Source organism: Taurulus bubalis (genome assembly GCF_910589615.1).
Source record: "Taurulus bubalis genome assembly, chromosome: 2".
Classification (NCBI taxonomy): Eukaryota; Metazoa; Chordata; class Actinopteri; order Perciformes; family Cottidae; genus Taurulus; species Taurulus bubalis.
In genome coordinates this window covers 40,146,792-40,290,632 of record NC_136590.1, presented here as the reverse complement: position 1 = coordinate 40,290,632, position 143,841 = coordinate 40,146,792, and the positions used below count along the sequence as shown (strand labels likewise).

The 143,841-nt window shown below is 45.3% G+C and overlaps 4 protein-coding genes across 4 annotated transcripts in view; 2 read left to right on the top strand and 2 right to left on the bottom strand.

Annotated features, from left to right (window-relative positions):
- tspoap1 (TSPO associated protein 1) overlaps positions 1–37,681 on the top strand; it is a gene marked incomplete at both ends in the record, with an annotated part of 54,236 nt that extends 16,555 nt beyond the window's left edge. The window contains 32 exons of the mRNA XM_079214364.1: positions 5,005–5,112; positions 5,477–5,605; positions 6,828–7,004; positions 7,739–7,939; positions 14,203–14,370; positions 16,205–16,288; positions 16,433–16,522; positions 16,778–16,900; positions 16,997–17,101; positions 17,367–17,417; positions 18,153–18,185; positions 20,316–20,496; positions 21,103–21,207; positions 21,654–21,859; positions 22,998–23,104; positions 23,206–23,315; positions 23,403–24,278; positions 25,618–25,644; positions 25,848–25,999; positions 26,115–26,591; positions 27,352–27,750; positions 28,770–28,925; positions 29,223–29,999; positions 30,713–30,812; positions 32,434–32,576; positions 32,793–32,961; positions 33,811–33,879; positions 34,872–34,919; positions 35,995–36,104; positions 36,210–36,281; positions 36,643–36,765; positions 37,292–37,681. Of these exons, the coding sequence (XP_079070490.1) occupies positions 5,005–5,112; positions 5,477–5,605; positions 6,828–7,004; positions 7,739–7,939; positions 14,203–14,370; positions 16,205–16,288; positions 16,433–16,522; positions 16,778–16,900; positions 16,997–17,101; positions 17,367–17,417; positions 18,153–18,185; positions 20,316–20,496; positions 21,103–21,207; positions 21,654–21,859; positions 22,998–23,104; positions 23,206–23,315; positions 23,403–24,278; positions 25,618–25,644; positions 25,848–25,999; positions 26,115–26,591; positions 27,352–27,750; positions 28,770–28,925; positions 29,223–29,999; positions 30,713–30,812; positions 32,434–32,576; positions 32,793–32,961; positions 33,811–33,879; positions 34,872–34,919; positions 35,995–36,104; positions 36,210–36,281; positions 36,643–36,765; positions 37,292–37,681 (6,066 nt within the window). The remainder of the gene's footprint in view (positions 1–5,004; positions 5,113–5,476; positions 5,606–6,827; positions 7,005–7,738; positions 7,940–14,202; positions 14,371–16,204; positions 16,289–16,432; positions 16,523–16,777; positions 16,901–16,996; positions 17,102–17,366; positions 17,418–18,152; positions 18,186–20,315; positions 20,497–21,102; positions 21,208–21,653; positions 21,860–22,997; positions 23,105–23,205; positions 23,316–23,402; positions 24,279–25,617; positions 25,645–25,847; positions 26,000–26,114; positions 26,592–27,351; positions 27,751–28,769; positions 28,926–29,222; positions 30,000–30,712; positions 30,813–32,433; positions 32,577–32,792; positions 32,962–33,810; positions 33,880–34,871; positions 34,920–35,994; positions 36,105–36,209; positions 36,282–36,642; positions 36,766–37,291) is intronic.
- An 11,288-nt stretch (positions 37,682–48,969) lies between these two features.
- Positions 48,970–50,297, bottom strand: supt4h1 (SPT4 homolog, DSIF elongation factor subunit). The gene is made up of 5 exons (XM_079214151.1): positions 50,197–50,297; positions 49,793–49,899; positions 49,651–49,706; positions 49,367–49,420; positions 48,970–49,249 (listed from the first exon to the last, which is right to left on the bottom strand). Exons 1-5 carry the CDS (start codon positions 50,263–50,265, stop codon positions 49,182–49,184), a joined length of 354 nt encoding a protein of 117 aa, XP_079070277.1. The 5' UTR covers positions 50,266–50,297; the 3' UTR covers positions 48,970–49,181.
- Positions 50,298–57,601: 7,304 nt separating this feature from the next.
- Positions 57,602–124,276, top strand: rnf43 (ring finger protein 43; the record flags this gene model as incomplete). Its single annotated transcript, XM_079214136.1, has 9 exons — positions 57,602–57,823; positions 101,420–101,533; positions 120,744–120,818; positions 120,962–121,096; positions 121,314–121,415; positions 121,508–121,678; positions 121,793–121,895; positions 122,115–123,668; positions 124,251–124,276. The coding sequence occupies 9 exons, from the start codon at positions 57,602–57,604 to the stop codon at positions 124,274–124,276; spliced, it is 2,502 nt and encodes an 833-aa protein (XP_079070262.1).
- Positions 124,277–128,076: 3,800 nt separating this feature from the next.
- On the bottom strand, positions 128,077–131,337 carry hpda (4-hydroxyphenylpyruvate dioxygenase a). The gene is made up of 11 exons (XM_079214532.1): positions 131,242–131,337; positions 131,115–131,157; positions 130,958–131,040; positions 130,334–130,423; positions 130,157–130,263; positions 129,950–130,027; positions 129,553–129,715; positions 129,306–129,377; positions 129,052–129,174; positions 128,843–128,959; positions 128,077–128,214 (listed from the first exon to the last, which is right to left on the bottom strand). The coding sequence occupies exons 1-11, from the start codon at positions 131,320–131,322 to the stop codon at positions 128,101–128,103; spliced, it is 1,071 nt and encodes a 356-aa protein (XP_079070658.1). The 5' UTR covers positions 131,323–131,337; the 3' UTR covers positions 128,077–128,100.
- Between the last annotated feature and the right edge of the window lie 12,504 nt (positions 131,338–143,841).

Genomic DNA, 143,841 nt, shown 5'->3' with positions numbered 1-143,841 from the left:
TGGGGGGTTTCCTAGGAAATAAAAGAAACGGGACAATGTGCGGTGGCTCAGAAAGCTCAACGCACTGCAACTGAAGGAAACACAAGCAAATGGAGAACACATTCTTCACCAATTTAACAGCACACAATAGAAAAAAGGCTGCAAAAATTAGAAAAAACGCAACCAAATACGGAAATGATGCGAAAAATCACACAGAACGGAACACCAACAGAAGTTTCCAGGGAACACAAAAAAGTGATGCACATGCCGGGGACAACGTTTGTCGCCATTAGTCTGTGGCTCATGAAGTTACTGGATTTTGTTTATCGGTCAGGGGTGTTTATTTCCTTTTAACGTTCTGGTTGCATGAATCAAATATGTGGTTGCATGAATCGAATATTCCAGATATTTGCTTAAATTTAGCTTCAGCTAATTATCTGAACCGTGTTTCTTTCCATCTTATTTCCATTGTGTTTGGTGGGACTTTCTGTATTTTTTCTTCTTCTCATTGCAGCATTATTTTGCAAGTGTTCTTACATTTCTGATGTTTTTTTCCATGTACTTTCTAGTCTCCTTCCATGTGTTTTATTTTCAGTGCGTTTAGCTCTTTGTCGGTCTGAACTTTAATTTGAGTGCTTGCTAATAAAACCCTTTGAAGCTGTGAGAATGGAACCTCACTTTGGAAGTTGCCGCATTAGTGCTGTGGCATGCTTTGATAGAGCTATTAAACATACATTACTTCTTTTAGTTTTGAATCTTTTTTTTTAATTTGACTCCGTAACTCTGTTCATGTCTCACTTTATGGGCATTTTACCTTTTTCCAAACAGTTTTATTGGCTTCAAACGAGATTCGTACGCCGTGAGTGGCCAATTCACGAAGATTTGTCCTGATTGACTGGTTTCTATCTGCTATTTTCCCTTTTAATCCATTCACGGTGGTGGTCTTTGCTTCTCGACAAGCAAAGGGATGAATTTCAGAAAACCATTTTTCATTTAGCCTCAGAGGCACATAAAACAGCAACTGACCCAGATAATCAAGAGGCAACTCAGCCTGCTCCCGTATGAAGCTCAGTGTCAGCTTTTTATGATAAATACAAGTAATACGTCGGGATGATTAGTAGCGCGTCACTTGGGAAGTCTATCTTTAATGTTGCTCTTTTATTTTAGTGCGTCACTAAAGTTTGGTTGTTTTGATTCACCTTTTTTTTAACCTCATTTCATGATGAATGGCATTACAGTTACTCTGTGGCGCTCTAGTTGCATTTACCAACGAGGCCGGTAACGTGTGTTGGTTCTCAGAAGCAGTTATATAGACCTGAAAGTACAACATTCTTTGTATTTATAATCTGAAAACCCCAGACCAGATTCAGCTTCTCTTCTTAGGTAGAGAACGCACCAGATGACCCAGATGCTATCAAGGTTTTTCACAGCGCCAAATATCTTTGAAAATCAGTTCAAGGCTCATCCACCCCCTGCTTTTACCAGCTGCACTCGCACAGGACTGAGATAGGAACAGGCCATTGTTGCTTACTGTGCAGTTTGTTTTAGGTGACATTTGCATAATCAAAACTTAGTTTGAATTGTAGATGAATTCCACCTTATTCAGTAATAGATAACTTTTCCCATCTTCACAATCAAACAGAATAGTCAGTCGGGCTGCAGACGGTACCGTTCAGTTATCTGCTCGCATCCACAACGATTGCAGACAGACTCAAACAGAGCACAGGGACATGGCTCCATTAGGCCCAGGCTTTCCTGACAGACGTTTGTGTTGACCCCCACCCTCCTGCTACTGTGCTTACGTCTGCCTCGTTTACTGAGCCAGGCCCATGTGTAGACAGCAGAGAGGAGAGCTGGCTGAATGCTAATACACTGGCCTTGAGTAGACCTCACCACCTGCAGCCCTTTTTCCTGTGGCAGCAAGGGAAGCAAGGAGGCGGTGGGGGGGAGGGTCTGTCTCTTTTTTTGCCCTGCAAGAAGCCGGCATTACCTCATGGCTAAAGAAAAGCCTCCGGCGTATTTCAGTGCGATTTCCCAGGGAACAATTACAAAACATGGACGCACTCCAAGATCATTAGACTCCGAATGGAGGGCGGCGGAGGCCGAGTTCACTCTGGCTGGCCTCCCTTTGAGGTGATTGATTGGGCTTTAGCGCCGTCGTCCTGAGAGGAAGACGGGGACACTGGGACCAGCTCCTCTAACTGATGGCAGAATAACTCTCAAGGACACAAAGGTTCATCTGAGAGCTGAGGCAGTAAAGAGGGTTCGCTGTGGAGAAAAAGCAACATAACTTAGGTTAAGTTTAGGCTGCAGCTGTTTCCGCTAGATGGAGTGTTGGGGCATCACTGCAATGACATTTATTTGTGTTGTGTGTTCTTTTGTTGTTGGCTTGGCATCGCATGCTTGAGTAGTAGCATCCGGTGGCAACTGACGGGCTACAGTGTACTAACGTATAAAGCTCAAAGTTCGTGAATTGCATCCTATTTCCGAGGAAATATTGCAGTATGACAAACACTGGCAGCATGAGTTCAGATCATTTGGTCACATTTGCAATTTCCAGACGCAGTATCAGTTTACATTTTTCTGTTTTCCTCGTCCGGTGTAACATACAGATACAGTAGGACTTGCTGTAGTTCAGAGGACTGTTTCGGCTTCATTGCTATTCTTGCCATCATCCTACAGGTAACACTCTCACTGTTTTCTGGTCCGCTGTCTATTCGGCACAATCGACGCTCTGTCGTGAAGTCTGCTGCTGCGCTAACAACCATTAATTCAAAGTAAGCGTTGTGCTGCTGCCTGTTTCATTCACATTTCCCCAGCAATAGTAATAAACAAGACAATATCAGTCTTGTTTTCTTCTTCTTTCTTTATGGAGAACCTGGTCCTATTTTGTGATTTTACATGCTTGAATTTGTTTTCACTGCTACTTTTGAGCTCTCCCTTATTCCTCACATTACGGTACAAGCGATGAATCAAACGGAGACGGTTGAATGAGCAGCGTCCCTGAAAAATGAATCTATCATCAACCAAGCGAGAGGTCTGGTCTTCAAGTGCTGTTCCAAGGTTCATAGGACAAGCTATATACACTTTAGTGTGCAGCTCATCTGTGTACCCTGATATATCATCTAAGGAAGGCGAGGAGAGAGATTCCATTTATTTTTACTTTGTAATAACAACAAAATTGCAAAGAAAACAAACGTGGAAAATCTTGTTCGTCAAGCAGTGCTGACCGCAGTGGGTTTCCTGTGGCTCCTCCACAATAAACGCCACCCTGTATTTGAATGTTCGCTTTGAAAGGGATTGAAACGTCGACGAAACACAGTGAGCAAAAGCGGTATTTGATGGCTATAGCCTCAATGTGAAGTGGTGTGAAAGCTTCAACCAGAATAATGAGATGACCGTGTGTGTTACAGGATCTTAGCTGGAGCCAAGATGTGCCCAAAGGAGTTGGAGTTTAAGGAGCATTAACTTGCTGAGTCACTGGATGTATTGATCGTAAACGTCCGTGAAGCAATCTACAGACTACTTTTTTTTGCCTACAGTATCAAATAGTGCTAACATTGTTGCTTTGACTGCAAGCGTTTCGCAAGTATCGTAAATGTATTTTAGGAAGCAGACGTGGGTCTGGCCATGACCATGGGATTTTTTTTTTTGCATTCATAATGCTTTGTGTCTCTGGACCATTGTAAAGATTTTGCCACTTTGCAAATTTGTGCAAATAATACTTTTCCCTCTGCTACCATTTCTACAGTTTAAAATTTAAAAAAAACACACACTGGAGCCTCAGCTGCTGCTCCGGTAAACAGCTGGTCATTAGTGTTGACTTAAGTAACAGGTACAGTAGCATCGCAAACCCTCTGGGGAGCCGCCAGACCGCCCATCATCTGCAGTTACCAAGACGACGTAATCTCACAAAGATGGCGGTCACATGATTTTTATTTCCCATGTCATCAGGATTATTACATCTTTTTCTTGTGCCATTAGGAAAAGTATGATTGCGGCAGAGGACTATTTCACGTTAGTAATGAGATCTCCAGTGTATTACAGAGGCAGGTTTACCGGTGTTTCACATGTGGAGTCCTCCGTGTGCTTTATCCGTGCTGGGGTACGTGGTCGACCACCGTCTGGACACCTGGAGACCCCCCCCCCCCCCCCCCAATCTGTCTGGATGCTTCAGTCGCTGTGGGTAGAGACATGCAGACCAACCCTCCCATTTACCTCCAAGCGTATCTGTTCACTCCATCTGTCCATCTGCTCTCACTGCAGCCGTTTGCGTTCACGCGTGCCAGGTCGACCCTCAACCCCTTCCGCACTCGGGGGCTCGTTTTGGAGCCCCCCCATCACAGAAGTAGGGTGCGGTCTTGACCGCCGCATTGACTCTTACTCCTTCGCTCAGGACTCATTTGTGTAACCTATAGGATTATTTTACTATTTTAAACCTCATAACGTGTGTTCATTTCAGTACATGACAACTGACTGCAGTCATTAAATGCCCACCTGGTTTGGAGAGCATTTCTTTATTTCGAACCCCACAGTTGCTGTCACAGTCCATCATGACCCCGAGTTGAAGCCGGAGACAAATCCTCACTTTACAGTTGATTGGTAATCCTGCCCAATTAGGAAAAGCTTGAGATCTTCTGATGACAAAAAAAAATTAGAATAATTATAAAGTCAATTAAGAAAATGAATAAAAAACTCAAAGTGAATATTTTCTGAATCCAATTTATGTTATTTCTTTTCCTTGTTTCTTTTCCTTCCTCTCCTTCCCCTCTCCTCATAGCTCGGTATGAGAGCAGCGCTCTCCTTCCTGCTATACTCAGTTAATGTGGTGTAATAGGTGTTCAGCGCCGGGGGCGGGCTGATGGAGTCGGCCTAATGAAAAGCCTTTTCGTTAGACTGTCGTCTGTCAGCGCTCGAGAAATCATACTTGATCCTCAGAACAAATACTCATGTTGTTTTATAAAAAATAAATACAAAAAGCCAGTTCTGTAGTGTTTAACCTCTTGCTTGTGTTTTTGTTTGCAGAATGGCACTGACTATGGCTTCCTGGTGCGTCAGAACTCTGAGCTCCTGCGAGCCCTCGACGAGCTGGAGAAGACTTGCACCACACTGAAGGAGGAGAACGGCCTGCTGGTAGGACTAAAAATAACAAGAGTTTGTAGTCTTGACTGAAGGCTTTCTGGAAAGTAGGCCAGGTGCACAGAAGCAGCGAGCAACCCATTTTAAAACGTGCATTGTTTTTTACGTTAGGTGCTGCTGCTGCTTGCTCTTTTTATTCGGTTTATGAATAGAGGAATATCTGGTCAGTGTGTTGGCCTTTCCCCCCCACGTAGCTTCTGAATTCCCGCTGGTAACTGATGACACCAAACTGCCACTCTTTAAACCATTAACTCCTGAGATACTTTCTGGTTTGGCACTACTGCGTTTGTGTTAGCGTTTTCGCCGCCGGGCGTTTTTTTGTCTGCTGACGATATTTTGTTTCCCCATGTGTTCCCAGAGGAAGAGCAGCGCCCCGGAGACCGAGGAGAAGGTCAGGCGTCTGAGGAGAAAGAACACCGAGCTGTCTGTTCTCGCTAAGAGGCTGGAGGAGAGGGCTCGGAAACTGCAGGAGGCCAACCTCAGAGTGGTACACCGCACAAACGAAATAAGCCCAAACTGTTTCACCACCGACTGCGTTCGTCCCGCGTTCGCCCTCGGCATGACCCAGATGCTCGGGAGCGACTCATTATCAAGCGCCGCCACCCGAATCAGCATAATGTCCGGGAACGGGTTGAATGGAATAGTTTAGCGCGTGATGAATGGGCGCCTTGTTGGAAAGTTGTACCAAATACCAGCACCCTATTCAATAATTTAATGCATCACTGGATTGGCTGCAAGAACTCAGTTTTCAGTCGGAAGCCTGTTGAGATGTAGATTATCTCCAGAAGAGAAGTAAAGGGATTGCGATAAAACACTCGATCAAAATTGTGAGGAATTTACGTTATCAAAATAATCGTGACTCTCCTCACCTGAGTGACTTGAAAAAGCTGTCATGCTCGCTTTGATGTAGTTAGTTAAAAATAGAGCCTGAGTTAAAAAAAATAAAAATACAGGATGTATTTAAGGAAGACTAACACAATGTTTCTATTTTTATCCTTCGGGGGACATTATGATTCATGATTACCTTATTTAGGATTGTCACAAACGTATTCAAGATCTTTGTCAGCAAAGATAGATGTTTATCCCATCTGTGATGCAATATAAATATATATATATTTTTTTTTTACTTTTAACCAAATGTAAAGGTAAAGTGATTCCAGTACGTTTCAGTGCCGTTTTAAGCATATTTTATTAAAATAATATCGTAAATAGAAATCATTTTGGCCAGGATGATCGTGACTTGATTTTCATACAGTCCCATGCCCATTGCCAGTTAGATATCATCTATACCTCTATCATATCAAAATCTTTTGCCAGATCTAGTATGAAATATAATTCCGATCCCGTTCATGTTTGGTGGAGACCTCGCCACGTAAAGAGCACCACTTACCCACAACTCGCAACCTAGCGGGGAAGTTGGTATTCGATAATTTCATAAACAGTCTCTTGAAACACCTGAACGGCACATTAAACTCAGATCCTGTCGTACGATTCTCATGAAAAGTAGTGTTTGATTGCCTTACTGGGGGTCTGTTTATAGCGCCGCTCTGTGTGAGGTATAGTCGTCTTGCTGTACTTTGCCGATGTTAAAAGAGCTTGGTTCGTGTAAAAGTTTGACTCATCAGAATATTTTCTCAGTAGAAGTTGTCTTCCTCTTTGAAATCCGCTCTGGTGATGAATGCAGAACTGTCCTTCTTGCTCTTGTGCAGGTGAACTCCCCGTCGCTGTTGAGACCCGGGTCGGTGGAGCACTACAAGAGGGCGTTCGCCCGTCAGCGAGCTCGCGACCTCGCCCAGCACGCCGACCTGCTGCTGTCTAAGGACAAGGAGATCGCCGCCCTACAGCAAGAGTGCCGAGAGCTGGAGGCACGGCAGGGCACCACGAAGGTACACAGTAACTGGTGTAACTGAACTGTGGACCCTGATTTGAACTCATAGTTGAGACCACTTATCTCCAATCTCTTTATCTGAACCCTCCTCATCATCCCTGCCACAAGCTCGCTCTCTGCTGGACAACGTGGGTACTACTCATCCTAACTCCTCATTAAGCCCCATATTAGAAAGGCTGCGTCACTGCTGATGACAGTGCAGGACCAGGCTGCCTTTCGAAGTGCCTGTTTTTAATTACTGCTTCAGTGACTTAAGAGCTCGTTCTCCTGAATGTGAACATCTGCCAGGTTTTTTATTATAAAGAAGGGTCTTACAGGCTGTCTATTGATCTAGTAAGAGTGTCTGCGCTGCATCCCATGCTACTCAAAAGAGTAAGAAGTAATGCCCAAATGAGGTGACTTTGATGTTTTTGGTGGTCCATGACCCAGAACCAGTTTTACTGCATGAATTCCTTTTGTTGTTGTAGTTTGGCAGTGTCTCCTGTGACTGTTATATTTACTATTTTCATCTCAACGGAATTATTAAACACAATTTTTAAGTGTTTTGAAATCAGTTCTAAATTGCTGATTACAATTGATGACATAAGATATATATTTTAGATGAGATGCGGCTCAGGTTAGTACTCAGGATGCAGTTCTAAAACTTCCAACAGAATAGCCCGTCTTGCGGCGTCTTTAATCCATGTATGTGTGTGTATGTTTATGTATTTGTGTGTGTGTGTGTCTGCGCAGGGCTCCCCTGTCCCATCTGGCAGAGTGGAATTTGAGAGGCTTCTCAGAGAGTCTCAGAGGGAGGTGCTGCGGCTTCAGAGGCAGCTGTCGATCACCTCATCCAGGCAGCAGCACAACTACAGTCCTGACCCCGGGGGCCCAGAAAGGTGTGGGGGAATCGAGGAGGAGGAGGAGGAGGAGGAGGAAGAGGAGCAAGACAAGGTAAAGTCCCCTCATCACGGAGCGCGACTCTTTGCTGACCCCTGTTGGCCCTCAGTGATTTTTTTAGAGCACCATGTCTATGCACTTTAAAACTGATGACATCAAGTTAACTGTACATCAAATGGCAGCAGCTAAGTCAATTCTGTTGTAGTAGCTTTGTAGTGGGGATCTGCTTTTGTAAATAAGAGTTACAAATTACACACAAACTGTCCAGTGTGAAGGGAGAAAACCTGTAGCTCATTCTTTAAAAAACGGGTATGCTGATGCTGCTCATATTAATTGAGGTTAAGCATGTGATAACAAATGAACACCAGATCCTGTTTGGCTCACCTATAGGAGCGATGGTGGTGTTGCCACAGAACTGTTTGGATTACAGTAAACGTTCTGTAATGTAGGATCCAGCCCGCTGAGTTTCCCGCCCTGAAACCTAGTGTATGTTTATGTTGGCATGGATGCTGTTTTGCAGCGTTATATAATGGCTTGTCGTTGGACCCGATACTAATCTGCCGCAAGCCATAATGAGATGATTCCCAGCCTTGAACTTGGGCCTGAGCAAAGATACCGAAGTCACACGCTCTGATCCTCTCTTCATTTAATTCTCCTCTCTGATCAGTTCTTAGAAACCGTTCTTCACCCTGTGAACTGATGCGCAGATATTTCAGTCACTGGCCGAACTTGTGAAAAAAAGCACTAACCGTATATCGTAGAACAAGAGTCATGGACCTCGGTTCGTCCTCTAATCCGAGATCGGCAGCATTCTTAGGAAAAAATACTGAACCGCAAATTCAGTCACGTCAGTGTTTAAACGTGAGTCTGAATGGGTGAATGTTTAAAAGTAGTGCTCGGCACTTTGAGTGGTGGAAAGACTAGAAAGGCCCTATCCATTTAATCATATATGAATAGGTTACTTAATGCAGAAATTTGAAATTGAGTAGGTCACACCACTAAACATCTTTAATAGGGGTGTTTTGTAAATGGTCCTTTTCGAGATTGTGCATTAATATCAGTTTACATCGAGGCGTGCTTAGTACGTATGGAGATATTTTCTTGCAAAATACTCCACTGCCTGTGAAATAGAGCAAATTCTCTGCCCGTGAAACTCAAATGAGAATGCCGATTGTGGTAATCTCCCGTTTGTGGGACTGACGCACACACGCACTCCCGCGTGGCACGCGCACACCCAGAAAGGGGCCATGTTGTGTGAACTCTAATCCCCTCTAACAACAGAATGGTACAGTCCAGTAATCCGCTCTCTGTTGCTGTGGCAGCGGTGAGAGGGTTTTGGGTGGTAGGTAAGACTCCGGCCGCACTAGACACTTTTCTATCTCGCCCTGCTCTGGATAACTAGCAGGCCAGGGGAAGCCTCGACGTTGCCACAGATCACACCAAAGGGGTAGGTCACCGTACGAGTTGTGTTGCCTGTGTGTGTCAGTCGCTGTCCTCCTTGGCTAGCCTCATATGTGTCTGCTTGGATGTGAGCCTGCAGCCGCGCAGGACTCAAAGTTGAGACTTAACACTGAAAACTAATCAGTGTCGTGATGTATCGGGAGTGTGAGAGCATTGGCTCAAGGCAGCGAGCGTTGCATTTGTGTTAGATATTAAAATCATCAGCTTATTCGGAAAGATTATCAGTATGTTGCAGGACCCATGTTGGTACAACAATAAGACTTTGCAGCGAAGGGGATTTTTTTCTTTTAGGGTTCTCATAGCTGTAGTTTTTTAATATTCATTTCAGTAAATCCCCTGCTAAATCCCACACGTCTGCGTTGGACTGCCACTTTCTTCCAAATCAGAAAGACGGGGACATGCATGAGGCCTAGTCAAGGGCAGCCTGTCAGAAACCTGCTTTTATAACGCTCATATTTTGGAGCTTCCAGATGTAGAATTTAGACGGGGCCGACTTAGTGACAGGGTGGGCAGAGAGTGTGATTGGTGGACATCGATATGCTCCGTATTAAAAAGAAAATCAACGGCCAGGCCAATCCATTAAGGTGCTTTTAAAAGAAGTGATCCAGTTACCCGTTTCAGTAGTCTGCAGGGATTACACCAATGTGCTTATGGCATCCAGGGCCTGCGGAATGGGATCTGACCCTGCGTTAGTACGCACGGGCCCAAGGTGTACTTGATCCTGTAGTATATATGGACCACATCAGTGTGAAGTGTACACAGCGGCACCTCACTGTGTCAAGCAGTGTGCGCGGTAGAGGCGAGCCTCTTATGATGAGGATTGCAAGACACATTCTGAGGCCCCAGCAATGGCTTCATCCTTCATCAGGCCTCTATTGATATTGATTTGATAATAATTCAGCTAGATTGGAGTATTTATCTATAATTATTGTGTTTGAAGATTGGCTGTCACACCTCCTCACCTTTGGAAGGCACACAAGAGTTGACTGAGAAGCCAACAATCGCTTTATACAAACGTTTACATTTTAAAATAAGTTCAGTTCATCATGTCAAATTATTAATATGTGTGTGTATGCAAAGAGCACAGGGAGCAGAGAGGTGTTTCTGATTGCGTTACTTTCAGAGTTCAAACGAGAGTCAGTCGTCTCTGTTGATGCTTTGGGACAGATGTTTCCGTCTGTCGTGACCCGGTCAAGCCAAAAGACAAAGCTCGACGCCGCCATCCGGCACAGTCTGTTAAAGTTACCGAAAGCATCTACACTGAAATAAAACGAAGCAGAGGAATGTAGGAATTGAGCAAAACATTCAATCAAGCTGCAGTGCTTGAACGCTGAGCAAACAGGTCGACGCACGTAAAATGTTCAAGCTCCAGGCTGTCAGGCTAATATTGTATTTCTATGTGAGTTTTAGCCTCTCCTATAGCATTCATCTATAGAACAGGAGTGCATGTTAGATGTAATTGACGGTACATTGTTCGCAGAGTCCAGTAAGTGTGCAGCCGGCATCTTTTCACTCGGAGCTGCAACCAGCTTTTGTCCCATCAGATTATTCTCATTGATCATTTGATTTGACGACAGTGTATTTGTCTGCAGAGTGCGTTTGAATGCCCTGTGCTGCAGATGGCATTGCTATTACTAATGAATTATTAATAAAAGCTGGAATGATATGATGAATTTAGATTTAAAGCCGATGCTAACCACAGCATCTTTAGAATTTGACTACTTTCTCGCCAGATGACACCAACTGGATGGTTGGATAATTCATATTTAATGAAACACTAACACAGACACAATGAATCAACAAAACAACCAGCTATATACTTTATAATAATTAAACTACTTCTTATAATTTCTTATAGTTATTCATTTATTTTAAAACAGAGATTGACTCATCAGTTAAGCCGCAGACGTCTTGCAAATACACTGGATGATTTATCTATTCAACGTAACCTGCACTTCATAGGCTGCATGTTCCTCACTGGTTCAAGTGAATGGGATTTACTTCTCATTAAAACCACCTGAATACCTGTTTATGTGCCAAGGGGGACCATGCTGCCGCCCAGACATGACACTATAAAGTGGGTACCAGAATACCGGTACCAACACTTGTTACTCCTGTTTTTTAATATATAACCCAAAATAAAAACATATTTATTTGCTTATAGTTGAGCAATAACTAACACCGACACAGTTGATCTTTTCTCTTAATCGTCCGTATAGGAATAGAGAATAAAACCTTGACCAAGTAAGATCTGTAAACCATGCACCGCTTCTTCGGTCACACTACGTTTTGTTAGGTTAGTGTGTTGGCACATAAACCTTTGAAATTATTCATAAAAGCCTAAGCCTTGGTGTAATGCTCTCTATGACAGCCCTTTTATTCCTCACAACATTGTGGGCATTATATAATGTTCCGCCGCTGCGCTCATCCGTCAAAACCATGCCGACATGATATCACACGTCGCCTGAACCCTGATTATATTTGCTTTGAACTCATCATTGTGAGCTCTTGCTTTCCCTTTGCTCTTTTTTTCACTTATAGACTCATAGCAATGTGTAACACCATTCATAATGTGTCGTCAATGCTGACGCCAAATCTAAAGTTTAGAATTCTCCTCAAAGCCACCCATGATAGTAGCTGAGCTGAGTCAGGCTAACTCAATGCCAAGATGTTATGAAGAGGACAAAAAGCACTGGAATAACAATTAAGAAGGATGGGGTTTGTTCAAAGTTGCATCGAGGTTTTGCCCTTAGTCACTCCCACCTTGGCACATGGCTGCCAGATTATAGCAAACTCCACACACTTAAGCCACTCTATTGGTATGAAGTGCCATGCTGGGACCACCTGGCTCATGTGCACTTGTGATGGATGTGAAGGGACCTTTAATGACCATCAAAAGGAACGGGAAAAAAAAATCTGCAGAGCGCTCGTTTAAAGCCCTCATTCCTGTGCACATTATATTTATTTTTTGTACGAGAGCCAATGGAATTAGTGCCTCCTGCTGGCCTTTCGTCACCACTACTAACACCATCTGGTCCCCTAGACGAAAGATAAACCAGGGATAGCCTCGCTTAACTTCACAGACATGACACTGATGTGGTGCTAAACCGCCCCAGTGGGTCACATCGGATCCGTACCGAGGTCTTCCGTATCCACCACGACGCTTGAACTTGACAATAAACCGCAACCTTCCCTGATGAAAGGGAGACAAGCTCACGGCATGTTTTTTAACAGTGGGAAGCCCAAAAACGATTGTTTGTGCTGCAAGTCGTAGTAATACAGAGGGCAGAATCAATGGATTTTGGGAATGGGCATCTTGGGATACATAGTTTTATGTCATACCAATGAGAACCAGCTGAATTCCTTTTTAACCATCATTGCCAGGTTGCTTTGAGTGACAGTTTTTTGGTTTCTAAATACAACGATGAGCCGATGAGTCATAACTCTTGTCCTGTTTTTACTTTTTTCACTGGAACTACAATGGAACTGTAACTCTTTGGAATCGGTTGGAAGTTTTTGGCTGTTTTTTTTTAGCTGCACACAGCTGCATGCAGCTGAAAAAGGTTATACAGCAAAGACGAGGTAGAAAAACATGCCTTGACAGATAATTTTTTTTTCTTTTGTGTGAAGGTGCAACACTCTTGTTATCTGTGGTTACTGAGAATCCTTCAGTATCCAAGTGTGTTTCTCTACTGGCTCTTTCTTGAAAATATAATCATACTAAAGACTTATTAACAGAACAATTATCAACAGAATTTGCTCAGTTTGGTATTTGGTAGAATACATACTGCATCTGTTTTGCAGAGTTGATTTGTAGCAGTGTGGGTGGTTTAACAGGACTCATCATTTCTGTCACAGATGGAGGCTGTGCCTGAAGTCTGGAGTGATAGTGGCCGACTAACAATGTAAAAGAATGGAGGGCGTGAAGGAGAGATCCCACTTTGCAGCACGCAGCAGAGCGCCTTTAAACCTGTTACTAGGTCGTGGCTTTGGCTGCACTAGCACAGTTCTACTTTGAGCATAAGTAGGTTTGCTCTAAAATTAGATACTGATTCCCGACTCTTAACCCTCAACCAATGTCAGCCTGCCCCCCACCTAGAGCCCAGTAAGACAAATCATCCGAATCATAAAAATGAATAACTGAGGAAAGCCCCCCCCACTGTGAACCGTTTATGTCACTGCACCAGCCTAATTAGAAAGAACAGGCTAATGTGTTGCACTGCTAATGTGTTGTAGTCCTGTTGCACTCTGGAGGGGATTCCCCCCTGGATTATTCTTTAATTGTAGTTGGACCACTGGGAAGGAGGCTTGCTGCTAATCCCTTTCACAGCAGGGGGTGTAGCATTAAGTGTGACCTTACAGTATAACAATCGCATGTTTGCTACCTTCTCAGTATCGTGTTTTTAAAGGGCCGGTTCACCCCAAAATCCAATCTACACATTTCTTCTTCTTACCTGGAGCGCTATTTAACGATCTAGATTGTGACCGGGTTACTCAAGATTATCCCCAGACCTTGTCGTGAGCATTTCATGTAGGAACTATTTTTCTTTCTGCCGAACAATTACCGCCGACCGCGTCATTGAAACATTAATGTTGTCCTCCATGTGTAACATCAGCTAGCTCTGTGGTGCTAGGTGAGCTCACGGTAAAACAACACCAGCGTCTTGTCCACAAGTAAACCCTGAAAAACCAAACAATCTAGTTTGATAAATAGCACTGCAGAAAAAAAGATGTATTGATGATTTTGGACTGTCCCTGTACGGTAACAGAAGCTCTTTTTAGTGGATTTTTACTTTTCCAGATTACCTCTGTACATATAAAGTGACTGAATGATTGATTATCCCCGCCCCTGTCAGGTTGTAGGAGAGACCCCGTGTGTGGTATTAGATGAAGCTCCATCCAGGTGTGAGAAGACTCCCGGAGAGGAGGAGGAGTCGTGGCTGCGAGTGACGCCCCAACCGGGCCTTAGCCCGTCCCCCTCCCGTCAGGAGGAGCACACAGAGGAGCAGCACCTACTGTTTCTGGTGAGAGCATCCAGCACTATACTCGGCTGATATTTCACAAAGACACTGTCATGTATCGCAACGTGCAGCAAAACATAAATGTGTCAGTTTCCAGCGCCAATGTGCTCTATTCTTCTATCTGTTTTCTCTTGATATTATTTGCATGTGAAGCCGCAGCTTGAATTCAGGGCTGTGACTGAGCCGGCTGCCACCGAGGGGAAATCTATGGTCAGATTTGTTATGTAATGCAGCGGGATTATTTTGAGCTTGTCCGCTGGAAACAGAAGAGTGGCACATTGCCCTTGCTGACTCTCCAAGAGGGTCGCACGGCTTACACAGACCATATTCCCTCTCGGCTCTGTGTTGTTGACTTCCTTGGTCGGGACGGAAAATGGAGATTCCTGACATGAACCGATGCTGTGCGGAGAACTGATTACACAGTCGCATTAGTGTCAGTGACAGGCTGCATGTCTCCTCACCCTTCAGCAGTGAGCCGTGCACGTGCGGACCTGCACCACCCTCCGTGCTCTCACTGATGAGTCGGTCCATTTTGAAAAGCTGCTTGTGCAGATTTCTGATGGGGGAGAAGAAGTCATAATTAATGTGCAGATGTGCTACTGTCATTTTCTCCAAAGTTACCATTTACATGATTTGCTCGAATGCATATCTGCAAACACATATTTTTCATTTTGTCCAAATGAAATCTGCATAATTATGAAGGAAATGAATTGGGAAAGTATAATGCTGTAAAACTGCATTATACACAGCCTGGCTGCACAAGAATTTTAAAGCTTGAATATTTTTTTCCCATCTTTGTTGGATCTTTACCTCACATCATAGACCAACTGTCAAATATGTTAGATGAGTTACATCATGAGTACCAGAGAGACGATGTTATCCCAGATGACACTCAGTCCTCCACTGTGATGGATTGCCATGAAATTTGGTTGAAACATGTACAGTATCCAGAGGGATAAATGCATAATTTAAACAATCCCTTAATTTTTCATCTGCAAAACCGATTACATTCCCATCAGCCTCAGCTTTACTGAGTGTGTTCTGTGCTAATTAGCAAATATTAGCATGCTAATACGGCAAACTAAGACCGTGAACACGGCGAACATTCGTACCTGCTGAACGTCAACGCGTCGACGTTGGCATTTAGCTCGGCCTCGCGGAGCTGCTTGCGTGGCTGAAGACTGTGAACAATATCACCTGCATGCCGATGGCACCAGCTCAACCACGGCCCTTTTTAAAGGTCCCATAAAAATAGCCCCTTTGCACGTTTTAGATAAAGACAGTAAAGAAAGTGCAGAAGAGAAGAAAGAGTAGAAACCGTTGCAATCATCTTGGCTTGCTGCACGTGATTCCGGCTGTTCAAGCTGTGGCCGATACACAATCAAGCAAATCAGACCACAGATTCCCGTTAAATGATCATTGTTGTCTCACTGTGTCATCACCGGTTCAGTATATTCTCCAGTCAGCTGCCGGTGGTCTGCTATTAGTATGTTCTGTAGCTTCCCCACCCCCCACAGTCCCAGTGGTGATTGAGGTCCTGAGGCCGCGCTGAAATAAGCTGATTTCTCCTATGTTGGTCCTGCATGTAAGCTGCATTTAGAATAATTAAAGGATGCTAAGCTTTGTAATACCTCATTGTCATCATGTCAGAGGTCAATGTGGGAACTAAAACCAACGTATTCTGCAAACCCAAATCGTTCGCCACTATATCACGTGTTGTTTTTTCATGTGTTTGCACTTCTACGGTATCCTGTACATCCTATTAAAATCAGTCGCATTCGATTTCCAAATATGGATTCTGTGTTCCTCATTTGCTTTGTTTTCACTGTCGTTCCAGGAAAGTGAGCTGAGCAAGAAGAGAAAAGAATGTGAAAACCTCGAGCATGAAGTAAAGAAGCGACAGAAGAGATGTCTGGATTTGGTAAGCAATCTTCTTGCTCCCGCATGCTCTCTGGCGGCGTTCCGGTCCAATTCAGGCATTATACCGCGATGGACAGAAGGATGACTGGGAAGGCACGGATTTCCTCAGCTTGATCTGAACTTTGCCCTTGTGGTTTGGTAACAGGAGAGCCAGCTTGAGGATGAGCGAGGCAAAAATGAGCAACTAAAGGAGGAGGCAGATCTCCTCAGGAGGAAGGCACAGCTGCTCGACCAGGTCAGTGTCGAGCTCTAGGAAAGCTTTTTATTTTTCTCTCTATGAAGTGGCTCTCAATTTCATAGTTGTGGCGATCATAGCCGTCAGTTGATATTACCCTATATATATATATTACTCGCCAACTTAATGCCCAGTAGGTCCAGCAAAGACAATCGGGGAGACTTTTTAAAGCAGCGAAGCAAAAGCTCAAGATAGCAGAGAGGAACGACGACCCACTGTTGAAATGTTCTCCTCTCTGCGCCTGTTGTTCATCAGACTCGGGCTGAGAATGAGGAGTTGAGGGAAGATCTCTCTGAAGTGACCGCTCAACACAATTCAGTTCTCGAGGAGAACCAGAGACTCCGTGCCAAACTGGAGAACCTAGATCAGGTCCTAAAGGTACTGCTGGGGCTACTCTACGTATTATTTTCAATCCTCCTAATGGGAAAAAACAAACTGTCGCCTGATTTTCTTTATTTCTTTCATTCCGAACAGCATATGCGAGAGGTCGCCGAGCGAAGGCAGCAGCTGGAATTGGAACATGAGCAGGCACTGGCTATCCTTAAGTTCAAACAGGATGAAATCAAACGGTTACAGCGGGTAAGAAGCTCGGCCTCTTCTACACTTTATGTATTCGTTTATTGCTTTTCTTGCTAAATCAATACCGGCATGTCCCCTCTGGCTGCTTCCCCCCTCCCTGTCATGGGGAATGGGCGACTTTGTCCAGCAGGAGGCAACCTTCAGGCACCAATAAAGCAGAGTTTGTCGACGCAGCTCGCTGTGTTGTGAAGTTTATCAGCAAACAACCACTGTTACACAAAACTAATATCTTTTTTTTTATTGATTTTTTTTTTTTTATCCTCAGGCTCAGTTATACGCCAAGAGGGAGCATGAAGGAGTGGTTCAGGTGCTGGAGGTGAGTTTGTGTTGCACCACTGTGACTAGCGGAGACATTATTTCTACACCATGCGGGGCTTTTATTGCCACACAGTCGAGCCCCGAGTTGCTTTCCAGAACTTTACGATGAGTTACTGAGACAAAAATCTGTAAGGCGCTCATGTTTATTACAGTCACACAAGAGACTGGAGCTTGATTCACTCAGCCCCGACATTAGAAAGAGGGGAGGAGTGTGTTCTCAGACTTCCTCAGTGTTTCTCTCAACGCACTAGCGTGTTTCTGTCTAACAAAATAAAATGTAACTCGTCATTAATGAAGGTGTTTCTTATCTTAAGCAAAAAGAACGTGAACATTTGATGAATGTTTGGCAGACAGAAAGACATCCGCTGCCACTGAAGCAGCTCTTTATTCTAATCTGAACACCTGGCGGAGACGCGGTGGCAGAAAATACATGTACTGGTGTTTTCGTAGCACTCGAGGGCCTGGAAAAACCGTTTGAGCAGATGTCTTCTCCGCTGCTCTGTGACGTTTAGACTTGCTCTCGGTGTGAGTGTAACACATTTGGAATTCAAGCCAAATCCATTCAAACTGTCAGCGACAGTTGGAAGTCCCCGTCCGTCTGATTGTCTGCTGAAAAAATAAATAAATACCTCAAAAAGGCCTTCCACAGTTGATGACTATATATGTCTGCTGCCTGTGCTCCACTTTTTCACAAAGTGCATTTTGCTAAAATGAAGTGTGTATTTTATTTTAGGAGTTGACTCAGCTTGTGTTGCAGCGGGAGCTGGTAGAGTATAGTTGCTACTGTTTTTTTCTTATTCTTTAAATGCTTGTTTCCTTCCTCTTGCTTTGTTTCTCTCGCTGCGTCTATTTAAACCCGAAGCATCACAGGAGAAAGTGTCTTTTCCCTCTCGAGGCCCCGAGCTCGTTGCCAAGGCAACGCACTGCCTTTTGGAAGATTAGGCAGAATATTTGCGCCCCATTTATAAAAAAGATAATTAAAACAAGGCAGGTGTTGGCTGCAGAGGGCCAAAGACACATTCTAGTGATACTGGTTCCCCAACAGGTTTTTCTTTCAGACCTGGACTCAGACTGCTGCGTTTCTGCTTTATTAATACGATTTGACTTTCACAGATTCTTTGTTGACAAGCATGTGTTTCTTTTCTTCTTCTTCCTTTGTGTTACCTTTTTGCTAACCAGAGTACACTGGACTGCATGCAGGTAACTTTTGGCCAAATATATTTACCTTCCTGCCAATAACCCTCCCACTCCCCATAGCCCCATGTAGATAGAACCACCAAACCCCAATTACTTTCATTAAAATCCTTCGAGTTGACCATTTTTAGTTCATAAACTCACATCAACAGCAGGAGTAACAGCCCCGTAGTTATTATTTAATAAAACAGTCTTTCACAGAGGCTTCATGTGTCCACAAAGGCCCATTTGATGCTGGTGCAGTTTTTTTTATTAGTTTTTTTTAGGTTTGCAAACAGTGTGTAAATGAGGTCATTCACATGAGACCAGATAACAGTGTGTCTGTGGCCCGGTTAGCGCTCCCAGCTGCACTGAGCCCACTTATCACGCTGGCTTGTTATTTGATCTCGTTATATTGATGTAGACTCCCCCAATCGTGTGCAGCCCGACGCATTGCTGAGTCTGGCTGCTTTTTGTAATCCAGTGTTCATTTGAGGGTTCCACTTCAGCTCAGTGGAGCCAGATAACGGCCGGCTGCAGGCGAGGCTTTGCGTAGGTGAGCGCGAACAGGAAATGTTGTTGAGACGGTTTCGTGCCGAGGCTGTTCTTCAGATCAGCCTGCCAGGAAGCTCCCGCCGCAACCCGACAGAGAAATCAGCCACATGTGGAAACTCAGGGGCGCTAAGACAAACATCTGTAGTGTAATACAACCTTGCTGTCTAGTGGCTTCATTGAAATGAACGAAGTTTAAAACTGATGCAGAACTTCTCCTCATCCGCCTGAATGCCCTCCAATTCTGGTTTTTACCCCTGTTTCCCATCTTACCAGAAAACGACCCGCCTTTGTTTCCCTCCCTTTTTCTTTCAACTCAACCTGTAATTTGTGTTTTGAAGCTTATGTTGAATGTTGCACTGACAGTTTATATAGTCTGTCTTGCAGAACCCTAACCGTATATTGGCAGTACTTTTGTTTTATGATGCATAACCTTAGATAGGCAGCTATGTATGTTGTATGCTGCATACACCAAAATTAATCCTAACTGAAATTTGATTTGTCAGTTTTTTTTTTTATGTTATCGTATAGTATAACCAAGTAAGTGTCTGTGCAAGCATCAAGGGTTTCTGCTTGACACTGACAATTTATAAAGCAGGTTACTTTCACATGCAGGGCCCCGTTTTAATCGTGCGAGCGCAACTGCGAGCGTGAGGCGGTTGTTCCAGTGGTGCACAAACTGTCTGAGCGTCTCCAAGCTCGACGCTAGTCCATGCGCAGCAGAGCAAAGTGCAAAAGGGCCGTGTGAAGGTGAATAGCGATGGGAGGGTGTGCACCCTCAGCCAATCGGTGATGAACACAGCGCCACAAATCTGCAGTTGCATTCTGGTGTCGTTTCCACGCGATTTAATAGAGGTTAACCTGCCTGTGCGCAAAGGCCCCTGCGCTAACCACGAAAATGCCACACAGACAGTCGAAATGTTTTTTATAGGTTAGGAAAATACCAAGCTGTCAAAGCACTGCTTGCGTTGGCCGTTGCGCCTCCATGAAAACGGGGCCCACGGGGTCAGATCCCTCCACATGACTGAGGTGTTACAACACAACAAGATTCACATAATCAGCCAGGTCCAAACTCTTGATAATGTCTGTGCTCCCTTGCTTGTGTATTTAGTCAACTGCCTTGTAACTGTGCTTTCACTGTCGCTGTTTTCCCGTCGCGCCATTTGCGCAGTCGAAGGTACGCGACCTGGAGGACAAGTGTCGCAGCCAGAGCGAACAGTTTGGCTTGCTGTCCCAAGAGTTGGAGAAGTTTCGACTGCAGGCCTCCATGGTGGACCTGGCCGGTGCCAGCCTCCTCAACCATCCCAGCCTCTCTCTTCTGACCAACGGGGTGGGCCTGGCTGCTGAGCGAGGTGAGCCACACCGCCGCGACGTGCTCTCACGGCCCGAAAGTACGACCAATGCCGAGAGAGAGTTAGTTGTTGAGGGCTTTTGCTCATGATGGTTGATGATTGCTAACTGCCATTAGCTGTACGTCAGAGGGCTCTTTGTGCTTTTTCGGTGCCATTTAATGCTTTAAAGGGAACATTAACAAATTGGTTTATTTATGAATCCCCCCCCCCAAAGACTTACTTGCATATAACTGCATATTAGCAAAATGTTAATAATCCATAATTCAACTTTCATGGTAAATAATCTTTTTAAGTATACTTGGATTATTTCATTTCCAAAGGAAATCCTGGCACAAAGCAGGGCTTGGTAGACCAGCAGCATCAGTCTACTCTTGGACAGAATGCTTTCCAAAGACCCGCTTTTGTGGATCAGAAATACAAACTCAGCACAACCTCTTTACGTTTCAGCCTGTTCAAGCCAGACTGTGACTTAAAGGCACATGCTTTTAGAACATCCATTGTGGATTAATCCCCGCCACAACCGCCTTCAATGCAAACTAGTCCAAATCGTTCCTACTGTATGTGTCCATCCAACCTCTTTCTCCTTGCCCTGTCCATGTGTTTTAGACTGCACTGATGGCTCATGGGACATGGTGTCTCTGGGTGAAATAGCCTTCTGGAGTCTCGAGGGAGGTGACACTCTCTCCTGCCCTGAGGGTAAAGATCCGCTCGGTACTCTCTCCGTCTCTGTCACTCATGATGTGTGTGGTTGGGCACGGTCACAAAAGCACGGCATGTTTCTAACCCGCCATCTCACCCCCACCGTCGCAGCGCAGCACCGTCTGTAAATGCTCATCATCACATGAGGGTCAGTGCTCGTGGGCCGAGGTGAGAAAACCAACCAGTTAAGCCCCTTCGCAGTGCTGGTGTGACACACCTCTGACCTCAGACAGATGGAGACAGGATTTTGTTTTCGCCTCCACCATTTAATCAGCCAGGTTCAACCTTGAGCCTCCTGCATGTCAACCGGTGACCTCGCCCCACCTTGCTGCTCGTGGATTCAACCAGTTCAACCAGTGGAGAGGGTCGGGTTTGCCTGTTAAAGTCAGATTATGTATTATATTCTCTCTCTCTCTCTCTCTCTCTCTCTCTCTCTTTCTCTCTCTCCCCCCTGCTAGATGTGGCCTCCGCTCTGCGCCTGGGGGCCACTCCCCACGCTGCGGGTCTGTCCAGGGTGGAGCGCTCGCCCGTCACCAAGCATCGAGAGCTGCCCACCATCAGCGTCAGCAAGTCAGGCTCGTCCTCCAGCAAGTCCGAGACCACGCACCTCACCCCCAAGTCTGACACGCACCTCAGTCCGCACAAATCAAGCCCCACACATGAGGTACCAGACTGTGCCAAGTGCAGCGCATCACTCGTCACGCATTTCATCAGACCACAAATATCTGCTACCAACCTAAAAGAAAGGCCCACCTAAATCAAATTTCAGTGTATTTTATATTTACAATATTTTCACTGCTTTCACCGTCCCGTCAGACAGCCCTGGGGCACTGAAGCCGTTATCTGTGCTCTCTTCAATGTTCTATTTGGTAAAATTACTATTTATTTTCTTCTTAATTTTAGCATGGAAGCGTGTCGACCGCTATCCACTGTAGGTACATACACTGTCTATGGATAAGTACTCCATAACACCCCATTTCAAACTATCACTAACTATAAAAAACAAAACTATTTAATGTTCACCGGGGTTACGTCATCGTGCAGGACTCCTGTCTGCAGCTCTTCTGCCGTCTTTGTTTCCACATAGACGGGCAGATTGCTCATCAAGATTACCAAATGCACGATCACATTGATTGTTTGGATTTAATGGATTAAAAAACTCTCCCAAACCTCCCTGTCATCTCACGCGTGTACAGGCTGTTGCAGAATATGCTGGCGCTTCCTCTTTTCAGAAGTTATTTGGATCTTCCGTTGCGACATAAGTTTGTTGCTGTTGCCAGAGAGACTGACGGGTTGGTGGTCTTCGTCTCGTCTGCCTACATTTCAATAAAGCTCCTATTTTGTGATATAATCCATTCGCCACTGTGGATTATGAAGGTTATATGGTAGTAGTTGTAAGTGATTATCCTTAAAAAGGTTTTCCCAGGGAGCTATAAATATACAGGTCCTCTTATTGTACAGAGCGTAGCAGCTATGAATGGAAATCCAACTCGGGCATCAAGGTGATTCTCTGCCAACAACGGTGACTCATTTATATAAAATCACTATGTCGCAAAAATATTAGCACACCGTTTCTTCGCGTGACCATTCCTCGATAGTTGCTCATAACTAATTCAGTATTTACTGGAAACTAATTTATTATTTTTATAGAAAAATGTTAAAACTGGAGAAAAGTTGATGTCCAATTCACAGCAATCCATCTACTTCCGCTTTAAATACCAAAATAATTAGTTTTTGCATATTGCAAGCAGCTTTCGGATTGCCCAAACGTCCAGGCAATAATGTGTTCATGGCGTTCTCAGGTGGACACCGCCAGTGAAGTGGAGGAGCTGGACATTGACGTGGCTCCTGCACCGTACACAGCCAGCAGAGGAGCAGCAAAGCTTCAGGTTTTCATTGCAAGATACAGGTGAGTAGTAAACTAACGCAATCGCTGACTCGCAGTGTCAACAGTTTGTGAGTATGGGATAAATAAATAACCTCCTCGTGAATGAATTCTGAATGAAACAGCTATAATCCATACGATGGCCCCAATGACAACCCTGAAGTGGAGCTTCCACTCACGGCTGGAGAATACATCTATGTGTATGGAGATATGGACGACGACGGCTTCTATGAAGGTAAATCTATGAGTGTGTGTTGTAGCTACAATTTAATAGTTCTCTGCTGCAGGAGTGTTTAGTGTTTTTTATGTGGCTTCCTCTCAGGTGAGCTGATGGACGGACGGAGAGGGCTGGTCCCTTCTAACTTCGTGGAGCGCCTGTCGGACGATGATGTCATGAGCGGTCACCATCCAGAGACGGGGGACGCGTCCCACAACTCCCTGCTAGACAGCAGCCTGCACAGTGCCAGCCACCAGCATCACCTCCACGTGGGCGCCAGCGCCTCAGAAAGGACCGGGGCCCCCGTCGCCTCTGGCCCTGCCTCAGCCCCCTCGGATTCAGCATCGGCCTTGGCTGTCCCAGCCCCCCTCACCAACGGCCTGGACTTGGATTTGGAGGAGGTGGGAGTGGACATTGTGCCTTACCCACGTAAGCTCACTCTCATCAAGCAGCTTGCCAAGAGCATCATCATCGGCTGGGACCCTCCGTTGGTGCCGGCCGGGTGGGGCAATGTGTGGAGCTACAATGTGTACGTGGACCAGGAGCTGCGGCTCAACGTGCCCTTCGGTGCCCAGACCAAAGCGGTGCTGGAGCGGTTGGACATAAACCTCAAGGCCTACCGTGTGTCAGTGCAAAGCCTGACGGAGAAGGGCCCCTCGGACCAGCTGCGCTGCAGCATGCTGGTCGGTCGGGACGTTTGTGTGGCGCCGACGCAGCTGCGCGCAGAAAGGATCACCGCCACCTCTGCCAACCTGACCTGGCTGCCCAGCAACAGTAACTATGTGCACATTGTGTCCTTGAACGAGGAGGAGTGTGAGCTGGTGAAGGCTGGCCGCAGCTCGCTGTGCCTCAATAACCTCTTGCCCAGCCTGCAGTACGCGGTCAAAGTGGAGGCACGGCCGCACCGCACGCCATGGGAGTTACCCGTAGAGCGACGCGAACACAGGAGCGCCTCCATCACCTTCACCACGCTGATGGCAGGTCAGAATCTATTAATGTCTAATATCCGATTACATTTACTAATCAGAATCAGAACCATTTATTGCCATGTATGTTTTCACATACAAGAAATTTGTCTTGGCGGGAAGTGCATAACATTTAACAATAAACAGAGTGCAATAAATGGGAGCATGAATATTTACAATTGGATCTACAGTAGAATATAAAATCAAAGTTAAAATAAAGTGCAGTACTAAAGTGGCACGTGTATTTAAATCAGAGGTGTGGAGGGATGTGCAGGGGAGTAAATAATCAGTGTGTCATGGATCGACCAAAACTAATTCTCCCAGTTCGAAATCAAGTCATATCAAAACATAAATTGGACAAGAGTAAGTCTTTTTGAGAATCTTTTCAAAACATGTACAGCCGTATGCTGTAGCTCGACAGAAGCAGCTGATTGCATTAAGTCATTCAGATGAACATGTGTATTTTATCCACCAGGACATCGCTGTTACAAGTACGTCAATTGTGAGGGATTTGTGATTTTGTTGCAGAATAAAATGGCTAGACTTAGATTAGTACAATATTCATTGCAAATGTCAATCTTTTGGCGCAATATGGAGTGAAACATGCACAGCACAAGTACCCTTGCCCTCTGATCTACCTCCATCAAACATTCTAATCACAGTCTATTGTTAGCGATTGATATTTTATAGCATTGTTGGTAAGTGCACTGCATTGGGGATTGTTGAACCGTTAACCATTGTTCATTATAAAAAACATTGTTAGTCTCTCCCATAGCCAAACTGTTCCAGTCCACTGCTGGTTCTGTCCATCTCTTCACATTATTTCTCTGAACTGCGGTTCTTGAATTGGAACAGCTCAGTGATCAGAGCTACATGTTTAGCCAATGGGTTGTATTCAGGTGATGCCCTCTATTCAATGGTGGTGATTCTGTACCTCCCACACGAGGACATCAGTTTATTCAGGAGAGCCGCTCTCTTATTAATTAGCCACAGCACTTGGCACATAATGAATTACTTCAAAGGGAAGGAAAATAGGTGACTTGATTGGCTGCAGAGGATGAAGTAGGGTTTGATTATGATTATTATGATGGCAAGTTGGTATTTATTTGATCTTGAGGTGCCCTTTGCCTTTTCATGTTCCTGTTTTTCCAGCAAAGCTTCGTGCGAGACTAATTGTTCAAAAATTGTAATTTCATGTAAATGGATGTTGCTGTCAGTTTCTGGTTCCATATTGCTAATCTACTCCACCATTTCTGTTTTGTTTTTCATGAATGAATTCTAGATGCTTATTTGTGATCAGTGTCATATTAGATTTAAGTTGTGTTTCTCTAAATGACCGTTGGAATTTGCTTAAGTTTCATGCCCACAGTCTGGGAACGCAGGTATATGGTTTCTAAATTTCTTAATGTCCCTCTAGTCTTAGATGGCACTTTTTTTATCCGTAGAATTACATTCCCTTTGTGATATTAATTTCGTATCCCAAGCACTGTATTTTCAATATGTGTGAATCACTTGATCCCATAATAATATGAAGATATTTCTCTATCTTTTGCTTGCCACTGGCTGACGCTTCTACTCCCTGCAGGACCCCCTGACGCTCCTCTGGATGTCCAGCTGGAGCACGGCCCCTCCCCAGGCATTGCCCTCATCAGCTGGCTGCCAGTCACTATCGATGCTGCCGGGACCTCCAACGGCGTCCGTGTCACTGGATACACTATGTATGCTGACAAGAAAAAGGCAAGAACTTTTACAAGCAGTGTGTTGTGGTTTAATTTCAAAGTATAATCTGTCTTTCTATGGCGTTTTGGAAGTTGCTGTACAGTTTAAGAAAAATCTCATTCTCCCGTCCAAGGTGCTGGAGGTGTCTTGCCCGACAGCTGGCAGCGCCCTGCTGGGCCCCTCTCAGATGCAGTCCCTGCTGGCCGCTCAGGAGCTCACTCTCCGCACCATGTCCGCCCACGGGGAGTCCTGCGACTCTCTGCCAGTCAATGTGCCCTCCAAGCTGGCCGCCATCATGGCGGGTCCAGCCACCACCGTCCCAGTTGTGCAACCCCAACCCTGCAACCCTTCAGGCTGCAGTCACCTGCCCTCGCCGCCGTCCTACAGGAACTCTGCTGCCAAAGTCTCCTCGCTGCCCAGCGTTTTGCCATCAGACGCGAACATCGCCGGCCTCATAGTGGAGGCTGCTGCCAACCGTCCTCAAGCTCTCCACCCGGATGACCTTCTCTTATCGGCTTCATACGTGAACGCATGGGCCAACCCTTCCTCTGCTGCTGCCTTGGCTGTGCATGAGGCCACATTACCAGTAGCCTCCCCCATTACTCTGGAGGTAATCCTCACTCTTCATCCTCCTTCATATAAGAGAGGCCACTACTTGTTTATTTTTCTAGACAAGAGGTTTTCAGATGTTGAGGCGAGTTCAAATGGGAGATCTGAGGTGAAAATACTGCATGAGGTGGACAGGTGGATGAAGGGGACAGGGGCATGCCGGTTTTTCTAAAAACAACTGGAAGTTGGTTATTGTAGTTTGATCAGATTATAATCATAGTCGGCAGTTGGAGGCAATTAAGGTACTTCAAAGCCCAAACAGCCGAGTCCTGCAATATCCTTTGAATCTGAACACGGACATAAATGCTTTCTCCATCACAAATTATTATTGAAAGATTTCCCCGGTGCATGCCTCAGAGTAAGCTCCTGTTTAGGTTTCTATTCAGGGATAACTGCCAAAATGTAAAACCATTTAGGCCAAGTGGTGTTGCCCACCCCTAACAAACTATTCACCACTAATATCTAGAATGAATATCCCCAAACTCATCCGAGATTGCACTGACCTCTCCACTTTTAAATCACAAATCAAAACCCACCTCTTCAGAACTGCTTTTAATGTGTGATTTATATTCTTATTGTTTTTATTTATTTTATTTGTTCTATTATTTTATTTGTTTTATTGTCTAGCTTTCAGCATATTTAAAAAATGTTGCGTAAAGTGACTGTAAATATTATGAAAAGTGCTATATAAATAAAATGCTTTATTATTATTGGAATAGAAAGTTATCTAGTGTTGTGTTGACCATCTCTCTCGCCTTCAGGTAAAAGTGACCTCTCCCACCACCTCACCACCTCAAACATCTCCAGCAACTGCACAAGCACCAGTAACGGCAGCAGCAGCAGCAGCAGCAGCAGCAGCTGTGTTGGAGCAGCGCAGAGACACCAACAGCCCCGGAATGATACGTCCTTTCCCGTCTATGGTAGAGTTCTTCGAGGACCCCGGGGCCCAGCTCGGGAGCCCCGAGCGCAACCATTCCCCGCCCAAAGCCCCGATCACAGACTTCCTTAATCCTCCGGACATTAACCTTCACCGACCCCCCAGCAGCTCGCCGCTGGAGTCAGAAGCAGAGGATGAGCGAGAGAATTCCCGCTTGGTGTCCATGGAGGAATTCTTGAGACAGGACCAGAACCAGGAGCCAGCGTACTGTCGGACGCAGCAGGTCAGCACTGATTTGTTGGAAAATGGTTTTCTCCTCACTACAAAAATTAATCTGGCACGTAGTCCCTTCATCCCATTATTGGTTGAGCCCTCCAGAGGTGTTGCTTATTAATTTTAATATTCTAATTCACCAATTAAAGGGATAGTTTTGATTTTTTTTAAGTTGGGTTGTGTGAGGTTCTTGCTAATGATAGGATGGGGGTCAGTTTATAGAAACAGACTAGAGTACCATCATGGGAGCAAAGACGTGTACTGCTGTGGAAGTGGGAGGCAGCAAAAGATATTCTAGACACCTCATTAAAATAAACAATATCACATGTATTCTATATTTAGAATATTTTCACGCTTTGACTTTTTTCACTGAACTGAAGCCGTTATCTCAGCTCTCTTCAAGAGTTCGTATTCACCGAAGCCACAAGCATATATGCTACTGGGAAGAGAAAATGTGATATAATAATAGAATCATTCTAGGCCATGCTGCCCCTCACACTTTCATTCTTGATATAGATAATGATATATATGAAACGTGTTAAATTGCATTCCATGTGACTTTAAGACATCTTAAACGTAACTTGTTGAAACCCTAATTAAAAATGACCTATTTATTTGTTAAGTATGTGTTGCTTGAAAAGTAATTTGTTAAAATATCACCTTATCCTGATGGATTAATGGAGACGATGCATAATGCAACGTTTAGTGCATGTATTTCTTGACATCTGCTCTCGCATTAAGAAAGCCTCCATCATTAGTTCACAGATTTTTAGCATATTTCAGTCAAGTCAGCTCTTACCAGCGCTGTTCTTTAACGGTAAAAGCATCGGGCCAATGCCAGGCGGCTGTTGGCATGTATATATTATTAATACAGCTTCAAGGGTGCATTTGTATCTGCAACATGTTATCGTTTAACTCGCAGATTTATTCATTTTTTTTATCTGTATTTATAGGAAAGACTAATAAAGGGTTTCAAATGTCAGATAAATTGGATAGTCTATTTCAGTGTGTTGACGTATTTTATTGCAGAGTTACAGCAGAGGGCTCGTGGAGCCTCCCAGTGACTACCACGCAGACAACAGCCGGTCAGATCTGTCTGACATCCTGGAGGAGGAGGAGGAGGACTTCTACTCTGACCACCTCGGAGACGCGCAGGCCCGGGGCTACATATTCAGAGCGAACAGGGTAAAGGAAAGAGTGCACTGCATGTGTTGTGGCCATTTGCACAGGCTCTTTGTGAGTTCTGCTTTTTGTTTGGCTTGCATAGTTAGGTGGTCCTCTTTTAGCATTCTGTTATCTTTTTTAATCATGCTTGATTGAGATTCTTCTTTTTTTTCTCCTTCCTCTTTCTTTTCTCTTTCCTTTGCATGACCGCCTTGTCCTCTATTTTGTCTGCACTTCCTTTATTTTCACTGCACGATATGATTTCCCGTCACTCCTTCACCAATCACCTCTTGGTTGCTTTGACCGTTGGCCGTGTAGTCACGCACAGTGGAGCCTCCAGACAGTGATGAGGAGGTGCTGGAGAGGATCCTCAAGTTGCCTGCTCAGGTCCAACAACACAAGCAGCTGTTCATCATTCCCGAGGTGACCGACGAGGAAGATAGCAGTCAAGAAGAGCCTTCAACCCAACGCAGTCAGCCTTGGCCCAGGCCCGGCCACCTTGGCCCCAGAGACTCGGAGCGCTTTCACCGCGCCCCCCAGCATCACCCCAACCCGCACCCGCACTTCCCCCCTCACCACCACCACCACAACAGGGATCCCAGATCCCTGACCAAAGAGCCTTTACTCAGGCAGGTCAAGCCGAAGACGCAGCACAGGGTGCACTACGCAGACACGGTTGACACCATCAGTTATCCTGAAGATCAAGACCTGGGTTTATATGAGGGTCCCACGAGCAGGCGGGCCCGCTGTCCTCCCCAGCTGACCCCCACCAGCAAAGACAGATCACTGCTCAGAGGGCTAGGGGACCGCCTTAGGAGGGAAGCCATGCTCAGGAGTCAGATGTCTGTCGCCGCGGCAGCCAACCCCGGCCATGGTCCCAACCCGCCAAGACCCTACCTGGTCAGCAAAACGGCGCAGGCTCCGAGGCCGCCTATCGGTCACGGGGAAGAGATTGACGTGGAGTACGGCACCGATGACAACGACGGCGCGGGGGAGGTGGGGATGGAGCCAATGAGATCCGAGTGGTGGGTAGAGGGGGCTCAAACGGAGCACAGCAGACCTGCTCACCGCCGGGGGCTGCAGGCGGACCCGCCGGTAAATGTTGCTGCAGTGCCAGCTGCAATGTTGTCCCAGCCCACTCCTCCCTCCTGTACAGTAGCAGCGTAGATCTGACCCTCTAAGTGCTTTAGTGGATATCACTTAACTCCATATCACTCCATCGATCGGTATGGCTATGTTTTCCATCATCAGCGCTGCAGTGGACAGAGGGACGTTCGGTAGCACAATTTGTGGCATATTTTGCTGTTTTAAAAGCGGGAGAAAATGCAGTTTATTAAGCCCATTATCACCTCGTTGCTTCAGACTGTTAATATGTGTAGCCCAAGTGTAGCTCACTTTGTTCTCCCTCTGTCTAACTGCACTACTTCCTGTCTCATTCATTGTTTTCCTACACCTTGAAAGCCACTTGGCTCTTGTCTTTAAGCAGTCTGCCTCATCCTGTATTAGCGTCCAGCAGTTGTGCTTTGGTCTGTATCTGCTAACACCACCATAGTGCAAAAAAAGGTGTTCATGTTGAAACTGTAGAATGTTGGAGACCGTGGAGTTGGATGAGGTTTCAATCGCTATTGAAATAAGTAACAATTAAAATTGATCATTGTTAGTTTAAGCATTAAATGATTGAATATTGTTTAAGAAAATGAACAACTGCATTTGCAGAATGAGGTGCCCTTTCCTCCCCGGTAGTAATTGTGTTTCTGTATACGAGGGTTTCTCTTATTGTCTTGTTTCTTTTGCTGCATGGCGAGCAGGAGTCCAGCCAAATCCCTCCAGCGGAGGCGGGTCCATCGTGGGGAGTGCAGGCCGAGCTCTCTTCGAAACCAGCCTGCTCGCAGGCCAGGCAACTCAAAGGTCAGAGACTCTTTCCTCTTTTGGCTCCTTGTTTCCTCCGTATCTTGGCATCTCTCTCTCTCCCCCTTACTGAAACGGTGCAGCGGTCTGATGCCGACACACCTGTGCCTTCTGTTGGCAAGACTCCCACTCTCTCTCGCACGATGCTAGTCAGATTAGCACCTTGCTTAGGAGGGGAGGGGGTCAGGGTGGAGGAGGTGCTGTAGCTGCAGAGAAGAAGTGGGAGAGAGCCTGCTAAGCTGAGAACCGGCTTAACTCAAAGTGGCTTGTCATGACAGGAGGAAGTGACAGACATTAAAATAGTAACCTCGGTTAGCCGGCAAAGCAACGGCCTGCAGTGTATGAGCGCCCCTCTCTCTGCCTCCGCTGCCTGGCTTTCTTCTCAGCCACTGTCGCGATGACTGCACACTCGTTTTATAAACCTAACCTTTTAGGTATGTGTGTGGGTGCACAGTTGGCTACACACACACACACACACAAAACCATATGTGCATATGCGTACACGTGCGCGCAGATAGAGGAAGGGAGCAGGGAGAAGTTCTGGCCTATCAACTGGAAAGTCAGTAAGGATGTGAAAGTGTGCAAGTTGGCTGCCCGTGACTTTTGCCACAGATGGGCTGATTCTCCCTAATGAGATAGAGAACACGTCTCTCCAGTGCAGCTTAAAGTCGCACTACAGCTCTTCAAATGTGTCGCTCGCCGTCATGTAGGCTACAGTGGCAATGCTTTGAGCCACGCCAGTGTCACACCTCTCGTCTGCTACGCGATGTGCCGCGCTACCAAACACATTTACAGGACGCTTTGCACGAGCTGTGATGTTGCACCTTCATATTGATGCTATTTTCTTTTTTCTTTTTTTGCGCCTGTGTTGTCAGTAAACTTCAGATGAGCGGGTGGGTCAAACACAGAGGGTTTTCCCTGGTGCTTGCTCGCTGCAGATCATGAACGAGTGCACGTTCGTCAAACGGCTCACGCGGCTTAGGATCAGTGGTTTAGCTTGATTACCTCTTTTAAAGACATGCATGTGCTCGCCGAGCACCGAGGTGTGAGGGGGGTGCTGGCTATGCTATTTCCGGAGCTCATTGCGTGGCTTGCGTGCCGAGAATGCCTAGTGTGGTAGTAGTGGCAATATTGTGTCACACGCTTTTGAGAGGCAAAGTTAACGAAAAGACAAGGAAAAACTTTGATAAAATAATGCATGGACGAAAACAAGGAATCAAAAGTTAAACTTAAAAGTTAAAAACCAGGGGGGATGTCAACGAATACTGTAAATTCAAATATATATTTGATTAAAAAAAAAAATCTGATATTTGAGTATGAAAGGTAATATTGAGATTCATGAAAAACCAGCAGCGCTGCAGCGGCTGTCTGCCTCGGGGAGTCGGGACGGGAGTAACACACATATCACTTCCATTAATAGTTGTAGTTGCCAATTAATACATCCCTAATAACCTGAGTTTTCAACGCTGCACTTCTCTCAGCAAAAGGGGAGACGCTTGTTAAATGGTCAGCGGAGCACAAGCACCATTTGATTTTATTCATCCAGTGCCAAAAACACCTGTATGTGGGTGGCAAATGAAGTATTGTGTGTGTGTGTGTTTGTCTGTGTGTGCGCTTGCAGGTGGTGGTGATTCCCCAAAGATCAAAAGAGACGGTGACATACGTATCTTTGTGGCCCTCTTCCCTTATGATCCTGCCACCATGTCACCCAATCCTGACGCTGCCGAGGAGGAGCTGCCCTTCACTGAAGGACAGATCATCAAAGTAAGTCCCCACACCGCTCAGACGCTGCTGGGAGAACCTCCACAATCATGCATGCAGTTTCTTTCAAAGCATCCCTGATAAACTCACATTAACGGGAGCGCTATATACATCGGTTCTCCCACGAAATGCACTTTGTATATTTAGTATGAAGCCAGCAATTTTGCAGGCGTGCGGTGCTCCATGTCAGGAGATAAATTTGTACGCTCCTCTCCCCAGGTTTTCGGAGACAAAGACGCAGACGGGTTCTACCGAGGGGAGTGCGCCGGTCACCTGGGCTACGTGCCGTGCAACATGGTGTCTGAGATCCAGGTGGAGGACGAGGAGACCCGGCAGCAGCTACTGCGGCAGGGCTTCTTGTCCACGGCGGCCTCCATGGAGAAGATAGGTAGGTGAAGCTGTCTGAAGACGTGCCTGTAGGCAGATTTAGGACCAAAGGACCAACGGTGTGTAAATTGTGATCATGTTGTGGGCCGTTATACATGTGTTACAGTGGGAAACGAGCACATCCTTTCCCATAAGTGTAAATTGTGTAATGTTCTACTTGTTATATATCGCCGCTGTTTGTGTTTAGTGGTAAGTGAAAATAGCTGCACAAGTGTTGCGGAATCCACACCTAAAATATGTTTTTTTCATTGTCCCAGTCTTCAAATTGGCCAGCTGTGTAAAGTTGTCAAATTCTTTGTCTGCCCTTAATTTGGGAAACAACGAAAACTTCTTTTTTTTTTCTCCAGATGAGAGAAGGAGATGTAAAAGCTCCCTCTGGCCTGTTGAGCTGTTGATCCAGCAGTTAAACTGAACTCAAATGAATTCCCAAACTGTCCCCCATGGCATTTCTTTGTTGCTATTAAGGAAAGCACAACCATCTATTCTCAGTCACTGACTTCGCCCTCAAGCAGGCGTCTAAAAAGAGAGAATAAACTGAAGTCAAAGTGTTTGCCCGTGGCGAGTCGAGCGAGCCATGCAGCAAAATCGAGCTGACACTTTGCTTCTGTTTCCTGCTTTCTGAAACCCACAGTGGTATAACTGCAGATGGTTTGACCTTTTCACTTCCACTTGTTCTCAGTGCCGTGTTTGCTGCTCACTGGTTGTCCTTTTTTAAATGGCTCTTCGCTGGCTTTTCATTGTCTACTTTGTCTGGTCTGCTTCACTCAAAAATTGCACCTCTGTTTCTTTTTGGTTTCATTTTTTTATTTTTTATTTTATTTTTGGTTTTCCCTTCCAAAACTCCATAAAGGCACTCGCACACACGCACAGCTTCCGCGTCGCCCCGTTCCACCGCCGAAACCGAGACGATCCAAGAAAGGTGTGTCTCGCTGCAGATTGCGGCTTCCCACCTCCCTCCTCTATTCTCTCCTCTGGTTTGCTTCTCTTTCTGTCTCTTTCACTTTAGATTTTTGCTCTTTCAGTTGGCGCTTCTCAATCAGCGACCAGGGGGGATTTAGGTCAGCCACTGTAGTCATGAACTCAGACCGCTTCCCAGCAGTCTGGTAGAGTATCAGCACTATGAAAACTCTGCAGTACTTTCACAGTCTATAGTTAAGGCATAGTGTTCCACTTTAAGTGACATAGGCTCTTCAGAGTAATTTAATCTCTTCACAGTTGAACCTTTTTATGTTTTTTGTTAAAAGGCACACACATGAGTACTGAGTCAGTCCTGTCAGCTTTCATTTATATTCATGTAACACATTGCAGACAAAGCAGCAGAATTTTGGCTGTTATGGTCGTACCGAATAGTCCAATAATAATAAGAGTGTCGAGTCAAACATCAGTTCTAAAATTCACAACATGTTTTTATCTGGTAAAATATTCAGCTTAGTTCTGTGAAACATTTGCTGGCGTTTAGCCTTTCAAAAACATTTTCACTGTGGTCTGAAAGGCCCCTTTATTAAAGTCTAGCAGCACCATAAATTATGTTTATATGTCCACAATAACAAAAACACATATTTTTAGGGTGTTGACTACTTGCATTCAAATCTTCATTCGAAAGCCTCTTTAGAAGCTTTGTGTGTAAACAATAAAATAAAGACATTCGGTACAGCCCTAGCGCAGTGTGGTGCTTATTGCTAGAAGAAAGTCCTTTTTGCCAGTATTCTGCTCCGATGTCACAACTGCATTACATGAGCACCTAAAGTTCTCTTGCTGAGACATCCATCCCCTCTGATCTCCATCTGTGACTTTGTGTGATGACTGAGACTTGATGCTTTGACTTCAGGCAGGATTATTCTTTGGCCTTCGGGGTCCGGTATCATTCTGTGATTGTGTGTGTGCTCTCTTCCCGTACTCCCTCTCTTCCAGTGGAGTCTGCCGCACTCTGGGAGGAGAGCGTAGACTCCCCCAGCCAAGGTTCGTAGTTGGCACGTTGCATGACGACCCTTTGTCCGTCCGCTGGAGGACAGCATGTGTTTACCTGCCATTCCATGCATCCGTGTGCCATTTGTGACCTTTTCCTTATCCGTTGGACTGCTGATAACACCAGGGCTCATCTTCATTCATCCTTATTCGGGACTGTTTGATTATTTAGGGGTTTAATGAAGAATTTGACCTTTTCAAAGATCCTCAATAACAGACTTAAAAAAGAATGCACGTTCCTTGTGTTGGAAAGAATAACATAAACAATATATTGACAAATCTAATGTCTTCTTCTTGACAAGTAGCCCTATTTAAGTGACTAATGGGGACAACATTTTTGAATGTGCAGTTTTGAAAGAATGTAATCACTCTGGGAAACTCCTCACCGTCAACGTACGTCCACTAAACATGAATGTTTTTTAACACTGACAGCCTCAGATTGTTGTCATAAGTGTCAACATTATTTGCGTAGTTTCTTCCACAATGTCAACGTGATGTAAGTCTCGAGCGAGACTTGGTTAGTCCCTTCTCGCTCAATACTGGACCACTATCAAAACTCAGTGTCCAAATTAGTCACTCCGACACAAAAACATGAGAAAATATAGCGCAGGTTTAAAAATGCAGTTGTTTAATTTCTTCATTAACCCCAGTTAAATATGTCAAGCAGTCCCTTCTTCTAACTCTTTTCATTTCACAGTTCAACGTGACATCATTTAACCACTAAACCATTTCCGTTGTCATCACTTTTACAGCCCGGGGAGCTTTTTCCAATGAAAATAAAAATGCTGACTCTCACTCCTACTGTCTAATTTTGTTATTTCCATGCGACTGCAGTGGTGTGACTTTTCCTCAGCTTAGCATGCCGCTGAGTGGGTCGGCCGTGCAGACACGATGAGCTGCATGCCGATGAGTCGATTGTATTGGCAGTGAGGCGTTACTCTAATTATCAGGATGTCAGACTGTCACGTTTGCCATCTCCCTGTTTGATTGACAGATCCCAGCCAGCCCGCCGCCGCCACCGCTGCTGCTGCTGCTGCTGCTACTGCTGCTACTGCTGCTGCTCCTCCAGCTGCTGCTCCAGCTCCAGCAGCTGTGGGGAACCCGGCCCCAGGAGCTCGCAGGATGGTCGCCATCTTTGATTATGACCCACGAGAGAGCTCCCCCAACACTGACATCGAGGTCAGACATGCATAATATCTTCTTCTTTTTTTTCAAACACTGCACTATATGTGCGTTCGTAGTTTTTGCTCATTATCTGCCTCGTTTTTTCGTGACTGGATTCAGGCTGAGCTGACCTTCAGTGCAGGAGACATCATCCATGTGTTTGGTGACATGGACGAAGATGGCTTCTTCTACGTAAGTGTTACTCCAGAATTAAGAGTGGGTCGTTCATCGCTACGTCTTAGCGATGAGCCGTTTTTGTGCTGTCCGTCCTAAAATAGTGTTTTGGCTCTTGCATCAGAAACAATGAAAAGTGTTCATAATTAGTTCTTAAAACCCAATTTAACATCATCATATGCCTTGTTTTGTCCGACCAACAGTCTCAAATCTATTACATTTACTGTATTGTAAGACCCATGACAGCAACAACTTGTTACATTTAAGAACCCGAACCCGTCAACATTTTTGCTTGAAACGTTACTTTCATGATTAATCAATTTAGCGAAACAAAATGACAGCGTATGGGTTGTTAAAAGGCGCCCTCATGTCCTCACAGGGAGACTTGAATGGACACAGAGGCTTGGTGCCCTCCAACTTCCTGCAGGCCGTCCCAGAGGACGCTCCGGCCAAACCCCTCTCTGCTCATCAGCCGGCACCAGAACCCAGGAGAGACTCACAGGTAGCTTAGCGCGTCTGTCCATCTAGCATGCACTTCTGTACGCATCCGCTGTGTCTCATTTTTACAAATCACTGACATTAAAAAGTTCATTTTGACTTCTTTTTTTGAATTCTTTTTCATGCACTTCCAGCATTTTGGTTGCGGTGACTTTGTGATGCGTTTCTTTAATCTTGTAATCTTGCCCTGTCACATTTCTTTTGCCCCACTGTTTCCTGCATGTCCTTTTGCAGAAGCACAAGCGAAGTGTACACTTTGAGACTTGATCGTAAGTGTTTTCAGATCGGAACATAGCGGCTCAGTGATCACCACTAGCGTCCCCGTTTTTGTCCTCTTCCCTCCACCTTACCTTGTAGTCCTGCACTGCTTACCGATGGTTTTAGTTCATCAAAACAAGAAGTGGAGCTCTCAGCTGCGTGTCCTATCCTTGTATTTCCCTTTTGGTGTTACATTTTCAAGCATAACTTAGCTTTAGATATTGTTTAATATGTTTGGCATGTTGGTTCTAAAAGTCTGACTCTTCCTGAAGGGTACCCGGACGACTTCCACAGAGCCACAAGATCCTGGGCCCTCGACCCCGGAAGAGCCGTCGGACCCCCAAACAGAAACTCCTTTCCCAGACCCAACGGAGCAGACAGACCCGCCACCCAAACTGGCACCCACTGCAAGCCCCCCGTCAGACCTGGACCCTGCACCAGGCCCTGCTCCAGGCCCTGCTCCAGGCCCTGCTCCGGGTCCAGCTCCGGGTCCAGCTCCGGGTCCAGCAGCAGCTCCGGTGGCCTGCTGCTCCCCCCCGGACCCCCTCCCAGCAGACAGCCCGACGCAGACGGACCGCTCTGCGGAGGGCAAGAAGAAAAAAGGCTTTTTCTCCAAAGGCAAGAGGCTGTTCAAAAAGCTGGGATCCAGCAAGAAAGACTGAGTCAGCAGATTTGACTCCAAATACTCGCGTCACATTGAAAGCACTTTTTCTATCTTCACTGTTAGTCCCGGTTGGTAGCCGGATCCGGGCCATCGGATCTCATAAGTGATGCTTCCACCGTCAGTATTTCTACATTTGCCTTAGAGCACTGCTAGCAGCTGTTAAATATACAAGTACATCAACGTACTGCTTACAGCATCACACTGGCATGTCGAGGTGCATGTTGAAGTGTGCAAACACCAGTATACTCTCTAACTACTACCTAACTAAGCATTTGCAAAAATTTCAACTTGCTTGATCCAAACCACTTAGTCGTCTCTTAATGGATCGGTTATATTTAGAGCAACTAGAAACAGAGCGATGTTGAACAGCAGACCCGAGTCCAGCCCGGCTCAGACGCAGCTAATTAAATATTAGCTCTAATGTTCATGTACTGGTGCCACTTTATTTATTTGAAGCGAACAAACAGAAGCAGCGGCAGTCGGTCTCTTCCTCTGTGCGACTGTGATAATGCACTATCCATCCTGATCGGATGTGTTTCACATACCCGCCTGCTCGTCCCCCTCCATGTGTTTCTCGTCTTTAAGTATTTATACTGGACTTTGTACAGAACATGCTATTTATTTTGTGTCCGACTCTTGCCCTAACCATCGTCACATTGCATGAAGTGGGCAGGAGGTTTAGTCATTCAGAGCCGGTGATGATCCGCTCTGATACGTGTAGTCTAGATCAAACTAGTTATGGGGTTTGGAGGTTAACAGTAGAGATTGTCTATTGAAGGTTAAGAATGTGAAGGGTTGCCTTTCTTTTGTGTGTGTGTGTGTGTGTGGGGGGGGGGCCTAAATGTTGCATCCTACATACTTTAGAGACAGAGAGAGAGACCCATGCAGCAGGTGCAACAGTTATGTAAACTCTTCTGTTAGCAAATAGTGCTGCAACTAATGATAATTATTAAGTCATTATCGATTAATCAATTAATCGTTTCACCTCTAAAACATAAATAACTAATGGAATGTCTTGTTTTGTCCAACCAACTGTTCAAAGATAATCAATGTATTATGATGTAGGGGAAAAAAGGAAATTATCACATTTGAGAACCTAAAATCCATCAAATATTTAGTGTATTTTCTTAATTGATAATCGGTTATCAAAAATAATTGCCAATACATTTTCTCTCCATCGACTAATCCAGGGGTTTTCAAAGTGCTCCGCATCCTTGGTCAAAATCAAGACAACTGCACCCGTCTAAAAACCCCACTGATGTTATTATAAATATGTGTATAAGATGAATAGAGGAGACTATATATATAAGAACCATGTCGAGCCTTAGCGCTGTCAAAGAAGTATTGGAAAAACTTCATTTTTATGGCTTTTAGTCTTCTTATTGGTCCTTTTTAGGGGGATAATTGTGCTCTAATGTTTGAAACTACATTTCCCATGATTTTAGGGGCTTCAGGGGATTTAAACATGTATCGTGTTCGCTGTGGGCTACAAATCAAATTGAGCCCTTTTACTGAGCCTATATTTCTTTACAATCTGGCAAAACTGGCACCTTTTAAGAGTGTGCCGACCGAGCTAAGAGCACTTCCTGTTCTGCAGTGTTCCCACGAATGTACACAAAGCTCATCGCTGCATTACTTTGAATGAATGAATATATACTTTATTAATCCCCAAGGGGAAATTTGGTGTTGAGTAGCAGCAGTTTAAAGACAGAAAATAAGATATCAAAACAGCAGGGATGAAATATATATACAATAATAATACTAATAAAATAAAAATATCTGGGAGTGAAGAAAACAGAAAAACGAGACGATCCCCAGACAAGTCCTGGAATTAATTTGTCGATCCGTTAGTTTGAAGACCTCTGGACTAATCGATTGATCGATTGCAGCTCTCGCTAATTAATACTCCAAAATCACAATACTTAAAATATTCTTTGATTCGTTTGATATCCAGATTAGAGGGAAGCCGTGTCCTCATGCTGGTTACATTAATAGCATGCACTCTATAAGCTTTTGGGATTAATTACGCTTTGAACGTAGCATGTAGCAACAACACCGGCGTGTGTGTGTGTGTGTGTGTGTGTGTGTGTGTGTGAGAACATTGAGTCAGACAGGCTGAGTTTATTATGTCCACACATTTTCATCAGAACATTTTAGACTGTTTGGTTGAAGCTAAATAATACGACGTGAGCAATATTGGAACACAACGTGGAAGCTTCCTGCATCTAGCAGTGTGTGCGCCGGCTTTGCTCGCATTGGGAAGTCGTACCAGTATTCAGTGTGTGGACCAGGCCTTAGCATTGAGCGCATTAGTCCTGTTATCGGGGCGACGCGGGGCTGTTGGGTAACTTCTCAGGTTTTCACTTGTAGTTTCTTATCAGATGCTGAGCCACCCGTTGACTCCGGCTGTTAAAAACTGCAGGAATATGCCAAAATTGTAGGTGCTAGCGACGAGAGGCCGAGCATCCGGCAGCAGGGGTGTGTCCTGTGGTCGGACCCGGGTCGCCTTTTGAAGGTCAGACCTGATTTCACACCTAATGACACGAGTCGGAGGCAAATCGTATATATTTTGTTCTTCTTTAATGTCATGAATGTTTTAATTGTTTGTCAGCGTTACATAAAGGGAGCACGGCGATGCCAAGAGCCAACGGGAGGGCGGGTCGAGAAAGACACTTTAGATAGCCGGGATAGAGGCAAGACTGAGGCTGTACTGTATGTTTTTATTTATTTATTTCTCATCTTTTTGTTTTGTTTTTTTCTCAAAGAGGGTTGAATGCTCAAAAAGTTGCCGAAATGTACAGCGAATATTTGTACCGCTCCTGTATTTGACGGCCTTCAATGCACAAGTTTTTCTTCTTCCTGCTGTGTAGCGAGTAGGCGGCCGTTGACTGAATAGGACCTAGACCCACATAGGTATTGATCATATTTAGCCTTACAAGAAGACCTTGTTTAGTCTTAATATGTTGTTTACAGGATGTTCATTGACTGCATGCATACCAATGTCGTACCCATGTTCGGCCTTATTTATGTTACTGCTCATATTTATGTTTTTCCAGGGCGGACCTGTCTACAATGTTTGAGTTGTAGATTGTCAATGCAGTGGAAAAGAAGCTGTGTGTGTATATAATGAACAGTGTTGGGACTTGTGGTATATTTTCATACAGCGCGGGACACTTTTTTTTTCTTTTCTTTTTCTTCCCTGACCTACATTTATTGTTTTTAAGTGGAAGATTCACCTTTTTATATTTTTATGTTTTTATCACCTTTTTGGAAGCTCATGTGTAAATATGTTTTGTTAATATTGTTTTTCAGAATTGTCTTTCTTTTTTTTCTTTCCTTTTTCTTTCTTTTTGCATGTCCAGCCGTTGTGGATGGAGGAACAGTAACTGAGATGTAGAACACAGAGGACTCGTGGTTTTGTTTCAATATGGATCTTTTTACAGGAATAAAGTATGTATATTTTCACAGAAACCCCCAGAGTGCGTGTGATGCTTGTGATTTGCCTGGAAAACAGAAGTTGACACAAGGTACTTTTTATTTTTGTTCATCTTTATTGCACATCACACAGATTATATCTACACGACTCTCAGACTTCTCAATTTTTCAAAACCGTTGAAACGGGTGAATTCTAAAATGGAGGAAAAGGGTTGCGAGCTTCGCTCCGGGCCGCACGCCGCCCATGTGAACGGGGCAACACTCTGGGCGGTGCGTGGCTTCGTGAGACAAAAGCAGCTTCCTCTTTTCTGACTTCCTGCGCAGGGCTCCACGCGGTGGCCTCTTCTCTCTCTCTTCCCTGAAGCCAACAGTACACTCATCCATAAAGTAGGAAACACTACACTGTGGCGATGAGTTTAGTAGTGCTTTCTACTTTATGGATGACTGCACTGTACATCCACTGCTCGGCATCCGTCATCTTCTTCTGCTGCACCTGCAGCTGCACACACACACACACACACACACACACACAAACTGACACCTCTCGTCTCAAAACGCACACTTCCTGCTTTTGCCGTGAAACATTTGCATGCAAGTTTTTTTGTTTGTTTTTTTCTCAGAGGCCTTTTTTTTTTTTTAATCCAAGTGAGGCCTGTTGGCATTTTTTGTGCAAGACAAAATTCATCCAAAAGGCCCCACCCGATGCTTCGAACCGCCCCCTCAGTGCGGCGTTTGAGGCAGAAGTCCGAACTAAACCGAGGAAGCGCTATCTTGAGGAGGCCATTTTGGCAGCCATGAGTAAGCTTTTCTGCCCGAGCAACAAATCGCTTTGTACGTTCTAAAGTCTTTGAAAAGGACGGCACACATCGGTTGAGAAACGGATAGAAGCAAATAAAAAGATCCAGTCGATACATTCGACACTTAAACAAATACATAATATTACAGCAGCAAAAAACAAACAAAAAGAGAGCATTCGGTTTTAAGAACAATATTTGTTTTATCCAAATTCCAAATGGACGTCTGAATAGAGGTCACTTAAGTAAAGGTTCAAAAGAAATGCGTTAATGACATGAAATATCTTTCATTATCTGACAGATGAAAAGTTTCTTATTTTTTTACCACATCGACACAAATAGTTCTGCTGTTTAAATACACGGTGTGGTCCAGCATACGTTACCTCAACCTCCGTTTCTTTCCTGCTCGCTTCAAGTGCCGGCGGTCCGGGCCGCCTCTCGCAGGTGTCGTCTGTGTGTCCAAGGAGCGGATGATGAAGAAGAAGAAGAAGTCGCCTCCTTTTGAACCCTCCACAACCACGTGACGTAACCACAGGAAGAGGCCTAACAGTCACAGCCGCTCTGCCTCTCCTCTTCCGGCTTAACTCTTTGCCTTCTGCAGGCGCCTTTTCAAAACGCTGACAGCAACTAAGGAGGGCTTTTTTTTCTCTTTTTCTCGATCGCAGTGGCAGAAATTTAAATGCGAAACAGATCCTGTCAACATTTAAGATTTGTACAAAGTACAAACACTAAAAACATCCCAGATGTTCTCTTCATAATTCCCTTTCTCTTGATCAACTTCAAATGAATTCCTTCTTAAGGCTCAAGCTCAGTTTTTCCATCTCGACCCCGTGTCTGTACCGGCACGCGATGACATCATTCATGCTCGTAGAAACATTCTGTAGCTTTGTGCAGTTTTGTCCGCACCACGGTGTAAAGAGAAGTTGGGTAATGAACCTATCTGTGTGAACATATCTGTATCTTTCCCCATTCGGGGGCCGGGACCTATTTGCGGCCTATTTTTTTGAGTTTCTCTGATGACCGAACTTCCCTATCGCATCTCTGTCAGATGATTTAATCATGAACGATACGCGTTGGCTCTTTTTGGACGGATGTGAGGCCCCCCAGCTCAAGATGGTGTAAAGCGATAGCAGCGACCAGATGAGCAGCCGCATTGTGAAGCTGAGTCTGTTACTGTTTCAACTGAAATCGCTTGTAAAACTCCATCAAAGGAGTGTCCTCATACGTTACTCACATGCTCATTTGTGCATTGAAGGGTTTACTGGCTGCTCGAGTTGTTCTTCCTGTCCATAAATCCTTTAAATGTCAGTGCAAGTGATGGAGGCAGAAACCCACAATCCTCTCTTTTAGAATGTTTACACAGAAAGAGGACCGAGTGAAGGAGAGGGCCTCTTTGTCCCCAGGTTTAAGATGGACTTTATTTTTGGTAAAGCGTCTTGTTTGGGTGTTGGCCGACATTTCCGTCACTCGTTACCTTGTTGGTAATCTGTTGGATCTCAAAAGTGAAAGGCAGCCGGTTTCAGTTCCTTGTAAATGTCCAACTGTAACCTGAGGGTTTCTCATAATGCTAACCTGGGGGGTTTTAGTGCAGAGCTCTGTGCTGCGTGCACTGAAGAAATTGGACCTTTTTTCAACCTTAACGGGCCCATTGCAGAGGAAACCCTCAGCTCACTTGAGGCCAAGACGGGTTCTTCTTGCTCCCCTCGTAGTTTACAGTCTGATCTGCGCTGTGACAACAGTTTGCTTTGTTCTAAAAGCTCCAATGTGAGTCTTTTAGCTTCGCCAATAGGCTGCTCATATATTCTCAAAGTCTGATGAGCCCTGTATCAGTGCAGCAACGTGACCTTTCAGAGAAAGATGGCTGGAGTCCATTATGTATAGCCGCGACATTAGATACAACAATGTAAAAGAAAAAACTCAGAGTACCTCGGAATGATACTTAAGCACAAATACTTGAGTAAACGTACTAGTTTACTTTGCGGCCCCCTGGATGTACGCTCAGTGTGTGCACCGTTTCCCGTTGAGGATTTGAAACCACATGGGTGTGTAGTGTAGAGAGGCGTTTGGCACCCTGAGGTCTTCTCTAACTTCACTCCTGTCCGTGAGTTCCTGCAGGTTGACGTCATTCGGACATCTAGAAGCGCTGGCGGGCCGTGGATGTGAAATCCTGCAGAATGTGTCCACCTCACGACCGTTTCGAGAACAGATGACCCGGTTGTGATGCAAAAACTCGGTAAAGACGAGCCTCTCCTGTCAATAATGTTTGAGACTCAATGAGACAGAAGCCTGCTGCATGAGGATTCTGGGTATTCATCTTTTGTGTTCAGAATCAACCCTTCATGGTGCTCCAGTGAATCCCGTCACAATGCAGACATAAGGTGTCTTTAAAAGCCACACTTTCTTTTTCTTTTTTGTGTACCTTCAACCCTCCAAATCTCCTAACCCCTGCCCCGCATTTGACTAATCCCTTTCCCTCTTCAACTTATTGAGTCCCGGGCCTCTACAGTGCTGCCACTCCGTGAGGTGGACGACCTCGAGCGTGTGCCAGTGATCCAAACCCCCCCCATGCACTAAAGCCGGGCCCTGATAGACCTTATCAGGGCCGGCAGCCATTTCCCCTCCCCAGGCTGCGCTCTCCAGGCTCCTCCTGGGCCGGGTGTCGACACCGCCGAGCCGCCCAGAGGCTTATTTCTCCCCCAGACCTGCGAGCTCCTCAGAGGCCCGAGCTGCTCTAAACCGGCTCCGGGGGGGAAGTAGATTCACTCACTCACGACTTCTGAGGTGCTTGCGCTCTATTGGAGTGTTTCCATGTTCTACATTCATTTGACATCTAGCCGGCTCTCTTCAGATCCCAGATTAATTTCATATGAGTTGTTGAGCTCCACCAGTTCCATTTCCCCTCTAAACTTCTCACATTGTGTCATTTTGGAGAGACTCTCGATGGATTCATTTAATTCACACGCGGGAAAAACACGTAGGAATTAAAACTATAATAGTCCATTTGCAACTTATTTGGGGGCTTAATTTCATTAAGGGCCTGTGAATGCCTGTAAATTACTGAAAATATAAGTAATTCACATTTCTTGGGGAAAGAAAATATATTCATCATGATCGATAGACGCATAGGAGAGTGTGTGAAAAGCCCTCTCTCAGATTGTCTGGACATGATGTATGATTCAAGTTGTTACTATAAATAAAACATGCTCAGTGTGTTCGCCGATGAATAGATCCACTTAAATAGAATCAAATGAAATACTCTACGAGGCGCGAGGATGTAAAATCATCTCATATTTCACAAAATAAACAAAATAACAAAAGAGAGAATGAAAAACAATTGTGTGGCAGAACGTTACTTTCCTCTTTCCAAACACATTAATCATCTCACGCTTTCTAGTCTGCAAGAGACAGGAAGTTGTGTCAGCCTGTTGAAACACCAGTGTGTGTGTGTGTGTGTGTGTGTGTGTGTGTGGCCCTCGGTTGATAATGTCCATCCCCCACGTTGAACACATCCCCTTTAACTTCCCTATCTCCACTTTATCCCTCAGACGGAGCGCAATCCAAGACTGAGTCGAAGACGCCTCCGCTCGCTGTCTGTCTGTCTGTTTGTTCTTAACAGAGCTCACCGAGCAGCCTATGAACCTCAACACCTCATCTTCCTCCCCTGCAGCTTGAGGCCTTGATATATCCTAATAAGGGCAAAAGCCATCGCTGCAGCCGTGGCGTGTCCCCTTCTGTGAGTGCGAAGACGAAGGGCGCGCTTCTTTTCTCTCCGCTCAGACGCCGCTGGTGCGGCGGGCGGAGCTGAGAGCCTTCCTGGCAATGCCTGTGTGGTTGTGGAAGTCTTGCAGCGCCGAGCCCAGTCAGTTCTCGGTTTTGTTTTTAGTTTGCGTCTCTCTCGTGAAAGGACTTCACCCACACGTAGTTTTGAAGAGAACACAGGTTCAAATCACACGAGGGGGGAGTGATACAACACTGCACTTTGGTGTGGAGTCGTTCTGTTTCACGTATAGCAGAAAAGGCCTCTCGTCCACTCAAGCGCTCAGTTTTGCATTGAGTAAAAACCCCTCTCATTTGAGTATAAACTGCCTCCAACCACTTTATACTCTCTGTTCCTCTTGTGATGGAAAGAACGAGACGTCTTCTCTACATTTGAATAACTGTGATAATTGGTTTGTAGTTTGTTTATCTTTACTTCAGGGCCTCCCTCCATGATCCATTAGTATCTAGAAAAGTAAAGCGAGCAATTCTCATGTGTAAGTCGTGATGCGGCCCTTTTGAATTGCTTCCATACATGCACATCTTTCTGTGCCCCGTACCCTGGGCTGATTAATTATGAATTTAATTTTTTAGTTTAGGGAGCGAGTAAACAACCTGAGCCTCGGTTGACTGCTTTGTAACTAATATCAGCACCAGGTGCAGTGAAACCCTGCTCTAATAATAATAACAATGACAATAGTAATAGACAATAGCAAGAGCTCACTGTGCTCACTTCCTGAGATTTCGGGAGTCCTCTGTGTGCGTGACCCCGATCCGCCAGGTTTTTTTGGAGTAAGGAAAATCTGAGATTGAACTGTATTTCATATTTTATCATAAAAGAAGAGATGGAGGTTACTGGGGTCCTGTATTACGACATTGTTCTTTTTTTTTTTACTTGTAAAACATCCTCATTCCAGACAGACTAGCATGATGGGTATGGGATTTCTAAAATTGGGCCGAGAATCGCTTCACACTGCGAGATGATAAACTCTTTAGCGGCTGCACATGCGAGAATCATTTTCATACCTACGTGCTCCTGCTCTGACTCTCAGGGGTTATTCCAACACAAGATGGAGAAACAACCCCTGAACAGATGAATCAAACAGACACTCGCACTTCCTATTTACGCTCTCGGGGCCTCTGTCCACCTGAGCTGCGTCACACAAACACAAAGGGAACCGAACAATGTGTCCTTTCGCTCACTTTCACACAGGACACCATCATACTAACCAACTCTGTTCATACAGCACTCATGAAGTGCTTCACACCAGCAAACTCAGATGAGTTGCATGTTTGATTTGTTGTCAGTACACAACTAAATACTGTGAATAATGCTTGGTTACATACTGTGTATACGCAATGGAAACATACACATCACACATTAAAAGCTGTCCTCTTGTCCTTAATGTGGCAGCAGTTTGCACACAAAAAAAAGTGAACTGAGACATTTTTAACAATTACCACATGAGATCACAAATACACCACATGAGTTCTTTAGCAACACTGGGCCTCTGCGTGCGGATCTTCCTGTTGGGCTTGATGAGAAAACGATCGCAGCCAATCGCCAATGAACCATTTCAAAGTGTTGACACGGTTTCTCAAGAGAGATGTGCAATTATATTTGGAACCTTTTATAAAACGTGCGTATATATCGACCCTGACTCATCTACAGAGCTCATTTCCTCTGTACGCTTGTATGTGTTAGAATGAGTCTTCTAGGTGGAAACGGGGTTCCGGTGTTGCGGCCTGCAGAAGGGTCGACAGCGATCTACATGTTCCACTCCGCCGCATCCTGCATCCTCCGCTGCAGTCTGAGGAAGTCGGCGTTGGTGCAGGACGAGGCTCAACTGTTGTGTTTCGGGCCTTGGGTCTGTTCGGGCCACAGCGTGGTTGCAGAGATGGATCCCTCCTAACAATGTTTGATTTAGTAAATAAGTACAGTTAAAAAAAAAATTGAAAGAAAATAGGTTGTGTCCTTCTTCCACCTCTGATCCATTAGTATCTAGAAAAGTAAAGTGAGAGATGTTCCTGTGCACACTGGGGCAGCATTCCTGTATCTCGTCTCACAGAAACACTGACTGTCATTCTGCTGAATGTGTCCTCTCTGCTGGGGATACAAATATGAATTACATTTTGGGGGGGGCAATTATCATCTGTAAATCGTGATGCGGGTGCACCAGGTGCACCAGGTGCAAACCCTGGTGAAACCCTGTTCTAATAATAATAATGACAATAGCATGAGCTCGCTGTGCTCACTTCCAGAGATTTAAGGAGTCCTCTGTGTGCGTGACCCGCCAGGTTATAGTTAATTAGACAATGCCTAACCCTAACCTCTAGCAATACCTACTAACCTCGGATGTTATTACAGACGATTGTACAATGAAACAGGAGTCACATTTTAAATCTAACTGGGGAAACTATTTATAAGAGACAATAGGTGATAATAATGCAACTAGTCACTGTGAAGCTTGGCTGATGGTTCCCACTACTGGCCATGTTTGGTACTGCCAGTAATTCCAGCACTTTGGTGTAAAGCACCACCTTGTGACCCAAATAAATAAGTGCAGGGGGTGTCGTATTAGTGTTTGTACAGAAGGAAAGGTGATGAGACCGTTTAGTTCCTTATCTCCGGTGTTCAGTCAGCAGACGACGGAGATTCTCTGCGAATACGATGACCTTTCTTGGTTCAGTGGGACATTGAGACGAGGATCTGAACCGTGGTTCTGTTGTGATTTTAATTCTGTATAGTAACAAGAACACAGCTGCAGGAGCAGATGTAATTAGTTGTGCAAGTATTTGGTCATAACCCAAAGGAGTAGAGGGATTTGATCAGGGATTGAGATCACCAAAGGTTTTACAATTTTATCCTGCTAGGGACACGAATGTCTCAAACCAGATTTCTCGGCAATCCATCCAATAGTTGATGTATTTCAGTTTGGACTAAAGTGTTGGACTTATTGACCGACATCCCGAGAACTAGTCGCTGCTAGCACGACTGAAAAAAACACACAAAAAACATCCACTTCTAAATGAGGGCTCATGTCTTTCATAATTTCACTTGTGTTGCTGTGTGGTGAGGGCAGTGACACAGAGTGAAGGACATGTGTGACAGATACACTGTGAACCTCGATGGGTTTTGTTTGTTACTAGTTCTTTAGGGGGAGTGTATTGAGACGTTTTTAGTGCCAATTTCTGGCTGTCACCTTAAAACACCCACGCCAATTCACTGTCCCTGAATCAGCAAACATCACACTGAGCTAAAAACAATTACTCACATTTCTTATAAAAAAAAAAACGACCTTTATTTTTTTCCTCAATTATCCAAAGAAATAAAAATACCCACTTCTCCCCTCAAAACGCCAATGCTAATATTTATAATCTCACAACAAACACAAACGAACAGTTGAAGGGCAGTTGCTTAAGACGTGATCAAACACAGTCCCCCTGTTGTTCCTTCTGTCTGGAGTTGGTCCTGCAGTCTGCTCCTGCTCTGCAGGGGCTGAACAGACCGCTTTACGTCTTCACTGCCGTGTCTCTGGATTTGTAGATCACTCCTCTGCTTTTCAGCTCTCGCACCACACCTTCAGACGAGGAAAAAAAAAATGCAACACTCAATAAAGGAAGGAATTCCAAATCAAGAAAAAGTCAAACATTTAGTTTGCCGCATATCGAAGCAGCCTAGTTTAGGTAAAGTGTACCTAGAGGTAGTCTGCCGGTCACTGACACTGCATATACACCCGGCTTGAAGTTGCCTGTAGGATGGAGCAAGAAATACACACACGTTATTTATCATGACAGCAGTTTGTGTTTGCCAACTGTAAAACTGCATGCATCCTTTTATAGAGTAAATATGATCCTTATTGACATCATGCTGAGACTTTTTCTCGTCTTTGGTGCCGTGTTGAGAAGTTCCTCTACTCCATCCTGGTCAAAAATGTGATTCATGCCGCTTTCAGCTTTTCGTATGGGCACACATCCTTACCTATCCTCTGCCATTTAGCTACCCAGCTGTCCTCGGGGCTCATCATGGATACCACACTGTGGACAGGCAGTAAAGGTAAACATACAGAAAACTGAAAGGTTTATATATTTATTTAAATAATCAATGCTAAATCTATGTTTACCCATCGAATGAGGAACTTGTGCATTCATAGACCATCTCCCGGTTCCCCTTCATCTGAAGGTACGACTCACAGTTGTCACAGCCGTCGTATTCAAACTGGTCGATGGTCTAAAGGGGACAAGGAGGAGAGGGAGCTTGAGTCCAGGACCACAACAAGAGGAAAGAAGGGATGCGAACATGTGAAGTGGGATACAAGCTACTATCGTACCCAACATACCAGTCTGGGTGCAACGAGACCACGTTTTTTTAATCAAGGTCACCATGAAAGCATTACCTTACTATAACGCTCACGTTTATTTGTTTGGACACAACAGAAGTGGAAAAAACTACAGCCCATAAAGCGGCTACACGTTAGCATGGAAGCTAGTTTTGAGCGTTTGCTTTCTCGTCATTCACAAGTTTTACCTTCACTAACGAACATAGAAGACAGGCTCGCAGATGGCGGAGGTCTTTGGGGACCGTTTCCAAAGCCATTATGGTCAGCTCCCGGACAGAATACTCTCGTATTACCGAAATATCAAAACGGATGAATGTTTTTTGAATAATTCCAGTCGCCGGGGAATTACGTCACAGACTGCGAGGACCTCGTTAACCCGGCGGAGGGGTCCATATTGTGTGCCTGAGTAAAAATCGTTATAATCTCCATTATTTAAAGCAATTGTTTCAGTTACAGGGATCCGGGTTGAGTTGATATGGATAATTACACACTGTATAGTAGTTCCACCATGTTCTGAATGTGTCATGTAGATACTACACGTTTTACTAATCTATTTGGTCATGCACATGTATTTTAACCATTTCAACCATCGGGATCCAGGTCAGTGAAAACGTTTTGATTATACTAGAATATTAGATGTTTAATTACCAAAACAAATAATTATGGGTGGATGGACCTAGAAGTGGAAGGGTAAGGGATGTATTTGTATACGTAATTGAAGACCATCTGGATACTTAAAAAATAATAATCATATGTCTAACTTTAATCAAAACAGATTCAAGCATTTGGACTCACTGCTCATGGGCTACATTTTAAGATCCTGTATATTCCCTTGACTGTTGATAATGCTGCAATGATTGTCTCCACGATAGAGCCCCTTGATCCACACACAAAAGTGTTCCTCTGGATCAGACATTACTTTTCTGTTAAATGAAATGGTTACTAAACGACCAACAGTCACAATCTGTTTACAAAAAATATCTATGTAATTACATGCATTTTAAACTGTTTTTAAATTGTCTGTTTTTATGTATTGTTTTATTTGTATTATTAAATGTATTGCTATTTAAAACTGTGTTGTTATATCACTTATCATTAGCACTATTATTTTTATGGAAAATGTTGGATCAATACTGAGATGTTTAATACAATGCAGCAAGTTTTCCAAATACACATTCAATTGCTTTTACTACATTTTGGCACATGCATATCCATCCATCTATCCAGACATCTATCTAAATTAAATAACATCATAAGAAGGTTTTGCTACCTTATTATTCTAATTATTTAAAGTTTTCAAATAAGGGAACTGTAGCTATTTTGTGATGCACAGTAGCTAAATTAAATTACTAAAGTAACGTTACTGCTACACTTGAATTCTAATTTTATGATCGTTTGTACTTATGTTACTCGAATACATTGCAGAGTGAAAAACGACTTTTTACTTGACTGCATTTGTTTGACAGCGATTGAAACAACTGCTTTTCATGAAATCATCTTGTATCTTTAAAAAGGTGATTTCATTGTTGAGAAAATACCCCCCAAAGAAAATCAGCTCCACCTTGACCAGCAGAAAGCACTTCTATATACTGTCACTAGTAAACACCAATGATTTAATGTACCCTGAATTATACTATAAACATATGAAGGGACAATTCTGCATAAGGGGCACGTTTTCTTTTATACGTTTATTATGACAAGGCGAGTTGTTAACGGTCCGCTCGAGCTCTAAACGCCGCTGTTGCGGTTGGTGCCAGAAACTCGTGTCTCGTGTGATAAACGTTGAAACTCCAGCAGCTTCAACCGTTCGGGAACATTCAACGGTTCTGAAATCCAGAGTGAGACATGTTTGCAGCTCCAGGTAAAGTCCCAGTTCACCCGTCATGGAGTTTCTTCTTGGTGTGAACCCCCCCCCCCCCAAAAAACACACATGACTATGTCGGAACAATTTCATGCGACTTTACTGAACCTCACTGTGTCAAAGTTAATTGAAAATACAGAGCAGTTAACGTTAATTGGTGACCTAACGTTCGCATATGCTAATTTGCTCACCAGTTAGCGTTAAATAAATTAGCTAGCATTTTCTGGTCCGATTTTATTTATTACATTTTTTTTAAGTTGACCTTATTAATAACGATATAAGTGATGTTATTTTAAAGCTAAGTCGTTGTTGGTATGGGTTATTTGAAACGTTCATGTTATGACAGTTCAGTTAGCCGTAGCTGTTATAACTTAACTTCACTGCTAGTTGTTAGCTAGTAGCTAGCTAACTACCCGGGACAGGTGCACTTCCTGTCGGTAGCAGGACCCAAAAGGGTCCAAAACCAGGACACAGTTCCGTTAGTTAGACAATAATACACCATTTATCTATTATTGCACTATGTTGACTGTGTTGATTATATTTGTATTATTTTGTTCTATGTCTATGTTTATTGTTATGCACTTTTCACCGAGTCAAAATCCTTGTATGTGCAACGTACCTGGCCAATAAATTATTCTGATTTTGATTATTGGGTTATGAAGTAAGGTGGCTGTGTCACTAAGACTGACCACCAAACCCAGACAAACGTCACTATAGTTTTTTAACGTAAACAGATGACGGTTGGGCTGATATTCAGACGAGGCTTCACATCCGGTTCACTAACTTTACCTCTTGTTTTCCCCCCCAAAATTCTACAGGCCAAATAATGGATGTTGGGGGAAGTCCCCTCCCCGAGACCATCAACCCCAATAACTTCCCAGCCAAGCTATGGCGTCTGGTGAACAACCCGGCCAATATTGCCATCCGCTGGAACGAACAGGGCCAGGTCATCGTCATTGATCAGCATCTCTTCGAGGAGCAGATCCTGTCTATCAGCAGCAGCACCTCGGACAACGTAGACGCCTTCAAGACGACCAACTTCTCCAGCTTTGTCCGCCAGCTCAACCTTTACGGCTTCAAGAAGGCCGACATGACCACTAAAGACGATGCCGGTGGCGATTTGGACTGTGTGCAGTATCACTATTTCTACAACCCGAATTTCATGCGGAACCGCCCCGAGCTTGTCGCGAGTCTGAGGAGGCTGACTGTCCAGAACAAGGCCATGATGCAAGCTGGTCTGGACATGAAAAAGCGGGCCCCAAGCCGATTCCTCCGCTTCAGTGGGGACTATGATGGCAGTGATAAAGATGTGACAAGAGGTGAGTGTCACCGCATGACTGTCAGTGGGGAGGTAGCTTTAGATAGTGAAAACCCCAATGGAATGGTCACACACGTTACCCTGTAGTGTTACAGTGGACAGGGCCACGTTAAATATCACTATAAATAACTTTATCTGATGCGTACATCTAAATTGACATTTTAATCACACAATCCAGTGCATTTACATTATTACAATATTGCTGTCTAACAGGTTGTTGTCACGCTTTGCCTTTTCCCTGTTTCTGCAGGCAGCGATTCCCTAATGACCCCCCCTCATCAGGAGGTGACTCATCCGTACCATAGAAACAGAGGTCAGGCCCGGGCAGCTCACAATGGGACACCGGTCCCGCCGAGATTCCTGACGAGGGGCCATGGTGCAGCTCTGTCGCCCAGTACCTTCGTGACAGACAAAGCGATACCTGTATCTATCAGCCAGCACTACGCCACCGGAGCGGGCTCCAGCTCCAACGCCATGCACATTCAGCAGGGTTTATTGGCCTGCTCAAGCCGCGGAAATCCAAATTTCACTTTTAACACGCAATATCAGCCTGGCTACTATTCCCCACGTGAGCATGACATCAGTTGACCTGTTAGGAGAATGGGTAGAAAAGTTATTATATACAGTTAAAATATACTAATGTGTAGGTTTCAACACCAAAACCCCAATCCTGCATTTTATAATCCCAAATAAAATCTTTTGTCCTTCTTGAAGTTTGCCAGTGCTACCATCCAAACCTTGTGGCATCCCAAATGGCAGGTAGGGGGCTTCCGACAGGGTCGTTCTCGACTCTCAGTTATTACCAGGTAGGTGAATTGGACTCTACCCTGTCACGTAATTGATGACTCGAGGAGGATGGTGTTTTGTGAACACGTGCTGTGTCTCGAACATTTCTTTTTATTCCACTGTTTTAGGCAAGCTATCCTGTGAGTATGTTGCGTCATGTGGACCGCAACCAGGACTCAAAAACCAAGGAGCAGCAGGAGGTGAACAAATGTGACATTAACTTGGACACAATTTTCCAGATTGCAGATGAGGTGATGCAAACTCCGCCCAATAGCAGTCTGGTTAGAGTTGTGACCCCACGGAAGCCAGGCCCCGTGTTCGTGCCATTGTCGGCTAACACGGCGTTGTGTGACAACCCTGCCGGCATCGAGATATCTAACCATTTGTCCCCTGGACCTATTTTGATTCAGTCTGTGACCGGCAGAGCCGATCAAGTCGCATTCCAAGAGCAGCGGGAATCAGTGATGTCACTCGCTGAGCAATTGCCAGAAGATGCCATATGCGAGGTAAGCCTAGACAGTGTAGATGTCCTCACAGAATTTAGCTCTTTTCTAAAGACAAGACATTTTGCCGGCGAACAGCTGGGTGACGTCCGTCTGGCAGTTTGCAAATAGAAATATTCATCCTCGATGTGTATTTTTTTTTAAAACAGTTGATAGGGTATTCATATTTATTAGAGCATGTGTAACAGCAGAGCAGAAGACCTGTACATTATTTGCTGATGTTTCCTTTGTGCTCTGGCAAGGTCACCGTTGATGATGCAAAGGACACTGAGGTTATAGGTGTCGAGGCTAACGACTCTCAGAGACAGCAGTCAGGACAAGAGCAGCACATGCACATGGAGCACACCGAATCTTTACAGACATTATTGAACATTTAGGGAGCACGTCCAGAATGAAACTAGTGGAAGGAAGGGCTTCAAACTTAAACACAAGTTTACTGACAGTTGGTAGTATTTCTCGTTTTGGCGTGCAACGGAGTCTTGATTCACTGAAGGATGTGATCTTAAATTCTCACTATTACCAGACTTTAATCTCTATTTTGAATGATTCGTTGTTGTGCAAAAGTCTGTGGATGTGTTCACATTTAAATCTTTTTATTTTTAGAATTGTATAAAGAGTTCTGTTGTACATTTGTGTGTTTCTTTATTGTAAGTGACTTTGGAAAATACAAACATTTAAGTAACGGTCAAAGTCCTATTTTTTGTTTGGAATTACTTGTACCAAGGTAAAAAAATAAAAATGCATTGTAAAGCACATTTTTACCTCCGCATCTTTAACATAGTATCTAAAATGTGATTATTTAAAAGAATTGTTGTTTGAAGTATAATTTATTCAGATTTGTTTCAGTTGGGCTAACACAGCCTCTCCTCATTTGTGTACAGGTGTTTGACTTACTGTCTGCTTTTAATTCCTTAATTGGTTTGTTGTAACAAACTGAGGTAATGGGGGTGAAAATGTTGAATGAATTGCATTAAATTATAAAAAACTGCATTGTGACGGTGACCTTGTGGTGGTTGCATTTCCCAACCTTTTATTTCTCACTGCATCACTTATAAGGTTGTACTTTTAAAACTTGTAACTGTTTTTTTAAAAAGGCAAGTGTGTAAATAAATATTATAATTAAAGTGAAATGTGTTTCCGATCATTCAGCTGTGTTCGTGTGTTTCATTTGTTATTGTTGCCGCTGCTCTCGTGTGGCCTGCTGTCTGCTGGTGCTGTACGCCGTGACCACCAGAGGGAGCCACCGGCTCGTTTCTGATCAGCGCGACGACTGCGCGCTGCTCCGCCCTCAGTCTGCAATGTGGCCTTCAGAGGCCACTCGGAAACTCCTATTTTGTTATTACCTTAACAATTTTGTAAATTCTGCAACATGCAAGAAAGAGTTTGGGGTTGAAAACGAAGCCGTGACAACGGTGATATTATAAAGCTGTTTATTATCAAAGACTACACATTGACATCGCATTGCGTGAAAACAGGAGTAAATACCTGTCGCACCTTGACTGTAATTCAAATAGTATTACACCTAATGTATATATAACAACATGTGTTTACATGGCCTCTGTCATTGTTTTAAAAAACCCAGGTGACAAGAAACACACACGAGGCTTTCCACAAAACACATCTGGTCGCACACGTGCGTCATTTCAATGAAGCTCCACTCTCCGACGGCACATGAAGGCAGCAGCACAGTGAGCAGGTAGAGAGAGCGTCAATGAGATCCCAGGGGAGCGAGAGACAGTCCGAGAGGTATAGACTTTCGGGACGGTGTCATAACTGTACACGGTGTCTCTCCACGTTATTCACTTAAAATGGAGCTCACGAGGAGTTTGGACCGCTTTTATTCCGTACTTTTTGTAGTGTTTCTATCCCGTAACAGTTGATGGATTTTTGAGAAACAATTCATTTTCCCCTCGGGTGTTCTCAAGAGGATCGTATCTAATTTCTTACAGTGCAGCGGAGGCACTGAACTCAGGGGAATGCCTGTCTGTCTGTGTGTGTGTGTGTTTTTTAGTTTTTTCCACAGCGAGTTGCTTTAAAAGAAGACATAAGTAGATGGGTCTGTTAGAGAAGTCGCTTTGGTTTTCAGACCCAGTTAGAAGTGAAGCAAGGCAACGGTCCATTTGCTTTAGTTAATCATTAGATAGAGCGGCTGAATTTAACAACTTCTGCGAGGATTATTTTTCGCAACTCTTTGGTAGTAAAAAGAAATATTACCCAACTTTTTGCCACCGCTGTCCCGTCAACATGCCTTATAACTTTGCGGCGGCAACCTGTAAGCCAGCCTTTGAAGTTCAAGTTGTCGCTCTTTGCTTTGTGTGTGGATACATCCAAAAAACGTAGCGGGGGGGATGTGTGTGTGTGTGTGTTTTTTGTCAACTCGTGAAAGTGTGATTTGTAAAGTACAGTGAAGGGTGCACACGCTGTCATATTAACAACAGTTTGGATACGGATGAAGAGGAGCTGCCCTTCTTCTGGGAGAGAGAGAGAGAGAGAGAGAGAGAGAGAGAGAGAGAGAGAGAGAGAGAGAGAGAGAGAGAGAGAGAGAGAGAGAGAGAGAGAGAGGATACAGCAGCTCAACAAGAGCCCGAAACACGTTACAAACAAGGACGTGTGTTTGTGTTGTCTCGTGAAGACCGGGCCGCTGGAAGCCAGCGCACACTTCAAGCTCGCGCACAACGCGGCGTGTCTTCGCGGCGCCTTTGAACGTGCAAGTCTTTCATTAACGACACTGGATAAAAGTTCACTCGAGCTTATTGCATCTCGGAAGTTTTTTCTTCTTCTTCTTCTTCTTCTTCTCCTTCTCCCCGTAACAACGCGCGGTGTCCCGTGCAGGGCACCGGGGTGATAGGCTTCTCTACAACTTTGCAGAGTTTGAGTATTAACTCCGGTGCTGAATGGAAGTTTTGGGACATTCACGCGCGACTTCTGATGGCAGTCCTCCGGCTGTAACAGTTTGGATTGTATCCGTTTAGCACTTTTTGTTTTGTCGTCGAGGCAGGAAGAAGGACGTGGGACGTGTGCGTACACACAGACCCATACGCATTCTCCCGGGCCGTCTCTCCGCGGTGCTCGCCTGCTTTGAAGTCCACCATGTGCGGCCGGGCACCGCCGCTCCAGCCGAGGCCATGACCGTCCCGCAGCGGCGCCTGGCCGGGCTCTGGCCGTGGCTGCTCGTGGCGGCCCTGCAGGTGGTGCTGGGCCAGCCGGGCCTGGAGTCCGAGCGGCCGGTCCTCCGCGCGGTCATCAAGGTGACACTGCTGAGCCACGAGCCGACGGGGAAGCCCATCACCCTGGAGGGGGTGTTCGTGGGAGGAAGCGCCGGCTACGCGGAGGGGAAACTAATGCAGGTAAGGTGTCACGTCGTCCAGTCCTCACACGTTTTATTTTATTTTTACACTCCAAACATCTGAGCGCAACTAAACAGAGGACCTCGCCGCACCGGGGTTACCGTGACCTGCTGTCGTAGTGGGACAGCGGTGTCACGAGCGTCCAACCTGTCTCCTCCTGAGAGTAAATAGCGCCCCTCTTCGCTGTGAGGAATGCAGTGCCTTGCTCAAAGACACGCATGAGCGACGTGGACGAGTCTTCACGCGCAGCCTTGTTCACATGGAGTCCTTTGCGTTCATATACACTCGCATTGGTCCTAATGGACTCTCCCATTGACACTGTCTTATGGTAGGTGTCATACTGTACAAATGGGCCACTGAACAATATATTTGGAAAAATATATCGTGAGAGTTAAATGATGCCATTCAATGTTCAATATTAGAAAAAAAAAGGTTACATTTTATATATATATATTAACGATGTAAAGAAAAGGAGTTTTCTTGTCTTTAAGTGCATCCGTCCCTCTGTCGGCCTCACATGTTTCTCTGGCCCGAGCAGGCAGTTCACACACTGATGTTGTGTCATGATGTTTACACCTGAACCCGTTGCCGATCAAAACGCTGTAGTGACTCCTCAAACCCCAAGGTGTTTTTGAGGTTAGTTTGTTGTTCAATCTGTTTTCTTTTACTCAACCATGGGATCGGTTGAGGTTGCCTTTTTTTATGCGTGTGCTCTTTCAAACACAACAGTTTTGTTTTGCACTAACTAACTATTCCTGGCATCTCATGCTCTTCCAACATTTTTAATATCAAGGTGTGGCCGATGATTGTTAAACAACTCAGAGAATCGTGTTTAGACTCATGCAAACCTGTAATTGAAGCAAAAGTGTTTTGTTTTTTTTGGCAATTTTTAGAAATTGTTAAGTGTGCTCTATTCAGTGTGCATATTAAGGATTCAGGAGCGGATTAATGCTCCTGGGGTTTTTCTTGAACCCTCGGCTGTGTCAATTTATTTGACCGTCTCTGGAGAAACCACATGTGTGAGGTGCTGCGGGATCTCGACTCGCTTGATGAGGATGTACAGGGCTTCTCATCAGTACCAAACACTGCCAACAGCCACTGCTTCTCCTCTGTCTCCGTCTGTCTATGTGGGACGTTGACAACATGTTAGATGCTTATCACAGCACAGGTGACATCAAACACACATCCAGCTCTCTGGGATTACCAACTTCCTGTTATTTATGTATCTATTTGCTTTTCTTCATCCCCATAAAAAACATGCGCAGAATTCTGTCACGCTCCAAACACAAAATGTACTGCAGAGGAAATGCACAAAAAAATATGTTATAACGCACTGTGAAGTAGCACATGGGTCACGATCAAGACTGTAGAGGAGAAATCTGCCTGGATTTCCTTTTTTTTTAGTGTGAAGAAAAGGTGCACTAGTGCCACAATCAAACTTTTTTTCATGTCTGTTTTAGTTGTTTCTTCAAAGTTGGACAACTTATCGTGGTTCTGTCCGAGGCTCTGGAGGTATAGACTCTGTTTCCCACAGTGCACAGAGGTGGTGTTATGCTGCAGGATGCGCTTTGTTGCAGCTTAGGCCTGTTCCAACAGGTCCTCATTGCCTCTGCAGGCTGCTTTACGGTCCGCTTTATGTTCTTGTCTTCAGTGGATGAGGGGGGGGGGCTAGAAAGGAGTTTGAGTTGGATAAATTCTCTGCCTCACGCTGTCTTTGTCCTCTTTCTTTCTTTAATTGCTCCTCTGAGTTTACGGGGTAGTTCACCCTTACCTGCCGTGCTGTTTACTAATCTGGATCTTTTAATAGAACTACAGGTAAGAGGGGGAAAATATGTTTTTGATTCTTGGGGGTGACCTGTCCCCTTTTAAGCACCGTTCATGTATTATCATGACCTCAAAGCAAAGTTGTCCTCCTAAGTAAGTGTAATTTCCGGCCCTGTCGGAGTCTCAGACCCCAGATGTCACTCCGGATCACTATGAAGCGCTACAGATGCTTTTTCATAAGCCCCAGTTATTACTAGTCATTTAGGCCCTGTGTTGATCTTCATCGACACGTCGGCCCGCTGAACCCTTTGGGTCGCTCTGTGATTTTATTAGAATTGTAACATTTCGGAAGTAGACTTCTAGGAAAAGCGGCATACAGCATTCAAAGTTCAACTGAAATCTCATTTAAAAAACCATGCCAGTGTTTTTTCAACCTTGACAAAGGATCAGCTTTTCGCTGCTACTTCAAACCGTGCAGATACCTTGTAGCCTTTCGGCGATGGCATGTTTTTGCCGATCCTGTTTTGATAATGTTTGCTAACACAGCTCTGAGTGCCTGGGAGAGAAGGAATTCCCAATTTCCCCCTCAAAGTCATGAGACTTTGCTTTGGTACACATCTCCCTCTGATCTATTAAACTGTGATCTCCCTGGAAGTGTGCCCTGTCCTCTGAATGAACACGTTCATTGGAACACTGGCTGGGGTCCGGCCAGCGCTATTTGGACAAATACAAGTGCAGAGGAATTTTGACTCCCCGCCCCCCCTTTCCAAAACGAAGCTTGCATTATGACCAGGGGAGCAGTGCAAAGGCTTCTGGGATAACTTTGAACTTGAGAGGACTGTCCTCTGTTGAGAGAAGAACTTGGAGTTCATCCTCCAATGGGCATTGAGCCATAAAGGACATCATGTGGGCTCCACCTTTTTTTCTTTTTTCTTCTTTGCTTATAGCCATCTTGACTTCCTTTTCATCCTCGGCGCGCTGTATTTTTTTGTCTTTGTACTTTGAAATGTTGAATTGACCCTTTTTGAGAGCTCCCTTAAATACATCAGCTATAATTAATGCAGGGCAGGCAATTGACTGGACACCAGTTAATTCTGCGGCACTTCACATTCCTTCGTCTCCCTTCTCTAGTGTCCCACAAGGTGCAGAGTGCCTCCCCGGCTCGACCGTTCGAGGCCGGTATCTGCGTGTTTTCGGCACGGCCCGTTTGGGAACGAGGGATGGGAGGGCGGAGGCGGCGCTGAGGGAGAACATCAAAGCGCGTCCAGTTCCGAACGTGAGCCGGGATGATTAAAAAGCCGAGGCTGTTTACACTGCACTTCCCATATAGAGCCCTCGCCCCCCCCCCCCTCCCTCTCTAGATTTCCTGTCCATACTTCCTATCTCCCTGGATGAGATAACAGCCTGTCCGGGGCTCCTCGCCGCTTCATGTGGAGATGCTGCTGCGCGTAGCTTGTGCCTTTGTACACGTGGCATAACGCAGATATAGATGAAATAACAACAACATATATTTGTTCCCTTTTTCTGAAGTGTGTCCGGGTCCCTGGGGTTTATATCTCTGAACTCTTTGCTGTGTGAGCATAGTGAGAAATGTGGAAATCATCAGGATGGGATCAGAAAATGGGTTTGACTTCAAAATCCTTGGAAGATTGTATATACGTAGCAACAGGGATGTAGGGGAATTGGGAAAGAATATCTCGACCGTAAAAGGGCTTAATATATGATGAGGAACCTCCGATTGTTTGCTTCTTAGTGAATCTGGAACAACCTCCAGGTCGAATCACAATACATTAGCAGTGAGTGCAGCAGCAGAAAAGGCCTGAATTTGGCTGCAAGACTCAGTTCCCATCCCACCGACATCATTCAAATTCCCTGATCGTCGAGACGAGTTTGTCATATTTTTTTCGTGTTCCCCGCGGGGTCATCGGTTCAGCCCGCACCGCTTGCGCTCTTGCTACCTTCTCCATGCTGCCTCTGGCCCCTCGCCTTGAACAGACCCCAAAGCGTGTCCGACCCCTCCAGACAAAGCTCTGGACTAATTGTTTCTCCTCCTGAGCGGGGGGGGGGGGTCTGACTGAGCTGCGACCTGCAGCACAGGAAGCAGTCGAACCCTCTTCCACAGGAGATGGCTGCTGAGATGCTTCCCGGGGCACTGGGAAGAAAAGGGGAGAGGCAGGTAGGGGGGAGGCCCTTAACCTGCCGGCCCCCTTCTTTTTAAGTCATTAGACCAGGTCTGGAATTCATGGACGTTACACAACGCGTTCTTTTCGTCCTTTTCGTCCTTTTCGCCGCTCTCATGTAAATAGCAAGAGAGAGTTACTTCAGCAGACACACTCCGCTACTGTCGCCGTTGTGCTCGGGTGCAAAACACTCCCATGCTTAATTGTACGGATTGTTTTTGGGCAGAGGGGTTGCACATCTAGAGCATGCAAACACACACACATACACACACATGTAGTATGGTAAAGGCATTACTACTTAACTTCTCCTCGGGCCGGCCCACAGACAGGGCGAGTTGGACAGGAAAAGGGGAACATCAGGGCTGAAACGAACAAAAACCTGTTTGTTAAAGTGTGTGTGTGTGTGTGTGTGTGTGTGTGTGTGTGTGTGTGTGTGTGTGTGTGTGTGTGTGTGTGTGTGTGTGTGTGTGTGTGTTTTTTTTATTCACACAGTTCTTTGATCTCGGACAAAGTGGTGGAAAAACTTGAAATGGTGCACACACACACACGTAAACACACACTTAACCAAAATGATAATGATACAGGCTTTGTCTTGCTGTTCCTTTGGAGCCGTTTCATTGTGTGTACCTCTGAGAAACCACCGGGGCAGCAGAGGAGCAGCAAATGAACGTGGCTCTTTTAAGTTGTGCCATCGTGTATAGCCTCGCATCCATTATAATGTAAGGCAGTGAGTCACCACTGATTATAAAAGAGCACGCAATCACATACACACACACAGGCGTTGGTTTTCCTTTGATGTTACCGTACCTGACATAGGGCCAGGCGGGGCCAGGGTGTGTTCAGGGTCAGCGGAATTCAATTATGTCGGGTTAAACAGTTAAGAATGCTTCAGCATTTTTGCATTCCCACTGAGATTGGTATCTCGTGCAGCCTTCCTGGACGTGTCCCGCCGTCGGTGCAGGTCAAGTGAAGCACCTGTCCTCCAACGTCGCAGGTGAAACCGATCCACTGGGGCCGTGGGGGCCGTGGGGGCCCGGTTGATCAAGGCCACATTTGTAAAGGAACCATTTTGCAACGGACGGCAGGGCGACTGTATTCTCCCCCAGGTGAAGGAAGAATGCATGTGTATACGTTGTCAAACAAACTATCCACCAAAATAAAAGTCCTCAAAATAAAGACGGGAAAATTCAAAAAACGTCGTTCACTGACAAAACGTGTTCGGTGAAACGCTGGAGGAACTTTCCGGTTTTGCCATCCGCTCTTGAATTTCTATGCCGATTGTGACATTTACGGTGTCTAAAATAGGACAATAAAAAAGTGGTGACATTTTGGGCCGACATGTACGTAAACTGCAACTCGACTGGTTGGCGGAGGCGTGCGAGCGTGAGCGTGCGTCATCCTTACGATACCTGTTGTTACCAACTGTTGCCAACTGCCATGAAATTGGCTCCGACGTGCGCCACCATGAGCTCGACATTTGCATACACATTGCGTAAAACTGCAATGTGGTGTCGAATGGAATCCTCAACTGTCAGGTTCTCATTTGGGAATCTAATTTATGATTCGCCGTTTCATCATGGGACAAGTAATATCCTGTTAGTTTCAGCCAAATGACTTCATAGATATAGATTTGTATCATCAAGTCCCTCAGTGGTTCTTCTGCCCCGCCTGCGGTGGTCGAAAGCGGCCCCTTGCTAACATCAAAGGGCCCGGAAGCTTCTCTGCAGTTTCTCATTTCTCTGTCTGTCTCGCTCCTCTTCCTCCCGCGGCCTGGCTTTGAATTCCTCCTCCTCACCTCCTCTCCTCCAACCAGTCCTCTCTTGTTTCTTGACAGCTCTTTAAAACGGTTGTAATTCATTGCATGCGCTTGAGTTTCAAGGGCAAAAAGAAAAAATGGCTACATGCAATCAAAAGGCAGGAAGCGCTTAGTTCGCTGAGAACTTGGAGGAAAAGAGTCATCACCATACCACAGAGAAATGCTCTCTGACGAACACCCTCCCTCTCTCCGGCTCCCCGTGGTTCCTCCAGTCACATTTTCTTTTCTTTTTTGTGGGGGGTTGTTTTATTTTGTTCGATGGCTATGTGTTTCCATAACACCTCCCCAGCGACGGTTCCCGTATGTGAAGCTGAAAAACTATTTGAGCTATGTTCACGACGGAACCGTGGCCGTCATATATTGTTTAAGAAGCAGAATCTGCAGCGAGCAAGTCTTCGGAGTGGAAGCATATTTTCTACTTTTCTGCTCGAACGCTCAGCCCAACGATCCGCGAGGAGAGCAGCTTTCACCTGTGCGACGGTCTGATTCTTTATGTATGTGTGTACAAGCATGAGTGAGCCTGTGTGTGTGTGTGTGTGTGTGTGTGTGTGTGTGTGTGTGTGTGTGTGTGTGTGTGTGTGTGTGTGTGTGTGTGTGTGCAGGAGGCGGAGCTCCCATACTGAGATCATTTTCCAAACCCTATTAAGTGGGATCAAAGTGACTTAGATCTTTCAGTGCTGCATGACTACAAAAGCCATATTGTAACCCCAGATCCAGGGAGATAACGCTGCTGACAAAAAAAGCTTTATGTCCGCAGAAGTCACATGGTCACTTCCAAACAACAAACGGCATGTCCCGTTTATGAGCTTTTTATTTTTTTGTGGCCTTCTGCTCAGAAAGACCTCAGTGTTGGTTTCAATATTGGTCCTCATACTGCCGTGCTGCATGCAGAGTTTGATTTATTGAATTGTAAAAGCTGAACTCAAATGCATCAGTGTGAAACGGCACTAAAGTGGCTTGAGACTAGATGAAATATTGGCCTTCCACTGTGGCCTTGCAGCACTGTAACACACTCGGCAGCAGTGAAGCCAGGTAGCTGTGTTTGTGGGTGCAGTTTGGCCACTTTAGTCCAAAAATACAAAAGGATAAGTTTACGCCCAACGAGCTCGGTACGAAGTTAGCCGGCGGTTTGTATTGGCAGTCACTTAACACGGTTCTGTTCCGGAGAGTGGACTGTGGCTCACATCAACAAGATATACAATTACAAACGGTAACCCTGGATTAGATTCTTGCATCATTTGCCACTTCCCTTGAGTCCCTTGTGGTTTTAAATTTGAACAGCTGACGATGGTAGACAGAGGTTTGATCTCATGAAAGTTTCAGGATTAATCAATTTAAAGTACTTAATCGGGAAATGCGGATGTGTGACTGTATCTGTGTCCCTTGCCAATTGTTCAGCTCGCACAGTTGATTACTGAACCTACAACGAGACTCAAAAACTAAACTGTAAACCAGACAACACGTTTTCTGTCCTGGGGATTCAGTTCCAGTCGCGGCGTTAGCGTTGTCAGTCCTCACCATCACCTTCTCTTGTCTTCCTGATTTCAGATGTGAGTGAGGAGCCATATCTTGATATAGCTCGCTGAACAGAAATATAATTCACAATTAGCTTGGCTTGAAACAGCTGTGTTTTTCACCCTCGGCTCCTGACGACTGCTGTGTGAGCGGAAGGTGAACGATTGTTCGCCGTGAAGGCGGCCGACCATCGCACTCCCAGTCACATGCCTGCCAGCATGATAGATGTCTGTTCTCTCAGTTGGACTAAATGGGAAGTGCATGCTTCTGAATCAGACAAAGGGTTCGTATGTCTGCCAGACAAAGTGTGTTTAACTGATGTGTTCGTCTCCGCTCACCTGCAGAGAGAGTTTCCTCTAAGTCCTCTTGCCTCAGAGGGCTTTACAATCTGTACACATGACATACTGTCCCGGGACCTCACATCGGATCAGGAAAAACTCCCCCAAAAAGATAGTAAAAATCCTTTCACAGGGAAAAAAAGGGGAAGAAACCTGAGGGAGAGCAACAGAGGAGGATCCCTCTCCCCGGATGGACAGAAGCAATAGATGTCATGTGGCCAGAATGAATAACGTAACAGAGTTACAGCACATTCAATGAATGTGACAGAAATGATTCATATAATGAGTAGTATGCATGGTCCATGATCCAGATAGCCACGACCCATTAAGCAGAAGGAGGTAGAGAGGAGGGGCATCCCAGGGGCAGTGGGAGGAGAAAGCAGGGCCATGGCAGCTGGCAGGACGGCTCCAGGCCAGTTGCATCAGCAGGGCCATGGTTGTATCAGCAGGGCCAGGGGGAGGACCGGGGTCCTCCCCCTGGTTCCAGGCAGCCACGAATCCATGGAAAAAGAAAGTAGAGTTAGTAATATGCATTGAAGAGACAATCATTTATCCAGAAGTAGAGAAAGAAGAGGTGAAGAAGAGGAGCGAAAAGAGGAAGAGAAGGAAAGGAGGAGCTCAGTGTATCCTAAAATGTCCCCCAGCAGTCTAGGCCTATAGCAGCATATCTAGGGGCTGGACCAGGGCAAACCTGAGCCAGCCCTAACTATAAGCCTGAAACAGCCCTAACTATAAGCGCCATCAAAGAGGAAAGTCTTAAGTCTACTCTTAAATGAGGTGACCGTGCCTGCCCCCCGAACTGAAGGTGGAAGCTGATAAATACTAGTATTACCAGGAGACCTCATGTGATTTAGAAATAAGAAATTATGTCAGAGAGACCTCTTGGCACGGTGTGTGTGGTAATAGGTTTCTGTGTCGTGTAGCGACATGAGCCTCCTGAATTTTCACCCAAAATGGTGTCAAAACTTTAAATTGTAATTGCAAATGCAGCCTCTAATTGTCAACAGGAATGCGGCAGAAAAAATGCGCTGAGAAAACTAAAAACGGTGCAAAAAAACATAAATAAGTAGTTTGGCCAAAAAAATCACGGGACTAATACTATCACATGACCTCTGTGTTTGGCGAAATATGGTGGGTGATTTGCGGGACTGACTGGATTAAGATCTCAGACGACCTCCGCAATTATCACAAATGACTAGAGGTCCGCAGGTAGTACTGGTCATGTGCGATGATGACATTCATTCACAATTCATCTCGGCTAGCTCACTAGAGGTCAGACTGGTGGCTCGCAGTAGCCATTTTTATTTGGAACTGTTTCTGCTACATGCCTTGAAATGCCTTGGTTCGAATCCCGGTGTCGGCACACATTCACCCTGCAGAAGTGTCCAATAATCAAGACAGAATAACTGAGTCAGCTTCATTGTGTTTTTTCTCACTTCTTCCTTCCACTGTGGGGCGGAGGGGGCAAATATATTGATTGGCTTTGAACCCCCAAATAACTCAAAAATAGGCGTGTGCAGGCTGGTTATTTGACGGTGTAGCGTGCAAATATTTCTCCACAAATAGGATTGTTAAGGACTGCATGCTCTTAACAATGTTTTTTTATGGCCCTGAAGCCACCGTGAGGCCCTTTCATAGCTATATACTCCTTTGAAGCGTGCGATAACAATGCTGCCACCAGCCGTGCAGTGACCTTGTTGCACGCTCTCAAAAACAACCAAACCCAAACATGACTGCGCCCGGTGGGCCGTCCAACGGTCCTCGGAAGCGGAGTGCGTCTCTAGGAAACCTGGTTCCGATTGGCCGTGACCTCCCGACTGGCTGCTTCTAATTAGAAGCAGTCCCTCTCTGTGCCTCCCTCTCTTGTCCAAAGTAAATACCTTGGCACCCGGCAGGAATGCTGACGGACTGCTGTCCAGGGTGCTCTGAGAGCGGCCCGGGACAGTCGCCGACTTCCCTCATGTTTGACCCTTCGTAGTGTGGCGCAGCCGACGCTAACGGCTAACACCAGTCGGCATCGGAAACACAAATTACTTCACTGCTGGACTCGCTCAAAATATGCCTCGCTATCTTGGCTTTTCCATGCCAGCATGCTGTGTTGGTTTTCCACTTGGAATAAGTTCAGATCGCTCTCGCTCTCTCTCTTCAAATGGCCTTGACCACAGACTGGGACTTTGGAGGGAAGTGATAGAGCCGGGGGGTGAGGGGAGGGGGGGGGTATCATCTAAATCTGGGTTACATAACCTGTGTATTTACATTCACTCCAACATAAGGCTTCCTGCAGCCTCCTCCTAACACAAAACAAAAAAAGATCCTGGCAGTTTCAGTGTCAGCCGCCCTTGGTGTGCAGCGGTTTACGGGAGTCAGGTGGGTGGATCAAAAGGCAGTCTGTATTTGAGAGAACAGGGGCCGCGATGTCTCACCAGGGCCATTCACCTGCTAACCCTCTGTGTGGGAGCCGCTCGGCGGCAGCGAGAAAGGTAGTACTCGACTGCTAACAAGGCATGTTTGCAGAACTGCATGCAGTCATGTGGGCTCCTTCTTTTACTCTGTGACGGTCCGTTGGTGACCAAAGCTGCCAAGCCCCAGTCCCTCACAGGCTGCTATTTAAACCCCCAGATTGCTGTGCGGGAGCGGAGTGGAGCATGGTGTTGCTCTTTGTTCTGGGCCCTAGGTTAGGGTTAGCACAGCATTACACCACAGCAGCCCTGAAAGCCAGTTCTAAAGACTAAAGCAGAGCTGTGTGTGGTTTGGTGTTTGGTCTGCTCACTCTGAGATTAGAGCAGCAGGTTGGCAGAGGATTGGGTAATGACATGTCTGCCGCTCTCGAGGCCTTGGACAGTCTGGGACTGCGGGGAATACTTGAAAGCAAGGCGCGCTTGCGCACACACACGTGCATGCACACACACACATATATCAACACACACACACACGAGTGTAGCACTTCTACCTCTGGCAGGGTAAATTAGACCATGAAGAATCACCAAGACAAGCTAACATTGTGGTCAGAGAAACAACATAAGATTTGTAATCTCTGCCAAATGAGATGTGACATGGTCAGCCACTAATAGTCGTGGACACAGATGACACATAATGTTCCACTCATGCCAGTGAGTCAAAATCTTATTTTCCAGGGCATTGAGTCTTCATAGCTGTATACAGTGATAATAAATATGAAAATGAAGCGGTAAAACATGAGAGGAAGTGAGCATCTCATCATGAATAACGGCACGGTGACGGCACTAAAAGTTGAATGATAATGGGGAAATTCATTAGTTTGAAGGGCCTTGATCTTCACCCTCTTACACTCCATTAACTTCGGGGTTTGTGCATTCTTTCCATTTCACACACACTTGTGTGTTTGTACATGCTTGGAATGTTCCCGAGCCAGGATAAAGTGGTTTCGTATCATCTGTGTATTCACAGCATCTCCAAAAAACAACTTGAGGCATAAACAATGTAAAACGTAAACAATGTAAAACGTAAACGACGTAAAACGTAAACAATATATAAAACGTAAACAATGTAAATCGTAAACAACGTATAATGTAAACAATGTAAAACGCAAATAACGTAAAACGCGAACAATGTCAACAACGTAAAATGCATTTTTTTGAAAATGTTAACAACGTAAAATGATAAAAATGTAAACAGTAAACGACATGAAACGCAAACAACGTGAAACACAAGCAATGTAATGTAAGTGCGGAAAACGCATCACAAACATCACTAACGTAACTTCAAAATAGCTCAACAGCACTTTGGGAAACAAACACCAGTCTCGATCACAGGCGTGTGTTTGTTTGACCCGCCGACCCGCCATAACTCGCTTTCTTTAATACTGCGTAGATATGTTTACATTGCAGTCAGTATGGTGTTGGTATTGTTCACGCTAAATGACTTAACAAGTTGTCCTGTCGTTCGTGCGCCATTTGGTGAGACCGGGCTGACTTCCCATCGCATTTTATGAAGAAAGTCCTGTTGAGTGCTCATTGCAGCACTTTGTCCTACGTGAGTCAACAGCATGTTGATGAAGCTCCAGTTCAGACCTAAGAGCTAGGAGCTGAGCCAAGTGTCCCAGTGCTGTGCCAGATCCATCTGAGAGGGAGGGAGGTTTGGGCTGGAGGGGAGGGCAGCAGTTCGTCTACTGCAGTTCTCTGACCTACCTCCATGCTGCTGACTTCCACTGTTTGCCCACTCTGTTAACTATTACCAAAAGGCTGTGTACCTTGGCTGAAGCCCAACACTCTTACACATACTGTGGCCCTTTATCAAAGGAGACCTGCACTACAAGCCCTGGAGTCCTTCCAAAAGCCAAAGCCACAGTTTCTGCTTCAGAACCTATCCCAGCGCCGCAGCACTACCTGAGCACTCCCTCCTGTTTTGTCTCCCCATCCCTCTCCCTCCTCCTTCCATTCTCTCTCTTTCTCATAATCCCCTTGCTTGAACATGCACATGTTGGTTAAACTGTCCTTGGCAGGTACCTCACCCACTTACACATCTTTTTTATAATCCCTTTTTATGTTAGCATTCAGTTGCTTTTTGTGTGGTCACAGTGTGAAAACAAGAGTAAAAATACTTCACCCCAGATTTACATGATTGATTTGTCTTTTATTATTAAAAATGCATGTGGCTGTCTGAAATGACTTGAGATGAAAGACCATAAACAGGAGAGAGCATGACTAATCAACTCATCAGATTTAATAATTGATTTGCCGTAAAAGTCAAACAAGTAAGCCGACAGGGATAGAATCTTTATCTACATCCAGTTGGACATTAGTAAAGCCATACATTTGCTTTTTTATATCTGTCACAATCACAAGAAAACAATTTTATATGGAGGTAATTATATAATTGTATCATTTATGGGGCCTATGAGGACCAGAAAAGCCCAATTAGCTATTTTAAGATAAAATATGTATAAAGCATATAAGCGATGTGCTTTAAAGGTACAAAATCCGGTGCATAGTTATGATTGAGGAATTGCTTCCACACGGCTCTCAACATGGAGCCGGCGGCTATCGGCAAACGTACATTACCTGTACACATACTGGCTATGAAGGGCAGACAGTATTGCATTGGCCCCTTAGAAAAGAGCACTGTCTCTTTAAGAGAGGAGCGAAGTAGACGTGCAGTGTAGGCTGAAGACAAAATGTATGTTTGTTATTAAACTGGGATTTGTTAAGTAAAAGTTGCAAAACTGAAGAAGGATGTGTTTGTGGACAGTTCGTTTCAAGGGTGCAACACAAATTTTGAATTTAGCACCTTTTAAATTGTATTTTCAACTTAAATGGAACATATAGCAACAAAGACGGAACAAATATGAAAAACCACAGCCAATTTCAGTTTACATTACTGCATATTAGCATTGAAAGTAATGCATTACGTTAATGAACAGAGTTTGGGCTGTTTGTAGTCTTCGCACAGAGAGCACGGCATTTGAACATAATGCTGTTTCCTTATATTTCAATATTCATATAATTCAGTGCACATGCCACACTGTGCAGTGTATTAGGTCTTCTTTGGGTTCTGTGCCATGACGCCACAAGTCGTTCATAACAAGTTATATATTGAATCATTTCGGGCACAGCTATCATATTCTATTTGGTGAACCAGAGTTAATGGATTTGTTATGCCAGCTGTCGACTCGTACTGATATGTGGCTGCCATTGTTCATGTAATTTGGAATGTGTGTGTGTGTGTATGGCAGTACATTGATGTTGTCCTCTTTCTTGTCAGTTGGTCTGAAAAAGAGAGTTTGACCATGGAAATGAAGACGTGTTTCCTAGAGGAGCTGACAGCAGCCAGGTGAACACTGTGAATATGTGCCCATCTGTATGTTTATCATAGTGCATTGTTGTGCTTATTTGATCAGGTGGCAGCCTCATCCTGCGTGAGCCAGGTGTTCGCCCATATAGGGCGAGCCTGACTGTGCACATGGCACTCTTGTTGGTGTGAAAACACTCTTTTAACTGTTCATAGTTGTGTGTGTATTAAACTTGGAATCTGATTCTTTATTATTTATATATAAACACAAAGTGCTTTGAAGTGTGAGTGTGTGCCGCAGACTGTATCTGAAAGTGTAATGTCAGATCTCCCAGGGCCATACACGTCTCTGTTGGTTCAGTGAAGCCTGCTAATGGGGAGAGATAATCTCTCACCCCTCCCTCTACCTCTCCCAAGACTCGCTTCCTCTCCCCAGCAGGAAGTCCTGGCCTTTTTGTACCCCGACTAAGCAGCGGAGACGGTCATTGGAGCTCTATCTCTGCAGCTTTTTAATGAACTCTGAGGTGTTTACTGTCATTCTTTTAATGTCAGGGCACAAATGATTAGAAGGACCAACAGTGCCGCTTTAATCCTTGACCTGAATGTGGTTGATCAAGTATATTAAAGTCATTTTGTACACATGATAGCTCACCTGCGAATGATTTCTCTAGTGTCTCATTATAAATACAGTTTGTTCAGAACTAGATTGAGATCATAAACTCATGTTTACAATGTTTACTCAGAGAATAAATCAAGAGAGAAGTAGAGTCCTTTTCTCATAGAGTTCTATACAATCAGACTTTTTCTTTCAACCGGAGGAGTCGCCCCCTGCTGGCCAGTAGAGAGAATGGAAGTTTTAAGACCGAATTCCATCCCAATCCAACCGATATTTGAAATATTTGAGTGGTGGACAGTCTAACCTGGCCAACAGACAAACATTGCCATCTGTATAGCCATGACGGCAGCGATGCTGATAACAGGAACTCAGTCGAACTTTCAGTCGAGCCGCGCTGCAGAGCTCTTTGTATTATTGTTATTCAGCAGTTTGCACACGGCACTGCAGCAAGTGTCGGCCCAAGAGACCTTTGCAGAGGGGCCGGAGTCGTACTCGACTTGGAGAAGGCCTACGTCTGATCGGGGGCCCGGAGGACAAACGGTGGCGGCACTTTACAGCGAGGTGCTGCCAAAGACTTCCCAATACAAAGTGCGCAATGATGCGACGGCCACAGTATGGTCAAAAATTACAGCTCTCCGGTTTAAATGTCTGCACTTGCAAGCGCATAATTATGTTACTCACCACCTCCCGAAACCCAGTTATTGCTGTAAACTGTCTAATTAGGCACAACACACACACACACACATACACACACAGACACAGACATAATATGCTGTGGTTCCAGTCTACATGGCGAGCACAGGGGAGAGAGGGCAGTACCCTGCGGAGGGTTTCTCCTCCACGCCCAACGACGCCTTTGTTTCCTCACATAATGTTTTCCTTTTGGGTCACCTCTCCAGCCTTTTAGGGCAGTGAAAGTGGATCCGTCCACGTCCTCTCCATTACATAGCCCATCAGATAGGGAGCGCCAGATAAGTCCCCCCTGTATAATAAATGTCTCATATTTGATCTTCACAGGTGGGAGCGATCTCACAGCCTCTCCCGGGACGGCTTGCACAAACACCTGCTTTTTTTTTTTAGGAGAGGAGAAAGACCCGTCTGGTCGCCTTTCTCACATGCGCTGTGGACCACAAATACACTCTCAAAAGAAAACACACACACACACCCGCGTGGAGCCGTTTCCCCCGTGACCCTGCGCTGTTCTGGTGCGTGGGAAGGTGACAGGTTAACATACCCTTGCTTATTCAGCCCCGACCAACCTTTTCAGGAAGCTTTATGGTGCGAGTCGTAAACGAGTTAACCCCCAACCTAGAGCCCCCCCACCCCCCAGGCCTCGCCTTCCCACAGCGCACAGGAGAGAGCGCCTCTTGTCCGGTCGGGGGTTCAAAGTTCAGACGCAGGTCCCGGCAATCATTGATGCGGTAGAGCGACGGCGTTTTGATGGGAGGAAATCAGGGGGAATATAAGAAGGCTTGGCCTCCAGAGTACACAAGAGATCATAAATACAGTGGAAAGTAAATAGTGGAGGCAGAATGTCAGGCTGCCTTGTTAGCAGGTATAGTATTGCACGGCTGTGGTCTGAATGGGAGGCATCGGAGACATGGGAGGCAACCCTAGCCGCGAGTTATGTTTCTCCGAGCGACGCCGGGCATGCGGCGCTTGTTCCCTCCTTAGCGTTCACTAACAGTCAAAGCTGTGGCTTGTCAATCATTTTTGTCAGGGCGACGTTTCCCTCGGAAATCATTGGCCACGCGGCCTCGGGGTGTGTTCCACCACCAGCTCTCCCTCTCAGCCCCACCCGCTGCTCACGGTTGACTCTTGGACACGTTGTGCACTGGCATGGTGGGAGAACGGGGACTCGCTTCTGTTTCTCCTACTGTATGTTTGTTTGTGCCATTTAACAGAAACATTTCACACACCTGAATGCATGCATGCGGGGCGGGTGCAGGATCTCAGCAGTGGCTCTTGAAGGAAGGATAATCTGTGCCGTTGAAGCTGTGGACTTTACTGCCACACAGTGTACCAAAATCAATAATTTATATTATTGCACCGCCCTTTGTTAACCGTACTTGAGATAGGGCTTGGAAACGTTGCATTGTTCGTTGTTTTACTGTTATTCAGATGGCTTATCTAATGTCAATAGATGAAAGGTTCTTTATATCAGTCAGCTATTTTAAAACCGCTATCAAGGTTTGTTTTTCCAGTGGTGGAAATAGCTGCGCCTCCCTCTTTAAAGGAGCATGGATTACATGAAGAACAAAATGGCATTTAAGTAGCATTTCAATTGTATTCTACGATATGTACAGTATCCATATAGTTCACTGAGTGATCATCTATACGCAAGCTTCACTCCGTAGTTAACCGAGGGGCCTGACCTGGCCCGTGTTGTTGCAGCCAGTGTTTGTATCCAGTAGCAATGGAAACAGGCATTTCCCTCGTTTTTTGTTTGTTTAATCTCCCTCTGTTTCCTCCGCTATACAGATTCAGTCACTGTAACCTGCACGCTTCACTCTGTCATCGTCTACCCCGCTTCTTCAGCCCCTATATTTTTAGATCCCTTATCTGATATCGTCATGGAAATGCAGAATAAACAAGCCGTTTTGATAGCTTTTTTAAGCTGGAGCCTGTCTCAGGGTCCTTTTGATCAGAGAGGCCTTTTATTCTGCCAAGAAGCTTGAGAAGCCGGAGAGACGGGAGGGAGGGGGGGCACGACGACGACGACGACAATGAAGCAGCCAGAAGAGCAGCCAGTAGATCAGCCAGAAGAGCAGCCAGTAGAGCAGCCAGTAGAGCAGCCAGTAGAGCAGCCAGAAGAGCAGCCAGAAGAAGCGGTATTCCGCGGCTCTCCCTCTCTGAAATGTGAGGAGAAAGGGGCTCTTGGAAAAGTTTTTCCCACTGAACTGACTGGGAGGCCGGGTGCAGCCTCCGCCATATGAGCCTGACCCTTTAAACTCTATAAAGTATGCTGTGTGGATGCACCTTCTTCCCACACACTGGGAAGGAAACAGACAGAGCAGCACACCTCCCTCCCTGCCAAGTAACAATGAATGGTAAACACTAGTTGTCAGGGTGGGGACGCATTGTCGATGTCATGCGAGTTGGGAAAGACGGTCGGAATCCAGCAGGTCGGCCATGTGCCTCGACCAAGCCGTGGTGAGACACTATGACCGGGTACCGCCTCGAAAGGCGGCCATATCAGTGTGGTCTGATCTGAAAAGCTGCACAATCCAAATGAAATGTTTCTTACTCCGTGTTCCAGCCACATTTGAAAGACAATGCATATTTTGGTGACTGAGCCAGAGTAATTGAGTTGCGGTCGGAGCGCGCATCAGCTGGAGGGGATGACAGTGGCATTGTGGGATAGTGGGTGGCATCGACGGAGTAGGTGTGCGCTTGCGCTCGTGTTCATGTGTGCAAGAATGTAGGTGCTTTGCCACAATGCGTGCGTGTGAAGCTGCGAACGAGCACCGAGCCTCTGCGCGGTGAGGTCACTGCTCATTGGCCCTTTTGTTGGGGTAAGGTTGGGGAGCAGTGATGCCTGCCGCAGAAGGGGAGTGTGGGAACCAGCAGGCCGGGGCGCACATAGGATGGGGGTGGGGGTAAAAGGATGAGGTAAATGTTCTGGAGCCCAACAATCAGCATGTTGATGTCTTCCCTGGGTGGCCTAGTTCTGCGGGGGCTGCAGGACGCTGGGTCTCGGGCCGCTGCGGCAAGCTCGGTGCAGGGGAAAACATGGGTGAGCCCCCGCGCGCGCGCTGCTAAAAATAACAAGATGGAATCATTCCACGGGGTGTCAAAATATGTACTCTACTTGATACCGAATCCACCAACACTACACGCAGCATATGAATGGACGGAGGGGTTGCTGTGCATGCGTGTTGGGTGGGCGCAGTGTTTTCCTTGTCAAACGCCATGAAGAAGCTCAGAGCTGAGGATTGCGGGTCAATTAGTGGCAACTCCAGTGAGATCCTGGCTTTGCAGGTGGGAACGAGATGGAGCTTTTGCAGCCATGTTGCCACTGGTCTGGCAACACTGTCGTTCTTTTCACCAGGCGGGAGATACTTTCGTCACGAGAAATTCCCGATATACTGTAATCGATTTGGAATTTCACGTGTACTCTTTATAGTTTACCTTTTTTTTTTTTATCCTTTAACCGTCGTTTACATGAGCCCACCCGAGTTTAGATGGGAAAGGTCTCTCTAGTGGACATCTAAAATGTGACAAGGGGCCCCAACTAGACTGTGCTTTTTGTAAGGGCCCCAAAAAAGTTGTAATGCACGACTTTAATCTTGAACAATATATTGATTTCCATAAGCTTATCATATGCTTTTTTTAAACACCTCTTATTGTGTTTTCTGGCATTATTCATGAGTATTTCCATCTGTCTTTTTGGGTTGTTAAAACCATCTATAAGTGCTCTCTCTCTCTCTCTCTCTCTCTCTCTCTCTCTCTCTTTCTCTCTCCTTCTCTCTCTCACCATTTGCCATTGCTGCCCCTTCATTAAAAAGACATATCTGCCACGCTAGAACACACACTGTCCCCCAGTGATGTTTCCGGTATAAGTCTTCTTTCCATATATTCTGTAATTGTAAACATTTACTGTCTTTTGGATGGACAAGACGGCTTTACCCAGATGTGACAGGACCCAGTTTATTGAATTTACTGCTAACACAACGTTTGTCCACCAAGTCTGTCTTTTATTGTGGGTGGGGCCTCGGGCGGGGCTCCGTTGGCAAAACATCACAGATTACAGCCTCGGTGCTACGACTTGTAGCTTTGGCCCAGTAAGCGTTGCTTACAAATAATAATTAGCCTTGGTTTTCCCTAGAAATGGCGTGCACTGGGCGCATTGCGGTCATATCTTCAGGCCGCTCAGTAGCTCTTGTCGTGGAGGCAACGTTGCTTGACAATACAATACCCCCGACAGTCCTCCAAGCTACTCTATTCCTTTGCATATATTTATATTTTTTTCCAAGCACAGTTGGCTCCTATTTGAACAATGTCAAAGCCCCCCCCTCTCTCTCTTTGGAGTATAATCTTAACTGCCAGCACTCAAAGCCTGGCAATGAAAGGCCAGCTGTTCCCCGCCCTCTGCTGGCCTGCCCAGGCCTCCGTTAGATGCCCCCAACTCACACACACTCTCTCACAAGCGCACACCACACACACACACACACACACACACACACACACACACACACAGACGGTCCAAGCTCGTGTGAAAGCATGAAATGCCATTACCGGCAGCGTCAGGTTACACGAGGCACAGCACCAAGCTATGTCCCCACTGCTAACGAAAGGATGCGTAGAGGAACGTGTATGCTCCACGCTAACTGCTCTCCCAGCATGCCGCATGCCGCAATGCGAGCGCGCGCGTCACCGAGGCCCTGGGGTTTGCCGAATTTTCAATTCTGTAAAAGTTTCAACCGTGTGACAGGAATAGAAGGCAGCAGTCTTTAATGTTAGAGTCTCCCGCAAGAAAGCAAGGCCGCTGGTGGGACCCCTTGGAAGAAGAGAAGGCTTGTGTGGTCGGCTCGTATGCGACTGTGAGAGAGGAGATCTTTCGACTGTTTTGAAGCTGCGGCTAATCAAACACTGTGCGGAGGAATGTCACTGCCAATGACAGCCTATAGAAAATATAATTATGGCCGACGTTAACCGTGTCGCTCGCTCTCCTTTTCAGTCATTGGCCGCTTCGACCACAACATGTGTCGCGTATTTTCCTATCTTTTTATGCTAGCAGTGTGGCTACCTGGTAACACTGAAAAAACAATTAGCTAAGTAGCAAACGTTAGCACGCTAAAGCGTTAAACTAAAATGTTGAAACAACCTGCTGAACATCAGCACGGTTGTGGTTGGAGGCTCTTCGTCTTATGTTAATGAGCTGATGAATCACAATTACATAGGTAATGTAAAAGGCTACTAAAATTTTAATACCTGAACACAAAAAATGTTGTAGCAATATTATACTTGAGAAAAAAATCATTACTAGCCCAGATTTCCATACAGAGCTTGACGTAATAATTAAAACAATGCGATCGGAATTTCTGGCCATGAAATAAGCATTTTGTGGACAATAAGATGACAACCTTTTGTGAATGGTTTCCATGGTTTCCAGCTTGGGGAAACAGTTGCCGGTGTGTTTGCTCCCAAGTTGTTAAAATGCAGATTACCTCTCTAGGATAGTTTAGTAAAGACAACATAACTGCCAGTTCAGTACATCCTTTATATATTTAATTTAATGGCATCATGCACGGGAACAAAATAGCGTATTGTAGGCCGATACAGCACTGTTGTTGCTGCAGATAGTCGTGGTGGTGCTTATGACTTAGGGGAGGGATTGGTTTCATATCCGCACGTGGGAGGCTTGCTCTGCGTGGCCCGAGGACACACTGCCGTATCTCTTTTGCATCTGATATCGACTCGTATCACTTCTTGAGTCTCGTCCGTCACAGGGATGCATTTTTTCCGATTATGTTTTCTCTCTCTGTGATTCTCTTTTGTCAGTGTCGGGTTGGCTTTAATGAGTGGACTCCATTGTTAGTCGTGGCGGCCGCCTGCTTGCAGCTGTGGATGAAACTATCTGGTGTATTTGGCACGGCGCCCGTCTTCGGCCTCAGTTTCTAACAGGAGGAGGAGGAGGGCACATTGGATGTGCTTGATGTGGACTGATGGACAGTAGACAGCTTGCCATGTCTGCAGGAAAACAAGAGTGCTTTTCTAATCTAGTTAGACGATAGTCCATAGAGACCAAATGCTGGTGGAGAAAGGACAGGAAGTCAAAGGAGATTGGCAAACAGCACTTGAAGTGAAAGTTCATTTCTGTTGAGTTTTTTTTGTTTCTTTGTTTACAATGTTGTCATCAGTAGCTCTTCCATATTTGGTATCTGATGTTTTGCTTGTTTCCGTGGCCTATGTAGTATAATCTGCTTGTACAGTTTTAATGCATGTGACAACATCAAACTGCAGTATAAGCTCTACCTTAATCTGTGGGCTCCACTGTCCGCTCAGTCATCATCATGACCCAGCAGATGCTGCTCACAGTCAAAACACTGAGAACTCTTATCGTCTTCATCCCCCTGGTGCATTACTTTGTTTTATCCTATAGGGTTGGTTTGTCATGAGCTTTCCTTGTATCTCTGGAACTTTATAAATCATCTCTGACATCAGCTGAGACGGCCTCATCGTTCAGCCGGATGATGGTGACGGAACTCCTATATTACACATCTCCCGGATCTGATAATACGTAACGTGTGAAGCCATCTGCACCAAGTCTTTTGTTGAGCTCCTTTGAGCTACACTGCGTGAGAATCCCAGCACAACTTTGAGTCGAATATAACGCACTCACGTTTTTCCAATATACATAAAAATATGATGATGAAAAAAGAGGAACGTTTTGGGGCATTTTACAATAAGTCTGTCCACCAGTCTGGTGACTGGAGGTGCTCACCTGCATCTTTACGTGGAAAAGAGACTTGCCAAAAATGATACGGAGTGGTGGTTCGCCTTTGGCCAAGTGACAGACACCGATATGCAGAGAGCTAATATGCTCACACAGCAGCCTGTTGTTTGGCCTACTGCCAGAATTAACGTTAATGTACTATTGCTGAACACATTGACAGGCAACAGGGGTCATTATCGCAAGTGGATTGGCTGCAGCTTGATAAGACTCTGTTTATTATGTAAGTTATGATTAAAATGGCGACATGATTCCGATTTGAAAAACGATGAATCATTGAGCCTGAGCTTTAATGAGATAATTATTCTGCCTTATTCAGCCATTCCTTTCTAGGGTTTCGCCTGTCATCTAACTAAAATACCATGTTACACTCATTTGCTTGTATCACTGGAGGCGGATTTGTGTGTGTGTGCGTGTGCGTGTGTGTGTGTGTTGGTAGAGTCTTGTAATTCCAATAGCTGGGGAGTTTTATATTTGTTCCAAAACAGTGTACGGTCTGGACAGTAAGCCAAAAAAAACACACCTGGAGACGTAATTGTTGAGTCATTGGTATTTATCCTCATTCATATTGTGCTGTTTTGTGCTAACTTTATTATCCCTTAAACGAGGATATTTATTTCTGTACTGCCACATACATCAGCGTCGGCATGTACAGCCCAGTAAGTCTCCAGATTGCCGTCACGCTCAGGGGTTTTCAGGGGTTTCTGACCCCGCCGCCCGTCTTTTGTGCAGCTTTGTGTACAGTATGGCGTGTTCGTGCCGTTTTCATGCCACTCTGATCAGCACCAGAGCGGGCTCCCGTCAGTGACCTGGGTGGAAAGAAAGGAGTGGGATGAAAGCAGGCAGATTACATATTCATCTGGTCCATTTAGAGGAAGCGAAGCCTAGAGAGATGCATGTCGACAGGCGCACTGGCGGACACCCAAGATTACTCACAGGTGCAGCTGTGAGACACACACACACACACACACACACACACACTTCAATCTCTCCCTCTCCATCCCGGAGTCTTTATCCTCTTCCTGTCTCTCAGTTTCAGACGCTTGTGGTTCGCCACCTTCAGCTCGACGCGTCTTATCGCCGGCCCTCATCTCTCTGGTCTTGGCGCGTTTCTGCATGTACGGTCTTTGTCTCTTATCGCTAATCTACCTTCCTTATCGGTTCCCTTTTATGCTTGACTTTTTTTCTTTTCTTTTTTTTTTCTTCTCTTGAATGTTGCCGCCATGCTTTTATTTTTCCACAGTTGCTCATACTGAAGTCCTTCATAAGAAGGTCCTGATCTTTCCCCAGAAGGGAGGACGTCAATCCACAAAAGGGACGAGTGGGGAACATTTGTATTTTCAGATGATGGTTATAAGTGAATATGATAGGTTCTCCACTAAAGTATGAATCCTCTAAAGCTATGTTCGCTTCAGAAAAAACACCTGAAACAATACAGGCCTCGTGGAAATACTTAATTCGCATTGAATTATGTCATATTTAACGTATAGTTACTTTACCTATATTGTATTAATTAAGCCGAATCTGTACTGTTGAAATAAAGTCTATATGACAGTGTCGGATGTAGCAGGAAGGTTTGGTCAGGAGCTGTAGCTTCTTCTCCTTGCATGAACAAAAGAGTTAGCGTTGCACTCTTATAACGCTGTCTAATCGGAAATCAAAATCAAGGATTAAAAGCGATGCAGCGGAAGCAGCGATAGCATCTTTTTTTTTTAAGTTATTAAATGCATCCTCCCAACTTTGTTTCACTTCTGCAGTAGTCCTCCCTAAGCCATGTAAACAGACTTTGATGTGTAAAATTGGTGGAGTTCCTTTAAGTTCAAATGTAGGTTTTAAGCAACAGCAATAACATCACATCACTTTGTCAAAAAAAAGAAGAAAATTCTGGTTAAAGGTGGGGGAGGGCTACTAATTTGAAATAAAACTGTGTTTATAGATCTTAAGGAACTTTCTTTGTGGCTCAGCAGATAAACAAAATCTTGGCAAGATACTTCAGTCATACAAATGGCCCTTCACTCATACAGTGAGTGTGTTTCGCTTCATGGAGCGTAACGTCTGTCCCCATTCAGAGGAATCCGGTTAGCGGTGCAGCGAGGTTGCCAAACTCCACCTGTGCTCGACAGTGTGTTTGGCTGCACCGACTCCAGCGGTGTGTGAGGGATCTCTGGTGCCCTCTCTCTGTAGACGGGCGGTCTCCATGTTTACAGATAGCCACACTTTGCTCTGCATCACAGAGTCCAATTCACACACAACTAGTGCATTGGTTCAACAGTGTGTCTCACGTTTTTAAAAGTGCCGTGGTAGAACAGCATGCAAACTGTTGGGTTGTATGGTTGGGTTTTGGATCCCCCAAAAATGCTCTGGAAAGATTGCAACATAATTCTAGTCTCCTTTCCTGCAGTGAAATGTTGATACACTGCATGAAAGGAGTTCATTTTTGAAAACATAATGGAGAGAGTATGGCCAGCAACCTCATGGTGACCATAAAAAGTCCAGGAAGTCACTGCACCCTGCCAAGAAATAGTCCCACGCGTAACTAGTTTATTACCTGTGGACAAAGCCAGGATCGCTAAGCTAAGCTAACCCTCTGCTGGTGTTAGCTTCCTATTTGGCACACAGACATTAGCGCTGTCGTCTCATCCGGCTCTTTACGAAACAGCAAATGAGCAGACTACAAAAAAAAGACGTCTAGGCATTCCTTCACTGCACACGAAACCTCAGATGTGTGAGGAGAGCGCGGGACGTTTCCGTCATGAATCTTGCTCTCCTTGGGGGTCTCGCAGCTTGACAGGTGTGATTCATTGATTCATACCCAGCCTACCTGCCTACGTGTTCTGCCTGATTGGCCCGGAGGGCCTAATAGACGGCGCGCTTCTGAGCGGTAGCAGCTCAGCTGTCGCAGGTCTGCGCCTCGGGCCAGATCCATCGCGTGCAACCGCTTCAGCCTCTAATTAAGCTTCTGAAGGGAGCGACAGCTTTTATTGAGAATAGAGTTTTTTTTTCTTCTTCGCCTTATATATATATATTCCACGCCCTAGCTGCTACAAAGGCAGGAAACTAAATGAAAGGTGCCTTCCATTTAGACCCCGATGTAGCTCTGGTTCATAGACCCGATGCCTTGTTGTTACATTTGTGCTCGGAGAAGTACACAAGAGTGTGTGGATCTGATTGTGTTTGGTGGTGGACGGGGGGCTGCAGCCACTGGTCGGGGCGATGACTCCTCCAGATGATCCTGCGTGTAGCAGCAACAGCGACGCAGCTGGAATTGTTATCTCCTTTGATATTAGGGCTGCATGTAATGTGGAAAACACCCTGGGCCGGCTCCACTTCCTCCTCAGACGATAGGGGTTTCACATGCCAGTGGGGTTTTATAGTCCCCTCATGATTTGTAGTTTATTCCACCGAATTCAACTTTAGCTATGTTAAATATTTCCCCATCGCTGTTTTTTTTTCTTTTCAATGGTTCGACAAAGAATACGGGGATTACATTTAGCTCTCCTTGAATCAAATGCAGCCTGGCATTAGATCAGATTGTTGTTGTTGTTTTCCGTGGTTTGCTTTAGAACGAGCCCCAAGTGGAGTTCATTGCTTTGAAGGAAATTCAATAAAGGAAATTAATTTGGACCAGTCGTAAAACTCGACAAGTGTCCGATAAAAGGATGCGTCAACAACTGACTGACCAGTTAGGTGGGGCCTGACATGTGGGATGTATCTTCCCCAGGGCCTTTGCCCCTGATAACGGGGCTCTCTTGTGAGGAATCTCTCTCTCTCTCTCTCTCTCTCTCTCTCTCTCTCTCTCTCTCTACCTTAACAACTTTGGAGGGAGTACGAGGGAGGAAGTGCTTTGGATGTCATTGCCCGTCTACCCCAGAGGGGCTGCGTGTTGAGACACACCCCGTCCCTCCTCCCTTCCTTCCCTCACCGCCTTCCCTTCACACCCTCTGCACTGATCTCCCGGCCCATCCACCTCTCCTGAGGTCTGGCCTGCGGGGCCCACTCAATGAGACACAACACACACCGTAAAACCAGCGCCAGCGTCACACCAAATGAATGCAGGTCCTCTGGTGCTCTGGTGCCTGTGGATGCGTTTGGGCTGTGTATGTTCATTTGTGTCCGAGGAATGTTTCAAGTAAACCACCACCGGAGAGGGAGGTCTCGGCAGCTGTTGTGGCTCCCTGTAAACACAGAGGTTTGCTTGTATCTCAACACTGACCAATGACAGTGGACGGCCCTTGCCGCGTCACAGTGTAGTTTAGGACCCTTCAGGTAGTGTCACTTACATGACTCCTCTGTAAGTTCCACCATCTTTTGGTCCTCCACTTGTTTCCTTTTCTTCCGCACACATGGACAGCTAGTTTCTCTAAGTTTCTCTTGTTGTCGTTGCCTCCCATTCCAACTGTCGTAATGATGCCACTGGTAACACCAGTTCTAGCAGAGAGTTGGATCAGACTCTAATAACCGTCAATTCAATATTGTGGATCGTTTTTTCTGCCTTTGATACGGCCTCTCTCAAAACCAAATACAGATCTAAGCTCAACATTAAGCATGACTTGAGAGCGGCCGTATCAAGCAACCCCGTTTTTAAAAGATTTGTAGTGGAGAGCAGACTCATTGCAGCCAATATCACTTGATGGCTCACACATATCTGTTATTGTTGTATTGAAAAGATATGCAGTGTACAACTCAATAAAACTCTTTATTGCCAAATATTTTAACTTGTTTTCTTTAGTTTTTCACTCTGTTGTTATTATCTTGAAAATAGAAGTGCAAAACAGGTTAATTGCAGCCACAATAAGATAGCCAAATATTAGTTATTTTTTGCACAGATAGAACTTTATTTGCATTGTTCTAACAAAGTGACTGCAATTTTCTTTATTCTATTATTTATTAAAGCACAGATGGAGTCACAACATGTTGTTATTGCAATACAAATTCAGCATGGTCCATTTTGTGGCAGTTTTGTTGGGGCGGTGGGGCATGAACATTTTTCATGGGGCGTGACAGAAAAAGTTTGAGAACCACTTCTATAATGTAATGTGTGGTTCTTTTTTTTCGGGAGCACTAATATCTGTCAGTGAACTTTAGAGGCGCTGGTAGGATGATTGTGTTGCCTTTGGACAGAGCCAAGCTGTTTCCAGTCTTTATGCTAAGCTAAGCTAACCGGCTGCTGCCTCCAGCGTATAAAATATCCAACTATTCCTTTAAGAAGACGCCAGCCCACTTGGACGTTGCACTTTTGTCGCTTGAAAGAGTCTTTGTTGGAGCCGACGACCACCATCATGGTATTCAAAGCGAAACCTAGCCGATTTGTATACAGACGGTATCAGAAATGCCAATATTAACATCAGCATTGATGTGTTTTATCACAGTACAGTCATTGTATTTAGTTTACAGCTTAAACCACAGATCTAAGAGCACAGTTCCTCTTTTAATATTCATCTTCTTTATGAGCTCCTAGTTAAAGCAGCTGGGGTTTTAGTGGATTACCCTCAGGCGAAGTGGGAAATGTTCTCCTGCGTGGGAGGTCTTGAGGATTGGGCTGACGTTCTGCCTTTTAAAGATACCCAAACTATGAGAAAGAAAGTCACAGTTAATTAATGATTGAATTAATAATGAATTATCTTAAAACAAAGGGGAAACGAAAAGGCCGGGGTTGTGACCTCCCTCTAGCGCTGTAAATCAGTGCCTAGTCACTCTGGAGTGTCCTGTTTGAGGAATTAACTCAGAGTAAAACAGCCATCACATGAAAGCCGGCCTGGGGCCAAGCAGCGCTGAGTAACAACAGGAGAGCCCCTTCTTAGAGTTCTGGCCTTCTGGGCTTCGTCTCGTGAATCGTGCCGGTTTCCACTCGTCTGAAGTGCCTGCGTTCATTTTCTAAAATGTTCTTTGCATTTAAACAGGAATTAATAAAAATAGAAAAACTAACTAACGCTATGTCTGACGTTAGCATTTAAACTCTGTTCACTTAAACTAAATAACTCAGACATGTGCCTGGCATTGTCTCTGAGTGCAATGGAGGCTTGCTAATGATATTTCGCTGTTTTGTTAACCCGAGTGACGTATGCGGCTGGCACTTTGGTGAAAAGGCACGTCTAAATCCTGTTGGTTGCCAAGAATCACAGAGAGAAGTCGAGATAGCCACTTAAGTCATAGTAATACTGCCTATACTTGAACAGTGCAGCAGCCTGCGCTATCATGATGACTCAGTTCAGGCTCTTCCATATCGCAGTGATAAACGGCTGGCAGGGTGTCAGGATGACTAAACCTCCGCTCCATCACACACATGTCGGCTGGTATTGATTAAACAGTTCCTTCTAGGCTACAGGACTGGTCTGTAATACACAGAGGGACACACCCACAGCTTACCTAACGCTTTATGAGTTTAGACAGAATTAATTCCTCTGCAATTACTGAGCCCGGTCCCATGAGTCACACCACATGTGATGAAATCGATTTAAACTAAATGGAGGTTAACAGGAAACAAGCGCTGCATCGGCGTGTTCCCACTGTGATCGTGAGGCTATTTGTCACATTGGGGGGAATTCTATACCGAAGAGTGAAAGTGCTTTTTTATGATGTTTTCTGTGTTCTTTCATGTGCCATGTGATCTTTTTTAGCGAAATACTACCATAGAGGCAGGGCGGACAGATTACTTTTATTGCGTCTTTTAAACGTATGTTTAATCTATGAAAAGTAGTGATTTTTTTATTAATATAAAGGTAATGTACAGTATCCAGTATATACAGTTGCCACGGCGGCCTCCTGACAATGACGTTTTGAATTAAACTAAATTAAATAAAGAAGTTGAGAAGCCTCGATACATCAACATGTACTGTCAAAGATGGCAACCGATCACGACTTGCACACTTCCAGCAGAAACGAAGAGGTCCACTACTTACATCCGTTGAATGGAAGTCCATTATTCACTAATGTGTTTCAGCTCTGGTGTGGTCCACCGACTCCTATGAAAAACATCTGGCTGTCTCGGCTTGTTGAATGTTTGATGCTCCTCAACATATTTGCAAACCGTGAGACCTCAAAAATAGGGAAGGATTTCAAAAATCCAAAGTGGCGGTCTGGGTTTCCTCCTCCAGAAAGATTGGAGTTTCAGAGATTTTGTTCCCTGTTTTCTGGTGACTTGAAAATAAGAAACTGCTGCAATAGCGTCTTATGTCCAATACCTTCAATTATAGAATTAGAATGAGTAGCCCCTCTTGCAACAAAAGTTTTCTTTCATTCTTTCCTTACATTCAGTTTTTGCCCTTCCTTGTAGTATTTCTTTCTCTTGGTGCCCTCTATTTCTTTCTCCATGTCTCACTCACTGAAGGCCCATTCAGACGCAACGCGACAACGGCACCACTGTGCCCCGAAACCAATCTTCAATGGCTTTCCGTGCACCGCGACGGCGTTTCGCTGCGTCAAGCAAAGGCCAAGTTTGGTCGCTCGGCGCTTTGTCGTGCGCTGAACCAAAGTCGCTCTGTAACAAAGATGCCACTTTACAAGCTCCGCCAATGGATTTGAAACGCTATGCACTTCCTGTCTCCTGAGTGGGCGTGGTCTTGGTGCGTTCGCCTCAATCCCACCTCGTTTTGGAAGCGTTGTGGACGTTGTGTCGAAGGATGACAGCAGATTGGGTTACACTTGCAAAATCTATTGATATTTTCTTTTACGAACATTCGATATTGGCACAGCTGTATTTAGCATTACAAAAATGAGTTCGCTAGGGCGTTCGCGAACGTTAGTTGGCGGATCTCTCTCATGTTTTGCTGGGACAGATGTGTCGGAAATATGGAGAAATCCAAGAGAATTGTGACCGCGGGAGGAAACCGGGAGAGGACAATGAAAAACTTGCATGAAAATCGGGAGGTTGGCAAATGTGCTCAACCAACTTTTCAAATGTAAAGATTTGCTGAAAAAGTTTTGGGAACAAAGAAAAATTGAGAACAAAGATAACTGATAGGGGAACTTAGATGGAGATTCAAATATGTTTTTGGGGAATCTAATACCAACCAAACAAATAACTCAAACGAGCACACCTGTGAACAAAAACAAGGACCTAAAAATATCTGAGAGCTGTGTTTAGCTGCAGGATGGAGTGTATGGTTGACTTTCACGGCGGTTGGCAGCACTGGCAACTCCCTCTTATGTCTATTTATTTTATTTTCTATTGTCAAAGAGCTTTAGCTGCATCTTTCTCTGCATCGCAGCGAGCCACAAAATAAAAAATAAATAAAACATGTGCTGAGGGCAATATGAAAAACATGACTCATATGATCTGAAAAAGTGGATGTGCCTTTTCCTTTATTGTTGCCTTTTCAGCACAGATGTTTTAACATCTGCGCAACATCCACTGGAGCTTGTTTTGAGCTATTTCACTAAATCATGTAGTTTTTGGTTAAAAATGTTACAGCTATATGTCACTTTGTTGTTATCCTGCAATGATTAGCAGGCGTGAGTGTGAATGGGCGGGATGTGACAGTCGGGATGGGATGAGTGCTCCTAAAAAGTCGGCGTCGCTGTGATGCGGTTTACCAGGCAAGAGCTGGAGCGCAGTATCGCTGAGTGGCAGCCGGCCTTTTGCCACACTGCACCAGCTCCCCTGAGGGACTGGCCTGCAAAAGCTGGTTCTGATTTGCAGCCCACCCACATAGCAGCGCAGCTTGAATGGACCCAACTGAGGGAACGCTGTGCTTTCCCTCGCGCCTTATCATTTCCCTGCCAGGAGTTTTATTTTATGCGGTTATTTACTGCGGCCTACGGTGGAGCTCCATTGCTTTTACACCCCCCTCCTTTCCACCGGCTGCAGGTGTGTGTGCACTCGGCCGAGGAGATGTGTTGGCTTGTCTACAAAGGCTCCGACAAAAAAAACTAAAAATGGATCAGGAAATTCTGGTTTCACTTTATACTCCCGTCCCTCCCCTCACATGGCAGTAAATGCTCCAAACCAACCCCTACCCACCCACAGCTGCAGGATAAGGTGATGAAAAGTTATTGCCACATTGTTGTTGTCACCTGCCCGCTGCTTAGCAGAACATTCCTTTCCAGTAGCCTTCAATTAGCGATAAACTTTACTGATTTGATCGGTTGGACAGAAGGTTGGACAAACCCGATACAGGATTGTTTAGTTTTTTGTGCCGTTGCCGGTTCAGCAGATGAACCTGACTCGCATGACGGTTAATAGGCAACCACAGGACTGTCGGCATTGTGGACCCTCCAGTTGACTCCAGTAGAGACGGGGATTCTCGAATCTCCTTTCATGTCACATGAGGTCACTGTCTTTTATGTCCACTGCTCACACACATACACACACACAGACAGATACCCATGGTCCTCACACCCTCAGGGCCGGAGACCCAGCAGAGGAAGTGTAAAGGTCTAATGTGAGACTGCTGAGTGACTCTGGAAAGAGAACAGATCAGGTTGCGGGGGCCAGCCAGGCCTTTGTTATGAAGATGAGTGTATCTGCCTCGGTGAAGGGGCCTTGTCTCCGTCAGCAGGGTCCCGTTTGTGTCGGAGACCCCTGGACCTGCCCGTAGGCGCTAACCGCAGAAAGCAGCCGTGGAAATTTGAATTCCTTTGTAATACAGAGGAATGCCATTGACAAATTTTAGACTCGCAAAAAGATACTGAGCCCAATGATTCATGTCATTGTAATTCCCTTTCGTGGCTCACACACGTTGGCTCGTGAACCAGGATTTATGGGTTGCTTTCAAGAGAATTCACCTTGGAAGATATGTTTTTCAAAGGAGTTCTTATACCGTGAACTCCAAAGTGCCAGCTATCAGGGACGACATTGACATTTAGCATTCAATGATAGAAAGCAAAAATTATACACCATATTTTTATTTATTTTACGGGACCTTTAATGAAACCATAGTTTCAGAATGCGTGTAAATCCTGAGCCTCACTGAAGGTCACGGCTGTGATGGTACCCGCCATGATGCAAGAGGAGGGAGATTTTTCTAAACTGCTTTGTTTTGTTTACCTCTACAAAAACATGTATATCTGAAACTGACAATCTTTTACATTGTCAATTAATCCGCAGATTTTTTCCTAAATTAATTGATTAATTGTTCAAGATTACAACCTCACGTATCTTGTTTTACCCAAAACATTTAATGTACTCTGGTGTAAAACAAAGGAAAGTAGCATATGTTGTGTACATGAGCAAGTGAAACTCCTCTTTTGGGCTTGGGATCGATTCATTGTCTGATTGATCAGCTTTACTGCAATCTATGTTTATTTACATGCCACTTTGGACGAGGAGCAATAGATTGTATTTGAATTCTTTACCATTTGTGGCTCAAAATAAGTTAAAAAAATGGCCTATAAACACATTACATGTGGGGTTGGCAAAATATTTGCCTTGTTGGAATTGCGTGACGCAGATCGTGGTCATGTTGAATGCTTTATAATGTGTGGCTATGCAGCTTTCCTCATTTCCTCCAAGGCATTGCGTCTCCGCCATCTGCAGGATGCCTGTATTACGAATAAAGTCTCCACGTGATTCCAGCCCTCCTGGTCAGGCCTGTGAAATTGTAGGCGCGGGATTTGCCCTTGAGGTTTGCCAACTCTCTCAGTGTACGTCAGTGATGGCCTAGGCTCGTGTCCAGAGCTGGTGGGCTGGCCAGCATATTAGAAAACACCGGAGTGCCAGCGATGAATCTACAACTAAACAGGACGGATGGGAGGACGGGACGTTTCGATGGAGCCCAGAATAAAGGTAGCAAAGTACGGCACACTTTCTGTCGGGGACATACCTTCTCTTTTCTACAGCAAAGCTTCTTCCGAGAGCTCCCAGGTTAGGAGGAGGAGAGAGCAGGGCGTATCTGAGGTAGCTGCTGTTTAAAAAAAAAAAGCGCTCTCTCTCACATGGGGGCCAGTAGTGGGGCCTCCCTGTGATGTCGGGCCCTTAAATCACAGACAGGCTGTCCCTGCGGAAGAGATTTATCCAGCGGCTACCAGAATACACCCGCGTGGACCTGCCCCGCCAGGCAGCACAAGTACCAATTTGAAAAGCTTCCCTGTGATATGACATCGAAGTGGTGATGACAGGTTTGGTCTGTTCCGGGCTCTCCGACCTTTCATCCCACAGAATACAGAGAGAAAAAGAGAGCGAGAGAGCGGAAGACTGCTGCGCGGCCTCGAAAGTAGGAAGTAGTGCGCCATAATGCCGCTGCCCTGCGGTGGAAGGACGCCTGGTGTTTTGTTGTCTGAGGCCGATGGAGTATGGACTTTCCCCCTTCTGTAATTATGCACACAACATATCTTAATGAGGAATGATGTTTAAATGGAGGTCATTTGTGCAACGCTTTTTTGTTCTCTTGAGCTGCCTTTGGCATTATATCTATATCTATCCCCCCCACACACACACTGGCGCCCAATAAAGCAGTGGGTGCTGCAGAGTTCGTTCATTGGACTGTGTGCTGATGGCCAAAGACACTCGGACTGGTCCTACTGACATGGCACAGTTCTGTGAAAATGAAAGCCGACAGCAGCAGCAGCAGCAGCCACGGCTCAGCTGTACTTTGTTAGTGTCTGTAGTGTGTGTACTGTATACATTATGTTACCACATAGGACAAGTGATTTATGTGTATATACACACGATGGAGACCTTCTATAAGCGTGTATGTGTTGAGTGTTTGTCGGCGAGCGGCGCTGTACTTTGCTGCCGGAGCAGGCGGATGTTATCGCATGACTTGTGTCCCGTTTGTATTTACCATAGGATCCTTCGAATTTGGATGGAGAGCAGGGGTGTAACTGTACATGTGTTCACACTATACCAAACTACTTTGGACTGGATGTTCAGTTCGATGCTATAATAGCTTGTTTTGGTTAAGTGCACCAATTGATAGGTCTATTACAGCCTAATTATGGTCTGCCGTTTGAAACACAAGGGACACACAAATCAAAGGAACATGTTGACCGTTTGTCAGATCATTAGTCATGTTAGCCCAGCCTGTTTAGCTAGAAAGACTTCTCGCGCAACAGAATGCTAATTTCACATTTATCCAGGTAGTTTTAAATAATTGACATCATTAAACCCCAAATAACAAATACTCACTTGTAAATAAGCATTATGTCTCCTTTTTAATCACAAATTCTAATTGAAAATGTCGAATTAGACCATTTTTTACTTTAGAATATGGGGAGTGAACCCAAAGAACCCGCTTCACTTTCTGAGGAAGACGGATGAAAGAAGGCATCAACGCGCTTCCTTGTTTACACAGCATTGCCTGACCCTGTACATATGTGTCACTCCTCAGCATGTGTGTATATGCCTGAAGCGCACATGCCCATTCATTTGCACACATTAAATAGTATGATTGAAATGTAACTCGTAGAAGTAGAAAATAGTCATTAATACTGACCTCCTAAATGCGTACGTTCACGTGCTTTCATTCACAAATGAAGGTACATAATACTCCTGTACTGTGTTTCTGTACTACTGTACACCCCAAACCACGACCACAGTATGCATTCAACCTCAATTTTGCACATCGTTACACCCGAGTGACACTTGTTCAGTTACACACTCTCTTTCTCTCCCACACACACTGGTTGTAAGGGAGAGTGGCGATCCAAAGGGCAGCAGTGTTTACCTGCCCACTTGAGTGGATTCCTCAGCCGGCTGGCTCAGACGCTGAGGTGGAGGCTCCGGTGCCTGCGTGTCTGCTGTCTAGGCCGGAGACATTCTTCGCCTGATATCACTGCCGCACGCCCAACAAAGATGTTGAAAGGCCATATTGAAGCAGGACTACTAGAGAGGGGTGGGGGGTGAGGGGGCAGTTTGAGGAGATAGATGGACTCTGCTCATAAATCCCACTATCGCCCCGCGGGGCCGCAAGCTTTGAAGTGTCCGCCACGCGGAGGAGGAGCAGTTGCGAGTTTCCTGTGTGTGTGGGTGTGTGTGTGTCTGTGTGTGTGTGTGTGTGTGTGTGTCTGTGTGTGCGTGCCGTATGTGACTGTGTATCGGCATGTGCATGCACTCGCGCACTCAAGGTGTTGAAGTGAGTGCATCTGTGTTTGGGCAATAAATTGTGTGTGTGTGTTTGTTCCGGACATTGAGCCCGGGCTGAGTACGCACACACACACACACACACACACACACACACTGCCCACTGTACACGCCGTGTTCAGTCAAGATCATGCGTTCTTGGTTAATCTCACAGCGGTAGGTCACGAGTGCGCGCGCGACAGGAGATGAAGCGACTTCAAAGCGGCGTGGCAGCATTCTCTCCGCCCAGCCTGTTTACACTGCTCCGTGGAGTCTGCATTCCTCTGTCTCACTTCTCCATGGCATTCCTCGAGGAGCTCCCTGCTCCTCCTGGCAGCGTGCCCACGCCTCAGCGACGGCTACCCCCCTCCTCCTCCTCCTCCACCACCCCTATACCCATATAGTGCATGCATACTTCTGTACACGCAGTTCTAGCTCTAAGGCCTATTTACCGAGGGGTTGCTCAGGATGCAGCATGTGCACGCGGGCCCGGGCAATTTGGTCACGTAAACATTCTTCTCTTCTGCTTTCCTCCCCTGGGATTTAATTAGCGTTCTTCCGTGTCAGAATAGTAGGTAATGACAAATGCACAAATTTAAGAAGTGCTTTTATGGAGTTTTTCATCTTAAAAGGAGACACTGGAGAGACCTTCCTAAAAAAGTAGTTTTCTAGACTTCTTCTTTCCAGGAAAATAAGATTCAAGGGTGAACATTAGTACGTGACTTGTTAGTATGGAAAGGTTTTGCAGTGTACAATACGTGTATACATGCCGGAGGACAGATGTTATAGGAATCAACCGAGGAAAGAGGAAGTCAGTGGGTTAAGTCATTTTTGTCTGTCGTTTGTTTTGAGCAGACGGGGAGGACGGGGATACCTCGGAGAGTATTCCAGGGGAAATGATTTACAGTGTTGAGGCCCTCAGCCCACACTTTCCTGCAACTGTTTATAGTTCATTCACATTTGAATTACATTCACCAGCCAACAGGTGACCCACACCTGCCGCCCAACTGGTAGACAAGACGACACACTGCGTGATCCCTTGTACAGAGCAGTTGTACTTCAGGGGTCATTACACAACATTTAAATAATGTGCCTTCTTAGAAATCAATTTAAAGCGGTACTTTGCATTTGAAAATAGCAATTGCAGTCTATTTAACGTGTTCTGATGAACGAGCATAGTAGGCAAATATTGAAAATATGATGTTTAATGGGGCGGGCGCAGTTGCATACTTCAAACTGATCTCCATGTATGCTCTTTATTAAAAGGGTGTAATATTCTACTATTCTATTATTTTTCATTCTCATGACATCAAGACAGCAAGGAGAATCAAATCCTCTGGCCCCCAAAAAAAGAAGAAAGAGAAATGTGGTATCTGTAGCTGTCGCATATGAACGATTTTGAGGGCGTGGCTTCAGAGACAGGCCTGAAAAGACGACTTGGCGTCTTTGTCTCGTAAGATTAAGCGACTTTTGGAGCGAGTGCTGGGAACTACTTTCATTGGAAAACAGTTTGCGACACTAGGCTGTTTTTTTTCTCTCAAGATTACCAACCCTATCTTTAAATTATTGAGTTTAAATGACAGTTGTATACTTAAACCTTCGGGCTGTCCGTGTCCTCACACAGGGCTCTGGCTGCATCCATGTTCAGCCCTCAAGCTGCGTTCAGGGTTTAAAGCTCTATGAGGTTGAATAGAAAAATGGCGCCTTCTTGTATGCCTTAATAAAGTTTGACCCCTCTTCAAGAACAGCATTTTGCCACATGAGACTTGTTAATGGGCGAGTGCAGGGGGGGCGACATGGGATTGCATTTCCAAATGAAAGAGGGATGTTAAAATCACCCCCAGCAGCCTACTGATTTTTTATTTTATGTGCAAGTGTGTAAAAAAAAGGCACCTGTCTCTTGTTAAAGATATTCCCACTGCAAACCTCATCTCACCACGGAAATATAACCTGTGAATGACTTGCCATGACATTTAGTCCCCAGAGGATGAATCCTACTGACCTGCCTGGTTCCTCTAAGTTTTCTCTTATCTAGTAAAATGTCTCATTGGTGCATCATTTGGTACACTCGCATGCTTGCCAGACCACGTATCCTCGTGACTTAGGGCATCCCGTGACCGTTCCTCTGGTGCCACCATGAGGTCAGCATTTCTGGTTTATAGGCAAAATGTCTCCACAACTTTTAGTCAGATTGCCGTGGCATTGGATGAAGACAACCACAATCCCCCTGATGAAGAATTGTTTGATCGCGATCAAACTTTTGGCACCTTCGCTTTGTCCAATATTTACATTTATGATCAAATACCTGCAAAAGCACATGTTGTCCTATTTAGCAGATGCAAAGTGCAATTAGTCACAAGGACAGGTTTTTCCAAAAGCCCATAATTGGCGGTAATTAGGGTACATGTTAGCGTATAACAGACGGCTCGGCCTCCTGCCCCTTTGCCTCATATTTCCCTTTGTGTCTCTCCTCCTGTATAACTCGGAGCTCCCCTCCCGTGAACACACAAACACTTTTCAAACTCTTTCCACATCGCTGACCTGAAATTTCCCAGCCGCGGGTGATTGACGCCATGAAAAGTGTGGGTTTTCTCTCTGACTGACGTCGTGGAACCCGAGAGAGTCTGCGAGTGGCGCTGTGGGCCCGGGACGGGGCCGGAGGAAGCCTGGAAAGTGTGTGGATGTGGCCCCCGTGTCTACGGGGAAGAAGGATCACTGCAATACCAACAAACTGCCGGGTTACCGAGCCACTGACTTGTTATGACAGGGAAGTGCTGTGTTGATGTTCAACTCCTGGAGCTTTGAAATGTATAGCGCCGCGCCGGCCCGAGGCTGACGGAGTGGCCCTGGTTGTTGGTGGTGTGCATATACATGTTTGTGCAAGACCTCAGGGCCTGCGCAGGAAGCGTGGACAGGACACGGGGCTCCATCTCTCTCTCTCTCTCTCTCTCGGTTTCCACGGTGACCGAAGACGCGTTGCCCGTCCAGTGCCTCTGAGAGAGAGAGAGAGTATCCCCTCATCCGTAGATTCCAGTTTATTGTCATACTGCTCGTGATGTTAATGTTTCTCTGGGTGCTGAACATACTTTGGGCTTCAAAGGTACCTAGTTTATTTCCTCCCAGTTCAACTTGCTGCACGTTATGATGAAAACCTTCTGACTGAACGGTGCCCTCGTCATGTGGCATTGCACCGGCACAAGCGCTCAGCAGCCGGTTTAACAACAGCGCTCAACGTCGCTCCTCGGCTCCCTTTCTTCAAGAGCAACTCCACGTCTCTCTCCAGGTTCGTTCTTCTCCTCCCTTGTCTCACCCCTTTTATAGAACAGAAAGACAGTCTGACGGGCCTGGAGTCAGGGGGGGAGGGGGCGCTCCTACTTAAAGAAAGCGCCCGGGCAAATTTGGGGCTGGTGGTAATTATTTGGGCCTCATTATGGGATCGCGTTTCTCCCCAAGTCATTCTCCGTGGTAACCGTTACTGGATATGGGGCTGACACTGTCAATGAAGCGAGGGGAGAAAGATGACACGCCTTTTGTTTTGACAGCACCAAAGCAGTAATGGCTCCCGTTCGTTTGCATTTGCAAAGAGAGGAGAGGAGTGGAGAGGAGAGGAGAGGGACCCGCAGAGCCACTTTTCCAGATGCTGCGGCAGAGAAAGACCCTCGGCATCCCTCTCGTATCAGCCTTCCATGTAAATCTACTTTGTGTAGGGTCACAAGATATTGTTTGATAGTGTGTGTGTGTGTGTGTGTGTGTGTGTGTGTGTGTGTGTGTGTGTGTGTGTGTGTGTGTGTGTGGGATATTGATCTATACGGATATATGACATTTGAGAAATGACCACTAAGACACCTGCACCCAGCATTGAGTGACTCACTCCCCTGCAGGACCACAGAGGGACTTTTCGCACAGGTGGATCAGTATACACACACTCATGCGCACACACACACACACATCACACACACACATGTTCACTTGCAAGCACATGCTCAGGTGCCTCTAGCGACCACGCACAGCCGCAGCGACGGGGCGCAATGGGTCAGTGTCTCAGCTTGTCCCGTCACCTCATCCCTCAACTAATACGTGCACTGAGCAAAATCTCGGCTGGGACATGCAATACCTGTTGTCTGGTAACCCGGGGCAACCAGATTCCGATCTCTTTCAACTTTTTTTTTTTTACATGCAGTGCCTTTGCTCCTTTTAGCAAACCACCAATGTTCCCTCTAATTTTTTTCAGCACTGAGCAAATTTTTTTTTTTCTGAGCGCACATTTCAGCATTGTGAGCAATTCGCAACCACGCAATCTGCCGAAAATGACCACAAGCCTGCGTTAGCCATAGGGGATTCAAAGAGATGACAGCAAATGCATCAATATGTATACAAGGTTGATATTTATTCAATATCCTTTATAATGGCTGGACTTTGGGAACATTTTAATGATGGTGTTTTACCAGTCAGTTTAGTTGAACTTAAAGGATCTTTGTTGAACTTCAATAACGGGAGGTTATGACTGGTTCACTGGTTATGACTGATAATGATATATATAAAAAAAATAAAAGTATCAAAGGTGTTTAGTCATTTCTCAGCAGGTACAACATTTAAGTGGAACTTCATTGAAAGAAAAATGCTAATGCAGTGCTTAACAATAATTATAGGCCTATTAAATTGACATGGTGTCATTTTTCCTAAAGGTAGCCTATATAAACAATTTAATAACTTAATATTCTTCATATTTAAATATGTCTGAAAGTGTCATCCTACCTGTGTCAGTTTGGACTATTTCATCTAGCCACTCATGTTTGAACGTTAGGCAGACCTTTTTCTGGGGCGCCTGCTCTGCCTTTCTTTTCGCCATGGTAGCCTATAACTGCTGGAGCAGGGCCCGCCAAGAGGAGCCTAAACAGTGCCGTCATCATTAAATGATGTTGTGTTATGAGCGAGAGAGAGAATCAAAACAGAAATTAACTGTGTAATGCTGAGTTGCATTACTGAAGAAAAGGAGTCTAATAATAGGACAGCTATTATGAAAATAAAACTACGCTGTCAACTGTTAACTTTGGCAACCAAAAGCTGAAGCCTGGTCTTTCTAAACGGACTGCTAGCGTCCTTTTAGCAGCGACTTCTTTCTCACTTTAACAGCCTGCATGGAAGATTTTGACCGTGTGTGTGTGTGTGTGTGTGAGAATGCACAGAACAGGTGTGTTGTGGTGGAGTTCCAAGATAATGAGAGAGACAAAGAGACTTCATTGGGATTTGAGCCCAGACTTGGGAGGCTGAGACACTCGCTGAGGAAGTGGAACTGAGGGAATAGATAGTGTGTGCTTTTAGCTGTGTGTGTGTGTGTGTGTGTGTGTGTGTGTGTGTGTGTGTGTGTGTGTGTGTGTGTGTGTGTGTGTGTGTGTGTGTGTGTGCCTGCGAGCTCACATGTGGCGGGGCTGATTGAATTCTTCCCTGATGTGCACCAACCCTGGCAGGCTTTCCAGGCCTCTGAGCAGAGCTCCATTGAAGAGGCCGTTTGCCGCGCTCGCTCCCCACGTTGATCCGCACTGTGTGATAGAATAATCGCACTGATGCACTTCTTTCATCCCCTACTAAACCAATCTGCTTCGTTTGGATCATTCCTGAGGAGCCCTATGACCGGAGCGGCTGGTAATTGAGTGGTGGAGCTCGATGAGAGGTGCACGCTCTTTAATGCCCCACCCCCACCCCCACCCCTCTTGACGCGCTCTGACATAACTGCCTGGGCCTGGTTCCCTGCTGGCAGCAGATTAACTAGAAAGCTTTCTTGCTGATTATTGGCAGATGAAAAAAGAAGATCTGCAGGGCTAAGCGAAGGAGGGAGGGGTGTGTTGGGGGGGTAGAAAAAAAAAATATTATTGACTTCTCACCGCAGCTACTATTTATTCTCCCCTGTTTCTGTCCATGTATTTGTTTTTGAGGCTGTCAGAAGCTTGCCTCAAATACTTTTGGGGTAGTCTTTTGATTGAGCTGGAAAGGAATGCCTTTAATCGCGGCTACAAAGGAACCGAGGGACACGTCCCCGTCGGTTTTGCAACAGATCTAGACAGATGAGGAGGAGGAGGCGGAACGGAGGAGTGAGCATTGTTAACAGTCTGTGGGGAGCTGTTTGCGTGCCCTGTGGTTTCTGGTCCCTGTGAAATGGAGACTCAGTGATTTGGTTTCCCAGGCCCCCCTTTTTTCTTCTTTTCTTTTTTCTCACGGCCGCACAGGACCCAAACGAAGACGTTGCAGTCTGTCCCGTTGCAGCGTGTTCCTAAGTGGTGGACACGGCACCGCTGGTGGCACATGGAGAGTGTTCGCAGCCATCTGATTGCGAGTGGTGTGGGCATATTTAAAATAGAAGTTAATGCATAGTCTCGTCAGCGATGCAAAACATAGATACTGTGACCATGGCGGCGGTTGCCCTCAGAGCCTCAAAAGAGCCAGAGGAGAGTGAAAAGCAGCCGCTCCTTCTGAGCTAGCTTGGCTCAGCTTTGGGATTATTATCTGCTTTATTAGGTATGATTGCACAGTCCCCGTGCGTCGACATGTTTAACATCACAACAAGATCCAAACATGACCGACCAAGCCTAAAGATTCAAAAGAAGGGTTGTAAATGTATGTATTTTTACGGTAAAATACGATTCTTCTTTCAACATTTCCCAGAAAGCTATAGTAAAAGAGAGCAGAGGTCATGGCATCGGGGAAGTGGTGTCATTAAAGGATATATTTTTTTATTTATTTTTCTTTGTTGAGGGCCAAGTTCAGCTGCAGGCCTCTAATTAGGGCCTCGTAAATGTGGACTGGTATAGAGGCAGCTGGCGGCGCGGCATGCCGCCCAGCAGGCCAGGGGTTCATGCCATCTAGCTGCTTGGCTTCCACAACAGGGGCTTCCATTCAGGAGACAGGTCTGAAAACATGCACTGTTGACTTATTTTAACTTACTTTTGTTTCGTAGCATACATACTTTGGTAAGTTGCATAATAAACCTTTTCTTAATGCAAGGCAAGTTTATTTGTATCGCACATTTCAACCACAAGGCGATTCAAAGTGCTTCACATGAAACCATTAGAAGCATCAAAACATAATGCAGAAGAAAACAAGATTTAAAAACAATTAAGAACATTCATTAAAACATTAAAAACAGTCAAAAAGCTAAAAAAATGAATAAAAGTTGCAGTGCCGTTTAAGAAATCAAATGAGATGCAGAGATTGATTAATATCCTTGAATCTGGTTCAATTAAAGGCAGCAGCAAACAGAAAAGTCTTCAATCTAGATTTAAAGGAGCTGAGGGTCTCAGCAGACCTGCAGCTTTCAGGGACCTTGTTCCACTTCTCTGCTCGCTCCCTAATTAGTTTCCTTTAAGGCGTTACAACTGACTCCATTTTGGCTAAATGCTTACCGTGACAGTAAAGTCTCTATAAAGATCACTATCGTACCAATTTGTAATTTTATACAGACGTTTATTTCTTTCCTAAACACAAATAGGTGGATATATGTCTTTAATAAAATTATAATTTGTCTGTAGGTCATACATTTCATTGGTGATCACTGGTCTGAGAGTTTCCCTCCTATCGTCTTTTACCTCCGTACCCAAAGTCTGCCCCAATACTCGCTCTCCTTGTGGCAGACATGCACAAGCCCTTTTGCAGCACATTACGTCAATTCCCCTGGACCGGGGCTGGGGGTGCCAGCTGTTGATGTCCCCCTTGGGTCTTTTTAATTTAGAGATTTCCGCTGGGTGAGATGAGATGAGGGGGAGCCCCGTGACCTCAGGCCACAGCCACATGAAGAGGCCCACCGGGGCAGTACTAGCAGGCCGAGGACGGCCGGGCAGGCTGGGACCGCCCTCCGCTGGGGTGTGGGGGCGAGCGCAGGCCGCTGGGCCGCTGCTGGGCCGCTGCTGGGCCGCTGCTGGGCCGATCGGTGAGCTGTAACAAGGAACGATGGAGGGAGCTCCTCATCAATGCCATGTGAGGGAAATGTGTGATGCTAGGGGGTATTTTATTTTTAAAGGAGCGGTTTGCTCCCTTTTGGACTGCCGTGCGATTCCTCATACCCGTGACAGCATGTCTGTGACTTGCAAACACCATTGCTATCCCTTGAGCCCTTAAATGCAGCCTTTCAGCAGCTACGAATTTCCTCCCTTTCAGAGGGGATCAAATGTTCCTACCAAAGACTATCTCTCGGTCTTTCTGTCCTCAAGGCTTTGAGTGGGAGTGAACATCGCCGTCCGTGTAATTGATTTTGCTCGGGTGCCAAAGTTTTCCCTCTTGATATCAACTTGATATCAACTGAGAGGAAACGCCTTCATTGAAGACATAAGCGCTTCTAACTGTCCAGATTGTCTCAAACATTGTTTTTCTTCGACATCCTTTCGTTCACATACTTGTAGGTTACATGTGTTTTCGTTCATCAGGATACATTGTGTGATTCTAGAGGTTAGTGGTATCTGTTCTATTGGTTTACAGCTGTGGTTTGATTTTTTTTCCTCCCCCACCACCTCCGCCTCCACTCATCGGAGGACAAATCTTAACTTTAAAAGATACGCAAAGATACGCATTAGAGCAAGTCTCCTCCAAGTGCATTCAAAGTATGTTAAATATTTCAGGTGATTCCATCCAGCCAATTGAAGTAAAAATGTTCTCAGAAATCTGCGTTTGTCGGTACGTGAGATTAGTATTAAAGTGTGCAGTATTTAAGGTATTCTCCATCTTTGTGTTTGAAAAAACAGCCCCAGTTTCATTCTTTGAAAGATCCACCAGTGTGCTCAGCTGATTGTGTTGTGTGGCATTCCAGAATCAAATAAAACACAAATAAAACAAATAAAAGCACTTTTAAGACGCGACAAATATTACGGGTTATTGCTGTGAATGTTATGTTAGCTTTTTTTTTCACAACAACAAATCGGTGCGTTTGGGTGGGCGGGCCTTAACCTCGTGGGCCGTGGTGCATGATGCTGTTTGTGCACCTGAGACATTCATCACCTCTTAGGAGGGCTGCACACATAACACATGTATCAACACATGTATCCCTCATCCAGACAAATCCCGACCGGAAACATCTGCGTTGCTGCTAATTTGTGATTAAAGTGATTATTTTTCTTTCCTCGTATGAGATGATAACCTCTTTCTCTCCCTTGCTCTTTTGCAGTATCACCCTCTGTCTTTGTGCAACACAAGCGAGGATGAACGACAAGAGAGTCCCTTCATCACCATCGTCAAACTGGAGCAAAGGGTCCCCCGCTGTCTGCCGCTGCTCGATAAGGTACAGATCACACACACATACACGGTGTTGAAAATGCTCCATGCCTTGAGAAACTCCCCTCTCCGTGACCCTCCCTAACACTCCCAGACGTGGCAGCAGACAGATATTCCGTCTTGCCATGGTGTCTTCTCTCCGGCACCCCTTCCGCTCTTGGATTCAGCCTTTAAAGAGAAGATGGTTTTAGAGGGAATTATTTGGCAGGAGCCTAATGTTTTGTTCAGGACAGTGATCTTTCAGAGTGAGGGCTCGGACAGGAGGGGGGTGGGCTTAGCTCAGCGCTGCGATGTAGCGAGTGGCAGTGAGCCCTGGCTTTGGATGTAAGGCTTTTTCAAGCCCCAGCTGTCACTGGTCCGATCCCAGCCAGCCGGCCGGCCAGCCAGAACCAGACACTCTGCTTCCCTCTAATATGAATGCAGCCGGAGCTCCATAGATTCCGCCCACGATGGTTTAGATGTATGTGCGACTGACCTAAATCCCCCTTGTGTTTAAGTATCCTGCCGTGCACGCTGGCCGGCATATCCTAACTTTAAAGTAGTGTGATTTAAAACTGTTGCTATTTTTTCCCCCCTCGTTTTCTTCAAGTGGTGACAAATTAGCAGGCAGGAGTATAGTTAGGCGACTGCCTTTTTTTAGCCTGTGTTTTCTTTTCCCCTAATTTAAAGCCATGTTTAGGAGCTGCCCGCCGTGGCGACGATGTAGAGACATTCCCACACTTCCCCGCTCCTTTCTTCCTCCTCCTGTTGCTCCTCCAGTGGGAACCAGACCAAGCGGGCCGAAGGGGGGAGGTGGTGGGGGGTTGTCACTCAAGGCTGACTCCAGAAAACAGTTCTGATTAAAGCCTTAATGGCAACACTATGTTGTCCCATAAACAAAAACACGGTCTCTCCCTCATGTAAAAGTACCCTGGAACAAAAGGCTGTTGCTTCCGAGTGCTTTCTCCCTCCCTGCAGATCTCCTTTGAAATCAGTAGAAGTGCAGGAGGGGAGGGGGTCGTTCTCTCTTGTTGTTTTGGTCGCCTGGAAAGTATGTGTTGCAGTAAACTCCGCTCCAGCCACCTGCATCCTGGCTTCCGTAGCGAGATTCAAAGCTTTTTGGTCGTGGTGGATTTATTGGGGTGGTGGGGGAAAGATTCATCGTGCAGCTGTTGAAGAGTTTGGCCTTACGAGGAGGATGAATCAGACTGCTCGGGATGTGCGGTGCTGGGTCAGCCGTGGTCTCTGGATGAGACTTGTTTACAGTTTAGTCTGACTGCAGCCCGCCCCACTGATCTATAGATACCTCGACGGCCACAGAGGGTTCGTGTTGCACCGCGCGCACTCAGAATAGACTGTAAACCAAACAAAGTGAGCCTGCAAACCTTGAGGGATAAGGTTTCATTGTTGTCCTTTGTTTTTATTTTGGTTTTCAGAGGTTCCTATCCGCAGCGACATCATGAACACGGGGAGATTCCTTTAGCTGATTTGCAGTGATCTGTGCCGTCTCTCGCTCTTCGTTTTACCGAATGGATCTCACAGTTTGTCTCCGAGGATGTCTGTGCTGCCGGACGTCTTCAGATTAAAAGGAAACGCTTTCTCCAGACACCATCGATACGTTGTGCATTTACTCATCGCCCTCTCCTGGTGCATTCTGCACTGCTGGCAACCTCTCACCCACATTCACATATTTCTATGAAATGAGCAGTTTGTTTTTTGTATATGTAAAAGTTCTGCTCCTCCAACTTTGAAGTGGAAGTCTTTAATGATCCTATAATGCAGTCAATTTTAGAAGGATATTGTTCATCGCACACAAGTTGATATTTTATCACCCTGGAGGAAACCAAACTTAACAACATATGGGGAACAATAAGTTGACATATTTTAAAGGAATACTAATCCTGATTGATTTTTCTCAAATTAAGAAAACATTAGAAAAGAAGAGAAGAATATTGATTGTCTCCCCTTTTTCCCTTCTTTTTGTTCACCTATTGGACTCAGTTTAAGCCACACCATTGCGTATTTTATATTATTTTGGGGGTATTTTATGCTAAATATGTATGTATTTAAAAAGAAGAAGAAATTATCCATTATTAATCCCCTTGGGGAAATTATTCTCTGCATTCAACCTATCCTTAGTAATTAAGGAGCAGTGTGCTGCCGTGAGGCGCCCGGCGAGCACCTGGGGGTTTAGTGTCTTGCTCAAGGACACTTCAACATGTGAACTATGAGGAGAGGGGATATGAGGGGATCAAACCGGCGACCTTGTGGTTTCAGAATGACCACTCTCCCCATGAGCTACAGCCGCCCCTATCCATGTTTTTCAGGGCATTTGCGCCCACATAGATGCACCGTAACCGCTCTGCTATCAGGTCGACCCCGTGGCCTTTACATTTTTGCTTCTGGTCAACTTTGAATCATCTAGAATAAGACTTGCAGTGGTCTGTGTCTCCGATACGGCCCTCTTTATGCACTCGCTTAAATCAAAACCCTCCACCGCTCCTGTGGTTTTGCATCATTACACAACACAACACAAGCGGAGGCCACGGGCTTCCTCTGCCAGCATGCCGTGCTAGAAGTGATCTGCCGGCTTTTCCGCTCGCCAGCCCGGATTTTTCTGTTTACACCGAAGCCCTGGAAAAGTTCTCAAGCTAAGTCACGGAGCGACACATGACTCGACGAGAAAAGGCCTCGCAGCGGCTGCCAGTCGTGCTACTCTGAACGCTCTGGATAGAGGGCTGTGAGACGCCGAGCTGACTTCCCCCCCACTGTCAGTCAGAATCCACGGTTTTGTGCAAACAGCGAGCTTTTACAGTGATCGAGTCTTCGGCCCCGTGTCTGAACTTGTTGTCTCTCATAGAAAGCCTCGCTTATTGATTCTGCTCCTCTCAGATGAAAAGGGTTACGGCTGATTGTGCAGTAATCCTGTTTAAACGCTCTAATTCACTACGTGTGTGTGCGTGTGCGTGTGCCTTTAAATGTTCCTTCCAAATCTTTCTCTATCCGGTAGAATCCGCTATCCACTTTGTGAAGAGGCGGATCCAAAGACTGCGTCAGTCTCAGGGATTAAGAGGTGAACGACACTGATGGTGCTTGTTTGGTATTTGTGACGTCATAGCCGTATATGATTGTCAAATTGATTCATATTCAGTTCAGCTAAACCACGGTATAATTACTGTAAAACAAGATGGTTTCACATCCTCAATATGTGATTGTGTCATTAAGTTTTCCAAAAAAGTAGTTTTAGCTAGAGGTGTACCTTATCAACTGGAAACTGGGTATGTATATAAACCCCAAACCGATCCCTGTACCAATCCCTGCCCTGCAAAAACATTCAGTTCTTCACCGTTTGATTAACCATTTCATGTACTGTGTCAAAGTTATCTCAAAGCAAATTTTCCTACACGGTCCTAAACATGAGCATGTCACTGTCATACACAGAGGAAAATAGCTTTTATGGGATGAAGATAACTCATCAAGATAGTGTTAATGCAAACAATACAAATAGGGAGTTAAGTTTGGATGGAAGATATATATTTTTTTTATTTTTAAACTTTTCCCTTTTCCAAATTTATTGGAGGAATAATAAGAAAATGTAGAAAGATTACACTTTTTCATTTACATTTTACTGATTTAAATGATGACATCTTTTTGTAAAAAAAAATTCATTAATATATAACTCCATATATAAGTCCCTGTTTGCCAAAGGGAGTTTTTCTTTTCTTTTTTTCCGGGGAAACGGTAGCCACCAGCAGAATAGATCAGGACAATATAACAACTACTGCAGCTGTAGAATGGCTAACTAAAGGATGGATAATAGCACAAATACTTTGCTCTGCACAAGTCCTGAAAGCTGATCCGATTGGTCCAATCTGTCCTCTAGTGTGGTCTAAACTTTCACGCCAGGAATAGCGGTCACAGTGACAGGAAGTGGTCGAAAACAAGGGAAGCTCGTTGAAGGGAGGAATAAATCACGGCCCTCATGACAATGTTTTTGTCTCCTTGTGTCTGATTGTCTGTAGGGGGTGACACTGACCTCAGGTCATTCCTGCCTGCTGTTTTTTTTAGCAAAGACAGGGGCTGGAAAAGCAATGGCAGCTGCCTTTGGCTGCTCTTTCTCCAGTAGCCGAGTCCAACGTCTCCAGTTCGTCAGAGACGAGGCAAGCAGGAGGAACACAGGGGAACATCTGGAAAAAGGGGAATATTTCAGCTTTTCAAAGTAAATGCAAAAAGCAGCAGGTACACAATGGACATTTTGGCGAGAATGAAATGCATCACTGTTAGCAGACTTCTGGGTTTCGCTTTGATTTCTCTCCCAAGAAAATTCATTATTTGCTCATCTTTGCCAGACAGTTGCACAGTTGTCTTCAAAGGGATACACGATAACTTTCTGTTTCTTTCTATTAGTCAAAGGTGGACTCTTGGCTCGTAGACCGGCAAGGGACCATGCACCTTAGATTACTCTAGATTTTAACCTTTGAAGCACACAAAACACACACATCAGACTTCTTGCTGTTTTCAATATGAGAGAAACTGTAAATCCTGCAGCGACATTTCCAAATCTGTTTTTCAGTCCTCTGAGCAACAAGCCCCGTCTTCCTGTCATATTCCTCCTGCTCCTTGTCAGATCGGTTTACGCTGCTGTTGTCATTGATTTCATCTCGATACGCAACAGCTTCAAACGTGATGTGGAAGTAGCTTTGGGCTTATTTGTCCCCTTTCTACCAAGCGGCAGCGGCAACTGTTCCAAATGTTTCTCCTGCTTTTTAACGGCTTTAAGTGACTCTGTTTGGCCTTTTCAGATATTTCCTACGCCTGGCACCGTATGCGTCATTCGTTCTCTCTTTAGAAACAGCAAGACTAACTGACCACGCTCCTCTGTTTGACCCTGACGACATAGTCTTTTCCCATTTCCTCTGCTGCTAAAGTTAGCTGCTGTCTTAGCGCATATCAATGTGAAGATAACTCGGTAGGAAGTACTCAGCTCTGAATCCAGCAGCCTAATCACTGCCTTCTCTTCACTCATTATGGCTCATTATGGCTCATATGGTACCAATTATATCATTTGTCGTATTTATTCAGTCTTTTATTTTAAAATAGATGGTGTGGTGACTGTCAGGGTATTTCCCCGAGCCAGTCTCCTCTGTTTCTTGTTCCTTTCATGATGCTGCACATTTCAATGGGGAAGCCACTCTCACAGGGTTTTGGATAAAGCCGAACAATGGGCACTTTTGTGAGGTCGTTCCCTGCACAAGCAGAATCATAGTTCATAGTTTGAAGCCTCGAAGCTTCATTCATAACGTTGACATTTTAATTATAAATCAATGTTTGAATGCCGCTGTTGTAGAATGGGGAATATCTGATTAGTATTACACCATTTGTAGAATTAGATTCCAGTGATGGCTGTCTAGGACTTATGAGATCCAAACTTTTCCAATAACTCCAGAGCGCTTTAAATTCCCAAAAGTAATTAGTAAAAGTAAAAAAAAAGAGATAGATGATCACAACATGTTTTTATCCCACCAAGTATTCTGCTTCAATTCAGAGTTGTTGGCGTTCAGCCTCTCAAAAACAAAATGTTCCCTCTGGTTTGCCGCAATGATGGTGCAATTAAAACAAAGAAAGCATTCTGTAATCTGTGACTAAACTTGTTTAATCCAATGAATTCACTTTAACTGCCAAATTGCAGTTTTTTTAAATAATTTTTGGGGTGATGATGACGTAATGAAATATGACAATAGATTTCTGAGTTGAGTGAGAATGAATCTGAGAATTGACTTTGAAGAAGGTTTTGAAATGATCAGGAATATTTCCTTCACCTAGAAGTGTCTTATACATGAAAATGCAAGTTAAAGAATAGTAAAAATCTGCAGTTTGTGAAATAAAGGAGCAGCTGAGATTTGAGACTGTGATCGTGTTGCAATCCTAACAAAACTTTTTTTTTCAGAGAAGTAGGAAAAGTACTTGCCCAAACTATATTGCAATATGAAAGATAAGGATAAACTGTAATAAAGAATACGTTTGCAGAAACAAGATGTCTAACCCTCCTTATAATTCCAATGGATTTGTTTATTTTTCTACTAACACAGTCAATATGTATACTCCAACTTAAACTTTCATCAATGATAATTCCTAAAAATGTTGTAGATGCATGGCTCAGATCTTCCTTTTGAATCGTCCCTGTTCTTTATTATAACATGAATGCATGTGTAATAAGGTGAGGAAAAAAAAGAAATTAGGTATTTGTATGATATAATGGGTCACTTTCCACCAGCCATGACATGATGACCATGATAGAGGTCAATCGTGACATATTGGAGCGGAGCCCCTTTCTTTCCAACTCAAACAGTTTGGTCTGTGCACACCTCCTTGTAGAATTCACCCAAAATAATACAGACCGTCCAAAGTGCTGGCTACAAATATGTCAACTCAACTTGGAACAAGGTTTGAGAGCAAAAATGAGCCGTCAGTAGTAATGGATGTTGGTGAAATATCTGCTGCGTTAGAAGTCCAAGGACGGGAAAACAGAGTGATAAGTCTTCTGTTGTCGTCACATAGTGTAGACGGGAGAGAACATTCCCATGGGTCTCGGACAAATAATATTTTGTACAAGGAAGAACCCTGAGCAATTGGAGTATCATTCAAGTTCCAGCCGCTAAAGTTGACCTCGGTTTGTCTGGGAGGGCCTGTACACAATTTCACAAAGATTTCTATGCTTATTAGGTACAGATGGCTGCTGTATTCATGCCTCCCTGTGCTGTTGGTGCCGGTGTCCTCATTCTACCACCTGAGGGCCTCGTAATCGGCGGGAAACCTGAGGTCACCAGCTGGTCGCTAGTGCTAATTCACAGACTTGGGGGGGGGGTGGGGGGTTGCGCGGCGGTACCTAAAGTGAACGGCGGTGTGTATTTAACACAAGCTCTTTGCAATTGTGAGAGATTAGCAAGCATAGGAACAGGCTTTTATCGCTCGGGGAGAGGGGGGGACCTTTCAGGGCGGCTTGGCTTCCCGAGGGGCCCGACGAATGAGAGGAATACTTCAGGTTTTACCTCCTCGATGAGAAAGTGCATTCCTCTTTTTGTGGCCACTTAAAAAGCCAAGTATGTGTGCACTTTGCATTTTGAAGTCACTCGTTTTTTTTGCGGAACAGTGGTTTTGGTGACTATGGTGAGGCACAAAAAGAGAGAATTTAGTTCAATTCTCTCTTCAGGTGAGCAGGTGGGACGGAAAAGGGACAGCGCGGTTGGATGAATCTCAGGGGATGGATGGAATTAGGCCTCCTCTTGTCTCACTGTGGGGTAGGAAAGTGGGTTGGGGTAACGGGGTGAATCTACACAAACATGTGGAAGAGGACTTAGTGGTTACATGAACTTAATTCTCAATTGGAAGCTGTTGACACTCCATCCATCCACCACATGGCCCCTGATGGTGCATCCCACCGCTGCATTCCTACAGCTACTAGCCTGGGGCTGCTGCAAACACCGCTTAAAGCGAGCAAGCACGCCTTTTTAGTTCATTAACAATCAATCACACACACTTTTAACCTGCAGGTGACCAGGAGCGGTTGAACGACAGGCCTTTAGTTGAAAAAAAAGGATTGTGACACAGTGAGGAGGTTTGACACAGGCCTACAGGTCGCAGTTTAACAGACGTCGCCTGCGTCACCTGCGGCATTGTTGTCGCCCGGCTCAGTGCAGCGCTGTCATCACTCCCACCAACGAGGTGTGAGGGATTTGCGGAGGGGTGCGCGTCCTTGCCGCTGCACTCTCTCCACTCATCCCGTCACCTTAAATAGGTGGAACATTCTCTGGGCCTAAAGGTGCGCGCGTTACTCCTGCGGCATCTGCCGGGGTATTTTCAGCGGTGCCAGCGTTCCTAAGCTAAACATTGACTCTGAGCCGGTGGCCGGTGTTTTTCAGATGCTGGCCCTTTTTATTTTTTTGCCATGACACTTTGGGTTGTGCTCAGGCTCTGCAGGGTATGGGCATGTCCGGCGAACACACAGCCTGCCCTGATTCCGCAGTCCAATTTGAGCTTGTCGACAGCATCACCGCAAAACTTTTATACACAAACAGTGAGATGTCCACAGCGCCGCTCGGTGGGAAGTACCTCTCCAAAATAGACGCTGTTGGAATATCACCTGCATGTGTATATGTGCGGATTTCAAAATATGCCCCTCTCAACAAGTTCCGGCTAATATTTTGTCCAGAGTCCTGTTTCCCATCGTTTCCAGTCTCATTTGTTGCAGACAGGTCCTTTACTACTTTTTGCACCTAACATACATACGTGTTCAACTTAATTCAACTTAAAAGTTGGTTACTCTAAGTACCTTACACTGTAATTATCACAATTGTCTTCAGGGTATCTTCATTATTTGTATCTGAAATATTTGCCTCCATGAGCTGAAGCTCAAACTGTTGCCTTTTTGTTACGGCCCTTGATTTTTAAAAACAGCAGCATGCCCCTTCGTCTCTCCCATGAACCCACTTTAACTCTGCAGTGCCCCTTGGGCACGATGGAGCATGACGGGGCGGCCTTGCATGTCGTCTTTGTATTAAAAGTGCTATATTTGATATTAAGAGCGTAAATATAGCAGAAAAGTATTTGCTATGTAAAGTGTTTTTCGTGCATGCTAGTGGCCGCCACTCTGCACTGCTGTACGGTGGTTTATCCATTGTTAGCACTGTTAGCGTTGTTAGCTGCTGGCCCAGCCGCCGCCATGTTGAGGGCTGTTGAGAGGCAACATGAATGCTCCCAATCTTGAATACGGCACCTTTAAATCGGGTGGAAAAAGGGTCTCGGCAGCAGAAACATCCGGGAGTTCTTTGTGTCAAATGAGGAACCGAGCGAGACACACTCTGACTGAACAGTTGGTGATTCAACGAAATGCCTCATTGAACTTATCTTGAATTTCATCAAACCTGCGGTCGCTTTTTATGGACTACTTTAGCGACGCTAATTATTCAAATGAAGTTCAGTTCACTCGTGTTGTTCAGGCAGCCGGGAAACAGTTTCAAATTGAACCAGTATAAAAATGTTTTAGAGTGCACTATGGCCCAAAACGACCCTTGAAATGAGCAAATTACAGAAAACATTGAGTTATCTCAGCTGACTTAAACACTTGGCTGCAAGGGCTCATCAATCCAGGCTTCTCTGTGTCTTTAACAGGCAATTGTGCATTTGTGACTTTGCACACGCATACATAAACGGCTACCCATGTGAGCGCCTGTGTGCGCAGGCCTTCTTATCCGCTCCCTGAGGGCGAGCACGCCACCCTCCCGCACGCCTGCTACCGTCATCGGAGAATGCAAAGTGTTCGCGTCTCAAGGGCTTCGTATTAGGGCGGCCCATCTCTCACTTGTCACTTCAAAGGGAGCGCGCGGGGGTCAGGGTTTCATCAGGCTGTCGTCGGGAGCAGGCAGCCGGAGAGAAAATGCCGCCCTAAAAATAGAACGCCATGTCATGCTCATAAAGAGAGACAGAGGCCAGATGATACCATTCTGTGCCAGACTGCTGTTATTAAAATCCCTCCTTCCCAAACACCTTCCGCTGGCTGCAAGCGGGGCGTGTGTTTGTGTGTGTGTGTGTGTGTGTGTGTGTGTGTGTGTGTGTGTGTGTGTGCGTGTGTGTGTGAGATTTCGTCACATGCAAAGAGAGAGAGAAAGAAAGACGTTTGTGAACTTCCTTATCAGCTCAGATTTTTGGCATTGCTGGTCGGAGTTCATTCTTGGTTCTCACTCCCGCCTGCGGAGCTGAAGATGTTTTTTTTTCCACGAGGAGGGGGGGGGGGGGCAAATGGAATCATATGATGAGTGCCTAATGGCCCTCCAGTTACAACTGTACTATATCACTGCCTCTCCCTGATGAATGAGGCGTTCATGGGGCAGCAACTTCTTATTACTGCTGTATTAGTCCTTTGATCTTCCAGCGGTTTGAACCCTGGATTTTTTTAAGGGGGTTGGCTTGTCAAAATAGCTCTGCAGATGGGATCGGGCCTGGTCTTGCCCCGGCTATGGGGAGAAGAGAGGCCTGGAGGTGTGCAGGAAGACCTGACTACAGAGGCATCCCACTTCAGTCTCACACACCTTTGACTCGATCAAAGAAACCATTAACTCATATTTGTCACTCATCTGTTGTATTTTGGTTTGGTTTGTCAGCAAGGAGCGTTCCCGTACGCTCCTCGTAGGGACGGTTGAGTTGTGTCTTCACCCCTGGGGGGGCCCTTGAATGCGAAGGTGCTGCCCTTGAATCCCCCCCACCGCCCCTACCCGCTCAAGAGCCACACGATAAAACACGAGATGTCGTTCTCAGCCAGGACATTCCTCTATTAATGACAAAGGCGACCGGTAAGCCCTGTGGTGAAACATGACGAGGGAGAGCAGAAGGGAGGAGAAGAGCAGGAGAGAGTCAAGAGAGGTGAACGGGTTGATTCAGAGGGGCGGGCGAGGCCAGAGGGCGACCCACGCCGGTCCTGTCTGTTCGAGTCCTTCAAGGTCACGTCTAGCGGGTCAGAAGCAGGACTGTTGACAGGAAAATGTAGTTGCTTTGATTTGACTCTCTCTCTTGCACTCTCTCCTCCCTTTTTGTTGTTGCCGGTCCCTCTCTGCCGCTCACAGATCCCCCTTGTTTGCCTACCTAATTCTCTTCCCACCCTCCCGTCCTCCGTCGGCGCGTCTGGCACGTCCCAGTTCTCATTGTGCAGGCTGAGCCGCTGGCCCTCTTTAAGATCTGCATTAGAATGTTGTTGTTATATAGCAGCAAGCGGAGGCATGTGGAGTCTCTTTTGAACCGCTCGGCAAACAGATGGAGGTTTTCACGCTGCCTTTATGAGATTAAGTGAAACATTCCCATAAAAAAAGAAAAAAAGAAAAGAGAGAGAAAAAAAAGAAAAAAGACATCTCCCCTGTGTCCTTCCACCGTCTCACTTTTCTCTTCTTTCAGTATTCATCTCTGCCTCTTTTACGTTCTTTCTTCTTCTTTTTTGGCCCGCCTCAGGCTTGGGCCAGGGCGCGCTGCTGGTGAAAGTGAAGTGGAAAGTAGACAGGTTTGTGTTACCAATAACTACTTCCCCAGGCAAGCCAGCGAGCACCAAGCGTCGCCCGGAGTTCAGAGCGAACCGGCAAACAGGTCTTGTGAGTCCCACAATGCAGGCGGAGGGAGCGAGTTCCTCTTGCAGTATGAACCTGTTTAACTCTGACTCAGGTCATTTAGTGCCAAGTACCCCCACCCCTGTGCTTTGGCTTTTAACAGGGGTTTGACGAAACAGATTCACAGGGCAAACAGTGAGGCTCTCCACAGTATGTAATGCACTAGGATACAATGAGACTATTTAGACTCAGATTTGCATGGGGTGAATGCCCAGCAGCCATCATGCGTATTTAGTTATAAGATTGTTTAGATATATTGACCCACATCTCACGCGAAAAGTGTTTTAGAGGCCAGATAACGTTCCGATAGTCAAACTCTGTACATGTGAGCTGTACTTCCCCAATAACCTCCTTTTGGTGGTGTGTAAACATGTTTAGCCATGCTAGCTGCTAGCTGTTAGCACTTGGGATGTTGCGGACGGTCGGTCCAGACTGAACATATTTCAATGACTATTTGATGGTTTGCCATGATTCTTCTGACAGACATTCATCATCCCATGACGCTTTTCTCTTGCACCATCATGAGGTGCACATTTGTGGTTGTGAGTCAACAACAATTTATGGATTTGATCCAGAGATTCATCCCCATCAGGGTAATCACTTTGATGATTGCTGAACTGTCTGATCTTTATTATTTATCATCTCAAAGCACGGCCTCACAGAGCTGCTAACATGGTCCTAGACACATTAGTCTTGTTTTTACTGAAATAGTTATATAAATACGAGGTGAAGTGACTCTCCGCCCAAAGATCAAATATCCACTGAGCCAACTGAAATAATTTAATATCCATAAACGGTGGTGGACTATAGCTACATTTAAGTAGTTACAGTTATAAATGAGTGCATGGACATAAAGGTGCAGTGTGTAGGATTTGGCGGCATCTAGCAGTGAGATTGCAGGTTGCAGCCAACTGAAAGAAATGAACTGCAAATGGCGGAAAAATATACTTAATATTTTATATTAATATTGTAGTCCATTTCCCCCTAAATGCTACAGACTGTACCTTTAAGTGCAATTTCAAGCTACTAGTTCTTTACTTAAGTATTTCCATGTATTGCTGTCTTATACTTGCTCTCCACTACATTCATCTCAGGATGTATTGTACTTTTCATACCACCATGTTCGTTTGGCAGCCATAGTAATTAGTCATAGCACAATGTTTGAAAAAGCCAACAATATATAAAACTGTTGAAAAGCTCCAACAAGTGTCAACAATAGATGAAATGCATGGCTTCCACCACTGGAAATAGATGATTTCAATGCTTTTCCGTTGTTACATTAATCAGTGATTACACTCATGTGATTATTCAGTAAACAGTCAGAATGTAATGCACAGTATTTGTGAAATCTAACACAAATACTGTGCTTGGTTCTGCCTCATGTACAGACAGTGTGTGTGTGTGTGTGTGTGTGTGTGTGTGTGTGTGTGTGTGTGTGTGTGTGTGTGTGTGTGTGTGTGTTTGCACTGCAGAAAGGCTTATTGCACGGCCTGTTCCAAGAATGAATTCCTGGAGGCTTACAAGAGCTGTTGAATGAGATGGAGGGCTCAGGGCAGGAATGATGGGAGGGAAGGAGAGGAGGGAGGCTGCTCGACGCTGTAGGAGGGTTGTCGGGCTCTCACTTACAGGCCTGATTAAATAACAGGATGCTTTATGAAAACAAGAACATTATCTGCCTCTTAAAAGGCCGGGAAAGGCCCTCTAATTGGCTTCCCTCGAGTCTCTGTGTTACCGCCCGTCGCTGAAAAGAAAGAAGAAAAAAACTCCGCCATGGCCCGGCCACAGAGAGAGAAATTATGCAGGACACTTTCTCTCCCTCCTCTAGTTATACTCTCATCACTGCCATAGGAATTTATCAACATACCGATACCAAGCCTACAAAACAGGGTGTCTTCTTCCACTCAAAGGAGGATTATTCCAAGCTGAATCTCTTGATTGGGTGCAATACAAACAATAAAGAGATAGTGGCTCCTCTGTGGGATCGGGCAGTTACTCGTTTGGCGACTTTCACAGAAAACAAAAAACAAAAAAAGGCCCTCTAGACATTTGGCGAAGTGAGAAGAGAGCATCAGAGGTGGGGTTTGGCTCATCCAGAGCTTTAACTCTCCCTCTTTACATCTCTTTTCCTGCCCCGTAACTCAGGTGGTTTACTTAATTATACTTATTACAGTCAGGAACTCCTGTGTAGAAGTATCTCGATAGTTGAAGCTGTAATTAATTTCAGAAGCATTTCACATGCTTACACAGCTTTGGGTTGTTTGGAGAGATTGTTTTCCTTGCAGCAGCAGTCAGTGTCAATGAACTCAGTTGGATAAAAATGTCACAATGTCAAAAATACAGTGTCGTTTTCACACTGGTGAGGGATGCAGGTCGACAGATTCTTTCTCTTTTTCCTTTTGACAGCTCCGCGCTACCTGTTTTCCCTCTGTTTTCAGCCTTCGTGCTAAGCTAAGCCAACCATTTCCTGGCTCTCGCTACATACGTAGCATACAGATGTGATCTTATTCTTTTTACACTCACCAAGAAAGCGAATAAGCTTATGTCCTCAAATGTCAAACTCTTCCTTTTAAGGAGTGGCACAGCATCTTCGTCTTCAAACTCTCCTTTTTTTCTCTCCTCCTTGACATGTTTACTGGCAGTTAAACCTCCTCCGGGGGTTGAAGGACCGAAAAGGGAGGTCAGGTGGCGACGGCAGCCACATCAGTCTCATCTGTCCCGCTGCCCGGCTCTTTGATGTTTTGGGGACGTGTTTAGCAGGTGACAGTGTATCAGATGACGCCGGTCTCTCTGTGTCACCCTGCACTTTGCCTTTCAAATGTGTGTGTGTGTGTGTGTGTGGGGGGGGGGTGGGGGGAAGGTGGGCGGGCTGAGCTTTAATACTGTTTGTTCTCTAGATGACCTCTCTAACCTCCAGATCAGGTTTATAACTTTTTCCAGTGTCTCTCTCGCTCCTCGGCACGTGGAGTGTGGCCAACCCTGTGTGTGTGTGTGTGTGTGTGTGTGTGTGTGTGTGTGTGTGTGTGTGTGTGTGTGTGTGTGTGTGTTTTCCAGAATGAATGGGAGGAGGAGGAGTGTGTGATTCAGACCCACCCCCTCGGGCTCAATACTTTTCCTGAGAGCGTAGAATCTGCTCACCTGCCCTGACATGCCCACCCGGCCCCTCCTGCGCCCCCCCCCCCCCCCCCCTTCATACATTACTCGCCCCCCTCCAGCGGCCCCACATCAAAGTACCCCTGTGAGTAATGGATACCCAGCAGGGCCACACCCTTCCCTCCTCAAAACCAATTCAACTGCCGCTCAGCCAGTGGCGGGCACCCGGCAATCACACACACACACACACACACACTCACACACACGCATAGAGCAGTTATTCACACACAATTAGACTTAATATACAGCTTTAAAACAAAGTAAACAATATTTAAAATAAAGGTGTGCATTTCAACATTGACAGTGCACCAGGAAAGAAGAAGTAGAAGGAATGGAGGAGAACTTCAACTGTCCTGTCTTCTATCTAATATTGCTCTGGTCTCGCTACTCTACTAATTATGTAAAATAATTAAAGCAATAATAAATGCAGATAATGTAGTTGATGTTTATTTTTCGTCCACCACTTGGTGCAAATACCTCAGTCACCATTGGATGAATCGCATGAATTGGATGACGTCTGTGCTCGCGTCCTGTGGGACAGGTAAACTGACCAGTGGGCGAATCTCCAAACCGTCCGTTGAGTCCATTAATTAAGTCCTGATAACTCCATAACATCCACTCTGACCCCCCCTCACCCACCCACCCATCCCCAAGTTTACCACCACCAGTAGCCTCGACCCCGTCTGCTCCTCATTTACCCGCGCGGCGACGTCCCAGTGCGTCGGTAATGGTTCCAGTGTGTCGGGCCAGTCAGGAAAAATGACAGAGCAGAGAGTCGGCCTCAGACCTGCAGGCCGGAGCTCTGCACTCTGTCATTAGACACTTTAATGCAGCGGCACCACAGCCTGCTCGCCTCACTCCTCTCCTCTCCCGCCCTTCCTTTCTCTTTTTTTCTCTCTACCCCTTTCACTCTCACTCCTTATTCCCACACATATTATTCCATGGTGTAATTTACCCCTGCAGTGAATGATGTGGATAGTCACGCTGAGAAAAAGACACGTTAGATTGAGTTAAATGGAGTCTGGCGGCGTGTTTTTTAAGGCACACGAAGGCTTATCGGAGACACCGGCAGGTTTATGGCGGTGGGTTACGGAGTGTGTGGCGGTGTGTAATCAACCGGAACATGAAGACAACCATGCTCACTCATTAGCTTTGGTTGAGAGTGAAAGGTTGCGCTGATGAAATTGTCTGTCCAAACAGTAGTCATTTAGTTTTTATTTAATCTGATTACAGATTAATTTGAGAAGGATTTAAATGTAGTTGTTACTAGTTCTCTGTCCTGCTTTGCTCTGTATTGTTTTGCCGAAACTCATTTATCGGATATTCCAGAAACAAGCGAAACGCCGACCACTTCTGGAACAAGTCAAATTATCTCACTCCATTGGCAGATTTATTCTGTAATATGGAGAAGAAGAAAAAAATGGATGGCTCATTAAGAGAATAAATGACCTGCTGAGACAGATATATTCACGGCTGGGGACGAGTGACTGAAGAGTTCATCTTTACTCTTCCTTTAATGCACAGATTTTTGCTGTCAAAGGTCAGAGGTTATGAAGCTACTAGGTCACACTTGGACTCTGAATATAGTTCTGTAATCATAGATGTTCAACTAATATAGCAGATGTTTCCCCGTGGCGAGCCTGAATGTGTCTATGTGTGTGTAATATTGTCATTATTGCCCCCTCCCTTTTCCCTTCCGTTACGTTGGAACTTGGCTGCAGATGAAGGGGGATTCGCCCTGTGGCTTGATTTGGCCCCTGGCGGTGCCATCCGCACCACATTAAACTCCATGACAAACACAGAGACGTTAACAGGCAAAGTGATCTTGTCAGGCGACGGAAAAACCTTGGCGCGCGACCCTGAACTCGGAACACACTGCGATGCCGGGCCTGGCTCACGGACGGCACTTTGCCAGGGATGTAAACACACAGCGCTGGCGGGCCCCTCCAGCAGGCCACCCGATGCCGAGGGGTGTGGGGGGATCACTGGCTCAGATCTGGTGTTTATGCAAGATGAGCTGTGGTTCAGACTGCCGTCAGCCAAGTGCTGCTCGTCGTGGAGGGGGAACACAGATTCTGAACTAGTCACAATATCGCATTTTCACTACAAGATTACCGTGGCCAAAAGAAGTCCCGATAACGGTATCATCGCGACATCCGTGGAAATAATTTTAAAAAATTATGATGAATCACTTGCAACTCAACTTTGTTAGGCGTTACAATTGAATGCCACTTTGTGTTGAAATGTTTATGAGATTGTAGCAGCTTTTAAGTCTAAAGCTTCTGAAGTAATTGTTTTAAACTTGAGATAATGTTCGTGAATGTTTAGTGCATTCACACCAAATCAGGCGTCCGCCTATTCATGTGAATGTGGATAGTGTGGGTGGGCTAATGGGGGCTGCAGGTGCTGGGTAGCAACTGTAAGACACAGATATACAGAAGTAATATTCGTCTGTGACCTGAAAGTGTACCTGTGTGACCTCCCAGTGCCTCTTTCTGGCTCCGCGCCCTCCAGGTGTGTTTATGTGTTGCGACAGCTCGCTGATGTGGACAGCTCTCCCTGCTGCTCCTCACCGGCCTCGTCTGGAGTATTTACCCTCAGTTCCCAGGTCACAGCGAGGCTCCCCCCCCCTGTCGAAATCCAATCAGCGCCAAAAGCAGACTCCTGTGACCCCAGCGTTATTGTTTGTTAGTTCTTCCAGCGAGGACGTCCTCCGCTGTATACCCCTGCGAACCGCAGCCATTTCCGATGCCGCAATTGTTAGTGTTTACTCAAAAGCCTCAAAAAAACGTTGAATCATGCACATGTCAAGTTGCACCTCCACGAGGATTTGGGTGTTTACCTAACCACAGCGATGTCTGTTTCACTTCCAACCGTAACAGAACCCTGGTGGAGATGTTGAAACCCTCCTTTTTAACTTGCCTTGTTCGCGTCACAGCTTTTCCCTGCGCCATTGAAGGTTAAATATATTCTCCAATAGTCATGTAACAAGATCTCTTTCGGGCCTCTTCCGGGATCCGTAGCTCCACAGGGGAGGAACACACTGTGGTGTCACTGCTGCTAATGCTGTGATATAATACGACCACAGCCGCAGTCATCTGAGAAGTATGTTATGATATGTTCGTGGACTATAGGAAACTATTTGTGTGTGTGTGTGTGTGTGTGTGTGTGTGTGTGTGTGTGTGTGTGTGTGTGTGTGTGTGTGTTGAACCACAAGATCACCATGATTACAGGACATATGTGCTTATGATGCCGCATAAGGGAACTTTTGAACCCCAGGTAAAGCAACTTCCCCACATGTCACAGATCTAGTTTATTTATTTTTTTCCTCCTACTCGACCGCACCCCTTTTAGGCCCATGCACGTACTACAATTACTGTTCTGATGAAACAGGGGAAAGGCTGTGGAACCACAGCTGGAAACCAGATCAAAGGAGATATGTTAATTTTTTATTTGACCTCCTTCTGACCGTAAATACTACGGCCACCAGCGTTTCTGTGGGACAATGTTGTTAACTCTCGACTGCGGGCTTCGTTGTGCGCAAACACCCACCCACACACACACACACACACACACACACACACACACACACACACACAGATGGCCATTTAGCCACTTTCCAAGTCATGATCTGCAATGTCCTTTGAGGTGTAGGTGGAGGTTCTGTATGCTTCTGATATTCTTTCTCCATGGTCACGCATTGACTCTCTCTTTTTGGGATCTGAATTCCACGCAGCCACTCCACAAAACAAATGTTTCACTAACACGATCAATGGATCAACTGGGTGATCCTTTTTCCTGTGTGTGGGTGTGTGTGTGTGTGTGTGTGTGGGCTCCTCCCTGCCCTGTGCCGCGAGCAGTAGGCTCTGAAATCCCTGTTGAGTGTTGTGTTTGACCCGGGTGATTAGGTGTTTTAAACTTGCGTCTCCTCCTCATTAAGCGTTGGCAGATGCCAGACGCTTGAGAGCATGTGATGAGGTATTGATGAAAAGGCTGCAATTTTCTTTTCTCGCCGGCTTCTGGTGGTTCTCCAGAAAGCCTTGTGTGTCAAACCCGCTACACACAGGGGTCAAACCGGTCCCCGTCATGGAGGAGCTGGGCTGCACGCGCACAATTTAAGGCTCTATCGCCGTGTTTACGGCGCGATATCATTGGCACAATATCTTTTGTGAATCAGACCGCGAGACGGGGGCCAGACAGCGGTTGCCATCAGCGACCGCAGTCCATTCTTTGTGAGTTCGCCCCTCAGTCTTGGTCTGGTATGATCAGTAGCTTGCGGCGGCTAACGTTAGCTAATTGCTATGTTACTGAGACTATTGAGCCAATCCGCTGACCACCTGTGTCATTGTTTTGATATGATTTAACGTTCGCCGTTGCTTGTTCAGAGTATCTTTATTTAAAGTTTAGTTGCGAAACAACACACTGAAAAACAACATAATGAATGCATGCTCTCAGAGCCCAGTTTGAATAGACAGAGTCCCTGTTTGCATGTTGGGGGCATTTGACTCAATATCTTCTCTTTTCACTCGGTCAAATAGCACTATTTCTTCCGGCTTCACTCACCAACATTAGAAAAAGGTCCAGTCTGGCGGCAGATTGGCGCCGTGACCTTCAGATTCCTGCTTGCACGCTTTTTCGGGTCAGTGTTTGGCCTCCAGAGTCAGGTGGAACAGTGGCAGGACAAGCTGTACTTTGGTCTGTGCTGTGGGGCCTGAGGCTCAGTACAATACTGCCACCTAGTGATGGATCGAGGCACTGAATGGTCTGCTGTAATCACAGGAACTGTCTGCTGCATAACGTGGATGATGAGCTTCCCTACTGAATGTGTACTTTCTCGCCATTATCCTCATCATATATGTCATATCAGAATCCCCTGAAAATGTCCTCGCCGTCTGTATGTTTCGTGTTTGACCGCCGCCTCTCCCGTGTCGTCCCCTTCAGGCCCGCATGGCGTTGGACAAAGGAGCTCAGGCTGTTATCTTTGATGTCAGTGATGACGCCAACGCTGCTGCTGAGGTCAGTGCACGGACACTGCCGCGGCTGCATTCATTTACAAAATATGCAGGACAGAGAATGCTCACAGAAATTTCACACTTCACACGTTTCTGTATCTTTCTCTCCCTGCTTTGTTTTTTTGCACGACACACGCACACACACAGCTGCGAGAAACAGACTCCCTCCCGCGTCCAGTCGTGCTGGTGGAGGCGGAGGACGCCGAGGAGTTGATGGGTCTGGTCAACAAGAACGAGGAAGCCAAAGTTCGTATCGAGATCATGGTGGAGCAGCCCAGATGGGTAAGCACTGAAACCCGTTCTCTCTCTCTCTCTCTCTCTCTCTCTCTCTCTCTCTGGCTTTCCGTTAAATTGTCTGGAAGAAGAAGAACCCCGGAAAGGAAGTCTTGAGAAAGTGTTGATTTGGACTGGATGGTTCTTTAAGTTTAAAACATGCAAGGGGAGTCTGTGAAATAATACAAACATCTTGCTCTCTGTCCATCTTCTTTTCCCTTTTTAGCCACATTATGATGTGGGCATCCTGCTCACCATCGTCCTCGCTATTCTGACCATCGTCCTCATCTTCGCTTTCCGCTACAAGTGCAAGTCCAACAGGACCTGGGTGAGTGAAAGCAAAGGATCCACAGCTCAGTTGGAGATTTGTATTAAAACATGTTCAAGGTTTTTCCTAGCCCTTGCTTATTCTGCGTGCAGGACTCTGTCCATCAGCAGACCATGCAGGCCATCGGTCGGCTGGAGACCACGACCTACAGCTCACAGGGCTGCTCGAGCTCCCAGCGTCACCGAGCGGCCTGGGGGTCGGCCAGCAGCTCCAACTCCAGCCCCGTCTGTGCCATCTGCCTGGAGGACTTCCAGGACGGGCAGGTAAGAGAAGAGAGAGCGAGAGAGAGAGAGAGGAACATCCTGTATCTGTAGATTCAACCGTCCTTTGTCAGCTGTTTATCATCAAATCTGCCTCTGTCTTGCTTTCACCCCAAGCATTTGAGGATCATCTCCTGTGCTCATGAGTTCCACAAAGATTGCGTCGACCCCTGGCTGCTGCAACACCGCACGTGTCCCCTCTGCATGCACAACATCATGGGTGAGGAAAAGCATATTTACAGTCAAATATTGGTAAAGAATACAAAATTGAGTTCATCTGAACGCAATGCACACACAGAAGAATTTCAGTCGATTGCCAAGATTTCAATTTGATGTAAAAATTTAATCCGAACCACTTTTTTGAAGCAGTGCTTATTAAATAGAAGTAGCTGTTCCCCTACAGTATTGTGTGTATTCTGACTGCTGCTGTGCTCCACAGGGACGGAGCGGCAGCCCCAGAGGAACAGACTACAGAGTCCAGAGCAGAGCCAGGGTTTCCTGCACCCTCAGCCTTACAGCAACCCGCGCAACCACCCCTTCCCCCAGCATGCCATTCCCTTCTCTTTGAGGCCCCACTATCCTCGGGGACCCTCCGGACCTTATCCCTCGCTCGGCCACTACACTGGCCCTTCCGCCGTGGATCCCCAAACACTACATTTCCTTGCCAGCAGGCCGCTTGCGTCGGGCTGTGGGTACCACCTTCCTGCAGAGGTTCCCGGTAGGCCCCACAGGATCAGCGGTAACTGCAGGACGTCCACGCACCACTACACCCCCCGCCGGTCCTGCCAAAACTATCGCTCGTCCTGTCCGGCCCAGCGCAGTGCGTCCAACTCCCGGCTACAGCACCCCGTCTCTGTCGCTCCACAGTCCCGCGGGGGCCCGGCCCACGGCAGGCAGGACGACGCCAGCTGCTCAGGCGGCAGCTACCACACGGAGCGCAGCGGATACTTGGCCGACGGGCCCGCGAGTGACTCCAGCTCAGGGCCCTGCCACGGCTCCTCCAGCGACTCGGTTCTCAACTGTACCGACGTGTCCCTGCAGGGGGTTTATGGCAGCTGGTCCACCTTCCGCAGCTCTCTGAGCAGTGACTACGATCCGTTTGTGTATTATGGGCCAGGTTCTGGGCACGCCCCCCGCAGGAGCAGCCTGGAGGCATGCGCCCAGGCCCGGCCCAGGTCTCTGGATTCAGTGGTTAACAAAGCAGGCTGCCCCGAGGAGCAGCCGCAGACTGTGTTCAGCCACATCCACTACCACCGCCACAGACACCACCACTATGAGGAGGGGGAACACAACCAGGGCCCGAGCAGAGGCTCGGACGAGGAGCAGGGGGCCGCTGCTGCTGCTGCTGCTGCTGCTGCTGCTGCTGCTGCTGCTGCGGCGGCGGCTGCACCTGCTTCACCTGCTGCTCTTGTCCTTGAAAGAGACTCGCCTGTTTGCCCTCCCAGGCACAGCCCCTGCCAGTGCCCAAAGCCAGACCCCACAGATCGGCCCAGTCCTGTGACAGAGTGCCAGGACCATGACCCCAGCAGCCCGACGGGACCTCCTGTACGGGTGTCCTCAATCCCTTTACAGCTTCAACCCCACTGCTGCCACCAGGGACACGGACACCCTCCCGCTCCTCTCGGGCGGGTGGGCGGCTGTGTGCTTGATGGCCCCTCTGTTCGCTTCCACCAGAGCCTCGATCTGCAGGATGACCGTAGCATCCACATCCACTACGGTCAGGGACCGGGCTTCTGCTGCTCGCCTCCTGATCTGCACCCTGCATTGCTCCCCGTGCCCCTCATTCTGGACTCTGGAGGTATGGAGGACTGGCCTTGCTATGCCGGGGCCCATGTTGTGTGGCAAAAGCGGGTGCAGCAGGCCCGCTCAGAGCCTCAGCTCTTGGGGCCTGGGACCTCTATGGACAGGCCACCCTGCAGGTTCCACCACGGCCCTGCTACTGACCGCAACACAGACATTTGTTTGTACTGCCAAACATTGCACCACAATCAGGGTGGGTGTCTCATTTGTTTATAACATGACCAGCCCTTTAGGCCGACAGGATCATTTGGGGTTATTATTTTCTTAGTTTTGGCCATCATTATTATCTATTGGTTGTGTGTTGTCCTCGGCAAAATAATTGGTAAGTTGTTGGAACGCAAGAAACGCGAGCAGTCAGATTATCTGACAGGTAAAAACGAGCCAGATTTGTTTGGCGGTTAAACTGTAAGAGAGCGCACCTGAAATGTCCCTCATAAAGAGCTAGTAGAAGGTACGGCAAGTACAGAAGGTCAAAAAGATCAGTCTATGTTGGATGTTCACAATGGACAGTTTATTCATCTTAATTCGGTCAATCAGATCATTTTGGCTACGCCCTGGTGTTTGTTAACGATCTGTGTGTTCATCTGACTGCCTACGTTTCTTCACTTGTCTGACCTCAGCCATTCATTTGGTAAGTATAGTGTTTTTATTGCCAATAGGAGACATGGAGAAAATAACCGTAGTGATCCTTTTAGACCTGCATTTTATTCTTTCTTTTGTTTTGTTTTTTTAAATGATATTCCGAAGGTGACCTGAGCTGTGTTTGTATCCCCAGGATCAGAAGAGGAGTCTGGTGTGTGAGCACTTGTTGCATCCCCGTTATCACGCTGCTACACAGGAGCCAGAATGGACAAGCCTCCCTCATTGGCTATCGCGCTCATGTCTTCCACTTAATTCCACCAGCAATGCCTTTTCGATCGGACGTTACCCAGCTTCCCCCAGGGACTCACTCACAGCTCACATGCTGAGATGCTAAAGTTAGATTGAAATTACTAGTGATTTAATCATGCTGAAAAAAAGATTTTTAACCCGAACCCTTAATAATGTTGTATATGAAAATATATTGAATGATTTGAATGTTTGTGAGTTGCTGGGGAAACGACTCACCACGACAGGGGGAGAGTTTTTTCTGTTTCTCATCAGCTATAGAAAGAATAGTCGTCGCCTGACATGATATCCCAAGTTCCCATGCTCCTTAGTGACACGCAACGAACGATCCTCGCTTCGGGTGTCGAGCCCTCATGAAGTGAGACTCCATCTCTGCATCGCTCACTCTATTGCAGCGCAACTTGACGTATTTTAGAGGTACTTACTTTCACTTTGTCTTCCTCCGCTGAGTCCCGTCTCAGCTGAGAGAAGCTCTTCTCTCCAGCCTACCTCAGCTCAGATTTCTTAACATGCCTCCCACAGGGGGGTCTTTAAAGGTACTGCTGTAGTGATGTTTTTGTTTGTTTGTTTGTTTGTTTGTTAGTTTTTTTGGTCACAACCATGTAGCTCCCAATAACTCAACAGAGAAAGTGATGCTCCTGGCAGTCCGACCTGTCCAGACGGAGAGAAAGGTTTGACGCTCAGCCCCTCGAATGGCGAGCGTTCACTGAGGTTGCTGAGCCTGGCATGGGCCTTGTTTTCATTATTTCAACAATGGCAGCTGTTTTCAACACGTTTGTTTTATGTGTTTGGATCATTTTCTGTTTCGTTTTTTGCGGTCCGTGATTATTATTTTTCTTTTAACCTTTCATAATGGACCGGTTTGACTGAATTATGTCGTCGTCATTACGAGCTGTTGTCTTGTTCTCATCATTTCTCATGCCAGTGGTTACGTCATGTTTGACCTCAGTGTCAAAGCCCCCCACCCCCAACAGGCCTCATCAGAAGGATCCTCCGCTCCCTTAATGCCTAATTCATCACAACGTTGTATTATCCTCTGTAAAAGGATATGCTCTCCAGTTGCCTTCCAGCAACTAAAGCTCGAGAAACATTTTCTGCATTGCAGCCGTAGTAAGGAGAAAGTGATTTTCTAATTATATAACTGGAGTTAAGCCATGCTGGGTAGATCTTACAGTCCCAAGCCGCAGCACCAGTTTCATGAAAGCTCGGCGAGCTTTTCCCATGATTTCAAACTGTAATGGGTGGAGCCTGAGAAATGTGTCAGGAACAATCAAACACTGGAAAAATGGGAAGAATTCATCTTAGTTACAGTAATGATACCGGAATCGTGGTAAACGTATATTGCTAATCCCTGCTTTTGCGGCTTCGAAGGAAGATCCACCTTAAACTGATACAGTATTTTAAAGATTGTTTTGTCCATTCAGATGAATCATTTTGTAATGTTTAACCATCCGTCATAACTATAACCAACACACAGCGTGTGTTTCTCCCCAAGGAGAATCCCTCTGAACACAAGAAGGGCTTTCAACCACAGACGGCTCAGTGAACTGAGATCAGAGGTATAGGAGTTCTGTTTTAGCGTGGACTTTACCTGAAAGGCTCAGTGAAAATGTGAAAAGGATATTTGTTTTCTCCTCAGTCACCCTTCAGATACAGTTTAATAGCAGACAAAGAGCTCATGGGTATCGCAATGTAACCAGTAGCACTTACTAAAGCCTCACATGTGCCTTATTCATTCAAAACTGCTCATAATCCTAAATAAGGAACCTCCCCACACACTAAGCTCTTACCTGTCGAACCAAAGAGGCAAAATCTTGAACACAGTGAACTTATTAGAGTATATGTTGTGCCTTTTTTTTCTTCTGCTGCAAGCCTTTCCTTAAATCTCAGAATGAAATGTGCTTTCGATGACGAGAGGGCACATGCCAGAATGAATGTGCAAATAATCAATATTTTGGACAATCATGCAGAAATTTTCCACTGCAGTCCCGTTGTAATAATACCTCACTTTGAATGTGTCGACGACGCAGCGTCCTCCAGCTAAAGTATCAGTGTTTCCGTGTCTGTTATTGTTCGCGCCCAAACATTCTCAGAGACTGAGATGGAAATGACTGAATTACAAGCAGCACTTTGGCTCCAGCTGGTTTTATAATAAAACAATAACAACATAAAATAAATAGTATTCTTTTTTTTTCTTTTTTTTTTCAAGCCCAGAACCAGAATATCTGATGCGATTTCATCCTGTTCAAGATCTTTCTCTTTGTGTTGTTCTTTCGTGTTTGTTTTGTTATGTTTTCCAAGAATAATGAGCTGAAACTGCCTTTTCCATGAGTACAAAAAATCCCTCCAGAACCTTAAGGGATATGTCAGTATATTTTGGATACTTTGTGTACAAAACGAGAACAAAAAACAAATAAAACAGAAATGAAATAGTGTTGTATTTTATATATAATAGAACATTTCAATATAGTGACATGTCACTAATATATTTATTTACTAATATATTTATCCATTTTGTCCAGGTTTGAAAGAGTGGTTTCTGTATAGACTGAATGTTTCTATATGGAAGCTGACCAGTGCCATCACAGATGTATCAACCTGTCTTCATTCCAATTATATGCAAATAAATTATTTTGAAATAAAAGCTCTGTGCAGAATATGTTTATTTAGTTTGCGTAGGAGAATACAGAGAAATGTGTTGTGTTTGCTTGCCAGTGTTTGAGGAATAGTTCAGCCAAAGTCACCGCACATAGTTTAATATCTAAAAAAAATAAATCATGGTAAATACAACCAGTGTTGTGGTACTTTTGGTCTCAAAGCCACATTGTGAAGTCTTGTTCCATGACTCCCTCATGCAGACCTTCTGGCTCTGAGCAAAAGGGAACAATCCAAGATTGGAAATCTCCTAAAAAACTAAAAGTCTGTTCTCACCTGAGCTTTTTGCTTTCCCTACTAAACTCATTTTAAAACAGCTGGAAGACGTGAAAAGAATGAATGGTTAGAGAGAGAGAGATTGTTAAGGAATGTGATACTTTGAAGTGTGAATATATGCATCCAGACATCAACTAATGACATTATCTTACATATGAAGCGATTATGAAATAGCTTCTTACAAGTTTGGAAGGATTAGAACCAAACCCCTGTGGTGGTAGGTAGGCATGATATTTGATATGCATACTTTAACCCCCTCCCCCCAAAAAATGATCAACACCAACATAAGGGAAGAGTTCTGCTGCCAAGCATCGACAGCGTCGTCCCGACCCACAATGCCGCAGGACGTTTTGCACCGTTCAGCAACAAGCGTGTCACTGTGGAGGAGCTGTGACTTTTATAGGCATTTGATCTAAATAAATAAATAAAAAAGTAGTGCACTGCACTACTTGAACCGTGACTGTCAGTGTCTTTTTATCTTCTAATATTTGCAGTGGGGATTTTGACTGACATGGAGCACAGCAGATCATTATTTGAACTTCAGTATGACTTAAAGTATATTTCAGTCATAAAGATTCATGCATTTAACACATATCATGAGAAAGTAGCCGTTTTGACATCAATTTTTTTTATTCAGTCATACGGCATGCAATCTGTAGACAACTATAAGCACATCTGATAGCGTTGCAGCTCGTGACGCACAGATATCCAGCGCGTATGTGTGACATACGGTGTTGTCGATTGCCCCTGAAGAGCACAGCCGTACGTAACAGTCTCAGTGTGGCTTGGCGGCAGCAGGCGGAGGATCAGTGGAAGGCCTTGTCCTGCCCTTTGGGTGTCAGCACAGTGAGGTTGCCCCTGGCCTCCTGGTCCTTCTCAATGGCCTCAAAGAGAGACTTGAAGTTTCCTGCCCCGAAGCCCTGGAGAGAGAATAAGCACACACACAGATGGCTAATTACCCCAAGATCTACCGTCTACTGTGTCATGTGTTATGGCTCTGGGGGTCCTCACGACAGATAAATATTCTCGAAGGGTTCAAACACCCACTCCGCTCGGCTTCACCGGGGGCTCGCAAATTAATCGTCTCAATATTTCCGTAGATAATCAAAAGATCAAGTGTTGGTGGTGACTGAGAGATTCTTTGCTGCGGTTTTCAGATTCAGTTTCTCACTTTCATGCATTGCATGCACATCTGTGGACTGAGTGAAATGTTGCTGTGTGACAAGATGGGCCTGTTCTGACAAGCAGACTGGGTAGTTGGTGTTATAAATGGAGTGCCACAGGGTGCAACCCAATACAGAGATCCCCGTCGCTGTGAAGCATGGAGCCTTTTAATCTCTAAGCGTGATAGATTTACTGATCTTTTACAAGTGGGCTACTGTTCCCACTGGGTGGGAGCTGCAAACAGGTGTTCAGGAGGCTTCATCTCGGCTTCTAAAAGTTAAGAAACAGGACTACAGGCCTGTGGATCCCACCAGGAAGACACAATCAGTGTCTCAGTTTACCAGTTATACCAGCGGTTTGTGCAACTGGTCTGTGGAAACTCACAAAGTGGTTGTTCCGCTGAATGACCTCCAGGAAAAGGGTTGGTCTGTCCTGCACGGGTTTGGTAAAGATTTGAAGAAGGTAGCCCTTGTCGTCAAAATCAACAAGGATTTTCAATTCCTTGAAAGGAAACAGAAAGTGTGTTGTTTCGACAGAAGCAAAAAAAGGCTGTCAATCATTTCAGGCTTGCTGGAAAGTGTATGCCTCCTCACCTGTAAGCGGTCCAGGTCCTCCTTCACCTTGATCTTGGCGGTTTTAAGGTTCTCCCGCAGTGTGCTGTAGTACATGTCGGGCGCTGCAAGGAACTCCATCCCCCGGGCGCGCAGGTTCACTACCTGAGTGAAGACAACAACAAAAAAGCGGGATCTAAAACTTGCCCTTACTTGCAGATTTGGGGTGGGGGGGTTTGTGTGAAGACGAAGTTTGTGGATTAATGTGAAATCTGGTGCAAACGCAGGAGACTCACTGATTGGATGATGTTTGATGTGTTGAGGGCGATGTGCTGCACACCTGGTCCCCCGTTGTAGTCCACATATTCCTGTGAAGAGGGAGACGCAGTTTTAAAAATGCACTGAGGCTGTTCACCCGGAGGTGTAGACCATTTCAACATAGAGATTCACATGTGGGAAGATTTTGATTTCGTACCAAATTGCACAACTGTTCCTAAAGCTGCCAGGGAACCACTGGGATTAACCACAGCACTGTAAATTCACCTGGATTTGTGATGTTTTTTTCCCATTCGCAGGTTCGTTGATGGGCATCTTGATGGTTTCTTCATAGTTGGTCACCACTATTGACCTCAGTGAACTATACTCCGTGTGGATCTGCTTATCGTCTATTGACCAGAACCGATGGAACAGCAAACAATTCTGGTACCTGGAATTTGGAGAACACAAACCAAAACATTTAATGATAAGCTAAATAAATACCACCTTTTTTCTATTATTTTAATTAATTTATTGTACTTTTTTATTTTATAGACTAATGTTATTGCGTAATGATGCACTGGAGCCCGTTTTTGAACTAACATTGCCCACTGTGTGAGAGGTGGCATGGTGTGTGTTTACTTGTCCTTTTGCCCCGTCTGTCTGCTGTGTACGTGCGTCTTACCAGTCTGAAATTGGCACCATGTGATCATCTGGCTGGTTTCCCACCATGTGATCAATGAAGTTTAAACCTCCCGGTGGACTACAAAGAAAAGAAGAAAAAAAAAGAAGAAAAAACATTGCAGGGGGTAGTTTGTCATGAAGTTCTGGGGAGGAAAAACGATTGAGAATACTTTGTTTTTATTTTAAAAATGGGCACATGGAAACTCACAGGGTGGGTAACAGAGGATCCCTGAACAGAGGCTCTTTGTAGCCCGGCAGGAAAAGGCCTTTGTAGGGACTGAGGTACTCAATGAGTGTGTGTGTTGTATCTCCATACTGGGGAGAAAACATCAACACAACATTATTCTGTGTATTCGCTTTCAAATGTGCGTCACTCTTTACATACCGTTTGGATCACAGCATACTTGACCCTCCCCTGGCTGTCCTGCTCCTCCCAGGGCTCCTTGACAATTACAGCTCCTCGCTCCTTAGCTGTCTGTCAGGGGAGTTGTTTTGGGATCAGTTGGGAAGTAACGCTTAACAACAGTTTGTATTCTCTGTGTCTGTAAACAGCCTCTAGAGCCCTCTAGTGGCTGAAGACAGATCATCTCCCTATACATGCTGTGATAGACTTATATCTTAGATGAGGCTAATGTTGATTTCTGTGTAAAGTCAGAGGTCATTCTGTCTCTTTGTAGCCACCTGATGGTCAGAGAGAGAGTTTATCCGAACCTCCACTCTGACCTTGAGGAAAAGAAAAGCGCTAAACTTCAAAGCTGCACTGTCAACACTGTCATGTTTGTCCCTGTTTCAACACACACTGAGTGTGAGCACATAGTATGATAATACAAGTCCCGTTCAGTTTATTTCATGAATTTGAAACAGAATTGCAGCTTTTGCACAGTGGTATTTAAACATGAAGCTTTCTGAAATGTAATAAATGGTGACTTTTTGTTGGTTTTAAGCCTTAACTGAGGCCAACTCTTGCAAGGAAACATCAGGTCATATTCTTCCTCCTTGTCATTGTTACCTTGATTAAGAAGTCGCAGTCCTCCACCTGAAAGGCGATGTCTTTGACTCCGTCTCCATGCTTCATCAAGTGTTCTCCCATCTCTGAGGGAAAATAAAACATGTCATGTTCTCTGCACTTTATCTTGCATACAGGCTCATGTATTGAGGAAACTTGCCTTTATTTCCAGGATTTAGAGGAGATTCAAACACAAATATTATCTGTGATAAGAGAGGAGAGGATAATTGATGGTGGATATACTGAGTGTTCAGTATTCAATCAGCACAAGATGTCTGGCTGCATACCTTGTCCTGTCTGATGACGTGAGACACCACCTCTCGGCTGCCGGTCTCCAACCCCTTATAGGCCAAAGCCTCGAAGCCCATCTTATTGCTGTAGAACGAAGCTGCCTGCAAAGTCATTGTTTTGTTTAAAAATATGTCAAAAGATTGTAAAAGAAATGCCCATTGTATTTTTACAGAGCTGAAAGTGAACTATACACTTTCTTATCCAAAACCCAAAGATATGAAGTTTATTATTGTGTATGACAGAGAAAAGGACCAGGATCATTGTCTTGTTTTTTTTTCCTTTTCTACAGAAAGTAGAAGTACTGACCTGTTTGGCGTTGCCGACCCAGAAGGTGACATGATGAAACTTGATGAACCTTCCACGTATGTGCTAAAAGGCAAAAGTACAACGGATGAATTACACTGGCTGCAAGTACAAAAAAATAGAGCATCCAACAGTGGAAAGACTCCTACAGGTATAAAAGATGAGTTCAACTGAAGACTTGTGTTGAAAGCTCACGTTAGCTGTAGGCTGAGAATGATTAATTTGTTCCTACATTCTTCTTCTGCAGAACTGATAGTTCTGCTCACACATCAAACTACATCACAGACTCATGTCCATCGTCAGCTTTAATCTTACCTTCTCTCCTTTATCTGTGTAGCTCGTCTAAAAAGAAAGAAAAAAGAGAGGCATCATTATGACTTCATTCTCAAATAAGGGCTCAGACTAAACTACAGCCAATAGATCTCAGGTTCGTATCCACTGAAGATATAATTATCTCCTCAATAACTCGGCTGTGAGAATATCTAATGATCACCCTCCCAACTTGGACCACCTGCCCTTAATAATTGAGTCTCTTACCATGCTGTGGTTGTAGATGGGCCACAGCTCAGAGCAAGAAAGATCAAAATCAGTGTCTGGCCCGTGGGGGTGCCGATAAGTAGTGACTGAATGACCAACTGTGATTGGTCCTTTGGGATCTACACCCACCTGTCCGCCTCCTGCTGCACTTCAGCAAACAAATTCAACAGTAGAAGTTTTGTCATCTATCCCAAGTCCAGTGTCGAATCAGTACTCAAAGCCTCAGTCGTAATAGAAACATAAACACACTAGCCTCGGCCTAGGGGTTATAATGAGGTACAGATACTGCACTCAATCTAGTTTGTGACGCATTAAAATCTGAAACTAAAGGATGCATGTAGAATTTGTGGAGCTGAACTGGAATCGCAGCACTAAATAAAAATGCAGTGAGACAACCCTGCAAAATCCTGTTCTACACCAGTTCCTCTGAGAGCCCTCTCTTGTTTTGCACCACCAGAGGGCGCAATATGGCTTGATTTAAACAGAAACAGATACGCAATCATATACTACAAAACCACTAAGTAAATTCAGAAATGTTTACTCGTAATTGAACTGGTTTTGAACAGTTCATCATTGTATTATTATTTGGAGTGATAACTTATTCTATCGAGATCCATTCATTTCCTTTTCATAAGGACTCACACATTGAAATAAGGATAGACACGAAACGTATTAATTCTTGTTTTCAGTACACCCTGTGTAGCACAGTATCTGGCACATCGAAAAGCCTGAGAATGACAGCAAAATGTGCACACGCAGCATTTCGTATAACGTTTTTGACAGTATTTGAGTTTGGAGTGAGGCGCTGTGTGGCTGTTGATGGTATTGGAGAGAGCATGCGAGCGAGGTCAGGTCCAGGCTGTTACAGACCAGGCGGAGGAACACAAATAGTGTCTGGCCCCAGCTACAGTGCTGTAAAGCCTGGGCATGACATGTATGTCACACTGTCAGAGAGCTCCACGAGAAAGATGATGATCACACAGTTAACTTAATTGTCCTACAAATTTGCAAACTACGGGGTCCCTTTAAGTTTAGAGGTCCAAATGAAGAAAAAAACATTAATGAATAATAAATGTGTTTTTTATTGTATTGATCAATTCATTGTTTTGTCCATTAAATGTCACAAAATAGTCATAACATTGCCACCACTAGTTTCCAGAGTCTAACTTTCAGATCCAAACCCCAAGATATTCAATTTCGAACAGAAACCAGAGGGGAAACAGCAAATCAACACATTTGAGAAATTTGAGATAAAAGTTGGTAGTTTTGTTTTGCAAATGAGATGACATTTTCTAAAATGAACAATAACCCATAACCTGTTTCGAGCCCCCTTTCATGCTTCTCTCGTTTTCATTTGTTTCCATTACCGTCTATTTTAGGAACGTTTTATAGATCATTGACATCCATGGCTCAACTCCTTGTTGAAAAATGAAACCAAAACCTTTTATTGTTGAAAATATTTTTTGAAAACCCTGCCGGGCTGTGCCTGCTATAGCAGTGCGTGGTTGTGCGCACGTACCTTGTGTTTGTGTGTATCCAGCTTGTGCCGCGCTGTGATTTTCTATTGGTGCGCTCCGGGAGCTCAGTGGCAGCTGATTGGCTCTGCTGTGGGTGTGTGCGAGTGCCTTTCCTGACTGTTGTCCATCTTAATTGGCCGGTACACACGCTGTGGCGCCATTGGTCTATAATGTGCAGTGTCGTGCTTGGCTATTGGCTCGCGCCTCTGTCATCGCAGAAGAATGCGGAAGTCGTGTAGTCTACTGAGTCACCGTTCTGTCAGCTGATTATTTCAGAGTAAGTAACTCGATTTATTTTTTAAAACGAAGTAACTTCCATGTAATGTATTGTGTGTGTCATGCTCTAATGCTGTCATGTGTGTGTGTCGGACGCGTGGACCTTGAGCCGCTTTGCCGTTTTCTGTTGGTTAAAGAGTGCATTTTGACATCCGGTATCCGGCAGCTAGCATGATGCTAACGTTTGCAAACACCGCGCACACGCACGCACACTTTCGGTTTGTCAACTAGTCGCCTCCTCGCGCGGTGGCAGCCTGGAGTGAGGCTGTCGTCCACTTTCACTTTCACCTGCCACGTCTTTAAACTTTAGCCCCGTTATTCACACCTGTTGTGTTGTCACGAGTCAAACGGCACCTGTTATTCTGGTCTGAGGAGCTTCCAGTTAGATCTGTGTTTCGGTAAGACGCAGGTGGTCTCCCTTGGACTGGACATGTATTTTATTGTTTCCCTTTTTACATTTTTTTTGTTTGTATTTTACCTTCATGGAGATTATAATGTTCAGAATATTGTAGTTTGTGACAGAATCAAAGAAAGCTTAATCGCATCTAGTATTTTGTTCAGCCCCATTCCGAAGGGTGGTTGTGAAAAGCTGATTGTTATTAAAAGCGTTGACTACAGTTGTGTGCATCAGACTTATCTCTGCATATCCATTCAAGAGATGTCCTCCAATGATGACCTTAAAGGATGGAAAAACGTATGCAGTGACCCTGAACCCACCAGGTCAGCTCTTACAAACCTCATGTTGGACACTTACTCCTGAATCTGTGACCAAACTTTCAAAAGAATCAATGAGCGTTTAAATCTTTTAGTTGGGTGCAATGTTTTTGACTAAAAGCACTTCTTCATCAGAGGACACGCTCCATCTGCTACCGGACTAGCTGCCATAACCCCGATCGATAAAAGCCCAAACTTTATGTTTACGTTTAAGCCCGTAGCTGCGTCCACAGTATTCTAGTCACTGAATGTATTTTCAGAAACACTTTACTTTTCAGTTATTATTTGATCAGAATGAACTTTTTGCCAGATTTGTATTTTATTGAGACAAAATATTTGGACAGCTCGCGATCGGTAGAGCATATCTTTTGAGATGAGTGTTGTTATATTCAATGCAAACAGGACACTGTTTTGCAGAGAAACATGTTCAAACCTCTCAAGGCATATTCATATAGTGACTCAGGTATATTGTATCACTGCTACTAGCATATACATGTTTTAAACAATAGCTACTCCCAGAACAAATGTTGATGGAAATCGTTGTGAGCTGATGGCAGTGGGGATGTTATCTTGAAATAGTTTTTGATGAAGCCACAAAGCCGTAAATGTTGGTTGGAAATGTATTATTAGTTTAATGAATGTCATGTACAGTACACAGCAGCAGCAATGGCGGTATATCTGAAGACAGGACTTGACATGCACAAGTATGCACAGTGCTGGAATTAATAGTAACACACCTTGTGTGTGTGTGTGTGTGTGTGTGTGTGCGCATGTGTGTGTGTGTGTGTGTATTCTCTTTTGGTTTTAAACCAACACCCAAGTTGCTGCCTCAAGCCACAAGCATTACCTATAAACTAGTGTCAGATTGGTAAGGAAGAAGTTGTGGTTCAAACGTTTTGGATTACAATTTGTTTTTTTTTCGGCTGATACAATTTCCCCAAAATGTTTGTAAAAGCACAACGATCACAAAAGGGGCAGTTGCAGTCTTGGGCGTGATTATGTGTTGTGTGTTTGTTTGTGTGCAGAGATAGTAAATGAGGGGAAGGAGGTTAATCCACCAAATTGTGCCTTGATAAAGAAATAGCCGTCCTACTCCCAAAACGTTATCGCCAGAGTGAGGAATAGTGCGAGCGCAGTTGCTTGAGGAATAAACGTTGCGTGGTGATTTATTAATAAAGTGCACTAAGTACGTGGCGAACATGCAGAATTGCTTGCTGATACCTCCTTTAGAGCTGTCCAGCTTTTTAGTCTCTTTCGGCTCATTGTTTTGGTCATGCAGTCCACAGTTAATGCAGCTTTAAAGGTCTTCCTGCTATTTTTACATGGTTGCTTCTCTGCTAAATGTGTGTTTTGTTACCTGACACACAACTTTTTTTTAAATTGTTTGACACTGTACTCCTACTGCTACTTGTAGGTGACTCACATTGCTTTGAGTGTGATTTATTTTACTTTTTTTTAATTTTTTTTATTTGAAAGCAATTTCATGACTGGTTGCCTACATGTGGTGGTTTCTGTTTTCACGGCTGATTGCTTTTGATCAAATGAGTCATGAGTGGAGGTGAGTGAAATGTAGAGTTTGTCCCCTGTAGCATGGCTTCTTTGAGAAGCCTGGCACCTAATGAGTGGGAGGGAGGAGTAAGCCATAGAGACCGAGGGAGGGAGGGAGGGAGGTATGTCATGCACTGGATTACAACCAGTATGTGTTTGAGAGACGGAGACTACTGCCACTTTGCGAGGCATTGAGCTTTTTATTCAACCTTTTTAAAAGGGAAGACAAAAGCACAGATTCTGCACTTTAAACAGGTAAGAGAAGACTACTTTGGGAACAGTATTTTTGTGAATTGAGAGTAGTATTTTCTTTTTTCTTTTGTGGAGCTGTGTGCAAAAGGGGGGTGTGTCTGTAAAAAAAAAATATATCGGGAAGTAAGACGAGAGCACTTAAACAGCGAGAATTTTGATCCAGTTTCAAGTTGTCCTTGTAATCTGCGATTTATAGTTAAGTCGATTCCTAACCATGTGCATGTTTTGTCCAGCTGTGTGCGGGTTGATCGTATTAAACATGCGCTGAGCTTCCTGACCGAGTATGCACGGGTCGAGAAGGCAGTGGAATGTCAGTTTTACTTTCAATGTCGGTTTTTTAGTGAAACAAGTGTGAGCTCAGTATTTCACTTCAGTCTTTTTTTTGTGGAGCACCTTTTGGTGTGTAGGAGATTGCCTGAGTAGGAGAGTTGTGGAGTTTTTCTACGTCTCCTGCTGCGGTTATCAGTTTTGGCTGCTCATAATCGGATGAGGAATGTTGAGTTTACGTTTCCTGTATATCGGAGTCTTTCCCGTCGGGTCAGCTGAGCCCCCTCCAAGGTTTCCACCGCAGCGTCAGACTTCACACATGCGCCTGCATGTCTGTCTGCAGCACTGCATGGTGGAGTGTGTTTACATTGACTTGACCTGATTTGTAGAGAGTACTCCTTGTACCAGGCCAGCCAGTTCTCACCTCGTATGCACCACACACTCTTCCTGAGAGCTTGAATTTTAGGTGTGTTTTTTTTTTTTCTTTCTTTTTTCTTCCCACAGTGGGAGCAGTGGGTTGAACGATAAAATGTAAAGTGCATCCATACTCAACTTCTTTACACAATAAGATATGTTCTTAGTACAATATACAGACGTACGTACAATCGCCCACATGCACGCACACACATCCAATGTCTGAAGTTAGTGTGTTTTTTTATGTTTGCAGGAGCCATCGTTGGCACGGCAGAGCCCAGTAGACAGGAGGAGAGGGAGGGACCTGAAGAGGAGCGCCCAGACAACTGTCTACAGCCCTGGCTGGCAGCATGGTGAGCCAGTCACACTATATATATATATATATTTATTTCATTTGTATATTGTACTCTGCTGTTGATTGCTATTACACTAGTTGCCGCTCGCAACACCCTCCCAATTTTCAAGGTAAACTGGTACGTTTTCACGCAGGATATTGCACAATATTCTTACAAGCCTAAACAAAGCGCAGGGTTTTGAGACATGCACAACGACAGGATGAGCAACTCAAACTTTTGTCACTTTTTCTTTTTACCAGTCAGGGCTGCACATTAACATGATGATTTAAACAATGTATCCATTTTCTAATTCTAAGTATTCTGCTCTGGTTTTTCAAATGCATGAGTAAGGGAAAGAAAGTGATTTAGTGATCAACATTGCTTTTCCATGACTAAAGACGTTGTTCTTCAAGTCGATGCCTCCAGCTCTCTCTTGGATTCCAACCATCCCGTTTGGCCAGAGAGAGAGATCATGCAATTGTGTCTGCATAAGCGGCTCATATTGTTGTTCATGGTCCCGCTCCCTGCACGGAGACAAAAGATGGGATCGTTTGGGTTTAACACATACGCAAGTAATTAATCACAATTTCGCCACAGTCGGCACTAAACAGGGATTTGTAGGAAACCAATTTGAGCATGTGAAGTTGATCATCCTCCGGCAGCGTCTCTCCTCAGCCCAGTAGTAGTTTCCTCAGCAGGGTTAGGACTTTATTGCTTGTTTCGTTCGGGAAGGTGCTCCTGCATCAGTCAAAGTGTTGCCTAGCGGGTAACAGATGTTTGATGTAGTCTTTGATGTAGCTCCCTGACTTGCGTCTCCTGTACAAAACTCTCCTGTCAACATGAAGACGCTCACGGTGATGTGTCAAAATGTCATAGCAAGAGTGACCAAAATGTGAAACAAAATGCTTGTGCTGTGTGCCAGTGTCCAGCCAAGATGACCGGGTCATCACTCTGTTACAGTTAAGTACTGAATATGGATCTACTTCTATCGACTGCCCTCTAGTGGATATTTCTGTCTATTCAGCTCTTTAGCAAATCTGAGACTAAATGGGTTTTGTATTATGTAACATTTCTATGAAAGTAATTGGTGCCAAAAAAGATGGCAAAGTAATCGTGCCGCTCCAAGTTGCCGCATGCACGGTTGTTTGCGTTCCTTTAAAAAAAAAAAATGCTGAGTCTCAGATTTTGCTCCATGAGAGTTGAGCAGTGGTTCGTCTAATCATGCTGCGTATAGGGGCCTTAGGGTTGTAACTACACTGAAGCATTTAACATGCAAGATGCAAAGCTATTCATAGGTCTCAACAGTTTTGAAAGAGCAATGCAAGCTGTGCATTGTATTTGTAGGTCATTATTCAGTGTATATGACAATGGCTTGATGACTATATTTGACTCTGGGCTCAGTTTCTTAGCTTAAGAGATCTACACAGGTACTCTTTATAATTAGATGTTAAATGCATATTCTTCTGCAAGTTAACCTTTTAAATATTGAAAGTACTGTATGTTGTACGTTTTGAAACCGATAGCACTATTATACGTGATAACTTTAGAGAGAGCCCTCTAGCCACATGATGGCCTGTCCCTTTTTTTTACTTTCTCAGTGAAAGCACAATAAATGTACTTCAGCCAAGACTCACGGGGCTTTAAGAGAGGAAGAGCTTTGACCAGATGAATGACCAGTTCCTCTTGAAACTAATGGGCGCTGCTTTTGTGGGACAGAAATAGGAAGTGTAACGGTAGGATGTGTGTCCCAAGGTTCTGGTCAACTGGGTCCACAGAATGCCACCGTGGCCGCTGCCCAGTTCTCGTTTTTTTTTTTTTTTAATGAGACACACAGTGGAGCTCTGGGCTTAATTGATGGTGGAGGCTGACGAACCAATACTGTGCCCATCATTGGCACGCAGACCGCTGCTGGTCCTGCTGTAAGTACACTCAACAGTGATGCCTGCTGTACTGACTCACTGCAACAGGTGCGAAGTTAAATCAGTAGAGATCATCTAATAAACATGACCAGATGCACAGACATCCGTATTGTTTGTGCAGCATGAATATGCAGTTATGTTATCAGAAATGTGGTATGAAACTACCGTAGTGGGTCATTTTTAAGTGGCCACAGCTAATGATATTTCTATCTGTTGTCAGTTGTTGTTGATCTAAAGGTTAGTTTCTCAGGTGGGATTGTGAGACCTTTGTCCCAGCAGTTCGTTCCACAGGTAACATGACCCCTTAAACCCATCTTGCGAAGCAGCCTTTAATTGCTTCCCAGCCTCCAAGCTTTTTTCGCTGAAACAAAACGGGAAGTATTGAATTCATGCTGTCATCCACTCATGCTGCCGTATTGTTAGCGGGATAATGCGAGCATGGAAACTAGGACAAAGGGCTCAGTGCCCTCGGTGCGTTGTAACGCTACCTTGGTGGTGTTGCGAGGAACTCGCAAGGGAAGTTTCTGTGCCGGCAACATGCAATGAAGCGTGTTTCTGTGCCGCTGATGATGATGAAACCTGCTCGCGTAAGGATTGCATCACTGTGTGTTGTTGGTTTCCTCAATACACACAAACAAGACACCAGAAGTTCTCGGTTAGGGTTGGAGTTAAAGCCAGAGGGTTCATTCCAGGCTGTGGTTAATGATTTGCCCGTCACTCTCCTTCAAGACACTTTGGCTTCAAGCACTGTTTGATCCTGACGTCGGTCATGGGTGAACGACAGGTAGCAATAAAGCGCCTTGAGTGGTCGTAGGACTAGAAAAGTTCAAGTCCATGCTTTAGTACATCATAAATAAATCATGCTGCAGACTAAAATGTCTGATTGGTCAGATATAGGACATCACTGCATAATTTATCATTTTACATAATTTTACAGACAACATTTTTATAATTACTGGGGAAAAACTTGTTTCTCAACTGCAGATTGTAGCATAGTTAACTTACAGGATATGTCTTTTTATGGTTTTACATCGTAAAAGGCACCCAAAATAACTATATGCATTGACAGACCCTTGAACGTGTACGTGCAAATATCTTTGGCGTTTGACTGGCTCCATACAGTCACCTGATGCCTCCTAGTGCATTGTGCACGCCCTCTTCTATAGCCGTGTGTCAACATGTGGGCTGGCTCTGCGTTGGTGACTCGCTGCCCTCTTTTCCTAAAATAAAAACGGAGACACAAGAGGCCAAATCTGGTGCTCACTTTTGCGGCCATTTCAGGCCGGGCCGGGCGGGGGGTTAAGTTTAAGTTGTGTTTGGAATGTGTACCCACTCGACATTAGGCTGCAGTATTCAAAGGTCCGGTGTTAAAAAATTAAATATAAAGCAAAGTTGATTTACACAAAACATATTTCAGTTTTGAATGATCTACCTGCTGAGGTTATTACTGAAGGTCTGAATAATGAGTTTAACAATCTTCTTTCATAGGGTAGCTAATCTCATTGAGGGGAAAGCCCACTACACTTCCAAACTCGATGAGGTTGCACTCGTCCATCCACAATGATTGATGTCTCAGTCATTGGGATTTTGCCAAAGAAATAAACACTTCACACTGTAGTGCTGAGCGATTTTTCCTGTCACACATCACAAGACAGAGAAGCCGGCACAGCTTCTCCGGTGTACATTCGTCTGCCTCTCGCTCAATATGGCGGCGCATTTGTTTCCTGAACACACACACATACGCTAGTAAGGATGTTTCAGTACGAGCTGGTGTTACCACATGACATCTATTGCTTCTGTCCATCCGGGGAGAGGGGTCCTCCTCTGTTGCTCTCCCTCAGGTTTCTTCCCCTTTTTCCCTGTGAAAGGGTTTTTACTATCTTTATTGGGAGTTTTTCCTGCTCCGATGTGAGGTCCCGGGACAGGGATGTTATGTGTACAGATTGTAAAGCCCTCCGTATAAAATGAACTGAATTGAATAGTTTTATGTGCTCGAGCGCCGTGCGTTGAGCTTTATTTCACTTCTTCATTTCGCTCTGGGATAATGTGCCAGGTCATGGGTTTACCATGTGACATGAAAGTCAATCTCTGTAGGGTTGTGCTTGATTTGTGGAAGTGCATTTTATAGCAGCAGAGTCCATTTACCTGATGAGATGGAAGTCAGACTGCACACGAGTGCACTTCATCATGCCTCCTGCAGCACAAGGCTCTACCTTCTAATATATGGCCAACTTATGCCAATGTATTAGAAGTTTAAAGATGATTCCGACTGCGCATAAAGAAATTGTGAATTTTGATCAATCAAATCTGCATGAAATAGCCAATATTATATATATTTTTTTATTCAATAGCCAATTTCAGTGTGCTTTATGGAGTAGAATAATCTAGAAACGAGTAATTATATTGAGTGCAATGTGTTGATGGATGCTATAAATGTAGCAAATGTTCCCACTGGACTGTAGCAGCATGAGAGTTTAACAACAACTCCAATAAAGTTCTAATCAAAAACAAATGCAGTTACATCTAGTTTCAGTTTTCATTTACAGTAACTGAAGAGATTCTGTAGATTCTGTGCTCAGAGCAGCAGTTGATGGCAGTGCAGGGAAATCTGTTGAACTGTGACATTGAATGAAACGCTGACATGTCTTTTATGTTATATAATGATTCCCTTGTGGTTTGTAACATGTATCCATACAAAAAATTTTTTAATTTTTTTTAGGAGATTATCTTTTAGCTGGGTACGTCCTGTGCTTGTTATGATGGTATCTGTAATTTAAATACAGCAGAAAACTGAATTGTCTATATTCAGTATTTATTTACTTTTTGTGGGCCTGTGCATGCCCAAGAAGATGTAGGTTTTGCATCTTGCTGATGGCTGTAATTATATGAACATCATAGATATCCTCTCCTGTATGAATCAGAAACACTGTATAGGAGATTAGAATGATACAGGAATACAACGTTTGTAATTATAGACTTTATTCAGGAGCTAATGGCTCATTACATATGAAGCCATAGGGTGTTTGTGTTTATTGTAGATTTGTGGTCTTAATGGCAAAATGTGCTACCTATTGCTAATGGTAACAGTGGAGATTGTATGCTTTCATTCAGTCTTTGTCAGCATGGAGATGAAATATGCATCTACCAGTACAACCAGTATAGCAGCTCTTCAATGGACTTTCATTTCGGTTTTTACTTACAATGACATTCGGGGAGTGTCTCTAATCCAGTCATAGGTACATGTGTGCACCACCTTCAATATCAGGTGATCACGTGCATGAATGGCAGCAACTCAAAGCAGTTGAAATGTGTCTCTTTGAGCTACATTTGAATGGTCAGACCTCTGATACTTCTGCAGTGCCAAGTAAAACAATATACTTGGTTTGGAGTTTCTTTACATGGAATATACTTAATTACAATAAATCATTACAATTACAGCACCGCCTGTTAAAATGAGGCTGTACCATGTCAAAAAATACAATTAATAACAGCACCCGCCCCCCAGTAGTGAATCCTATGTAATATTGCTGCGTTGCGCATGCAGCCTTCATGCTACGTGTACTACGTTATACGTGTTACATAATGCGGGGGTCATACAGCTGAAGGCGAGTGGCTGTCACGACTCTGCCAGGGAGGAGGTTGGGGTAAGAGGGGGAAGGGCTGTGTCCCCCCCCCTGTAGTCTACGGTTCACTGTATACGCCCTACACATCCATGACCTTCCCTGATTTCCAGCACAGGAAGGGGCTGCTGCTCAGCTCTGTTCACTGCAAAGCTGCACTGCACTTGTGCAGGACAGTGCTGCAAAGACAGTCAAGAGGCAGGTGAGGGCGAAATGCTGTCTGTGGAATGCTGTGTCACTGGAGATCTCCGCATACACTCTTCCTCCTCAACACCCGCCCTCCTCTGTCCTCTGCCACGTATTTCCCTCCTGCACTAGATCAGTTGCTGCCCATGCAAAACGTTGTTTTGTGATGGGATGCCGTCCAAACCCCTTGCATGGGTGTCTCTCTGCTCCCCGTCTATGTGTACGAGTTTGCTCCAGGCTGAGTGTTTCAGCACAGCCTGTGCTCCTGGCTACTAGCATATAGTGTGTGTGTGTGTGTGCCTGGGAAAGTGGAGACACAGAATACTGCGGTTGGTCACATGTCACATGCATGGCGGTCGGAGCATCTTCTGGTTGCCGGCAGTACACTCTGTACCGCCTTGTTGCTGAGGGAGAGGCATATTTACGAGGAGATGTCGGTGAAGGGTGAACGAGGTGGGGGAGGAGCAAAGGATGAGAGGGAGATGAGGGGAGAAATGTGAGCATGTGGATGAGAGAGAGAGAGAGAGAAAGAGAGGGAGGTAGATGCGCAGGCAGAGGGTGGAGCTTAGCATCCGGCAGTTCCCTCTGTCTCGTTGCCTCCTGCTCTCTCTTCTCGCAGTTCCCCTTTCACCCCCCCATCCATTCGCTACATGGGAGATGGCACATCTGCAGTGATTTCATCACTTTAGCTTTCTCATCGCTCGGCTG

Coding starts and splice junctions, on each gene's coding strand:
- supt4h1 (XM_079214151.1), bottom strand. CDS start 50,265: ATGGCTTTGGAAACGGTCCCCAAAGACCTCCGCCATCTGCGAGCCTGT. Junction 49,707..49,792: donor ACAAGTTCCTCATTCGATGG/GTAAACATAGAT, acceptor GCCTGTCCACAG/TGTGGTATCCATGATGAGCC. Junction 49,421..49,650: donor AGCTAAATGGCAGAGGATAG/GTAAGGATGTGT, acceptor TCCATCCTACAG/GCAACTTCAAGCCGGGTGTA.
- hpda (XM_079214532.1), bottom strand. CDS start 131,322: ATGGGCTTCGAGGCTTTGGCCTATAAGGGGTTGGAGACCGGCAGCCGA. Junction 130,424..130,957: donor ACTGCGACTTCTTAATCAAG/GTAACAATGACA, acceptor CTCCCCTGACAG/ACAGCTAAGGAGCGAGGAGC. Junction 129,175..129,305: donor CATCAAACATCATCCAATCA/GTGAGTCTCCTG, acceptor GTCTTCACTCAG/GTAGTGAACCTGCGCGCCCG.